This window comes from Cnephaeus nilssonii, assembly GCF_951640355.1.
Source record: "Cnephaeus nilssonii genome assembly, chromosome: 6".
NCBI classification, from domain to species: domain Eukaryota; kingdom Metazoa; phylum Chordata; class Mammalia; order Chiroptera; family Vespertilionidae; genus Cnephaeus; species Cnephaeus nilssonii.
The window spans coordinates 20,807,012-20,947,559 of NC_137077.1; the positions used below are offsets into that span (position 1 = coordinate 20,807,012).

The window sequence follows — 140,548 nt, forward strand, 5'->3', positions numbered from 1 at the left end:
AATTGGTTGAGGGGCCATGACGCTGTTTTTATGATTCAGGCTAGATATTTGTTCACTTGACCTAAAACTTTTCTGCTTCCCAAATCAAGTGATTGCTCGCCGAAACCGGTTTGGCTCGGTGGATAGAGCGTCGGTCTGCGGACTGGGGGGTCCCAGGTTCGATTTCGGTCAAGGGCATGTACATTGGTTGCGGGCACATCCCCGGTGGGGGGTGTGCAGGAGGCAGCTGGTCGATGTTTCTCTCTCATCGATGTTTCTAGCTCTCTATCCCTCTCCCTTCCTCTCTGTAAAAAATCAATAAAAATATATTAAAAAAAAATCAAGTGATTGCTGCTTTGACTCTGCTGGCCATTAGGGCAGCCACACCCACCTTGTCTTTGGTGTTTGAAGGCTGCCGCTTGGCCCCTTCCACTCCAGGATCCAATGATTCCCCTTGCATTCATGTTTCCCAATTCAGTGATGGCAGTTCCCACTGTGAGGTCTGGCCTACAGAGAAGAGCCATCACACAGCTTTTCAAGGATGCTGAGCTATCTTTCTCACAGCAGTGGTGAAAGATGTCTTCTGGCCCTGGTCAGTTTTGCTCAGTGATTAGAGTGTCCGCAGAGTTGGATTCCGGTCAAGGACACATACTTCAACTGTAGGCTAGATCCCCCAGTCAGAGCATGTGCGGGGTAAGTAACCAGTCAATGTGTCTCTCTCACATTGATGTTTATCTCCTGTCTCTCCCCCTCCCTCCTACCTTCTTTAAAAATCAATGGAAAAAATATCCTCAGGTGAGGATTAACAAAAAGAAAAAAAAGAAAGAAAGATGCCTTCTAGACCCTCCCAGTGTGGACGAATAGATCTTAAATGGCAAATCCACTTTAACATTTCAATCTCCCTAAACCAAGGCAGGTCAGGCAGTCTGCTCGATAAGACCCCTGGCTTTCCCCTAAGCCTTAGGGCCTAAGGGAAGGTGACTGCCTGAAATAATCCACTCTTTTTTTCTCTCAATGTTTTTATTGATTTCAGAGAGAGGAAAGGAGACAGACAGAGAGAGAGAGAGAAACATCAATGTTGAGAGAGAATCATTGGTCAGCTGCCTCCTGCATGCCTCCTACTGGGGATCGAGCCCACAACCTGGGCATGTGCCCTGACCGGATTGAACCATGACCTCTTGTTTCATAGGTTTGTATAGCTCCTCAGAGCACCTTTCTACCTACTAGATGGAATGCTGCTGATCCATGAATCGTTTGATAAAGCCAATGTTAATAACTAATTTAAAAATTTTAAAAATGTTGTGTGGCTCTCTCTGAGGAATGGCTGAGGTGGGCATATCAATAATCTATTTTCACGAGGAGCCTCCTGGGAGAGAACTCACCCAAATGGAAGAAGAAATCTGGCATGATATGCTCAACTCAGTAACAAAATCTCAGGGTCAGAGTTGATGTGAAATTCTCCCACACTAAACTGTGACTTCAGTGAGGTCACGATTGTGTCTATTTCATTTACACTGTACATCCAGAGCCTGGCACATAGTAGATACTCAATAAGTACTTATTGATTGACTGACTGACTGAATTCTTTTTTTTTGTTAATCCTCATCCGAGGATATTTTTCCATTGATTTTTTAGGGAGGGTGGAAGAGAGAGGGAAAGGGAAGCATCGATGTCAGAAAAACACATCAATTGGTTGCCTCCTGCTCAAGTCCTGACCAGGTCCTGGGCTGGGGAGGAAGGAGCATGCAACCCAGGTAACCTGCCCTTGACCAAATCAAACCTGGCACCCGTTGGTCCATAGGCTGAGGCTCTATCCACTGAGCCAAACCAGCTAGGTCCTGACTGAATTCTTTTTAAAAAAAATATTTTTATTGATTTTTAGAGAGAGAGGAAGGGAAAGGGAGAGAAAGATAGAAACATCAATGAGAAAAAGTCATCGATTGGCTGCCTTCTGCATGGCCCCCACTGGGGATCAAGCCCACAACTTGGGCATGTGCCCTGACCGGGAACCGAACCAGCGACCTCTTGGTTCCTGGGTTGATGCTCAACCGCTGAGCCACACCAGCCAGGCCTGACTGAATTCTTATTATTGATAACTGGGACAGTGAGCCGAGGGTTTTCCCCTCCAAGGTCGTGTCTCAAGTCGCCAAAGAATGAGCTCCGCGGGCCAGAAGATTTAAGCAAAAGTGTGGAAAATTTGTTACAAGCAGATTCAGACTCCCCACGCGGGGAGGGGGCTCAATAATGGGCTGCCCGGGAAGCCTTGTGGTCCAGGGTATCTATTTGCTACAAGCCTGCTCTATGTCTACCTGTGTTGCTACCTGATTGATTCCCTCATTGTTCTTGCCCAACAACGGACCTGAACTTTCCCTGTTTCTATGTGTTCGTACACCTTGTTTGCTGCAGGCCCTCCCTTGGTTTCCCATGCCTCCCGCCCTGTGTCCAAAAACATTCTATTATTTCAGCCTGGTTGGTTTCTGTGATTAGATTTAGTCAGACAGCCTTGTTTGTCCCTGCTTAGGTTCCACCTGCGTTGCAAGCTAACTTCTCTCATTACTGCCTAGTGCATGTCACTCAAGTTGGTTTTCACTTTAGCCCTAATGAATTCATATTGGGATCCAGAAGGGTATATGTAAAATAAAGAAAAAGAAAAAAAAATAGGCAGACATTATGTCACAGAAAACACTGCCTTGGTATCTCCTAAAAAGAATAACCAGAAAAACAAGGAAGTGTTTTCTTCTCTTTACATTGCTTTCCTCACTTTACATTACCATGCAGTTTTAGCCCTTCATGGGCTTCTGGGTAATAGCAGGAGGTTCCTTCCAGGAGATGCTACACTCTCCACAGTACGGTGAGCAAGTTGCCAGGCAATAGACAAGAATGTTTATGAATATGGAGCTGGAGAGTCTGTGTAAGTGGGTAGAGGGGAAGAGCTAGATACATCATACTGGGATCCCATTTGGTATCCACAGCTTGGAGAAATATGGGTTATATTTGGGGATTGTGGAAGAGATTGCTAGCTGCTCACCAAATTCTAATTTCCTCATTTTCTGGACACATACCTTGCAGTTAGGTGTGACCTTGTGGTTGAGTTCTAGCCAATGGAATATGCATAGAAGTTATGTGTACCACACCCAAATTTCCATTGTGCTTGAGCCAAAATATTTAAAAAATTTATTTATTATTGCATTAGCCTACCCAATTAACACAGGGCTCAGCTAAGACTTTTACATGTCCTGCTACTGTATATACAGTCAGTCCTCCGTATCTTCGCGTTCCACATCCATGGATCGAAAATATTTGGGGAAACAAAGTTCCAGAAAGGTGATCTCTAAACAATACAATCTAACAACTACTTACATAGCATTTATATTGTATTAGGTATCATTAGTAATCTAGAGATGATTTTAAGTATACAGGAGCATGTGAGTAGGTTATGTGCAAATACTATGCCATCCTTCCTATATAATAAAAGGTTAATATGCAAGTTGTCCTCTGGACTAGGAGTTCGACCAGGGGGTGGGGCCGGCTGGCCAACTGCCTGTGGTGCCTCCCTTCCCCGGCGAGCCCCCCCCTCGATCCCCCCCCCGATTGGGGGTGGGGCCGGCCAGCCAACCGCCTGTGGTCCTTTCCCCGCCCCCCCCCCCCCCCAGGCCTGTGCAGCCCGATTGGATCAAGGCAGGCCAGCTGGACTCCACACGTGCATGAATTTGTGCATCGGGCCTCTAGTTTTATATAAGGGTCTTGAGCACCCATGGATTTTGTTATCTCTGAGGGGTCCTGGAACCAATCCCCTGTGGATACCAAGTGACTATTGTACCTGCAACATGGGTGTTTGGGAATGGAAATGGAGGCTCAGAGATCATTGCAGTTTTGAGGATACTAGTTAGCTATGAAGAAACTGAAGTTGAAGAGATGCCCTGGGAGCTTGGTAGGATTTTCAAAAGGAAAGAAACCATGAATGCAGCTGATAGAGCTTTAGGAAAGGCAGCAAGAAATGAAGCTTCCTATAAAGTGATCTTGCTCTAACTCAGACAACACATTTCAAAAAGGATCACAGCTCTTCCTAGAGAGTAGCAGGGTGTGAGATGGCGCAAAGTGTGTATTTGCATCTCACACCTGAGTATTTAACTGGAGCCACAGACTAGATATTGGGTTGTGTAATGGGGAAGCCTGCTCAGCTTCCTGTGCAAAACATGGAGCAGTGGACATTCTCTGAGGAAGGGTGGACCTGGCTTAGAGATGCTGGCACAACTCAGGAGTTATTTTCTCTGGGAAATCTCCCTGGTCTCTTTCCTCACCCAAATCTGGGATAAGAATACTTTCTGTGCACTCCTGTAATATCCCATTTTTACTGCTGTTCTAGTTTCCATTTGCTGAATAATGAAATCACTCTAAAACTTCCTGACTTTAAACAGCAATATTAATTTTTTTTCATTATTATCTCTTATGGCTCTGGGCATTCACTGGCTCAGCTGACACAATTCTCACTTGGGGAGGGTGTCAGGCTGTTGCAGTCAGATGGGATTGGAGTCATCTCGAAAGCTTTCTCACTCACAGACCTGGTGTGGGGATTGGTGCTCTTAGCCAGGCACCCTCACATGGCCTCCCCATGTGGCCTGGGCTTCCCCACAGCATGGCAGCTGGGTTCTGAGAGTGAGTGTGCCATGAGGACTGGGTGGGTGCAGGATGACCTTTTCTTTTTGTTGTTGTTGTTAATCCTCACTCAAGGTTATTTTTCCATTGATTTTTAGAGAGAGTGGAAGGGAGGGGAAGAAACAAAGAAAGAAACATCGACGCATTGATTGTTTGCCTCCCGTATGTGCCCGGATTGGGGCCAGGGGTCGAGCCTTCAACCAAGGTATGTGCCCTTGACTGGAATCAAACCCAGAACCCTTGAGTCCTTGGGCCTATGCTCTGTCCACTGAGCCAAATTGGCTAGGGCAGTATCGCCTTTTCTAACTTAACTTTGGAAGTCATGTAGAATCACTTTTACCATATTCTCTTTTGTTGCAACAGTGACAATCCCTCAGCCACATTGAGAGGGAGGGGACATAGGAATGTCAAAGAATTTTGGGGCATGTCTAAAAACCACTACAACTGCTGTCAGGATTTTCACATAATTTTGTCTACCTCCCCTACTAGAAAGTAAGTTCCTTGAGGGTATTGAGGATTCTTATTTACATTTGAATACCCAGCACATAGTAGGCATTCAATAGGTGTTTGTTGAATGAAGGAATAAAACAGCATTGCAACATTGGAGGTTTCAATAAGCTCTCATTAGAAGAGATGTTTTGTTTGTGAGAAGTAAAAAATTTGGAGGAACTACCTTCCTAATCTAATTCTGAAGACAAAGGAGAGACATTAAAGTTTTAAAAATGTAATTAGAGCTGTCATTAAGGAAGATTAAATTTTTAGTTTACAGGATAGATTTAGGGATGATGAGAGAGGAGGAGAGGAGATGTTTGAAGGCAATCTATCTAGATGAGATCTAATGTCTTGGAGTGGATGTGAAAGGCACTGAAAGATAGAATCTAGTAGTCTCAGGGAGGATTGGTGCAGAGAAGAGGAAGAATAAAGGTAACTAAGCTTTTGAACCTCGGTGGCTGAGAAATGGTAGGGTCATTAACAGAAAAAGGGAAGGCAGAGTAAGACCACTGTTGAAATGCTAGCCATTCAAGTCCCATTTCAAAAATCTCACTTGTTCCATATAGACTTTCTGATTTCTCTTCAGCCAGATGCAATATCTTTCTCCTTTTAGTTCCCAAACCCTTTGTTATATTGTCATGTTGCTTCACTCCCTCTGCCTCTTACCATGACTCTGACCCTATCATTTTTTTCATCCCACGTAGCACCTAAAATAGTGCTTTGTACTTTATAAGCCAGAGTACATTTACACTGAATTATGCAGTTTGGGGTGGGGAAAAATAGTCCCCCAAATTGGCTTTACTTTGTTCCTGTCTTTGCCCATTGGGTTGCTATAACAAAATACCACAGCCTGGGTCGCTTATGTATTTCTCACAGTTCTAGACACTGGTAGTCTGAGATCAGGGTGTCAGCATGGACAGATGAGGGCTCTTTCTGGTCTCAGAATTCTAGATGTATTCTCACGTGGCAGAAGAGCTCTGTGGGACCTCTTTTATAAGAGCACTAATTGTCCTGGCCAGTTTTCTCAATGGGTAGAGCATCAGCCCTAGGACCAAAGGGTTGTGGGTTCGATTCCTGGTCAAGGGCATGTACCTTGGTTGCAGGTTCCACAGCCTCAGTAGGGGAGTGTGTGGGAGGCAACCAATTGATCTGTCTCTCTCACATCGATGTTTCTCTCTCTCTCTCTCTCCCTCCCTCCTCCCTTCATTCCACTCTCTCTTGAAATTAATAGAAAAAATATCCTCGGGTGAGAATTAAAAAAAGAAATTAAAGCAACATAATTCTTTAAAAAAAGTAATGGAAAAAATATCCTCGGGTGAGGATTAACAACAACAGTATATACATAAGCACTAAACCCATTCATGAGGGTGCCACCTTGTAACACTTCACATTGCGTATTAGGATCCTAACATGTACATTTGGGGAGGACACTAACATTCAGACTATAGTAATTACTGTTCCTTTCCTGCACTTACTTCCTTCTATTCCCTCCCCCCTGCTACATTCATGTTATTTCTTCTGATATAGTTACACTTTAAAGAATGTTTTCCTTTATTTTTCTTAAAACGATTTTAAAAAAAATTGATTTCAGAGAGGGAGAGTTAGAAACATCAATGATGAGAATCATTGATTACCTGACTCCTGCATGCCCCCTACTGGGGATGGAGCCTGAAACTTGGGCATGTGCCCTGACTGGTATTGAACAGTGATCTCCTGATTCATAGGTTGTCGCTCAACCACTGAGCCACATAGGCCAGGCAACACTTTTTTCCTCTTATGATTTTTCTACATCAAAAAAGTAGGTCAGGGGGCACATGTAATACTTTCAACAATAAAGACTTATTTTTAAAAAGTAGATAAATACACTATCACTCTTTAGCTTTACTGAACAGTAAATTAATGGGTATTTTGGCAAGCATGGTTTGTAGCTAGAGTCTTTGATAATAATCTAGGTACACAGTATGTTGTAGGGGTGGAATTCTCCGTTACTCCCAATATTTCTTTTTAAAAAATAATTCTTTATTGTTGAAAATATTACATGTTTCCTTTTTTCCCCATTGACTCCCTCCAGCTCACCCCTGTCCCTCACCCCAGAACCTGTGTCCATGGGTCATGCATATATGCATACAAGGTCCTTGGTTGATTACCTCTCACCAACCCACCTTCCCTCCAAGATTCTGCACTCTGTTCCATGCGTCGAGTCTCTGGATCCACTTTGTTCATCAGTTTATTTTGTTACTTAGATTCCACATATGAGTGAGATTATGTGATACTTGTCTTTCTCCGATTGACTTATTTCACTTAGCATGATACTCTCTAGGTCGCTCCATGCTTCCTCAAAGGGTAAAGATTCTTCCTTTTTACTGCTGCATAGTATTCCATGGTATAAATGTACTACAGCTTTTTTATCCATTCATCTACTGATGAACACTTGGGCTGTCTCCCAATATTTCTTTATAGGACTACCTCCTGCAAAGAAGTCTGAGTTCTGAATATGCTACAGAGCACTAGGGAGATTCTAGCTTTCATTTGTGAGTGCCTGATTCAGGTAGGGAGTGCTAAATTGGCAAATTCCATTCTACATTCAGGGACTAGGAGGAAATTGGAAAGTCTGACCTTGAATTAATGTGGCTTGTTCACAGGCGTGTGAGTGAAAAATTCTCGAATAATTACTGGGTGAGTTTCAAGGTGATACACTTATTGGGGCTCTTGGGACCATTAGTATTGGAGGACTCAGAAGAGGAACAGCGGTTATTGTCGGGTGAATGGACTGCCCTGGTGACATTCCTGGTCTTTTCCTCAGCTGCACAGCCACATTCCTGGTTGATGATATGCTTACTTGTCAAACCCAACAGGTTAAAGAAGAAAGACCTTGGGAATGTTAGGGGGGGAAGTTTTTCTACGACTTTTGAGAGATCTTTCCTGATGGAGAGAGCTCCATGATATGACTCTTCTGGCCACTCTCCATTTCATCACTCACTGTGCCCTGGGGAGGTGGAGTGACTTAGCTAGCTGGGACGTAGGGAAAATCACTGGGCATGTCTTGCTCGGCGTGGCCCTTCTTCCTTGTGCGTGTGAGCTGTCACAGGAGCATATGTTCTCTATTTGGGCAGGTCTCTCCCGGCCTAGTGTTGCTTATATCTAGAAAGGTAATTCTGGGGTTCAGTTAAACACCATTTGGGTTGTGTGTGTGTGTGTGTGTGTGTGTGTGTGTGTGTAGTAAAGTTCTTTTTAAACAAATAATTTTTTTCTTTTAAATATATTTTATTGATTTTTTACATAGAGGAAGGGAGAGAGATAGAGAGTTAGGGACATCGATGAGAGAGAAACATCGATCAGCTGCCTCCTGCATACCTCCTACTGGGGATGTGCCCACAACCAAGGTACATGCCCTTGACCGGAATCGAACCCGGGACCCTTCAGTCTGCAGGCCGACGCTCTATCCACTGAGCCAAACCAGTTAGGGCTAAAAAATAATTCTTTATTGTTGAAAGTATTACATATGTTTCCCTTTTCCACCATGGAACCCATCCAGCCTGCCCCCACCACTCCCCACCCCCTGCCCCAGGCCTTTAGCACCCTATTGTCTATGCCCATGGGTTATGCATATATATGCATATAAGGTCTTTGGTTGTTTACCTCCCACCCACCCTCCCTGGCCTTCCCTCGAGATTCCACACTCTGTCCCATCTCTGGATCCACTTCGTTCATCAGTTTATTTTGTTACTTAGATTCCACATATGAGTGAGATCATGTAATACTTGTCTTTCTCCGATTGACTTATTTCACTTAGCATGATACTCTCCAGGTCCCTCCATGCTATCTCAAAAGGTAAGAGATACTTCTTTTTTTACTGCTGCATAGTATTCCATGGTATAAATGTACCACAGCTTTTTGTTGTTGTTGTTAATCCTCTTCCAAAGATATTTTTCCTCTTGATTTTAGAGAGAGTGGAAGGGAGAGGAAAAGACAGAGAGGAACATTGATGTGAGAGAAACACATTGATTGGTTGCCTCCTGCATGCACCCCAATCAGGGCCTGGGCTGGGAGAAGCCTCTAACCAAGGTATGTGCCCTTGATGTGAATTGAACCTGGGATCCTTTGGTTCGTAGGCTGACACTCTATCCACTGAGCCAAACCAGCTAGGGCACCACAGCTTTTTTATCCACTTATCTACAGATGGGCACTTGGGCTGTTTTTAGATCTTAGCTATTGTAAATTGTGCTGCTATGAACATAGGGGTGCATACATTCTTTCTGATGGGTAATTTGGGTTTCTTAGGATATATTCCTAGAAGTGGGATCACTGGGTCACATGGCAATTCCATATTTAATTTCTTGAGGAAACTCCATACTGTTTTCCATAATGGTTGCATCAGTCTGCATTCCCACCAGCAGTGTACTAGGGTTCCCTTTTCTCCACATCCTCACCAGCATTTGTCATTTGTTGATGGTAACCATTCTGACAGGTGTGAGGTGATACCTCATTGTCGCTTTAATTTGCATCTCTCTGATGATCAGTGACTTTTATATGAGCCTATGTCCTCTATTTTGACCTTTATTGCTGTTTAAAAGAATACTTGGAGCTCTATTTGCTGCTTTGGTATTATTTTTCAGTTTCTCTAGAACTTGGAATGGGAAGTGGGATGCTGTTATTCAGCCCCCGGAACGACCCTAACATTGTGAATATGATAATCATGACTCGGTAGAACACTAGTGATTATCTTCTAAAATGTCCAGTCATACCATGCACAAGTGTGTGAGTTACATTTAAGTTTAACACATAAGGTTCTACTTTCTGCTTTGTATGTCAGCATTATCACATCGACTGGGGTTCAGATGACCCCGAGGGTGACAATAAGCACCGCTGTTTTTATGAATCCCCGTAATACTGAGTAGATTATGTAACACGGCCCCTGTTCTTTTAAGGCTGTCACTTGAAGTTGGACTTAAAGTCAGCTAGATATTCCTCCAGCAAAAAGGGTTTACTTGGGAAAAAGAGAATTGCAATTGGGAACATGCAGCCCTGGCAAGTCATGTGCATCTTCACTAAAACAAAGAAGAGTAAATTTTTTTATAGAGGGGAAGAGAAGTTAGGAGGACTGTTACCAAGAGTTCTTCCTGTAGTGCGTGAGAGCTCCCCCTACAGGCCCTCCAACTTCCAATCTTGGTTGAGGTCTCAATGAATTCTTTTACACACACAGCTAGAGGTTTTGGCTTGAGTTCTTGCTGAACTGGGAAAGGAAGCGGGACTCAGAGATGCCATTACATGTGTGATTTGTTGTCTCCTTAAGCTTTAGATAGAAAAATAAAATATTTTACTTGGATGGCAAAATTGAAGGAAAGAAGACAAAACACACATGAGAATAAGAGAGTCAAACTTTTCTCAAAAGTGTTGAAATCAGAAGTGAAAGGAGAAGGAATCCTGGACAATTTGGTAAGATGCTCTCTTTTTTCCTCGCTGTATACTGGAGCTCTTGAGTAGAATGATGCTGCTACTGTTACTGTTGGTATTTGGAGATGAACTTATTGTTGTTTATTAAGGGCTTACTGAGTACCAGATATACGATCAATGCTTAGCATGCATTATCTTATTTAATGATGGTTACAATAAGCCCTGACAATGATAGCTGGGTCTGAGGTAGATGATATTATTCCCATTTTACACAGGACGAAGCTGGAGCTCAGAGAGGTTAAGTAACTTCTTAGGCCACACAGCTAAAAACACTTAGATAATGATCTGAACTCACTGAGGCTCATTCAATCAATTATTTCTCAGGTACTCAGCATTGTTTTTAGTTGTAAGCAACCGAAACCAACTATGGTAGATTTTAGCAGACGAGGAATTTATTAAAGAGGCCCTGGATTGCTCACAGAAATGCCAAGAGCTGGAGAGCCAAGCGTGGAAGCTTCCCAACAGGAACAACAGCCAGAATATGGCTGCTCTGCTGTCATGGCTGTTGCTGTGTTCTAGATACTTCAGCTTGCGATGCTTAGTCACTGGGGCTGGATTCCGGATGCTGCTAGCAAGCACAGCCTCCTCCTCCGTCTTGCTGCAGCCACCACAGTCCCCAGAGGATCTAGAGTCCCTGCTTCTTGCACTACTACTTCTGGATTCAAAGCCTAGGCAGATGTCTCCGACGAATGAGGCGTGAGTGCATGGGCTGCCCTCGGGCTGCTAGAGTGGTGAGGGACACACTTCCTCACTTACATCTTCTCTCCTGGGTGGTGGGCTTTGTTCCCCAGACTCCTGATGAGGAAGTCCCCAGATGTGGTAAAGACGGTCACATGCTGGGCAGCCACAGGAACGACAAATGGTCATCTGTCCAGCACTCATTTGGCAGCAAAACCTGACTGAACTGATATGAAGCACCTAGTTTATAAGTAATTTTTAAATATAATATATGATTATAATTAAATTATAATTTTAGTTATTCCATTTACTGTGAAGATCAATCTGTTTACCTGCAGAAATATTAATGTTTGATAATGGCGTGTTTGCCCAGGCCCTCAAGGGGAGGGAGAGGAAGAGGTGTTACCTAATATTGGGTCCATGTACTGCACTGTCTTTCTAAAAATCTTAACATTCTGAATTTCGAAACATGTCTATACTCAAGGGTAATGGATAAGGGACTCTGGATTGCATCTGAATGGGGGCTTGATTGGTGAATAGAATTCAGATGTTTGGAGATATGGAGGGGATTTTAGGAAGAGAAAAAGAGCATCATCCCACACCAGCTTGGGTCTAGGCACGTCATTATCCAACCATTAAATACGCTTTAAAGGCAGAGAAGACCTGCATTACTGATAACTATTTTCCCTTAATTCATGATTCATACACAACTGGAGGGTTGGGCTTTCTGGGTTTGGTTCCCCCGCCCCCTCCTCCCCCCAGTATTAATCCCCTCCTTCTCCCACAAATCACCTGACTTCCCTGAAAACTCTGTAACACACCCTTTGGCTGAAAAAGAGCATTAGGCAATCGGTGAAATTCCCCATTCCTCCTTTCCCCCTCTGTAGCCCTGGATAGAGGAATCGCAGGCCTGAGAGACGTATGCAGTTCTGGTTTCAAAAGCAGAGGGAGCTCTAAGATCAAGGCTGAGTTACCCTTCCCCTAAGTCATGGTCTCCCAGCCCCCTCTTGTTTAGATCAGGGAATTTCAGACATGCACACTGGGGTAGAGAATCATATCAACAGAACCAGGACAGGGAGGCCGGCAGAGGTTCCTGCAGAGAGAGCGTCCAGGCCCCGTACTTCTCTCCCTGGGAGCCGGCAGGGTCGCCCAGCATGCCCACTGGCAAGAGAGGGGACTGACCCACTTGCTCCCCTCAGCTTCTGAAGGTAAAAACCTTAAAAACGAAGAGCAGAGCTTTGATAGAGGCAAAAAGAGAGGCGGAAAACTTTTACATACAAAGGTTTTGGGCAAAGATGGAGGGTTGGAAAGAGCAGAATAAAAAGAAGGCAAAATATAGATACTGTAACCTATTTCTCTTAGGTACTTCATCCACCCTCACGTCACCCCACTGCCTAGTACTGTTTTCAGGATTTACATTTGGCCTACCCCACCCCTTTGGCAAAACTTTTCTGTGGAAAGATGATATCTTGTCTTTTTTAGTGATGGGGGAAACCTTGCCTCCTGGAAAATTAATGTAGAAAATTGAGGGAATACCTTTCTTTTCCTTTTATGTTTATTGTTATCCAGCTACCCTTTTTCTCCTTCCCCACCCAACCCTGACTTAGACCAGTTCTCCCAAGGTCACTGCCTACTAGTGAAAGAAGCGCTTTCTCCATCAATGCTCATTGGGAGTATCAATAGAAATGCATGCAGTAATAAATATAGTAAAGACAACTGGTTTGAAGTGATAGGAGGATCACTGTCAAGAGAGAAGGGAGAACATGCCTTACATGAATGGGCACAATGGGGAAAGACTCCTGAAAACGTGAGTGGAAATGGTGATATTGTTCTGTGAGGGCAGGAGAGAGACTGATGAAGTTGGGGCTGGGATGGGAAATGGGGTGATGTGAGGGTGAGGAGGAGAACAGAGGAGGAAGGAAACTGGGATCAAGTACTCATTCTTTTGTGTGTTTTTTAAAATATGTTTTTAAAAAAATATATTTTATTGATTTTTTACAGAGAGGAAGGGAGAGAAATAGAGAGCCAGAAACATCGATGAGAGAGAAACATCGACCAGCTGCCTCCTTCACGCCCCCTACTGGGGATGTGCCCGCAACCAATGTACATGCCCTTGACCGGAATCGAACCTGGGACCTTTCAGTCCGCAGGCCGACGGTCTATCCACTGAGCCAAACCGGTTTCGGCTAAAATATGTTTTTATTGATTTCAGAAAGGAAGGGAGAGAGAGAGAGAGAGAAACATCAATGATGAGAGGGAATCATTGATCGGCTGCCTCCTGCATGCCCCACACTGGGGACTGAGTCCACAACCTGGGCATGTGCCCTTGACCAGAATCGAACCTGGGACCCTTTGGTCCGCAAGCCAATGCTCTATCCACTGAGCCAAACCAGCTAGGGCAGTCCTCATTCTTTTGGAGAAAAACTGGGATAAGGTCCAGAGAGCAATAGGAGAAGGATATGATTTAGTTTTAGTTTAGAAAGTTAATTGAAGTAGAATCAGGGAGGGTGTGAGGAGATAGGGGTCATATGGTGGTGATATAACTGTTTAACCTGTGTGTTATTCTTATGAAGGTAACACTGAACACAGGTGACTCTCCAAAGCAGTTGCCTGTGTTTGTTAGACAAATACAGCTAGACCTGCCCCCACCCCCTTTAGCTCCAAAGTCCAGAGGTGCTGAGAGCCAGGTCCAAGACACGTGCTGCTCACCAGGGATGGACAAATTGCCAACAATGTGGTAAGTGACCATGAGTCCGCAGAGATGTGCATGGACTCCATTCTCTTCATCTTCTTAAGAAAATAGCTCAGTTCTGAAGCCTGGGTTTTGATTTGATCTATGCCTTTTTATTTTATTCCAACCCAAGATTCTCCTCCCTACACTGTGCTTCTTGTCTCTGTGACAAATGCTGGAGCTCTGCACTAGTCTCCTGTACTGGTGTCACCCACCTCTTCATATGCCTTTTTTTTTCCAGGTGCATTGTCCTGTTTTCCATTTTGCCATGGGTTTATGCTGAGCCTACTATGTATGGGGAGATACTGTCCCCTAACTATCCTCAGGCATACCCCAATGAGGTAGAGAAAACTTGGGATATAGAAGTTCCTGAAGGGTTTGGGATCCATCTCTACTTCACCCATCTGGACATAGAGCTGTCAGAGAACTGCGACTATGACTCGGTGCAGGTATATTATAATAAGCACATACGGGATAGGGCTGGGGGATCAAATGAGATGGAGGAGGGAGTGCCACAGGCATATGGTGAACTAGAGTTAAATAGTCGTAAGATGGTATGTGTTCTACTCTCCCTGTCCCTTTTCCTCTCACCTCTGTATCAAAGTATTACCCTTTTCTAGCTTCTTTTTGACTCTTCTCTTAGATAATATCAGGAGGCATTGAAGAAGGGAAAATCTGCGGACAGAGGACCAGCAAGAATCCCAACTCCCCAATCGTGGAAGAGTTCCAAGTCCCATCTAATCAACTCCAGGTGATCTTTAAGTCAGACTTCTCCAATGAAGAGCGTTTCACAGGGTTTGCTGCATACTATGTTGCTGTAGGTAAGGCTCACCCTTCTCTATTGACTCATTGATCCAGTTAAGGGAAGCAGGATAGATATTGAGCAGTGCAGTGAATAAAGAGCATTTATAACTCTTAAAAAGTGTTGACTTGCCTTGGATTGCTTTATGAGTTGCCTTTATGAAATCCAAACACTTGATCATATATTAGTAGTGATGATGATAATGTTAACAATCTATATATATAAAAAGCCAGCGACCAGAATGCTGTAATGACTGGAATGACCAGTCACTATGACATCCACTGCAGCCAGTGAACCAGCCTGATCTGGGGTGGGGCTGTCCGGCCAACCTCCCATGGCCCCTCCCCCTGGCTGGCCCCACTCCCAATCAGCCTCTCCTACCCCGATCAAGGATGGGGCAGTCAGCCAACCCCCTTACAGACCCTTCCCCCAGCCAGCCCTGCCCCCAATTGCCCCCCTTACCTCAATAGGGGGTGGGGCCCACTGGCCCACCACCCACAGCCCCTCCCCCTGGCTGGCCCCATCCCTGATCAGCCCCCACCATCCCGATCAGCCCATGGCCCCTTCCCCAGCCAGCTCCACCCCTGATTGGCTCCCCCCACTCTGATCAGGGGTAAGGCCATTGGCTACCATCCATGGCCCCTTTCCCCACCTGGCCCCGCCCTCATTTGGCCCTCCCACCCCAATTGAGGGCAGAACTCGCCGGCCAATCACCTGCAGCCCCTGCCCCCTGGCCAGCCCGGCCCTGATTGGGCCCTGATCGGGGCGGGCCAGCCAGCCAACCTCCTGCTGTCTCCTCCTCCCGACAGGCCCAGCCCTGATCTGCCCTGATCAGGGCCAGGCCAGCCAGACCCCACCCCTGCATGAATTTGTGCACTGGGCTTCTAGTAAATAATAAACATCAATTTATTGAGAGCCATTATGAAGTGGGCACTGTATAAGGAATTTTACCTATATTAATTTTATCTTCACCTAAACTTTTCCAGGTAGATATTATTATCTCTATTTAAAGATAAGGAGAGTGAGGACGAGGAAAGTTAAATAACTTGCCAAGACTCACACAAGGAATGTGTGCTATTCAAACCCATTCAATATATGGCAAACAAACCTTCAAATTCTGTGTGCTTCTACACCTAAAATAAAGTTAGAACATCTCATAAAGCCAAACTATTAGATTAGACAGAAGTGCCAACATTATACAAAGTAATAAATGTACTAATTGTTTATCCCTGCTGAAGACATATCATCATGTTTAGCTTGTGGAGTATTTTCTTTGGAGCCAAAATGCTCGTTTGTGAGAAGGGCCAAGGGTCTCTGGCAGTGAGAGCTCCCTTATAGCTGTACAATGCTAAGGCACAACTTTGGAGTCACGTTTCAGGAGAGCAATATAGAATAATACCCTGCTGAAATGTGATTTACTGAAGGTCTTTAAACAACAGTCCTTTTTTTAAACTTTTCTTGCCCTTGCAGTTTTGGGTTTAACCTCACTCTTCTTTCTAGATCTTTTGCCCTTGACCTCAATCTTTCTCTACTTTTGTAGATATTAATGAGTGCACAGACTTTGCAGATGCCCCTTGTAGCCACTTCTGCAACAACTTCATTGGTGGTTACTTCTGCTCCTGCCCCCCAGAATACTTCCTCCATGATGATATGAAAAATTGTGGAGGTAAGTTTGGCATTGAACTGGTGCATAGTCCCTGGGATTTGGATTGGCTGGAGGCTTCGGTTAAGGGCTTTAACTACCCTTCCAATTTTGATTAGTTTCAGTCTTGATTTGGCATCTATTCTTAGTTAGCTTAGAGTGGGGGTTGGGGGGGGGGCACAAGAGTGGAAGATGACAAGATTACAGAGTCAAGTTAATTAATTGGAGAAGAGAGATAGATGCCTTTGAAGAGTCTATCTGTGACTGTTCATAACTATGAAAGGCTCTATCACAAGCAATGTGATGGAAACCCTATAGGCACTGGGTATCTCTACTAATATGTATTGGGTATATACTTGCTGCATATGGGCTCCAGTCAGGGACTGTCAGTTTATAAGAGGAATCATAGATAGGGCAGGAACTCCTTTGCTTAGCCTATATTTGATTTCTCCTTTCTCTTTTTCTCTCTTAGTCAATTGCAGTGGGAATGTGTTCACTGAACTGATTGGGGAGATCACAAGTCCCAATTATCCTAATCCATACCCAGAGAATTCAAGGTGTGAATATCAGATCCTGTTGGAGCAGGGTTTCCAAGTGGTGGTGACGGTGCGGAGAGAAGATTTTGATGTGGAACCAGCTGACTCAGAGGGCACCTGCGTTGACAGTTTAGTTGTGCGTGATAGATGATTAATTTTCCTCCCAAGTCACACAGAGAGATTTCTTCTTGAAGATAAATTAGTTTTCCTCCTTTTTTTCTTCCCCCTTTGTTTTATTTTATACTATTTTTATTCATCTCCCTTACGTTTATTCTCTTTGTTTTACCTCTTTCTTTTCATTCTTTCTCTCTTCTGATTTCATCATGTTGTGTCCTTTCAGTTTGTAGCAAGAGACCAGCAATTTGGTCCTTACTGTGGAAATGGATTTCCTGGGCCACTAAATATTGAGGCCAATAGTAATGTCCTTGATATCATCTTTCAAACTGACCAAACAGGGCAGCAAAAGGGCTGGAAACTTCGTTATCGTGGAGATCGTGAGTAATCTAAAAGTTGTGCTTTGGTTGGCTGTAAAAAGTCCCTGGACAATGTAAAATCAAAACAGGTAGATTGTTGTAGAGAGGAGTATCCTGATTACTCTCCGTTACTCAGCAAGATCTAGACCTGTCAGTGGTTGCTAGAAATGCCTCAGTGTCTAGAAATACTTCAACTGGGCCCGTGAATGCAGGCAACTGGGGGGCGGTTAGTTAGTAATGCCTTATTATTTTAGATATCTCAATACTGGAATATTAGGAATCAGGATGACCGGATGATTTTACAAAGTATGAGAATGATGTAAATAGAACAGAGATTTCCCACCTATTTGGTGAATTATTTTTCCTGTCCTTTCCAAGCAATCCCCTGTGCTAAAGAAGTCACTGCCAATTCTGTTTGGGAGCCTCAGAAGGAAAAATATGTGTTCAAAGATGTGGTGAAGATAACCTGTCTGGAGGGGTTCGAAGTTGTACAGGTAAAGTACTGTAAGGGACTTTTCCCTAATCCCTAGATGAGGATGAGCATACTGGAATTTCCTTATTGTTTTATTGAATATTCTTGTTTGAGCATAAACAGAACCTTCCTTTGAGTCATAGAGCTCTTGGCCAGCCTGGCATTCTCTCTGTGCCCACAGTCCTCCTGGGGAAGGGGAGCTGATATGCTGGGGCAAACTTGTCTTTTAGCCCTGACTCCTGGGTGCTTTGGGTCATTCTGCTAAGATGTCCCCGAGGTTTTTGTGGTGAGGATTCCTCTTTGATTCAAGGCCAAAGATTGATTCAATTTTTCATTTTAATTCCCCATATCCCTCCTTATAAATTAATGGTGATGTCTATCTTTCTCTAGGGAAGTGATAGCTTGACATATTTCTATTCTACTTGTCAAAGCAATGGAAAGTGGAGTAATTCCAAACTGAAGTGTGAACGTATGTATCTCTTTAAAATGGGACTTTTTTCCCCCCCTCCCAAAAGGAATAGAAAGATCAGCACATCAAAATTCACATGTATGGTTTCCTTTCAGGCTTGTGAGAGTGGGTTAGGTTTTTGAAGGGAAGCCATCATGAAGTCCCAACTCTGTGTGGTCCCAGGACAAACTGGCAGATTTCTTAAAAATAAAAGAAAAGGAAAAAAAAAAGAGGTTTGGTAGAGTTAATAGGACCATATGGGTCCATTCCTGGCTTCTGCAGGGGCTTCTACCAACCACTGAGAACCAGGTTCTTCCTTGTACCTTTCAGTTGAATTGGAAGGAGGGAGTGATACCAGTTGGAGAGCATGGCTACAGAGAGGCTGGTGTGGAGAATCATTCCAGGTGTACTTATGGATGTAGGAGTGGAGCAGAATGCAGGACATGGCTGGGAGGATGGAACTGGCCTAGTGACCAATGACTTCCCGGGAAGAGTGTCTATCCTGACCACCACTCTCCTGCCTTCCTCTTGTAGCTGTGGACTGTGGCTCTCCTGATCCCATTCAGAATGGTAAAGTCGAAGAACCAGAAGATACTTTATTTGGTTCTGTCGCTCGCTACACTTGTGAGGAGCCATATTACTACATGGAGAATGAAGAAAGTGGTAGGTTTCTTTCTTTCTTTTTTTTTTTTTTCTAGAGAGAAGAGAGAAAGGGTGAGAGTGTTGGAGGGTGAATAGCACAATCTTTCTGTGCTGAAGAGAGTTTGGAAAGAAATTAAGGAGATGAGATAGACTCTGTCCATACTCTTGGCTTATTCTAAATATGTAGTTTTCATATGGGGCAGGGTAGGTTCCATAGGATTATTCATAGTGAATCATAGAGATCACCTAGCTCAGCTTCACAACTAGGCAGGAGTTCCCCCTACAATATCCGTCTTTATGTGATTATCCAGTGTTTGACCAATTATTTAATGCAGAACCACAGGAGTAATGCTTCCAGCTTCAAGTCACCATGCTATGATGACTGGCTTTCTTTCTTTCTTTTTTTTTTTCAATATTTTATTGATTTTTTTACAGAGAGGAAGGGAGAGGGATAGAGAGTTAGAAACATCGATGAGAGAGAAACATCGATCAGCTGCCTCCTGCACACCCCCTACTGGGGATGTGCCCGCAACCAAGGCACATGCCCTTGACCGGAATTGAACCTGGAACCCCTGAGTCCGCAGGCCGACGCTCTATCCACTGAGCCAAACCGGTTTCGGCTGATGACTGGCTTTCTTTTTTTTTTTTTTTTAAATATATTTTATTGATTTTTTACAGAGAGGAAGAGAGAGGGATAGAGAGTTAGAAACATCGATCAGCTGCCTCCTGCACACCCCCTACTGGGGATGTGCCCGCAACCAAGGTACATGCCCTTGACCGGAATCGAACCTGGGACCCTTGAGTCCGCAGGTCAACGCTCTATCCACTGAGCCAAACCGGTTTCGGCTGATGACTGGCTTTCTTGATGGAGAGGCCATGGTAGTGCTAGAGGAAGGACTGGATGAGACATAGTATGTTCCACTTCATTGTTTTAAATTAATTAATTAAAAAAATTTTCCCTCTTGAAGCGCTTTCCCAATCTCTGCCATAACCCTCTTCCTTCCACTTTGGAGACTATTCTTTTCCCTCCCTAGGCAGGATAGAGGTCAGAGAAATTGTTTGGAAGATGTTACCAAGATTTTTTCCCCTAATTTATATGACCTAATCTCCTCCTCAAGTCCCAGAGAAGCTGAGGCTCTGAATGAAAGGGGGGAATAGAAGATAGAAGATATGGTGGTGAGTGTGTCCTGTGTCTCTTGTGCTATTCCAGGGGAGTATCGCTGTGCTGGAAACGGGAGCTGGGTGAATGCTGTGCTGGGCACAGAGCTGCCACAATGTGTTCCAGGTAATCAGGGCTCAGACTTGGGTAGAAAGCATAGCCACTGGTACAGGTGAGTGGGGTCAACCTCTGAAAGTAGCTGTAATCCTCTTGGGAAAGGACTTAACAATCTGGGCCTACCAGAGTTTAGTTCAGTGAGGAAAAGACAATGAAAGAAATGAGAGACAAAAAAAGAAATTGCAGACAGATCAGAGTTGAGTAGGAGAAGGCTCTCAGGCAAAGCCAAGATAATAATGATTCTGGTAGTAACAACAGTGTTACTATGCCCTGAGCTAGTTAATTGAATTTATTATCTTATTTAAGTCCTTGCAACAGCCCTACAAGGTAGGTATTATTAGTCCCATTTTACAGATGAGTGAATTAAGTGCAACCTCACAAAGTTAGTAAGGGGCAGGGGTATACTTTGAACCCAGGTCTGAGGCCTAAGCCTGTTACGCTCAACTCAGAGTCCATCAGGCTGACTAGTGAGGGATTTAGGTAAGCCAACTTTACCTGAAATAAAATTAATTTTTAGTAATATTGGGTAATGGCAAGTGATCAAACCTAGAACCAATCAATGGGGAATGAAATGAAAGAAGAGAACCCTCCCTTTGCCCCATTTCCATGGATCTCTAGGAGGGACTCAGCTGTAATTAGGACTTCAGTAAAGAAGGTGATACGTGTTTGATTTGGGCATCAGACGAAGGTAGAATGCTTGCCTCTCCTACTGTCTGTATGAGAAAAGAGTTTTCCAGCCTGGCTCCCAGATGGGCCCTACCCGCTGAGCCAAGGATGAGGTCTACAGGGCTATGAGTCAAGCTGTCCACAGCGTGAAGCAGTAGTAGTTCACACACTGCCTCAGTTTACCCAGTCTTCCCCATAGCCTGTTTGTAGAATTGGCAACATGGGATGTTTGGTCCTTAGGTATGTTCAGAATGAGTCAGGTACGGAGATGGACCAAACACAGGGTTGGCTATCTTGTGCTAGAGAGCTCTGAAGCCTGGCAGGTTTTTAAGTGGTTGGAGGACTTGTAGGAGCCTAGCAATCTATTTCCTGCTCCTTCCCAACCTTGTTCTTGTTCCTTCCTAGTCTGTGGAATTCCCAGTGAGCCCTTTACAGGAGGAAAACAGAGGATATTTGGAGGATCTTTTGCAGATATTAAAAGTTTCCCCTGGCAAGTCTACTTTGCAAACCCACGGGCTGGTGGGGCTCTCATTGATGAGTATTGGGTGCTGACAGCTGCCCATGTCGTGGAGAAAAACCGGAATCCAGAAATGTATGTTGGGTCTACCTCAGTGAATCGTGATGAACGGAAAAATTCCCAGATGCTCACTCCTGAACGTGTGATTATTCATCCGGGTTGGACCTTCCTAGACGACCCGGAAACACGGAGGAATTTTGACAATGACATTGCGCTGATACGGCTTAAAGACCCAGTGAAAATGGGGCCCACTGTGTCCCTTATCTGCCTGCCAGGCAACTCCTCAGAATACAACCCCTCAGTGAGAGACCTGGGACTGATTTCAGGTTGGGGCAGAACAGAACAAAGAGATCACGTTGTAAAGCTCAGAGGGGCAAGGCTACCCATTGCTCCTTTACAAAAGTGCCAGGAGGTGAAGGCAACAAATCCGCGAGTGGATGTAAAAACCTATGTTTTCACTGACAACATGATCTGTGCTGGAGGAGAGAAAGGTGTTGATAGCTGTGAAGGGGACAGTGGGGGGGCCCTTGTTCTACAGGACCCCAATGAAAATAATCCCAAATTCTATGTAGCTGGCTTGGTGTCCTGGGGCCCCCAGTGTGGGACCTATGGGATCTATACACGAGTGAAGAACTACATTGACTGGATAATGCAGACTATGCAGGAAAATAGTACCCCCAGTATGGACTAATCCACACATATTTCACCAGCCTCTCCAACGGCTAGGACCAATCTGTTGCTTTCTGTTCTTCACGCCTATGATTTAAATAGAACTTGGGTGTAGGTATACATGGCTGGAGGTAGTGTTTGATCATGACATAGTGTTGATCATTCAGTGTGGTCTAAATCTGTGGATAACAACATGGGAAGGGCACTGCTATCTTGCACTATTCCCCAGGGAGTCCCCTTTCCTGATGATTACCTGGTGTTACAGTTCTGACTCTGAAATTTATTGTTGGGCATACCCTTGATTTATTTGTTTCCCTTTCATCTGTTCAAAGTTCTACTTACTCTATCATTCTCAATGTCTACTATCTACTTGTAATAAAGCAGGTTTATAACCCAGTTCTGGCTGACTTATCTTATTCCACATCAAGACCTCAGCACCGTAGAAGGAGAGTGTAATGAGAAGGCTATTGTGTCATGGAAATTCAGAAATCTAGCAGCCAATATGTATATACTAGAGGCCCAGTGCACAAATTCATGCACGGGTGGGGTCTGGCCAGTCCAGCCCCAATTGGCAGATAGGGGCCGGGCCTGTCGGGAGGAGGAGACTGTGGGAGGTTGACCTTGCCCCTGAATGGGGTTGGGGGGACCAATCAGGGGCCAGTGCCTGGGGAAGGAGCCATGGGTGGTTGGCTGGCCGGCCCTGCCCCTGATCATAGTGGCGGGGCCAATCGGGGGGCGGGGGGGGGGGGCAGAGCTGGCTAAGGGGAGGAGCTGATTGGGGTTGTTGGGGCCCTTCAGGGGCAGGGCTGGCTGGGGGGAGGGGCCACAGGCAGTTGGCTGTCTGGCCCTGCCCCTGATTGGGGTGGGGGGGCTGATCTGGGGTGGGGTCGGGCTTGGGAGGGGCTGCAGGAAGTTGGCCAGCTGGCCCTTACCCCTATTGGGGTGGAGGGACTATCAGGGGTGGGGCCAGCTGGGGGAAGGCGCTGTGGGCTGAGCGGGGTGGTGGGGCCCATTGGGGGCGGGGCTGACTGGGGGAAGGGGCTGCAAGAGGTTGGCCTGTTGGCGCCACCCCCTGATCTGGCGGTTTGCTGGCCACAGTAGGTGTCATAGCTACCAGTTGTTCTGGTTGTTATGGCGTTCTGGTCACTGGCTTTTTATCTATATACTAGGGGCCCAGTGCACAAATTCGTGCACCTTGAAAAGAACTGTGGACTGTGAGGCTGTGGTAGGCAAAGGGGCCAGTCTCAGCCCATCCTCCATGACCCCACCCAGCCTCTCCTGCTGTGGCCCCTGGTCCCTTGTCTGCTGGCAGCCCCGCTCCTGCCACTGCTGTTCCCACGAGCTGATGGTGTGGAGTGATTGGGGCCTGTGCTGTCAGCAGGTGCGAGCAGTGGCTGCTGCCCCGATCACCCCTCAGGAGCAGGAGGAGATGGAGAAGCCTCAGGGGCGATTAGGGCCAGCAGCCTCTGCTCACAGGCGCTGATGATGCCAAGTGATTGGGACTGGTGCCAGGCACCACCAGTGGGTTCGAGCAGCAGCTCTGGCACTGGCAGCAGGTGCAAGGATCAGGCAGAACATCGGTGCACGGGAGCAAAGAATTTTCAGAACAACCGGTTGCTATGACATGCACTGACCACTAGGGGGTGTGTGCGGACCATGGAAGGCATCGGCTGCGTTGGGATGGTTGAGCAGGTGAGTGGGGGTGCCATACCAAGGCGGGGCACCAGTCGCTGTCATTGGGGTGAGCCTCTGGTGGTTACTGAAAATTCTTTGCTTTCACGTGCCGCGGTCCCGCCCGGCGCTCGCACCTGCTGCAGGCGCCGGTCCCTCTCGCACCCACTGCCAGCACTGGAGCTGCCACTCACACCCGCTGCTGGTGCCTGGCGCCAGTCCTGATCACTCAGCGCCATCAGCAGGTGCGAGTGGCAGCTGCTGGCCCTGATCACCCCTGAGGGCTTCTCTACCTCCCCCTGCTCCTGAGGGGCAATCAGGGAAGCAGCTGCCACCCGCACCTGCTGATGGCGGTGGCCCTGCTTGCACCCACTGCTGGTGCTGGCCCCAATTGCTCCGCACCGTCAGTGGGTGTGAGCAGGGCTGGCTCCGTCAGTGCGTGGAAGCGGCAGTGGCGGGAACGGGGCTGTCAGCAGACAGGGGGCCAGGATGTGGCAAGTAGGATGGGTTGAGACCCGCCCTTGTGCCTACCGCAGTCTTGCAGCCCACAGTTCCTTTCAAGGCGCACAAATTCATGCACTGGGCCTCTAGTGTGTGTGTGTGTGTGTGTGTGTGTGTGTGTGTGTGTGTGTGTATACACTGAGTGGCCAGATTAATGACGGCAGCCATTTCTGTTGGGATGATCTCTGAACGCATAATAATCTGGCTACTCAGTGTATATTCCTATATAATAAAAGGCTAATATGCAAATTGTCCCCTCTACCAAGAGTTTAACCAGCAGGCAAGCCGGCCAACTGCCCATGTCCCCTTTCCCTGGCCAGGCTAGCTGGACCCCACCCATGCATGAAATTCGTGCACGGGGGAAGGGGTGTCCCTCAGGCCAGCCTGCACCCTCTTCAATCTGGGACCCCTTGAGGGATGTCCGACTGTCCACTGGGATTGGGCCTAAATGGGCAATCGGACATCCCTCTCACAATCCAGGACTGCTGGCTCCCAAATGCTTGCCTGCCTGCCTTCCTGATTGCCCCTAACCACTTCTGCCTGCCAGCCTGATCACCCCCTAACCACTCCCCTGCCAGCCTGTTTGCCCCTAACTGCTCTCCCCTGCAGGCCTGGTCACCCCTAACTGCCCTCCCCTGCAGGCCTCGTCCCCTCCCAACTGCTCTCCCCTGCAGGCCTGGGTCCCTCCCAACTGCCCTTTCCTGCAGGCCTGGACTCCCCCAACTTCCCTCCTCTACTGGCTTGGTCACCCCTAACTGCCCTCCCCTGCAGGCCTGGTCCCTCCCAACTGCTCTCTCCTGCTGGCCATCTTGTGGCGGCCATCTTGTGTCCACATGGGGGCAGCCATCTTTGACCATATGGAGGCAGCCATCTTGTGTGTTTGAGTGATGGTCAATCTGCATATTACTCTTTTATTAGATAGGATAGAGGCCTGGTGCATGGGTGGGGGCTGGCTGGTTTGCCTTGAAGGGTGTCCCTGATCAGGGTGGGGGTTCCCTTGGGGCATGGGGTGGCCTGGGCAAGGGGCCTGTGGTGGTTTGCAGGCCAGCCACGCCCCCTGGAGACCCAAGCGGAGGCCCTGGTATCTGGGGTTTATTTATCTTCTACAATTGAAACTTTGTAGCCTGGAGTGGAGCCAAGCCTTCTGCTTGCTCCTTGGCGGCAGCCATTTCTGTTGGGATTTATATATCTTCTATAATTGAAACTTTGTAGCTTTAAGCAGAGGCCTGGGCTGGCCAGGGTATGCAGAAAGCTTGGCTTCCTCCATCGCTGGGGGCAACCCTAGCCTCTTGCTCTTTCCAGCTCCGTGGCTGCCGCCATTTCTGTTTGGATTTATGTATCTTCTATCATTGAAACTTTGTAGCCTTGAGTGGAGGCCTAGGCCAGCAAGGGCAGGTGGAAATCTTGGCTTCCTCCATTGCCAGGAAAACCCAAGCCTCCCTCCTGCTCTCTGTGGTCATAGCCATCTTGGTTGGGTTTATTTGCATATTTGCTCCTGATTGGCTGATGGGAGGGGCTTGTGGGTGCAGTGGAGTGATGGTTAATTTGCATATTACTATTTTATTAGATAGGACTAGAGGCCTGGTGCACGAAATTCATGCACGGGGAGGGGTGTCCCTCAGCCAAGCCTGCACCCTCTCACAATCCAGGACTGCTGGCTCCCAACTGCTCGCCTGCCTGCCTTCCTGATTGCCCCTAACCTCTTCTGCCTGCCAGCCTGATCACCCCTAACCACTCCCCTGCCAGCCTGATTGATGCCTAACTGCTCCCCTGCCAGCCTGATTGCCCCTAACTGCCCTCCCCTGCAGGCCTGGGTCACCCCCAACTGCCCTTTCCTGCAGGCCCAGTCACCCCCAACTTCCCTCCTCTGCCAGCCTGGTCACCCCTAACTGCCCTCCCATGCTGGCCTGATTGCCCACAACTGCCCTCCCTTGCAGGCCTGGTCCCTCCCAACTGCTCTCCCCTGCTGGCCATCTTGTAGTGGCCATCTTGTGTTCACATGGGGGCAGGATCTTTGACCACATGGGGGCACCCATTTTGTGTGTTGGAATGATGGTCAATTTGCATATTATTCTTTTATTAGATAGGATTAGATAGGATAGAGGCCTGGTGCACAGGTGGGGGACAGCTGGTTTGCCCTGAAGGGTGTCCCAAATCAGGGTGGGGGTTCCCTTGGTGTGTGGCGTGGCCTGGGCGAGGGGCCTGTGGTGGTTTGCAGGCTGGCCACGACCCAAGCGGAGGCCCTGGTATCTGAGATTTATTTATCTTCTACAATTGAAACTTTGTAGCCCGGAGCGGAGCCAAGCCTTCTGCTCGCTCTGTGGCGGCAGCCATTTCTGTTGGGATTTATTTATCTTCTATAATTGAAACTTTGTAGCCTTAAGCAGAGGCCTGGGCCAGCCAGGGTATGTGGAAAGCTTGGCTTCCTCAATCGCTGGGGAAACCCAAGCCTCCCTCCTGCTCTTTCTGTGACCGCAGCCATCTTGGGTTAATTTGCATACTCGCTCCTGATTGGCCGGTGGGCGTGCTTATGGACATGGCTTGTGGTTGTAGCAGAGTGATGGTTAATTTGCATATTACTCTTTTATTAGATAGGATATACACACACATACACTGAGTGGCCAGATTATTATGTGTTCAAAATCATAATAATCTCGCCACTCAGTGTATATAGATATACCTATATATCTATATATACATATATATCCTATATAATAAAAGGCCAGTGAGCATAATGGTGTCACAACCATAATAACCATCGACCAGTCACTATGAGGTGCATTGACCACCTCTAGGTCCCTTCCCCCTCACCCTGCCCCGCAGGCTCTGATCACAGCATGGCGAATGGGGAACCATGGAGAACGGGGGTAGGGGGTGGCGGCGGGGTGGGACTGAGGACTGTTGAGTGGCAGGTGGTGGGCAGCGAGTGGTGGTGAGTGTACAGCGCTAAGCAGCAGCGAGTATCGCAGGGTGGCGGTGGTGAGCGTCACGGAGCGTGGTGGGGTTGGGAGTGTCGTGGAGCGTCGCAGGGTGGGGAGGGTCACAGAGAATGGCGGGGCTGTGGTGGCAAGTGTCACGGGGCGGCGGTGAGCGTTGCGGGGCAGCGAGCGTTGCAGGGTGTCTTGGGGCATCGCGGAGCATCGGACATGGTCCTGATCGCAGGCTAGGCCTCGGGACCCTACTCGCGCACCATTTCGTGCACTGGGCCTCTAGTGTGTGTATATATATATATTTCTAGCAGCTAATATTGAATTGTCATGAAAATGGGGAATTCAGTTTTTTCCCTCTCATTTAATTGAAATATACTGAATATTGTGGATTAGCATGAACATTGTCAACACAAGATATCATATTTGAACTCATTAAACATACTTGAACTTCATTGAGAAGTCCACATAACAACAGTTAGAATTGGCTGTTTAAGTATAAAAATTTGAGGTATAAATTATTTCAATATGTCTTCAGATTAATTTTCCTTTAGTATTCATTTGTATAATACAATATTGTGACTGAATAAAAAAGAAAAAAATTCAGCATGCTCTTATTTGCTTTTCTAGTGGTTTTGGTCAATTGGCCAGTCAAGCAACAATGTCATCACTGGATGGAACTCTGTACCAAGAAGTTATAGCAAAGCCCCCATGAGGATAAACCTAAAGACTCTCTCTTCTATTTCTTTTCCAAGGGAATGAAAAAAAAAATCCCATAAAACTCCTCTTGCCCACAAAATGATTGCTGATGAAAAATAACCACACAATAGAGACTAGTTTTTTTAAAACAGAGGTTAGGAGATCTAGCTTAGGTGGCAGTTGCTCTAACAGGATGTCTTATGAAAGCTGTAGACTAAGAGTAAGAATTTTGGAGGACTCTGGTCTGTTTAATGTGACACATACTAGTAGCTTTCAGGAGAGCAGTTTTTGTGTGTGTTTGTTTTTCCAGAAGCCAAAAGGGGTGTATTTAGAGCCCATCTGAAAAAGGACTTTGATCTCCCACAGACCAAAAGGGCTAAATTCAACAACTGACCTTAGATTGGAGGTTAACACATGATGAAGCAATCAGAACTCAATCAAAGGGTCTGAAGAATCAAAGGGGAATTATATAGCCTAGCCGGTTTGACTCAGTGGATAGAGTGTCGACCTGCCGACTCAAGGGTCCCAGGTTTGATTCCGGTCAAGGGCACATGCCCAGGTTGCGGCTCAATCCCCAGTGGGGAATGTGCAGGAGGCAGCCAATCAATGGTTCTCTCTCATCACTGATGTTTCTATCTCTCTCTCCCTCTTCCTTCCTCCCTGAAATTAGTTAAAAAAATATTTAAAAATAAACAAAACAAAACAAAGGGGAATTATAATAGGGAATCTATGGAAAGAGTGTGTCAAGTCAAACAAACAGCATAAAGCCATTAACATTATTTCTTAACTGTAGAAGTTGAGCCCCGACATATCTGTCATTACATGTGCAATGGAATTGACATTGTACCCTGGACTACAGTCTTTTGGGTGGGAAGAGGGGGATTCCTCTAGAGAAAAAAATAATTGGAAAAATATTAAGATTAAGAAACATGCTCATGATGTAGAAATTTTCCTTCTTTTTTATAATTGGCTACTAGAATCTGACAAGTATCAGAAAAAAGAAGTCTACTCCCACCAGAGAGAATCTTCAGTCTCTTTGGGTTCTGCTTTTGCTGATGGGCTGAGGTACTGGTGAAAGAATTTCCTCATCACAGCTGCGTTGTACAGTGGAATGGATATGGTTTTGGCAATTCCCTGGGTCAGTGGTCGGCAAACTCATTAGTCAACAGCCAAATATCAACAGTACAACGATTGAAATTTCTTTTGAGAGCCAAATTTTTTAAACTTAAGCTTCTTCTAACACCACTTCTTCAAAATAGACTCGCCTAGGCCATGGTATTTTGTGGAAGAGCCACACTCAAGGGGCCAAAGAGCCGCATGTGGCTCGTGAGCCGCAGTTTGCCAACCACGGCCCTGGGTGAATGGCAGGGAGGGTTTCTAAATGAATCATCATCAGAGACTTCAGAGCTGGGAAGGGCTCATCACCAAGGCCTCGAAAATCATTCATTGTGGCTTAAAGGGTATCGATTATACTGCCTGGCAAGTCACTTGGGAACAATATGTGTCTGCTTCACCTGAAATTCAGGAAAGGACTTACTTTCTAAAGCAGGTGATTGGTCACATTTCTTTGGTCAGAAGAAAATGGACTGGTGGGTCAGTTCCTCATGCCAGGGAGAAAAGAAGATGCCCAGAGGCCAAGAGGACTTAATAGGAAGGAACCCAGTTAAAACTGGACTAGTCCAGAATTTTGTGACTCTAAAGTTGCTTTTATTGTGGTTTCCTAAAAATCAGAAATATATTCTGTGGTAATGTGACTTTATGCTTTCTGCATATCTATTCTTTTGTTTAAGTTAAAAAATACGAGAAAGCCATTTTTCAGCTTTATTGAGATGTGACTGAAATAAAATTGTTAAGATATTTAACTTTTACAATGTGATGATTTGATATGCATACGTATTGTGAAAGAATTTCTTTCATCAAGTTAGTTTACACATCTGTAACCTGACATATTAACCCTTAAAAATTCTTTTTGGGGTGAGAACATTTAAGTTCTACTCTTTTAGCAAATTTCAATTATACAATACTAGTGGCCAGGTGCATGAAATTCGTGCATGGGGGTGGGGGGTTTGTCCCCCTCAGCCCGGCCTGCACCCTCTCCAATCTGGGACTCCTTGGGGGATGTCCGACTGCTGGTTTAGGCCCAATCCCTGACAGTCAACATCCCTCTCACATCCAGGACCGCTGGCTCCTAGCCGCTCACCTGCCTGCCGGCCTGATCCCCCTAACTGCTCTCCCCTGCCAGCCTCATCGCCCCTAACTGCCTCTGCCTTGGCCCAGCCACCATGGCTTTGTCCGGAAGGATGTCTGAAAGACATCTGGTCTAATTAGCATATTACCCTTTTATTAGTATAGATTTCTGTTAGTGTATGCTTAATTTCTGACTGGTCCTTTTTCATATCATTGACATTCTCACTAAGATCCTTGAAAGTCTCATGAAGATCCTTGAGTGACTTTATAAACATAATTTTGAACTCTGTACTAAGTAGTTTGCTTGTTTCCATTTTTCATTTGTGACATGTTTCTTTGCCTCCACATTTTGGCTGCTTCCCTGTGTTTGTTTCTGTGTATTAGGTAGAGATGCTATGTCTCCTAGAATTGGTAGAGTGGCCTTGTGTAGTAGGTGTCCTGTAGAGCCCCATAGCACAGCCTTGCCAGACCTGAGCTGGGCACTCTAGGTGTGCCCCTGTGTGGGGTGTGTGCTACTATCTTGTAGTTGAGCCTTGATTGCTGTTGGTGTCACTGGGAGGAGTTGACCTCCCGGCCAATTGGCTATGAGGACCAGCTGTGACTACAGTGGGAGAGCTGCTGTGCAGGAAACATCGCTATGGAGCAGGACTTGTTTCAGTGGGGCTTTGGTGCTCACTGAGTCTGCCTCTTGAGTGAGTCACTTGTGGATGTGTAAAATTGTAATCTGCTATGGTTGGAACATAAGTTATTTAGAAATATTGTTAATGATTCAAATTGGAAACAAAAATTTCACACCACTCCTCTTTTAAGGAATATATAGAAATTGGAAGGTGAGCTGTTAAAAAAGCTGTTATATTTGCAACTATGTATGTGGGAAAATCAGAATTTTCTTCATATTGTACCATCAAAACAAAATATAGAAATAAATGATCTACAATTGTAGTTGTAAATGTGTGCATAAGCTTAATTATTCTTATTGACTTTCTAAGTAAAATATTTTAAATATGACCTTGCTAGATATTTTTATATTTATTAAATACTATGCTTAACTTATTTTACACTTTGGAATTTCTCATAACATTTTATTTGGAAAGAGTTTTATACAAATATCAAATGATAAAAATGGAAGAGGACAATGATAACTAGAGATAGTGGGATATATCTTCTGCAATCCTTGGAGGAAAGAAAGATGACCTTTGGGGTTGTTTCAGATCAAGAATGTGGATGGGATTATAGAAAAGATAATTTATTTCACACAGTGTTTTTCTGCATCAGTGATTTTAATATGGATTCTTAGTGGTTACCAACAACTAGTCAAATAATTTTCTTTTTACACACTCTGGATTCTGACCTAGTGAATTGAGGTTTCAGCTCTCTTCATCCATCTCTTTCTTGATCCAGTCCACGTAATTGAGCAACTTGGTGTAGAAGCCATACCCCCTGCTACACCCGATGCCCCAGGATACTATGCCCGTGGCCACCCAGCGGTCAGTATTTGTATCCCTCACAGCAAAGACCCCTCCACTATCCCCCTGACAGGCATCCTGCTTTAGACTCGGGTCCCCAGCACAGAACATGTTTTGTGAGAACACATCGTTCCTATTTTTACCCCGAAGCCAGTTCTCACATAAATTCCGGTTAGCTACGGGCAGCCGGACAAATCTGAGATTGTTAGCAATCCTTTCCTCCATTATCCCAAAGCCACTGACATAGCCCATGAGGCCTGTCTCATAGAAGGTCTCATTGTCAGGGAGGCAGATGGGGAGGAGGTTGGGGCCCAGGGTGACACTATTTTCCAGTTCTAGGAGGGCGATGTCCCCCTCAAAATTGTGGGACTCATCCTGGCGGTAGTCTGGGTGGATGCTGACCCTGCGTACAGGGTGGTTTGCTAGTTTCGTGATTTCTTCCACGCTTATGTGGCCCAGGAACACATCTATGCTGGCATTGCCTTCTGCGTGGTGTTCCTTGGGGAAGAGGGTGTGGGCAGCTGTGAGGATCCAGCGGTCACCCAGCAGGGCCCCACCCCCTCGCCCATAAATGTTGGTGAATGCCTGCCAGGGGAAGTTGCCCATCTTGGCTTTTTGCCCTCCAATGATGCGCTGCTTCTGTTCCACAGGGTGGATGGGCTTCCCACACACTGGAGAAGAGAGACAGCAAAGTCAAGGACAAGTCAGTTCTAGGCCCGCCCCTCTTCCCCCTGTGGTCAACCCATTCCCTTTTCATCCCCTCTTACTGGCTCTGGGCCCTTTCCTCTTTCTCCTCCCATTCTAAGAGCTCCATCTCTGGCCTATTGTCAGACTGTTCCCCTTGTTCTTGTTTACATCTTCCTGTCTTATTTATTTATTTTTGCTGTTGTTGCTGTTTTTATTTCTGACTTCCCATCTGCTCAAAAAAAAAATGCTGGAATGTCAGGACTGCATCCAGTTCTCTGTATTTCTCTCTCTCCCTTTCTTCTGGGACATCCTCTCTTTTTCTCTCTTACTCCTCATGTCTATTTTCAACTTCAAGGTGGAGTGTCTCTCCACTCACTTTGCCTCCATTTTTTGTGCATGCTCTTTCTGATGCTCTGCAGGGTTGCAAAGCCACCAAGGATGTCTCCAGAGGGTTTCCACTCACCTGGCAAACACCGAGGAATCTTCTCTCCTTCCTGTTCATTCTTCCAAATGCCCTGGGCTGTGCAGGTATACATGCCTGAGGGGAGAAGGGGCTATGGTCAGGTTGGGAGGAGGTGGGCAGGGAAACCAGGTTGTAGAGGTCAATGAGCACTGAGTGTGTTGGGCAGAGGCAGCGGAGAATCAGTATGGACAAGAATCAAGGGAAAGATTCAAATATATATGAGGGTGGAATATAAAAAGTGTGAAGAGGCTTCATACATATATTTTTTGTTTTAATGTTACATGAAAATATTAGAATACTTAACTATATGTTTGATGTGATTTCTATTTGTGAAAATAGACACAAAAACTGGGAGGAGCATATCAAGATCTTGCCAGAGTCTTGGTATCTTTGTATCTTGATAGTGGGGTTGCAGACAATAATGGAAGCTACATTTCTGATTGCTGACAATGTGCCATGCTTGTTGCTAAGCATTTTATCTGCATTATCTCATTTAAGTGCCCCAGTGACACTTTCAGGTGTGCATTATTATCCTCCTCATTTTAAAGATGAGGAAACTGAACTTAAATTATGTACATAAGGTCACATAACTTCTAAGTTCCAGAACCAAGATTCAAAGTAAGGGTTGCCTGACTTCAAAGTCCAACTTTTAAATAATATCATATATAACCCATATATAAGATTTTTTTTTGCATGTTTCAAACCAGAAGTAAGGGATTTCTTTTATTTAAAGATACCATAGATGAATTTGAGAGCAATTAAGCAAAACTAACTGCAGAATATCACAACATAGCAGCCTGAGGGGTATGTGGGGAGAATGCTGGGGGAGGTCTCACTGATATGACTGTAGTGGTGGTGATGGTAGTAATGGTGGTGATTATGTGGTATTGTTGGTAGTGGTGATGGTGTTTTGTTGTTGGTATTAGTGGTGATGGTAGTGATGACAGTAGTGGTATGGTGGTGGTGGTCATGATGGTTATGGTGGTGATGATAGTGGTGATGGTGAAGGTGGTTGTGGTGGTGGTGATGGTTTCGATAATGGTGATGGTTGTAATGATGGTGATGGTGGTGGTGATGGAGGTGGTGGTGGTGGTGATGGTGATGGACGTGATGGTGATGGTGATGGTGGTGGCAAGAGGGAGCTGACTGTTTATGAGATTCAAGTCTTTCTTTGTTACTCAGGTATTTCCTTCTTTAACATGACCAGGTGCCTGTTGGCACTGTACTTTAGGACCCTGAACCAAGTGTATTGGGCAGCCACTTTACTATATATTCCCCAGGGATTCAATTAGAAGAAATTTAAGATGTCTTGAGAAGATAGAAGGGAAACATTGCCATTTGCATGGGTCCCTACCTTGCTCAGACTTGCTGCTACCATCTCTGGTCTTCATCTTGTAATACGGTTCATTGCAGTAGTACTGGATACGGGCCTGATAGGTGTTTACCCCCTTTGTGGTGGTATACTTGAAGGCCCCATTACGCAGGCTCCGGGGCTGCCCACAGTCCTTGACTGGGAGAGAACACAGGGCCACATGAGAGCTGACGATGACGGCTGGAACTTCGGTGAGAGGAATGTGAGTTGTCTACCCATAGAACAGGCTGAGAACGTTAGAAAAACAAGTTTCTCTATTGGGGGGCACTTGGGATGGATGAGAACTAAATGGACAGAAGTTCAGTTCTGAGCAGAATCCATTAATCCTATTGAGATGAGGGTTGCCTTGTTCCTGAGATGGCCATAGGCTTTAAAGAACAAACCAAGGGGAGGGTCTTTTGGGGAAAGGCTTACTTTCAGACCCCCCCCCTTTCCTTCTCAGCCTGGGTCCCCAAGGCTGGGTGGTGGGAGACACATCCTGAATTGTGACTTACTCTTGCACCTGGGCATGGCGCGATGCCACGTGCCGTCATCCTGGCAGACAGCTGTGAAGGAGAGCAGCACCTGGTTCCCCTGTTTGAGCAGAGGTAGAGGTGCTATTAGTAAAGGAGGCACTGCCGCTCCCATCCTGCCCTTCCCCACATGGCAGGTAGTGCAAAGACAGTTCTCAAACTCTCAGACCTCAGCACCCCTGTGGATGTGGCTCTCATCCTTCTCCCTAGCCAGGATGCTCAGACCAGAGTTATACATGGGAGCACTGAGTCATACAGGAGAGAGTCAGAGAAAGGGCTAGTTGTCAGACCCAATAATCCTCTCTCTAGGATTATTTCCACTTGTCTATTTCGACTGAAGTCTAGTTGAACCCCACAATTTTATTTATTTATTCACTTTATTTAACAATTTTTCCATTATAGTTGATATTCAGTATTATTTTTTATTTGTTTCAGATATATAGCATAGTTGTTAGACAATTATATAATTTACAAAGTGATCCCCCTGATAATTCAAGTACTCACCTGGCACCATACTTAGATATTACAATACTAGAGGCCCAGTGCACAAAATTTGTGCATGGGTAGGGTCCCTAGCGGCTGCAGGCTGCCGACCAGGGCCTCCCTTCATTCCACGCTGCCCCCTGGTGGTCAGCGCATGTCATAGTGAGCGATAGAACTCCTGGTCGGTTGAACTCCCGAGGGGACACTTTGCATATTAGGCTTTTATATATATATCTAGGTTATTGACCGTATTCCCTATGTACTATATGTCCATTTGAATTACTCCTGGGCCAGCTCTCTCCCTCAGCCCTGGGCTCTTACCTCCATGAGCTGGTAGCCTTGTTTGCAGGTCGCAATGAAGTAGTCACGGAATTGGTACTGAGGCTGCAGACTCTGGATGATGGTGAACTCGTCTAGGGTTTTGGGCTGGGGGCACTTGATGACTGTGGTGGAGACCAAAGGATGTTTATTTCAGAGCCACTTGCCTTCATTCTCCCTGCCTGATCCTGCCCCATTGCTGGTCAGTGAAGGAGGCCCACAGGCAACCTTACTTGAAGTGGTGTAGTGCAGCTTCCAGCCCCGGCTGTCCCCTGACTCGTCTGTGAAGAACAGCAGATCCACAGCATTGCTGTTGGTGTCAAGGTCAGCGGGTCTTTGCTTCCCACAGAACTCGCCGATGTTCCTCCCATTGGTGTAGATCTGGTGGGGTAGGAGGGAGGGTCATCTCTCCAATGCAGACATTTTCCCATAGGCTTGGGGTGGTGGTGGGAATCTTGCTTTATGTTTGTTTCCAGCTGGAGCGGAAATGGGATCCCCAGGACCCACTTCCAGTTGTATAGGAGCTTGCCCAGCCCATGTGTGGTGTTGGACATTCCTGTCCCAACTGGCCAGAGGATCCAGCAGGCAGTAGGGATAAAAAGAACCAAGTAGGGATAGGAAGAAGAGGGAGGGGTTTCTCTGGGGGTGGGATGGCTGTACCTGTAGCTGGTCATAGGGGCAATGTACTTGCTGGTGGTCATCGATTTCAAAAGGCTCCAGGAACTTGAGGTGGATAGTGTAGCCCCGCTCCACCCGGATGCTGTAGTTGCAGCGCAGGTCAGGAGGGTAGGGCTGGGGGTACTCCAGGCTGGACACGTAGCCTGATGGCTCTGTGTACAGCTCACTGCTGCATTCAACTGTGAGAGCACAGCCGGGAGGGGGTCACCAGGAGACTCTCTGGCTGGCCCAGCAAACCCTTGTTATCCTTTATCTCTCTCCCACACTACCCAACCTTACCCTGGCAGGAATGTCCGTCCTTCTGAAGCTCATAGCCTGGACGGCAGGAACAGAAGTAGCCACCAACGTAGTTGTGACAAAGGTGTTGGCACAGGGGCTGGGGATTCTTCTCAACGGTGTTTTGCTGGGAAGCACATTCATCAAGGTCTGGAAGAGATTTCGGAAGGATTGAATTCCTGCCAGGGGACTTCTGTAGTGCTGTTGGTCTGAGAGTGTCTCTCACCAGAGGCCACAAGACCATGTTAGCTCCTGCCACCTGGACCTCTAGGCCTCTCTAATGCTTTCTGGGAACTACCCAATGGGGACAGAGCCCAGGTTGGAATGCCTCTTCTGGAAAAAGCTCTCTCAAGGGGGAAATAAGGAAGGCCAGGCTTCCTGCTTCTTTGTATTCAAGATTCCCTCTTTCCAGTTCCCATTCAAAATGATGGAGGCCTTAAAAAGGGTACCTGGGGACCACTCACCCACAGCTTGGTAGTAGGCCAGGAAGCCTTTGTAGAACATGATGGTGCCATTCTCCTCGTTGGAGAAGTCTGTGTGGAAGGTAAGTAGCATCTTGTTACCTTCGGATATAAATTCCTTTTCTCCTGGGGGGTTGCCCAGTGGAGAACCCAGTTGGCCACAGAACCTTCCCAGGGTTTTCTTATCAGCAGAAATCTGGCGGAGGAAGGACAAGAGGTAGAAAGAAGGGCTGTTGAGACATGTTCCATGTGGATAGTCAGTGATGGTCCTCCTTAGCTTGGCCAAAGAGTGAATAAGCCTCACTTCTGGAATCGCCTCCAACTCATCTCTACCTGCTGGGCTCTGGCTGTCACAGACTTCCCCAGGTGACTTTCATCTGGCACCTGAGTCTCCCATTGGCTAACTCGTTTCATGTTCTCCTGTGCCCCTCCCCTGTTTATATTCCCCAAGCATGTTTCAGACTTTTCTCCATTCCCACCCCTTCCGCTGAAATCCCGATTGCCTCTAGCCAGCCTTCATTTTCCCTTCATTCTTAGAACCTGGACTGATCTGCTTTCATTTCTACCCTGTTATTGGACTTCACCTTATTCAAACCACTCACATCCAGTCGTGTCTCCTGATACACATAGCTGAATGTGAGCTGCAGGGGCCCACCAGCTTTAGCATTGGCAAGCATCACCCAGCTTTCCTTATTTCTTTCTTCATGATTCATTAACCCATCAAAAGCAGATGCCCTTACCCAAACCCAGTTCCTCACTATCCTGGCCACCAAGACCCCTCCCCCAACAGAGCAAACTTCCCAAGTCCTTTGCACTAGGAAGATGTACCATTTTCATGTTATTCTCTCACCACCTCCTGAGAATGATATTTATTGGATGTGTGTAGGTTCTATTTGAATCCTGAATCTAGAATCTCATTTTTATTGGATGCAGAAAATGGGACTGGGAGGGTACCCCTTAGTTATTACAGAGGGGAGGGGACTGAATCCGTGGTCCTTGCTGAAGACTATGCTTGAGCTACAATCACACACATTTTCTTCCCCTGTTTCTGTGCTCCTGATGAGGCAGGCAGTCATGGTGATATTCTCCATGGAAACAGGAAAACTGAGGCACAGCAGTTTCTCAAAGACTCCCATCGAGGAAACAGATGGGGAAGGTTTTTCTGAATCCTGTAGATGGTACATTTCTTGAGAGTGGGGACTGTACCTTCCTTCCTCTGTGTTTCTCCCCCACAGTGCTCACTGAGGGCCTCTAAAACTGGTGGACACCATTCATGGCATCACCTGACTCCCAGAACTCCACTTGGCCATCAGCTCTTACAGGGCTGGGGCTGTGTCCATGGATGGGGAATGTAACCAGGGTGGTTAGAACACAAGTCTTCATGTTCCAGAGCCACCCAGCTCTCCCTCTGCCCCCCCGCCCCAACCTGACCTACCTTGACATAGTCATAGAAACAGCCTTCAGAAGGCTCCAGGTCAAACTGCCAGAAGACAAGCTTCACCCTGTATCCCGTGGAGACTGTGATCACAGTGGTTGTTTCAAAGTTGTTGGGGTAAGGCTTGGGGTACAGAGGGGAAGTCACCTCCCCATAGAGATCCTGAGCGGTGGGCATGGAGCCTCCCACCTTGCAGAACAGGACTGACACCAGGAGGTATAAAAGCCACCTGCCAGAAAGAAGGAGGGTGTCTGGAAGGCTGTTTGGGCAGTGACTGGGGTGGGGAATGGGATAGTCATACTGCTGAGCATTTTTCTCTGCTCATTCTAGACCTCACGGATGTTCCAGGTGAGTGTGGGTGGAGGGGGTGGCTGGTCTCTGCATCTGCTGCATTGATTGTTTCTCCCCAGGGCAGAGTCCACTCCAGAGGTCACCTGCCTTCACCTCTCTCCCCATCCTCCCCCCCTGCCCTGTACCATCACTCCCCCCTCCCTACCCCTCTTTCCATTCCTGGAATAGGGATGGCTTGGGACCAGCTAATTGAGGGTGAGGGTTTCCCGTCATGGTTCTCTTAAAGGGCTCCCAAAGGCTTAGCAAAGGCCTCTGGGTGGAACCGCCTGTGGAGTATGGAGGAGTGTAGCACAGAAGTCACCCTACTGAGCAGAGTGGGTTCCCCCATCTTGGCACTCCCCTGCTATGAGCTGGGGGGAAGAAGAGGATGTGGCCATCACCTCGTATGTCGAAGGCCTCCTTTAGTCCTCAGGAGAAGGGATGGGGAGTATGTGTTTGAGTGTGTGCATGCATGTGCACAGTGGAATAGATATGGGATATGGGGAGGAGAAGGCTGTTCTTTTCTCTCTGAATATATTTGGGGGCAGGGTTGCCTCCCAGGCCCAGGGTTCTCCCCTCTGGTATCTTCCTCCCTCCTCGGACCCCATCAGCCTTACTCACATTTCTCAAGTCCTGTTTTTGGATCCTGGACTCTCCTGACAGCGTCTTCATCCACTCTGTGTAGAGGGAGAGAGCAGCGGTCATGCAGAGGAGGGAAGGGGGAGGGAGGGACTGACTGAGGTGGGGGGAAGGGGAACCTTTCCCGGAGGAATGTTGTGGGGAATGAACTATTTGCATAAACAAAACTGAAAAGAAAAAAAAATCTGTTTCCAGTTTAATTTAGTTTTGGTTTTGAATTCCCTGATAGTGCTGCCACCTGCTGGCCTACATGGGGAAGAGTCGGTTTTTAGGGACAGAAAAGCCTTTGGTTGGAAACGCAAACTTCACATTTTCTAAGTCTGATCTGAATACTCCCTATCTTCAGGGACTTTCCTAGGGACTGCTGCTGTGTTTACAAGATTCCCACCCAGAGTGCAGTGGAAATCACAGTTGAGGGGACTCTCTTTTTCTGGACTGCCCTTTTCCATTCACCGGGTTCGCCCTGCCCTTAGTCACAGCAGCCCTGGTCTAGGAATGGCCAGGGTTTTGACGCCCAGGATGATGTGACAGGTGTAGAGGAGGGCAGCAAGGGTGTGGACAGAGGAGAATGGAGTTTGGCTGCATTGGGACCCTGGCTTACTTGGCTCATGGATGACACCTCGATATAGAACAGGAATTGCTGCACTAGGGTCTGTTTTAAGACTCCCCCTGCCCACGTCAATGAACTTGGCTTCTAGAGAAGCAAGGGCAGCTGGGGAGTGGGTGGAGACATCCTCTTTGCCTCAGCATCTTGTTAAGAATTTAAGCCCCGGAGCACCACCATTGCTTAGGGCGAGGCGAAGGGCGTGGCTGTGGGCCAAGAGGGACTCGAGAGGAACCCAGAGCCCTGGGAGGGAGGAGAGCTCTTGGCCCTCCTGTCCGCCAGGGCGTAGTGTCCTGTTTTAAAGGTTTGCTGTTTGCAGAGCCTTCCTTCACCAACTCCCCATGGTTCAAATGCCTCTGGCAGTGAATTCCACTGGGAGGCTCAGGCTGCAGAGGTGGCCCCTGAGTTCTGAGGCCTTTGTCGTGTATCCTGCTTGTTTCCCTTATTAGATCAATCCCGCTATCCCTGCACCCACCCACCCGCTCACTCCTCACTCATGGGCCACCTACTTAATGTGCCAGGCACTTTCCTAGGCAATGGATTGTAAGGACTCACGGAGACGGAGCAGTTCTCCGTTAGGCAGCAACAAGTCATCACTGAATACAGTGAGAGCAGGCACGTGGAGGGTTTCTTCAGCAGGCTTATCTGTCGGAGCTGAGGAATACATCTATGGCAGGGCTGATCCATGGCATGACCCATGACATGACCCATGGCCTTGTAAGGTCAGGAAAGACTGAAGATAGGGAGGATAAGGACTAGACCAGGAGACAAGAAAGAGTGGGACTCTTGTCCAGCAAACTGCACATTAGCATCCTGACAGCAGTGTGTGTGTGTGTGTGTGTGTGTGTGTGTGTGTTCATGATGGGGCAGGATGGCAGAGGTAACAGGGAAGGAGGCGGTGTTCTGAGAAGGTAAGTCTTAGCTGAAGCTCTCCTAGCCCATCTACAGGTTTTGTCCCAGTACTATGCAACATGACTGGAAAGTGACAAACCTGGACCTCATTAGCTCAGTCCCACCCTAACCACTACTCTGCCCAACCACTCAGAATAACCTTTACTTACACATTTGACGTATGCCCTTGACGCATAACAAGAATAGAAAGAAGGAACAGCCACATAAAGAGTGTTCAGGCACTTGATTTAAAACCAGTATTTGAAGACATTGTCTATTATATTGTTCATTCCTCTTAGGATTTGATTCTGGGGGGAAATTTTTTCTCCCTTAAAGTAATGGTAGGCTTTTCTTTGTGGCTATATCTATAATCATACCTATATCTAGTTGTATAAATATAGATGTATACATATGGGTATATATTTTTTGCCTTGGTTGGGAGAAACTCATATCATTTTTTTCAGTAATAGAAAACAATAAAACTAAATACATTGTTCATTAAATAAAATTTAGCAAATAGAGAAAAACATGGGAAAACAAAACAGCCGAATTATACCACTTAAAACAACCTCTGAAGAACATTTTAGAGTATTTAAAAAATGTTATTTGTTGATTGATTTCAGAGAAAGAGGAAGGGAGAGGGATAGAGAGATAGAGACATCGATGAGAGAAAAACATTGATCAGCTGCCTCCTGCATGCCTCCTGCATGCCCCCTGCTTGGATCAAGCCTGCAACCCCCACATGTGCCATGACCAGGAATTGAACCAGTGACCTCTTGGTTCATGAGCTGACACTCAACCACTAAGCCACACCTGCTTGGCTTAGAGTATTTTTTAATGGTCTTTGTAGTATGTACTATTCAACTTTGTAAAATAGAAGTAACCACATGTATGCTCACATTTGAATCCTATTTTTTCAAAGGTAAATTTAACCTTTAACTATATAGCTAACTTGATTTTCAATACTAGCAAATTTGCTCTCTTCTCTGTTTCATTCATCTTCTGGTTCTATTTGAACAAGTGTATTTTATTTGTTCATAGACACAGACAACAGTACAGTGGTTACCAGAGGGGGTGGGGTGAGGTAGTAAAGGGTGTAGGGGCTCAAATATACGGTGATGAAAGGAGACTTGACTTTGGGTGTATTCACAATGCAATATGCAGGTGATGTATTATAGAATTGTACACTTGAAAATATAATTTTATTAACCAATGTCACGCCAATAAATTTAATTAAAAAACTGTATCTAAAAACGAACTCCAACAAAATGTAAAGGAGTAAAAATAAACTTAAAATCTATAAACCTAAAATAAAATAAAATAAAATGTGGGTCATAACACATCCTTTGCAAACTTGGTGTGAGGAGTCAATGAAGTAACATGTGTGAAGCGCCTGGTATACAGAATATGTGACCAAAACCGAGCCGTCACTGTAATTGCATCTGGGAGTTGTGGTAGGCGGTGCAGCTGACAGTTTGAATATTTGAAGGTCAATCAAAGAGATTTGGGAATGTTTCAAAGATGAAATGCCATTGAGACCACTTCCCTCATACATCACTCGAACAGGGGGATGAGAGGGTGGCTGTGTAAGCAGAAAGTGAAGTTCAAAGTGAAATTCACTGAGATGTACAGGAAGGTGGAGGGTGAGTAGGGGTTGGGGGATACCCTTCTTATCTGGGATGAGATCAGCCTTGAGCAGGGGAGGAGTTCTCTCTCAGTGACTCAGATAGGGACTCCCTGCCCACCCCCTCCCCACCCACAGGACTCAGTCTTCACTTTCAACACTCTTATTCTGGGGCCTCCACAGTGCTGGTGTCATTGCTCAGTGCACCAGGGTCAGCCCTTCCCACCCATCACTTCCTTGATCCAGTCCACATAATTGAGCACTTTGGTGTAGAAGCCGTACCCTTTGCCACACCCAATGCCCCAGGATACGATGCCCGTGGCCACCCAGTGATGGGCATGGTCATCCCACACTACATAGACGCTACCACTGTCCCCCTGGCAGACACTCTGCTGCCGTGTCTTATCCCCGACACAGAACATGTTATCAGAAAACACCTCAGTCCTCTGTTTCTCTTGAAGCCAGGCCTTGCAGGCCTCCCTCGGGGCAACAGGCAGCCTTGAGTATTTCAACTCGGTAGTTAGCCAGCCCATCTGCACACCAAACCCACTTACATAGCCCATCAGGCCACTGCGGTAGAGGGTCTCGTTATCAGGCAGACAGACCGGGAGGAGGTGGGGGCCAAGGGGAACACTGTGCTGGAGTTCCAGGAGGGCAATGTCCCCATTGAAGTTGTGGGACTCGTTCTGACGGTAGTCTGGGTGCACAACCACACGGCGCACAGGGTGGTTCCCCAGTTTGATCATCTCATCTATGGCTGTGTGGCCCAGGAACACGTCCACATTCCTCTTCTTCCCGAGAAAGATGCTGTCCTTGGGATAGATGGTGTGGGCGGCCGTGAGGATCCATCTGTCGCCCAGCAGGGCCCCACCCCCACGGCCATAGATATTGGTGAAGGCTTGCCAGGGGAAGTTGCCCAGCTTAGCTTTGGAAGGACTCTGGGCCTCCTGGTTCTGGGTGATGGGGGTGACTGGCTGTCCACAGACTGGGAGAGAGGAGAGATAAGGGTGAGAAACCAGCATGCATCAAGCCACAATGATTAAAGACCTACTTCTGTGAAGTGCTCTTCCTCCTGCCTCCTTAGCCATATTAGGCTACTTTTTAAGACTCTTAGTGCGACTACCCTGAGCAAACTCATGTAGCAAGCAGAGTTTGCCTTCAGTGTCTCTTGTCTCGGTTTTCTGTGTAATTTCTTCATTTAAAAAATGTTTCTATTGATTTTAGAGGGAGAGATGGAGGGACAGAAGAAGAAGAAGAAGAAAAAGAGAGAGAGAGAGAGAGAGAGAGAGAGAGAGAGAGAGAGAGAGAGAAACATTAATGTGAGAAACATTGATTGGCTGCCTTCTGCATGCCCCCCCACTGGGGGCGTGCAGAATCCAACTGGTGACCCTTTGGTGCATGGGATGATGTTCAACTAACTGAGCCACACCCATGGCCATTTCCTCATTTTTTTACATCTCTTACTACTACTCCCCTCCAAGCCACTCTAACGCCCTCCTTCAGGTTGCCCCTAGAGCTTTTTGTGGATCAGGAGTAAAATCTGAAAAATTTATTCAAATGGGTTAGAAAGGCAATGGTTTGACTAAAAAAAATGGGTTTCAAAAATGGTAGGCTTGAATCCTCATATACTGCTGATGGGAATTTAAAATGGTGCAACCATTGTGGAAAACAGTTTAGCAAATCCTCAAAAAGTTAAATATAGAGTTATGATAGGAGCCAGCAATTCCACTCATAGGTATATACTCAAGAGAATTGAAAACATACATTCAAACAGAAACTTGTACATGAAGGCTCATAGCAGCATCTATACTAATAAAAGGGTAATATGCTAATTAGACTGAACATCTTCCGGATGTGCTTCTGGACAAAGCCACGGTGGTGGGGGCTGAGGCAGAGGCGGTTAGGGGTGATCAGGCCAGCAGGGGAGGGCAGTCAGGGGCAATCAGGCCAGCAGGGAAGGGAAGTTAGGGGGTGATCAAGCCAGCAGGGAAGGCAGTTAGGGATGATCAGGCCAGCAGGGGAGCAGTTAGGGGGCAATCAGGCCAGTAGGCAGAGGGAGTTAGGGGAGATCAAGCCAGCAGGCAGGCAGGTGAGTGGTTAGGAGCCAGCGGTCCTGGATTGTGAGAGGGATATCCAACTGCCGGTTTAGGCTGGATCCCAGTCAGACATCCCTCAAGGGGTCCCGGATTGGAGAGGGTACAGACCGGGCTGAGGGACCTCCCTCCCATGCATGAATTTTATGCACCAGGCCTCTAGTTGTCTATAAACTCTGTCCCTCTGTCTCCTTCACTTTTCCATCTGATTAACTTCCTTCATGCTTTTGCTTTCTTAATTATCTCTTTTTAAAAAATATATTTTTATTGATTTCAGAGAGGAAGGGAGAGGGAGAGAGAGAGAGAAACATCAATGATGAGAGAGAATCATTTATCGGCGGCCTCCTGCACGCCCCAACACTGGGGATCGAGCCTGCAACCTGGGTGCAATCTGGGCATGTGCCCTGACAGGAATCGAACCGTGACCTCCTGGTTCATAGGTCGATGCTCAAACACTGAGCCACACCGGCTGGGCTTGGTTAACTCTTGATCTTTGGAGAATATGGGACAAGCTCCTTGCCTCTTCTTTTCTGGACCTTCTTGTCTTCCCTCTTCTTCCTCCCCTTCTGCCTTTATTTCCTCTTTCTATTTGAAGGCTTTCCTCTAACCCCCTGTATCCTGGTCCACAGGCCCCTGTTTGGAAAGTGGCCATAGTCACTGCACTGGTAGGTCACTACTCACCAGGCACACAGTGAGGAGCCTCCTCCTTGTCCAGCGTCTCTTTCCCAGGGCTCTGGGCTCTGCAGGTGAGTGTCTCTGAGGAGTGAAATGAGGTGAGGCTCAGAACTGGGAGGTGGGGCTAAAAAAGTAGGTGCCACAGGCCCCTTGGAGGGAGTAAGGCGCATAGAAGCTGGTTCCCCAGCAGGTGGGGACTCACCTGCTGGCACCACCTGATAATAGGGCTCCTGGCATTGGTTCTGGATCTTGGAGGAGTTGTCTCCAGGTGTGTGTGCGGCCTCAGAGCCGCCACCCACCTGGCTGATGGGCCGACTATGGTTCATACCTATAGGGAAAAAGTGGTCATTAAGACCTAGAACAGAATTGCAGACTGGCACCCCAGAGAGTGATCTGGCCCATGGCCATATTTAGTTTGACCTATAAAGTGGTTCTTGTTTTCTTTTTAAACATTTGAACTATTTTTCACTGATCAGATGGTCAATGCTAAAAAACAAATAACTAGGACCGTGGTGGGCAAACTGCGGCTCGCGAGCCACATGCGGCTCTTTGGCCCCTTGAGTGTGGCTCTTCCACAAAATACCATGGCCTGGGTGAGTCTATTTTGAAGAAGTGGCATTAGAAGAAGTTTAAAAAAATTGGCTCTCAAAAGAAATTTCAATAGTTATACTGTTGATATTTGGCTCTGTTGACTAATGAGTATGCCGAACTAGGATATGGGGGAACAGGCATTTTCAGACATGATTAGTGCGAGTGTAGGAGGGAAATTTAGCAATACCAAAATTAAAAATGCATTTTTTTCACCTACCATTTCAATTTTTAAGAATTTACCCTCATATGTGTGCTCCAAGATATATAAATAAGATATCCATAGTAGTACTATCTGTGGCAGCAAAATATTTACCAGTGGAAGACTGGTTAAACACAGTATGACACATCGATCAAAGGAATACTATTTGGCCATTAAAAGTAATTAGGCAATGCTAGCCACATGTATATGGGATGATCTTTAAGATATATCACTGAGTGAAAAATTCTAAATTTAAAACATTGTGAATAATATGCATGCAATACAAACACACACACACACACACACACACACACACACACACACACACACATCCACCCACCCACCCACACAATTATATTTGAATGGCATAGCTTATCTTTGGAAGAATACCCAGGAAATGGAGAACATAGTTGTTTCTGGACAAGATAGCCAGGGACTAAGGGCCAGAGATCAGAGAAAGACTTACTCTTTACCATTTTTTTAAACATTTTTATAATGTGCATATATTATCTTTCAAAAAATTATGAGTTACCAATTGAAAAGCAATTGGTAACCTTTGGCTTCTCTTGCAAAACAAGATGATCTGCAAGTTCTGGGCCAGTAAATAGTCATGGAAACAACTGTTGAGCAATGGCTGCCCTTTAACTGGCAGCTCATCAGCAGGGGCCTGGAGGGGGCAGGGAAGGTGTGGGCCTAGGTGTTCCTGAGCCCAGTGTCAATAGCCACTCAAGTTTCTGCTTGTAGCTTCAAGATATCAGGGCCATGGCTATGGACAGAGAGTGCACCCCCGGGAGGGACACTTACTCACGGCTTGGTAGAGGACCAGGAAGCCCTTGTGGAGTCCAGTTGTCCTGTCCTCAGAGGAGGCCGGTGCACGGAAAGTCAGCCTCAAACTGTTCCCCGAGGACACAAACTCCCTCTGACCTGGGGGGCTGCCCAGTGAAGAGCCCACTTGGCCATAGAACCAGCTTGGATCCACCCCACTGGCTGTGATCTGAAAGGAGAGGGGGGCAGGCAGGTGTGGTGTGAATCTGCAACATAAGGGGTCACAGGGTCACATCATGGGCATGGGCTTCATCCCCATCTAGGAGGTCTGCACACTTCTGGGGCTGAGGAGCTGTTCTCTGTGGAACTTTCCTCAAGTAGCTTCCTGTTCCATTATTGACTCCCCAGTTTCTTCCAGACATGACCAGATACCTTGCATATTTCTTTAGCCTACTATAATTATCTCATAAACTCTACCATATTTACCTTCTTTCAAGAAGCTCCTGGGGAACAGAGTCAATAACATCATAACAACTATGTTTGGTGACAGATGGTTACTAGGCTTATTGTGGTGGTGGTCATTTTGTAAGGTATATTAATATCGAGTCAATATATTGAACTCCTGAAACTAACGTAATACTTTATGTCAATTATAATTAAAAAGAAATTAAGAAAAAGAAGTTCCTTGGAAACCCTAGGGTTCTCCCAATAGTCCACTGGATTGTAAGTTCCAAGAAGGCAGGAAGTACATCTATTCTACTGACCACTGAATCCCCGATGCTCAACAGGGTGCCTATAGCACCATGGCTTTGAATCAACGAAGATGCAGACACAAGTCCTTTCCATCTGCTTTCTCCAACCCCATCACCTTCCTCTTCTCTGAGTACTTTCCTGTGGGCCAACATCTGTGACGCAATAAGACCCTCTGCAAACACTTAGCTGGGGTTCCTAGTCTTTCCTGTTCTCCTTCTTTTGGAGTGTCCCTCCTCTTACCCCATGAACTGTAAATAAAGCCCCACAAGGCGTGGGAATCTAAGGACACAAGTGTACACAGTGTGGATACTCTGGCTATTGTTGTTTAACTTACATGTTTTTTAAGCAGGTTGTCTCTGTGTCAAACCCTTTTGACTGCCTCGCCCCTGCTCAAATTCCTTTCGGTGGGTTCCCCAAACCAACGCAGGATACTTTGGAAGGAGTTCCCTTGACTCATGCTTCTTGCTTAGTCTCTATTCTGGGCACATGGCTCACTGCTCAGCTTATTTTATTGATTTATTTTTTTAAATTTTATTCCTGATTTCATATTGACCCACACCCCGAGTTCTTGCTAGTTCTTCATTCGCTCTTTTTTTCCAAAGTCTCAGATTCCTTTAAGAGGCTATCCAGCCTATCTCACTGCGATCACATTAACTGGGTAAAAGTTGGCATGAAGAAAATTTCTCAGTCATCCCAAATGCCTTGCTTGGGCACATTCCAATACTGTTCTTTTCCTCAGAACAATAACAAACTTAAGCCCCATATTTAAGAGGCCCATTATCTCTTGGGGAAGAAGGCGTTTGCTCTCTGAAACTGTCCTTTACTAGTCTAATTGGTTGTCAAACTCTTCAACTTTCTTTTTAGCTTCCTCACAAGTTGTTGGCTAAACAGAATCACTTAGGAGTCTAACTAGCAAAGTAGAGTGAACACTAAGCTGTGAGTCCCAAGACTTTGCTCCTAACTCCCTGTGTGACAAGGGCATTTGCTCAGCCACTTCAGATCTTAGTTTCCTGTCCTGTAAAGTGGTCTGTGAGGCCTCTTGCTGTCAGGGCAGCATGTCCTATGGCAGCTTTCCAGCATGTCCCTGAAGAGCAGTGGTGAAGATGATATGAAATACCTGCTCATTCAAAATTCATTGTGCTATGTGTCCTACACATATGGTAAGCTTGGATTTCATTTATTCTTTCATTTATTTTTTTGAGAGTTATTATGCTCTATGTGCAAGACACTATGCTAAGTGCGGGGATACAGACATGAATGAGACATGGTTCTGCTACCGAGGAGCCCATAGTCTGGTTGAGAATATTGCATTTAAGGTGTGTGTGTGTGTGTGTGTGTGTGTGTGTGTGTGTGTGTGTGTGTCTGTGTATGTGACTTGCCCTGGCAGCAGAGAGGAGAAAAGAATTCTATTCCTGAGCTTGAATTTCCTCAATGACAAGGGAAGAGTCAGTCTGGGCTTAAAATTGTCCATGACTAAGAAGAACAGGGCTCATGGTAGGTGCTCAATAAAATAGGTTGAATTGAATATAGTCTTGGCTTCTGGTGAAATCTGAAGCTTTAAACATGCATTTATCTCAAAGCCCATTAATATGACAGCAAAGGGATGAAATGGTATACATGATTAAGGACAAAACAGTGAGAGATGACAGCAGATGCGCTATGCCAGTAACATCTTGAAAGGTGGAATGGGGCCGCAAAAGGGACAGCCTGACTCTGCAGAGGTGGAAGCCAACATAAAGCAAGCAGGTTCTCATCGCAGAAATTAGGATAACCAGGCACCCCTGACGATGGGGATGAGGGAGAGGCTAATAGGAGCCTATGTAGGGAGACCTCAGGATTCTGGATCCCTTTGCCCACCTTATGCATCCAGATAACTTTCTGGCTCACCCTGGCAGGAGACCTGAGCGTGAGTCAGAGACCCTGGCCTTGGGATCCCCTGGGACACTTGATAGAGGGAGTGAGGCCAGAACTGAAAACAGAAGGATTAGGTGAAAGTCTACATATCGAACAGTGAGATGCTACTGCTTGTTTACTAGAAGGCTGGCAACTCTGATCAGGAGACCAGAGGATTCCTCTCTGAGGCTGGCTGTCCCCAAAGAGAGTACTTCTGTATACTGACATTGGGAGCCCCCCACAGACGTCTAAGTCACCTTGTGGATAACCCTGTTTTCAAACTTGTTTCACAAATTTCAGCTATCACACAGAGCATCCAATATCATTCTAGTACTTCATTCTTAATTATGAATGGACAGCCAAGGATTATCAAACATTGTAGGAGAGATGAAAAGCAGAGACTAAAACAAATGAAGAGTAAAAAAGAACTTGGATGAAGTAGAGATAATACAGGGACTTGAAGAAACATTTAAAAATAATTCTATTATAGGGAAAAGAGTATTGTCTAGTAAACAGAAACAGTATTCTATAAAAAGGCACATTCAGAAAATAAGAATGAGGCTTTAAGACATAAAAATATGTCAACAGAAAATAAACCATTACAGTTGGTATTTAAAAGGAGGAAATCTCCCAGAAAGTGGAACAAAAAGACAAGGAGATGGAAAACACAACAGAATGAATAGCAAAACTAGAGAATCAGTCCAGAACATACAGCAGCTAAATTACAGGAGTTCCAGAAATCAAAAATAAAGTGAGCAGATGTCTGGAAATAATTTAAGAAATAATACAAGAACATTCCTAAAATTGAAGGACTAGATTAAAAGAGTCTCTAGGTTCAAAGAACTCTGTACAACCAGTAAAAAAGCACATCAGGGCATATCATAATGAAAGTTCAGAATACTGGTAATAAAGAAAATATTCCAAAAGCTCTAGAGAGAAAAATAACTAAGGACCAGGAATCAATGCTACCAGACTTAACACGAGAGCCAGAGACAATGCCATCAAATTTCGGAGAGAAGATGACTTCCAACCCAGAATGCAACCCGGTTAAACAATCCATCAACGGTGAGGGCAGAGCAAAGACATTTAGGGTTATGTAAGAGCCTCTGACATTTACTCCCACAAACCTTATCTGGAGTGCTCCTACAAAAATGAGGGAGGAAACCAGGAAAGAAATGGTGATGGGATTCAGTTCCAACACAGGACAGGCAAAGGGAATCTCCAGCATGAGGAAGAAGGGGACTCCCAGAAAGTGTGAAGGCTTAGAGAGCAAAGAATTCAGACTGAACGAATAAATCATCAAGAGATCTGCATGAAGGTAGAGGAGGGTGGGGGGAAGGGGGACAGATCAACCAAAGGACTTGTATGCATGCATATAAGCCTAACCAGTGGTCACGGACAACAGGGGGGTGGGGGCATGCGTGGGGAAGGGTTTGGGATGGGAATGGGGGGGGAGGGGTGAGGACAAATATGTGATACCTTAATCAATAAAGAAATTTAAAAAAAAAAGAGATCTGCAGGTGGGAGTCACGAATAAAAAAGAGGACTCAGAGATTGACATTTGTACTTGAATGCGCTGAGAAGAGATTTACTCTCCTGGCTACGAGTTTGGGGAGGTTAGTATCACAGAACTAAGCAAACCAAAGATTAGAACAAAAACCAACAAAAAATTCCAAAGAACTCCATGTAATTATTGCCTCCTGGGAAACCAAAGTTGGAGAAAAAAACAAACCTATAATTACTGTACTCCATCGGCTCAGATCTGAATATTTTCAAGTTATAATAATATAAACAATGACTCTAGACTTAATAAAAAACGACAGTATTGGTAAACTGGAAGGATGGATGGAGGAGGGGAAATGTAGGTGGTGAGGTTCTGAGATAGAGCTAGTCCTATCGTAGAAAGTTAATGGGTGATATTACTAGACAGACATGAGCAGAGCAAGGCCAGGCACAGAAACTCACCAGGGCAGAAAGCCCCGGATGCCTAGCAAGGGGGCAAGTGGGAAAACAAGAACCTCACCCCCAGGTAACCTATCCTCCCCTAGCATATCACTGCTCATGCGGTTTGGACCCCTGATCTTTCATATCGGTTTAGACCCCCTGACCTTTTCCTCCTTAAAGATAACATCAAGGCCTCAGTTGTATTTCAGCTCCAGGTCCAGAAAAGCAGCAAAACCTGACAAGTGATGCTGTGGCTGCCTCAGGACACCCCCTGCCCTGGCACTGACCAATCAGTAGAGCATACCTAGAAAACTGATGAATATTCTATTAAGACTCTCCCCAGAGTCCTCCCCTAAGATTTCCACCTGCAAGAGAGAGATAAATATGCTTAGGACAAAGGACCCAGTGCACACTCTCCCCCAGGGGAGCACGCAACACCATTTCCTTCCCCCTTCTTTTTTTCTAAGGGACCCCAGGAGATTTGTAACCAGAGGAGCAATGGGCAGGGGCAGCTCGCCCCAGGCTATCACTCCAGGCTAACCCCCAAACCTGTCTCCTGGACCCCCTTTTCTCTGACTTCTCAGTGAGGCAAAGCAGCCCAGCCAAGGCTTTCCTGTTGCTTCTTCTATGTCCTAAGGATATTGTTGCTGCCATCATGGACCCAATACCCTTTGGCTCAGTGTTGTGTAGCCCTTCCTTTTGGATATCTCCAACTCCTATCCCCTTTTCCTTAAATAAATTAAAATTTCTTTATTCACTGCCTGAGATGGCTATTTAGCTTGCCCGTGCATCACCAACTTTACCCTTTCAAATGTGTTCTAAAAAACACAAACAAAACCAGAGTAAGCATGTTATTGATACAGATGAAAATAACTACCAGATGAAACAGCTACATGAATTGTAACTGATTGCCCCAGGAGAGTACAATGGAGGTGGGAAGTAGGCTGGAGACAGTTGTTTCTCATTATATGCCTTGTAGTACTCGGATTAAAAATCAACAACAACTATGTGCATGTATTATTTTGATATAAATAAAACCAAAAGATAACACGAGGTACTGTTTTTAAAGTGTCCTTATTCTGATAATGCCCTAATCATAAGAACTTTTGCCATAGCTCCTCTAAAGTAAACTCAGTCACCAAATCTTTTGTTATTATTCATGCCCAGCTTCCTGTCCTGACAGAGCAAGTATTCAGGTGTGTTTAATGACTGACGTGTGAGTCCTTGCTCTTTATTCTAGGGATTGGCAGTATTTGTGTGTTCCTTTGGGGCCAAGATGGTAGCAGAGCCAGCGACAGGGCTGCTGGCGGAGGCTGTACACCTGAGCAGACCCTGGCCTCCCAGGTAAGCCCGCCTGTGCCCCTGACTTGGGTTCTTCATCCATCCTCTGAGATTCAGGGCGCTGCCACCTCCCACTGCCCCCTGGGCTCCAGGCCAGGAAGATCCCTCCCCAGAGTCCCTCCAGGACCCCAGCTCACTGTGACAGAGTCCGGCTCACAGTCCTGGGACAGCTCCACGTCCAAGTCCTGCAAGATAAGCTTCACAGCAAAGCCCTCCGGGGCCTCGATGACAGTGGTGCTCTCTTGGCCTTTGAGGTATGGCTCTGGGTACCCTGGGGAGGTCAGCTGCTGGGGTAGCTGCTGGGCCAAGAGCACAGAGCCCTGTGTGGGGCAAGCCTGGAGGACACCCCAGAGAAGCAGCCACCACCTGTGAGGGGTTGAGGGCAAGATGAGACCTGTGGAGTCATGAGGAGTCGGGGCAGGCTATGTGCCAAGGGACTGAGGGACCAGCAAAGGCATTAGCAGCTGTGGCCTCAGCCCTTGAGGCCTGGCACCTCTGCCTGCTCCCTTATCGCCCCTCTCTGCCCCCGTTCCTTCAGCCTCCTATGCAGCCTGAGCTCCACAGTGAGTTTCCCACCATTGCTTATCTCCCTGGAGAGTCTCATACAGAGTTGGGGGCTACTTTCTGCTTCAGCAGATCCCACCGCCACCCTGGGATCTGAGGGAGACATGGTGGTACAAGTGAGGGACAGTTAAATGTTAGTTTCCTGGCTCAGAGCATTGGGCTTGATCACCCCCAGGAAAGGCTGCTAGAAGCTACGGGCAATTTCTAAGTCCTCTCTGCATTAAGTCTCTCTTTCTCTCTCTCCCTCTGTGTGTGTGTGTGTGTGTGTGTGTGTGTGTGTGTGTGTGTGTGTGTACATATACCCCTGGGTCCCACCCCATCCTTTTCCTCTCCTCCAGGCCTCTCCAAGGGCACACTCACATCATACGTGCACGGCTTGTGGAGTTGGGGCTTTCCCAGAGATAATTCTCCACCTCTGAGACCAGGCATCTGGAATGGGCCATCTGGGACCTTGGAGAGGACTTGGCCCAGGTTAGGGAACAAGAGGTGGGGCTGGAGAGGGCCCTGAGGGGGGAGGAGGGAGCAGTTACTGGAAATGGGTTGAGTAATTCTCTGGTTCCTTTTTCTAATTCTCTGGGTTGAGCACCACCTACTGTCTAACTTGGGGATAGCTCACCCACCACAACTTAAGGTGGAAAACTCTGAAACCACGTGGGCTTCAGAGATCAGGGGTGGAAGCGCAGGGACTCTGGACTCTCTTGGACTATCTGTACAAAATAGTAAATAGTAGGATGGTTCCTTGTGAGTTATGGCTGTTGCCTTTCATCGGCCATACCTTTCCCTCCCTGACTTTCCACTCATTTATGTTACCAGCCTACCTATTGTCGAAATTGAAGTTTGTGTGACCCGTGAACTTGAGCTTCTCCACCAAGCAAGTCTGGGGCCCTCACTTAGGTAATCTTTTGCTCACAACCCCTGGAAGCTGCTCGTCCACCAGGGTCACGTTGGCACAGGGCTGGGATTAGGCCCCAACTGCGGCTTCTTTAGGCAGATACCAGGGGCCATGACTGGGCACAGAGGCCAGGCTCCCTAGGAGAAACACTCACCCACGGCTTGATACGGGGTCAGGAAGTCCTTGTGGAGGCCAGTGGTCCTGTCCTCAAAGGGGGCAGGTGTGTGGTAGGTCAGCAGCAGCTCCTACAACGGGGCTCTGATCTGAAAGGGAAGGGATTGGGGGGGAAAGGGGCAGGCAGGTGTGGAGGATTCTGCACCACTCGTGGTCACCGGGTCACATCCTGGGTGGACTCCAGCCTCGTCTAGAAGTTCTGCACACCTCCGGGGCTCAGAGCCATGCCTCATGGTGGCTTTGTCAAATGGTTTTACTCACCCTTTGTCCCCCCATTCTTCGGGCCCCAAAGACTGCCATGTGCCAGGAATGGCTCCTCGCCTGCTCTAGTGCTCTCAGTGCACAATTCTTTTAGGAGACTCTCTGGGAACACTTAGGGCAGTGGTTCTCAACCTTCCTCATGCCGAGACCCTCTAATACAGTTCCTCATGTTGTGGTGACCCCCCAACCATAAAATTATTTTCGTTGCTACTCCATAACTGTAATTCTGCTACTGTTATGAATCGTAATGTAAATATCTGTGTTTTCCGATGGTCTTAGGCTCTACAGCAGCGGTTCTCAACCTGTGGGTCGCCTAAGACCATCGGAAAACACAGATATTTACATTACGATTCATAACAGTAGCAAAATTACAGTTGTGAAGTAGCAACGAAAATACTTTTATGGTTGGGGGTCACCACAACATGAGGAACTGTATTAGAGGGTCGTGGCATTAGCAAGGTTGAGAACCATTGCTTGGGGCATTCCCAAGCCATCTGCTAGGCCTGGGCTCACACCACCAATGTCTAATAGCCCATATACAGGGTCAGGAAATGTGTGTGGTTGAATCTTTGCAAGTATGGCTAGAAAGTCTCTTAGCTGGCTTCTTTCCTTCTTCCTCCCTACACTAACCCTCGAATCCTCCTTTATTCAGCCCCACTGTTGCTTTAAGATTTTTTTCTGCTACCCCTCTTTGGACCTGACTTTTCCTTCTTTCTCCACCCCCACAGAATACTCCTGCTTGCCCCCAACAAACACATATGGTTGTAACTCAACTATCTAATAACAGTGAAAAAAAATTAAAGATACAAAATGTACTGAAAAACGGTACACTTCTGTATGTTTTTAATCCTGTAACAGTAATAAGGAGCTTCTTCCGGGCTCTCTCTGGGTCATTTCAAATGACCAGGCTCCTTCCCAGGCACCATTCCTCTGGGGTCCTCTCCTTCCTAGAGCCTTGTCCTTTCATCCTAAGTCCAAGGGGCAGCTTGGGGGGCAATCCCTGTCACCCCCATTGCATGAAGTAATCTCTATTCTGGGTGCATGCATGCTGCTCAGGTCTGGTGTGTATGTTCTCTTCCTTCTTGTTACTCTGCTTTTATTTGTCCCTCACCTCCCTTCCTCCAGGCCTTTGTGCTCTCACTTTCATCCTCCTCCTTGATCTAACTTCAGCTCTGACAACATCCTCTCCTCTGAGCATCTTATTGCTCCATTTTCCTGGGGAGCCTCTGACTCGAGAAGGAAGTTTCTTATTGGGCTTAAGAATTTTTATTGTTGGCTTGGCTGGCCGGTGTGGCTCAGTGGTTGAGCGTCGACCCGTGGGTCAGGAGGTCATGGTTCAATTCCTGGTTGGTCCATATGCCTGGGTTGTGGGCTCGCGTGCAGGAGGTGGCCGATCAATGATTCTCTCTCATCATTGATGTTTCTATCTCTCTCTCCCTCTCCCTTCCTCTCTCTGAAATCAATAAAAAAATGTACTTTAAAAGAAGAATTTTTACTGTTTTTCAAGTAACAGGGGCCCAGTAGAGATGAGAACCCCATGATCAGAGCCTCTGTCTTCCTTATAATTACCCCAGGGAAGGGGTGCTACAGGCCACAGACAAATTCCAAATCCTGAGGTAACCGAACTCAGGGTTTTACTGCTTCTCTCTTTTTTCTTTTCCTTTTAAATTTATTTTTCAATTACAGTTGACATACAATATTATATTAGTTTCAGGTGTACAACATAGTGATTAGACATTTAGATATTTGTATACCTAATAAAGTGATCCCTCAATAAGTTTAGTACCCATCTGACACCATAGTGATTACAATATTATTGACTATACTAGAGGCCCGGTGCATGAAATTCATGCACGGGTAGGGTCTCTATGCCTGGCCAGCAAGCAGGGATGATCTGTGGGGAGGCCAGCGGGGCAATCGGGTGTGGTGGGGGAGGCCCCCGCTGGCACCTGGCTTAGCTGACCTGGCGCCACCTACTTGCCAGCCTCTCCCCTTGCTGCTGCTGCTGGGTCAGGGCCTGTGGGCTGGGGGCAGCTCCTGCATTGAGCGTCTGCCCCCTCGTGGTCAGTGCACATCATAATGACTGGTTGTTCTGCCGTTCGGTCAATTTGCATATTAGGGTTTTATTATATAGGACTCCATATGCTATATTTTGCATCCCTTTGACCATTTTTATGATTGTTAATTTATACTTCTTAATCCCTTTCGCCTTTTTTGTCCATCCCCTCCACCCCCTCTCCCATCTGGCAACCATCAGTTTGTTCTTTGCTCCTCTTTCCTTTTCCAGCTCTTCCCATAGGCTTGTTCCTATCTTCCCTGGTAGATCACTGAGCATGGATTCCTCCAGTTAATTCAAATAATTGCAGAATCTTAAACTCTCTGATAAGAAATCAAACAGAGTAATGGGATTTTATCTTTATGCTTGAAAGGAGGAAAAGAGAATCCCAAAGATATTCTTCGGTCTAACAGATAAACAATAATCTCACAAGTATCTATGCTTTCTGGAAAGTAAAAGGTTAATTAATTTAAAAAAATATATATTTTATTGATTTTTTACAGAGAGGAAGGGAGAGAGATAGAAACATCGATCAGCTGCCTCCTGCACACCCCCCACTGGGGATGTGCCACAACTAAGGTACATGCCCTTGACCGGAATCGAACCTGGGACCTTTCAGTCTGCAGGATGATGCTCTATCCACTGAGCCAAACCGGTTTCGGCTGTTAATTAATTTTTTATCGGTAATAAGTTATCAATGATCAATCAGAATTGCAGACTTTTAACATTTATAGACTACCTGGTCATAAAGCAATCATCTTAGAAGTCTGAATGTCTTTAAAGATTCCTTTGTGTAAATTACACTCCAAAGATGACATAAATATAACACGGAACAGGATTATGTATTTTCACACCAGTGAGATTAAATGTTTTTGGTTCTCCACTTTATCAGAATCAACTGTATGAGCAGAATCATGTCTGTTTTTCTGCAAGGCTAGGCTAAGAGGGAGTACATTCTGTCCTCATTTTGCTCACATTTATTTTGTTAGCATTTGTGAGGCTTGCTGTTTAAAACCAAGCACCAGAATTTCATTTCAGAGGATTTAGAGGGAACAAAGGGCAGGTCTGAGGAGCTTAAAATGCACAAAAGAAAAGAAAAGAAAAAGTTAAGTGTAAATATTGGACACATTAGGTCTTTCATTTACAATTGTGAGTCAGGTCTCCTCACTCCAGGCTAAGGGAGAGGGCTTGGCCCTGACAAGGCAATGGGGCTGTAGCTGGGGAAGGCTCTGGGGAGCAGGAGGAGCAGAAAGTTACTGGAAATACACAGTACTTATCAGCATGACTTTAAATCTCTAGAGTAGACTCCACTGTGGTCTGGCTTAGGGATGACCGAAATATTGGAGCTGATTTTTACCCCAATTGAGGCTTGATATTTCTGAGACCAGGAAAACCTCTTAACCACCAACAATCAGACTTAACGGAAGGAAAAGCTAAAGAAAGTTCTCTGGGGACCATACCATCTGCCTAGTTTTTGTTTTTAAATTCTCTTTCTCAAAGCCTCTATTTCCATTTCTTTATGCTCCTGGTTTCCTACCTCTGCCTTTCTTTTCTAGGCCAGGTGCTCTGGGGAGAAGAGCGAAGACCACGTGGCAGCACCAGGACCCGACCTCATTAATGTGAGGTGGGGGAGAAGGGAAGCCTTTGGTGAAGGCAGTAGAATTCACCTCCGTGGACTCCTCCTCAGTTTCTGGTCTGCACTGTTCCTCCTTGCCCTGAGTTGGAAACCTGGGGGTTCAGCCAGTGTTTGAGGTCCTGCCTTCTCATTGGATGGCAGAGCAGGTCAGGTGGCTGGCTGTGGACTGCTTGGCCCATGGTGCTTAGAAGTCCAGGTTGGGCCACTTCTTGTCAATTGAGGGAGGAGGCAAATGAAACCCCAGAAGAGGAAGCTTTCTATTGACACCTGCAAGTAAAAAGCCAGGACCTGCTGGAACAGCCAGCCCATCACCATAGCATGTGTCCACAGGCATCTGCCCTGGAAGGAGGAGTGCTGAACCAATCACTAGATCATAAGGGGTAGGGACCCCATAGTATGTTCTTTGTTTCTCTGATCATGTTTCACTATAGCTACTCCTTCATCATCCAGCCATCTAAACACCTACTAGCCCTAACAATACTGGTGACTTCTGCGTTTATTGCCACCCACCCTGACTCACTTTATTTGAGTCACTCATCACTGATTCACTTTATTGTTGTTGACTCTGATAGACCTAGCAAGATCATTAGTACCATACCCACCAGGGTATTGATTGGCTGCCTCCTGCATACCGCCCACTGGGGATTGAGCCTGCAAATCAGGCATGTGCCCCGAACCACAACCTCATGGTTCATAGGTTGGTGCTCAACCACTGAGCCACACCGGCCGGGCAAGCAATAGAAACTTTAAGAAAGAACCAAATGTAAATTCTAGAACTGAAAGATGCAATATGTGAAATTTAAAAAAAATTACTGGAAGGGCTTAATAGAAGAATGGAGATGGCAGAAGAAAGAGCCTTGAAGATAAATAGAAATTATTCAATCTGAAGAACAGAGGAAGGCATTTTTTTTAAATGAGTAGAAACTCAGGAATTGTGGAACACTATTAAAAAAAAGCCCCTCTAATATGTGTGTTCATGGAGTCCTAGAAGGAGAGAAGAGAATAAGGCAGAAAAAATATTCAAAGAAATAATGGCTGGAAATTTCCCAGCTGTTGAAAAAGGCATTTATCTTCAGGTTTAAGAAGTTCAATAAATTCAGAGCAGAACTAAAAATAAACAAAAGAGCACACATAGGCCCATCAAAGTCACATTGCTGGAAACTAAGATAAAAAGAAAATTTTGAAGGCATCCAGAGAAAAAGAACACATTGCAATCACAGAACCACATTTTCAATGTCACTGCTTTCTCATCAAAACCAGCACAGACCAGAAAGCAGTGGAACAACTTCTTCAAAACACTGGAGGGAAAAATCGTCAACTCAGGGTTGCTTTTCCAGCAAAAATATTCTTCAAGAACGAAGATGAAATAAAAACATCTTCAGATAAAAAGAAAACTTAGAAAATTTGTCATCAGCAGACCTGCGTTAAGAGAGACGCTAAAGTTCTTCAGGCTGAAGGGAAAGAAATCCAGATGAAAAAACAGAGTCGCTGGATGGATAAAGAGAAATGGTAAATTTGTGGGTAAATCTAAAATATATATTTTTTCTTAGTATCTTTAAAATACATATGTCTGTTTAAAGCAAAAATTATAACATTGCATTGTGAACTTTATAACATGTGTAGATTTAATATACATGGAAACCATAGCATAAAGGATGAGGGGAGACTTATATAGTAATCAAGTTTCTTCATCCAATAGTAAGTCTAAAAAGACTAAAAAAGTGAAGGATGCAGTTCTTTTTAGAGCAGTAGTTTTCTATCTGTGGTCTGGGGAATGCTGGGGATCCCTGAGATCCTTTGAAGGGGATTATGGGGCCAAAATTATTTTCATAACAATACTAAGGTATTATTTGCTGTTTTCTCTCTCTCTCATGAATGTATCAGGGAGTGATCAGAGGCTACGTGAGGTGTGTCAACATTGTCCCTTCACAACTAATGAAACATGTGCTTATTTATCCTTATGTTTTAAATTTTTCTCAGTTTTAATTTTTTATGCAGTGAATATGAGTAGATACAACCTACATAGACAAGAGCTCTTTGGGGTTCTCAATAATTTTTAAGGGTATAAAGCTTGAGTCCAGCTTCCCTAGAGTGATCACAAAAAAAGAAAATTTAAAAAGAGAAAGGCAAAAAGGTATAGCTAAAGGCCAATAGATAAATTAAAATGGAATTCTGAACCCTAAATGGGATTAATTTGGGGGACTTGTTTCTAAAAGGGTGACCTATTAGAAATAGTCCTGGTTTATCTGAGACTGATGGGTTTCCTTGGGACACAGGGCTTTCAATCCTAAAACCGGTTCAGTCCCAGGCAAACCCAGACAGTTGGTTATTTCTAGTCCTTCAATCATCTATGTTGTTCCCCTTTCCCTTAGCTAATATGAGCTCAGAATGAGCCAAGGCTACATCTGCTCTATGCATGGGTCCCCAAATATAGGTTAAGAGGATTGAATAAAAGAAATAAAGGGAACAATCTACAAAATTATAAGTACACAATGTTCACAAAAAATAGAAACAAGAGATCAATCTAAAACAACTGCGACCAGCCCAGCCAGCATGGATCAGCAGTTGAGCATCAACCCATGAACCAGGAAGTCATGGTTCGATTCCTGATCAGGGCATATGCCCAGGTTGCAAACTCAATCCCCAGTGTGGGGTGTGCAGGAAGCAGCAGATCAATGATTCACTCTCATCATTGATGTTTCTATCTCCCTCTCCCTCTCTCTTCTTCTCTGAAATCAATAAAAATATATTTTAAAAGTAAATTAATAAAACAACTGTGACCATATCCTATATAATAAAAGGGTAATATGTAAATTGACCCGAACGGCAGAACGACCAGAATGACCACTGGACCAGTCACTATGAGGTGCACTGACCACCTCTTGGTCCCTTTCCCCAGCTGGCAGACTCTGATCGCCTGATGGCCACCTGTGGTGGGGGTGGCGCCGGCCAGTGGGAGGCTAACAGCCAACCTCTCGGTCCCTTCCCCCGGCTGTCAGGCACCAATCACCTGATGGTGAATGGGGAACCTGGGGTGGGTAACGTCAGGGGGCAGGGCCAGCTGCGGGCAGCTGGGGAAGATGGCCCTGATCGCAGGCCAGGCCTAGGGACCATACCTGTGCACAAATTTCATGTGCCGGGCCTCTAGTTAGAGTATAAGGCTATGGGTGACTTAAAAAATGTTTCTCTGTTTAGTGAAATTTATGTGATGTTATTAAATCACTTTAATAATTATAAAATAACTGTATTTAAAATGATAATTGTGACCAGATGGCCCCTTCTTCTTTTTTAAAAAAAATATATTTTATTGATTTTTTACAGAGAGGAAGAGAGAGGGAGAAAGAGTTAGAAACATTGATCAGCTTCCTCCTGCACACCTCCTACTGGGGATGTGCCCGCACCCAGGGTACATGCCCTTGACCAGAATCGAACCTGGGACCCTTCAGTCCGCAGGCCGACGCTCTATCCATTGAGCCAAACCAGTTAGGGCAGATGGCCCCTTCTAAGACAAACAAGATTAAAAGGATGAGGTCCTGGATCCTGAAGATGATGCTAAGACCCTGGCTTCAGCGGCATCTTTAGCCCGTGTAATCAATGAAGAACGTTTTGCTCTTGGATATAAGCTTAGGCCAGGCATGATCCTTTCAACCTTGGGGAGCTCATGTCTGAAGACACCTCATGTCCCACTGTCTCAACTCTTCCCCTCCATTGAAATTTGTTTCTCATCGACTGAGAAGGGGCAAAGGGCAGAAGCAGGGAGAAGGGACAGTCTTCACAGTTGTGATGTGAGGGTTGGGGAGGATGGAGAGAAAGCCGAAGAAGTCCATGGGTGTGAGTGTAAGAAGTGCATAAACATGTTTTCAGAATTTGGATTGTTATTTTTGAAATTCCTGTTGGTGCTGCCACCTGCTGTCCTGCATAGGGAAGGACTTCCTGTGGCAAATGTCCGACTTTTACCGGTTGCTCTATATAGTCTTTTAATATCTAATAACTACAATATGAACTGTTCTGATAATTTCACCCTCCCTTATGGTAATGGACATACTAAGCTGCCGGCTGATTAGTTTTTGACATGTGGGGTCACTCTTTATTCATATATCCCTGCCAGCAGGACTGGGAGGCCTTGTTTCTTATGACGACTGACTGTCTTTATGCCCCAGAAACATCACAGGGTCTGAACCAAAAGGGACCTTCCCATGGCCGTGGCACTGGACTGCAACGGCCATCTTCTACCGGGAGTCCTGCTGAATATATTGCTTTCACCATTTTTGTCATGCTGGTAATGGTAGGCTCCCTTAAGGTAGAAGTGGCCCCGCTGACATGTAGCAAAGTAAAAGCCCTGAATGCCACTTCTAATAACTATGATATCTGGGATAAATCAAGAGCTGAGCCAGGTCAGGGAGGCGATTCTAGAGAATCAGGCTTCATTTTTTCTCCTGTTTATTTTTGTAGTCTGATGGCTTGCTGCTGTATCCAATGTCTTCCTCATTTTAGATCCTGCATTCCCTGTATTCCATCCCTGCCAACTGCTGTCAAGGCAGAAGCAAATGCGGTCCAGCAGGATGAGACTTTTCACTTAAAACTAATCTCATAGCTATGAGATGATAGAAATAGCAGTGAGGAATGTTAGGGGCAGAAATGGAATAGCGGGGATGCTATAATTATAAGAAATATTAATCATGCTCATGTGATTGTTCTAGTGTGATTAGAGAAAACCTAGGTGAGAGTTGGATGCCCCAGGACATGGAAGCCAACATCGGAATGCAGTCCAACCTCCTTTCCCGAGAACTGCCGATCATTATGAAAAGATGAACAACCTTGTTGCTGAAACAATCTAGTCCCGGAGGCGCCAGCCCATTGCCCGCCCTTTTCGACCCCCAGCCCCTATTGCTTGTAATCTGGTCCCAGAGGCACCTGGAGGCACCTGCTCTCCGTGACCTCCTCCACCGCCCCTCCCCGCCCCCAGCCCGCATTGTCTGCAACCTGTAACCATTGTACCTTGCCTACTTTCCCATGCCTGTAATTCCTACTTTCCCATGTAACCTTTGCCCTTCTACCCACAATAAGCAGCTGGTTTATGGGGAAGGGGAAAACAGATTTTTTGTGGATGACCTGCTGCTCTCTCATACTGCCGGCATTATTGGAATAAATACTCATATATGATTCAACCCTGCCTCTGCTTAATTGGCTCAAATAGTGTCCGGCAGCCCCGACCCGTGGGTTGTCCGGTTTCAGTTTGACTGGGGCTGGAGGGGCTGCTTCCAAGATGGCTGGCGCACATGGCTGTGGGCAGGGGCCTCAGTTCCCGCACACACAGCCCTCTGCATCGGGCACTTGAGTGTCCTGATGACATGACAGCTGACTTTCCCCAGAGTAATCTAAGACAGAAAGAGCAAGGCTGAGGCCAAAATGTCTTTTTAAAAAGGTTTTTATTTAATTCTGGTAAGAATGCTTAACATGCCCTAACCGGTTTGGCTCAGTGGATAGAGTGTCGGCCTGCGGACTGAAAGGTCCCAGGTTTGATTCCAGTCAAGGGCATGCACCTTGGTTGTGGGCACATCCCCAGTAGAGGGTGTGCAAGAGGCAGCTCATCGATGTTTCTCTCTCATCGATGTTTCTAGCTCTCTATCCCTCTCCCTTCCTCTCTATAAAAAATCAATTATCTTACCTTATAATAGACAAATATGCAAATTGACCACACCTTTGCTACGCCCAAGCCACACCCACCAACCAAGCCACACCCACCAACCACGCCCACCAGGAAACGGTTGCAGGGACGCTGGGTGCGGCGAGCCCAAGGCCGGGAAAGCCTGGGGCGGAGGCTTTCCCGGCCTTGGGCACCAGCGGGGAGCCTGCACCGATCACAGGAAACCACTGGGGGTCGGCTCCTACGATCCTTAGCAGGGATGTTGGGTGCGGCCAAGCCCAAGGCCACTGCCCGGGGCCAAGCCCCGACCCTGAAAAAGGCAGAAGGTGGTGGCCACAGCCAAGGCCTGGGTCCCCGGTGCCGGCAGAAAACTGGTGCAGGCAGCCAGGTGAATGAAGGTCTATTGCACGAATCTTCGTGCAATGGGCTACTAGTATATATATATGTATATATATATACATACATACATATATATATATATGTGTATATATATATATATATATATATATATATAATGCTTAACATGAGATTTATCTTTTTAAAAAATATATTTTTATTGATTTCAGAGAAAGGAAGGGAGAGGGGAAGAGAGGTTGAAACATCTATGATGAGAGAGAATCATTGATTGGCTGCCTCCTGCATGCCCTCTACTGGGGATCAAGCCTGCAGTCCTGGCATGTGCCCTTGACTGGAATCGAACCTGGGACCCTTCAGTCTGCAGGCCGATCCTTTATCCATTGAGCCATACTGGATAGGTCGAGATCTATCTTCTTAACAAATTTTAAGCTATAGACACTATATTGAACAGAAAATCTGAAATGTCTTTTATAACCTAGCCTTGGATGTGACATAGCATCACTTCATAGTATCATATCCTATTCAATTGGTCACACATACCAGCCCTGATACAGTATGGGAGGGGACGACACATGGATGAGAATGTCAGGGAGCAGGGATCACTGGGGCCATCTCAGAGGCTGGCTATCACAGAAGTAGATATGTTATTTTAGTACAATAAATGCAGAAGGTCAGTTGGCAGGATGCTATTTTTGCCAGGTAGGATTGTAGTTCAGATGGATTAACCTGAAGCCACAGTGCCCTTGTGGACACTGGCCTTCTCTCTCCTCTTCCACCCTAAGATCTGAAGGGCCTCTTCACCCACCACCACCAAGGAATAGGACTGCACAGATAAAACAATGACTTACAGCAGACAAAACACAAGAGGAGGTGGGGCTTTGGGGGGGGGGGGGGAATAGCAAAGGGTTACAAACTACCAAGAAGCTGTGGAAAAGGAGAGGGGATGGGCAGGAAGGAGAAGCCCTCCGAACCTAGGGGAGGGTAACCTTAGTGAGTCCAGAGAATCTAGGACTGTGGTCTCACACCAGCAGATTGTTCAAAGGGCAAGTTCAGAGGCTGGAGATTCCAGTTTCAAATCTCCCACCCCTGGGGCTTTGGGTGGACTTTGAAGCCTGAAGTCAAGTCCTTCAGTAAAGGATTCCTTAACCATACTGTGTATGTGCCTTGCTTGCTAATAGCAAGGCTGTTCTTGCTTGCTAATAGCAAGGCTGTTCTGCTGTATCCTGCATCATTCCTTCTTTTCACATGAGGAGTTTATAGGTGAGGCTGCATTTGTATCCTATATAATAAAAGCCTAATATGCTAAGTGTCTGGTCGTTCAGTCAACCAATCAAAGTGTAATATGCTAATGATATGCTAAGGCTGCTCAACCACTCGCTATGATGTGCACTGACCACCAGGGGGCAGACAGTCAACTGGTTGACCAGTTCCTATGACATGCACTGACCACCAGGGGGGGAGATGCTCTGACCGATAGGTTAGCTTGCTGCTGGGGTCTGGCCAATCGGGACTGAGCGAGATAGGTCGGACACGCCTTGGAGCCCTCCCGCTGTCCCTCCTCAGCTGGCCAACCTCCCATGTCTCTCCCCAGTCCTGGGGTCCCTCAGCCTGGCCTGCATCATCTCATAATCCAGAACCCCTCAGGGGATGTCAGAGAGCCGGTTTCATGAGGGGCTCCACTGATGCACAAATTCGTGCACCAGGCCTCTAGTTTTAGATAATCAACTTGGTATATTATTCTCTGTTCTAGTTCCCTTTGTTTCTGCTAAGCCTTTAATAAATCCTTATTCAAACGGTTCCACTTGTCCCATCTGTGCTACTCAGAAAGAAAGTAGTAGGAAAGAGAGGTGCACCCTTGTCCCATCTATGCTATTCAGAAAAAAAGTAGTGGAAAAGAGGAGAGAGAGGTGAGTGGTAGCATTGGTGAAGGGAGCCACCTGGCGGAGGAGGAGTGCTTTGCAGTCCAGCTGCCCTTTCCTGTGTTGAGACTGTATCTCCATCAGGGAGCTGGAAGGATAAGCTTTATTAAGCAAGACAATAGTTTCCTTACAGCTGGGTCAAGGACAGGCAGCCAGGGTTTTCTGAAAATAGCTGGGAAGGAGAGGAGGTGGGAGTGAAAGATAAGAGAGTAGATCATTCACAGACATCAAAGCAGAAAAGACCAGTCCTGTGAGGAAACAAAGTCACACAGAGTGAAAGAATTAGCCCAAGATCACGGTGACTCCTCAAGCAGTGCTTTTAGCTCTGCCCTGCCCCCCCCCCCCCCCCTGCCTGAGTCAATGAATACCCTCAGCTGTTGTCACATGCATGAAGCAAAGAGAGAAGGTGCTGGCTCTCAGCAGTCTTCTAGAACAGTGGATGGAAAGCCACACTGACAATACACACACCTCTCCCCACACACCGTACGTAGAAGAGATGTGTGCAAGACAGACGTATGATTGTCATACACACTGGTATAAAAGGAAAACTGTGCAGTTGATACTCAAGTCAATCCTCTGCGTCCTGGGTCCTGTCCAGGGTAGGGAGTGAGGGCTGATGAGGTCCAAACTGAGGTACGATTGGAAGGATTGCTGGGGCTTCGTTAGGGTAGAAAGATGACAGGAGATATGCTGCAGGGGATCAGGGGTAAGAGGCTGGAGGACTCTCGGGCAAGAGGAAAGCATGAGAAAAAAAAACCCCAGGACAGGGCCGAGGGTGCTGGCATCCAAGGGGAAGAAGGGTAAGGAGCCAGAACAGGTTGAGGGAAAGTGGCTGCACCTGCAGCTGATAACTAGAGAAGTCTGGGGCCTGGACACAGCCCTTTTCTATCCTACCTAACAAAGCCCCAGCGATCCTTCCAGTCGTACCTCAGTTTAGATCTCACAAGCCCTCACTCCCTACCCTGGACATGACCCAGGACGCAGAGGATTGCCATGGGGGGTCCAGCCCCTTGAATGGTGTAGCTCCAGTGTGTACTGTGGGGGAGGAGTCCAAGAGGAACTCAGGTGGGGGTGGAGCCTAATGGCTCTGCACAGCTGACTCCATAGGGGCTCTGTAGGGTGGTACAGTCTGGGACAGCACACTTGTCTTCCTGAGGTTGAGGGGACTATGGGACACAGTGAGAGATTCTGGTCCTGAAGCTTTAGGGGGAGGCAATGACTCCCTTCCATCCCTCTCACCTCCAGTCAAGGTGAGGGCTATACTGTCTCTCAATCTTTGGTATCAGTCAATTATACTTTGGTATGAATATAACCACTGTGTGACCTCAGAGGCATGAGCCTTCTTTAACATTAACTGTAGGATACAAGGCTTTGCTTCTAGTTAAAGGAATTTCAATCATCGAGTTAAGAAGAAGGAAATAGTAAAAGTAATAACAGCCAACTTCATCAATGCTTACTCTATTCCAGGTCCCATGCTGAGCAATTTTAGATGGAATATTCCTGGGAGGAAGGAAGAATCCTTGGAATTGCCTTGCATGACCAGCAAATGTGGTTTATTTACCATAGGTTAGTGGCTTGTATATTCTCACGTCACTAGTAAGAGGTGGTAGTTTGACACCAGAGCCTGTTCACCTGATCACTGTGTAATACTCCCTCCCAATTATGTGTTTAATTTTAGGTTCATCTAGAGCAGTGGTTCTCAACCTTTCCAATGCCGCGACCCTTTAATACAGTTCCTCATGTTGTGGTGACCCCCAACCATAGAATTATTTTCGTTGCTACTTCATAACTGTTATTTTGCTACTGTTAATGAATCGTAATGTAAATATCTGTGTTTTCCAATGGTCTTAGGCAACCCTGCTAGCGGTCTACCCTGCTAGTGGTTCTCAACCTGTGGGTCGCGACCCACAGGTTGAGAACCGCTGCTGTAGAGCCTAAGACCATCGAAAAAAACACACAGATATTTACATTACGATTCATTAACAGTAGCAACGAAAATAATTTTATGGTTGGGGGTCACCACAACATGAGGAACTGTATTAAAGGGTCGTGGCATTCGAAAGATTGAGAACCACTGATCTAGAGCCTCTGAGGCAAGTGGTTTACCAATAAACCCAATGGTCTGGCTATGCTGGTGACCTTCAACTTGGGCACTACCCACTGGGGACAGAATGGAGGGTCCTAGGGCTTCCCCTCTTCCTAATGGCCAGAACAAAAGTGGGGGTAGGGAGGAGTGAGAATTGGGACTAGATGGTTGGGGAGGCAGGAGGCTCACTCCCAGATAGATGATGGGCCAGGAAGTCCTTGAGAGGACAGAGGCCCCATTGTTCTTGCTGGAAGGGTGAGTGTGGAAGGTCCATCTCATGCCCTGGGGTCTGATTGGCCTTTGGTGAGGGTCAATATTCAGTGTAGAGCACAGGGACCCACAGAGTCAGACCAGAGACATTCTGTGGACTGAGATTTAAGAAAGGAGAAGGAGACCCTGGTGGGTGCTGGTTCTGGCCCCTGACCAGGCAGGGCAATTGCTTGCACCTCTGGCCTCAGAGGCCTTGGCTACCATCTTTGTTTCTTGCTTTCTGCACTCCACGAAAACTCCAGGTTGGCGACATCAGAGTCCTGCACAGAGCCCATTAATTTGCCCATTTGGCCTCCTCATCCTTTCCCCTCCTGTTGTACCTGCAAGGTCTCCCCCATCCTCAACTGTTCATAACATGACACAGCCTTGGGGTGGCTCCAGGTCAGTGCTCAGGGACCCTGATGGCATGGGTGTTATCTTGACTGAGAGGGGGAGTTGGGAGAGATGTCCCAGAGAGCTGGGAGTGGGTGATGGAGGGGGTCCCTAGGCGGGGCAGGAGCAGTGAACTCCAGAGGGAAGAGCAGCCTGTGGAAGGGCAGGAAGCGGGGGGGGGGGGGGAGGGGAGGACCAGGCCATAGCCAGGGGCAGGCCCCACCCTCATCTTTATCCTCAGCCACATCAGGGACTGCTGGCCTCTTACTGACCTTTGGTTATTTAAGCCTAAACCAGTTAGGGTTCTTGCCTCTTAGGGGATAACATTCGGGTTGGGAAAAGGGGTCTATGTGGACAGGCCTGTGTTCTTTCTTGGGATCCCAGGATTTGCAGTGGCCTCAAAGGGTCTCCAGGGTCAGCCTCTTGGCGGGGATGGCCTTTGTGACTTAGGGTTGAGGGATTTCCTGCTTCTGCCTGAGCTCCCTGGGCATGTGGGCTTTGGGGAGAGGGGGTCAGCTAGGGAGGGGTACACGGCTAGACTTTGCTGCTCCTGCCTCCTCCCAGAACCTGGAGCCGGAGTCCTTGGGCAGCACGTGGTGCTCTGCTTCAGAGGACACACACCTGCTCCTGTCCTCCTGCCCACTGTTGGCCAGTGTCTTCTGAGCAGAAGTGTCTGGATTGACCTACAAGATCAATTGGCGTTCAGGCAAGAAAGTTGTTGGTAACCATATGGTGCTATCTCAGCTGTGTGGAGTGGAAGTGCGATAGGGGCCTGGCATAGGGCTGGCTTAGATGGGTGCCAGTCCTTATCTCAGATGGAAATAAACATCTTGGATTCCTGATCATTTCCCTGGGACCAAAGGAAAAAAAAAAGTCAAAGTCTGTCTCAGGACCCACCCTCTGTTCCTCTGGAAGGGCTGGGGTGAGACCCACTTTGGTACCCACCCATCCACCTGTGGCTGTTGCCTCCTCCCCTGTCCTTTCCTTACTCACATGTTGGTGCCCCTAGTGAACATCTTTTCTATCAGAATGAATGGAGCCGCCTGATTTGAAGGAGGGTAGGGGTCTTGTCAGAGTGAGTATGCAGATTGGGAAGTCCTGTGTGTGTGTGTGTGTGTGTGTGTGTGTGTGTGTGTGTGTCCAGTGGGGAATGGAATATCCAAGAAGGTGGCAGAGAAGGGAGGACAACTTGGTGGGTCTCTGGCTCCCACTGTGGTGAGAAGCGCCCCCTGCTGCCCATAGGGGGAAACAGCAGCAGAGCTCTTAGTCTCAGTAGGTCCAGGCTCCCAGCCCCTTGTAAAGGGCTCTGAAGCTGCTCAGTCCTCCTCTGGTTGCTTGTGTTCCTTTGAGGGTCTTCAGACCTCTGGCTCCTGAAGGGGTGGGATCAAGTGGAGGATGAGGATACTCACGTCACAGGAGTTTTAGGGGATTGAGGCTGCTTTTATTTGGGCCTGCCAGTCACCATGGAGGCCTCCAAGCTTCTGGGTCAGGCCCTCTGTCAAGACTCCAGTGAGGGGCACTGACCCGACATGAAGAGCACAGAGGACAGTCCTGTGGGGAGAGGCTTGGATATGCACTGTGAACTCAGAGTGGCTGGGACACTGCGTTGACCTGGTGACTTAGGTAATGGGTGGATACACACGGAGCATCATCCTTCACCTTCTCTCTACCTTGGAAAGGGACAAGGTAGGGCCCAGCAGCCCTTGGAGCGTCTGCTGGGCAGCTTGTCTGAGAGGAGGCTCTGTCTCCTCCCCACTTGGCTGGGGTTATCTGCAGAGAGTCTGGGCAAGGAATAAGCTTTCCGGTTCTCCTCTGAGTTCTTTTCTTGCTCTTTTCCAGATGTATTCCAGAGTGTGTGGTAGGGTCAGTGTTGCAAGCCTAGTTCTTCTTGGCCGGAGCCTCAGGGACTGTCCTGAATGTGTGTGGGGCATAGCCATTGCAGGGGGCAGAAGTGTTCATCTAATGAGCATAAGCCAGGGACTTTCCAACAATTTCCCCTCCCCACCCCAGCCGGACTCTGTCCCCACCCCACACTGAGTCCTCTTCTTTCTGACTCTTGTCCTTACAGTACTTTTATTCTGAAAGAACCAAGGCCAGTGGAGGTAGGGAGGTGCTAGAGGTTAGAGCTGGCCATGAACCTGAATAGGCCCTATCCTCTGGGCTGTTTTCCAGGGCAGTGATTCCAGAACCCTAAGAGAGGGGCCTTGGTGTTCTCAGTTCTCCCCCTTATCCTCTGTCCCCATTTTTGTTGGCCTTTAAGCGGAGGGTCTCTATAGCCAGGCCTATTGGTCTTTCTCTTACTGTTGCCTTCACACCTCCATGATCCTCATCTTTCTAGCCCTTGGCCTTGTATCTTCCATCTGTTTCCCTTTTCAGGCCTTCTTGCTGCCTATCCTTCTCAAAGTGGACATGGAGGCCAGGCCACTATTTAGAAGCTTCTTTCCCTCCTCCCATACTGCACAAAGAGTCTTACCCAGTCACCTCCTTCTTCCCCAACATGTAGGATGAAAGTATACGATAGCCAGGATGCATTCAGATGTTGGAAAAACTAAACTCTGTTCAGTGCCTTGGGCCTGGTTCTGTTGAGCATATGAGGCTTTATCCAAAATAAGGACAAGGACATAGACAAAAAGACTCTTAAAGTCTTGAACCCCAGTCACAGTTTTCCAAAAGGTCCTCCAGGATAGACTTTTCACTAACCCTCAAATGTGCAACGCTTAGTTCTTTCTTAGATGAAAAAGAAAGAGAGTAAGATATGTACACATATAATACCTCAATAAAAAAATAATAAAAATAAAAATAAAAATAAAAAAAAGAAAAAGAAAGAGAGTTGAGATTGGTTATTCTCTAGCGTCCTTTCCCCTTTGCCTGTTTCTTTCATCCAGGAGGCCAGACCATGAACTGGATATAAGGTCACTATTGGGCAGTGGAGTGTGAAAAGGAAAGGACTTTGGCCTTGGGGGCTGCAAGTTATAGATTAACATGGGGAGGGCTGAGGAGGGACTCAGAGGGAGGGTAAGGGCCTGAGAAAGGGACTGATGACCTGGGACAACCTGGGCTTGAAGGTGCACAAACAAGAGGAGTCTGGGGACCGGCGCTGTCTGGAGTGGCCTTCGGCTCCTCTCTGGCTACTTGACCTTCCTGAAGACCTGCTCGCATACCGCATCCCTTGCAGTCAGTTCCTGGGGATAAAGAAGGAAAGTTGAGGAAAAAGAAAGTTCTTGCCAGCTGGAGTCCTTTCTCAAGGTCCTTGACTTCCATTTAATCCTCAGGATACATCAACTAGAGCATTTGATGCATGAGGAATTGTATCATTGTCCAGACCTTCAACTTTTCACCCCAGAGGAAGGAAGGTAGCTGGGTCAGGGAATGTGAAATGGTGAAGTCTCCATCTCTCCAGTTTTGATTTATGGACATTCATTTGACTTGTAGCCAGGGCCCCACCTTGACCACTCTATTTTTTCCTCCCTCAACTTTCCCCAGTGCTTTAAAAAATTTTTTTTATATGCTTTTGTTCCCCAGTGCTTTTGTCCCCCTTTCTTGGTTGCTTTCTTTGGAGAGGGGGCCGGAGGTAGAGTAGTAGAGTTATCTGATTTGGGCAAAGACATGAATCCTAGCTGGAGGCCCCTCTCCAGACATGCCCATTTGGGTTCCTTTTCCCAGACCTCACCCAGCTTACCAGGTACAACGTCTCTCCTTCCAGCCAGTGCCTCCAGCCTCGGTTAGGCACCTCCCCTTTCTGCACACAGACCAGCTGCTCCTCCTCCCAGGTTACTATGGTCTACAGGCAAGGCAGGAGTAGAGGAAGACTGAGGGGGCAGTTCCACTCACTCTGGTTGGGCTGTCCCCTTTTACACCACAGCAGACACTGTCTTGCTCCAGCCCCTTCATTCTGAGTGAGAAGGCTGCTCTGATTTAGGACCCCTGCCCCCCACTCCTAAAGGCCACTGAGGGGGGCCCACAGTTTGTCTACTGTAGGGCAGAGCAGGGAGGGAGCAGGATAACCAGTGTGAAATTGGGGAGTGGGTGATGAAGAATGGAGACTTTGTCCTCTGGATACTTCTGGTCAAGCTGGAGGGGCCTTTGGGAAAGAAGAGATAGGTTGGGAGTCCCATCAGGGAATCTCTTTCCTCCTCTTTCTCAGTTTCAAGGACAGCTGAAGTGTCCCTGGGAATGAAGGATTAAGCTCTCAGAGTCAGAGCTGGGTGGGCCTGGGCATTCCAATCAATACTTATAGGATAGACCCTGCTAAACAGGGAGCTCAGAATCTTGATCAGATAGAACAGTAAATAGATATCTATAATATCTGTTGAAGATGGGAGTGAGGAGCTGAATCTTCAAGGAAGTGAGGAGTTAATTAGATTGGAGCTAATGGAAAATTTCTAGCAAGGAAAGTAACAGCATAGAAGAAAGAGGGCAAACAGTTCTGAGGGGCTGTAACCTAGTGTGTATGTGGGAAGGACACTAGTATGCTGTGTGAAGCATACAACCTTACCTGGAGTGTAGTAGATTGTCATGGAAAGGGTTTAAGTAAGGGAGTGACATGGTCACTTTTACAAGTTAGATCCTTGTGGCTACAGTACACAGAGTGGTTTAAAGAAGGGTTAAGATTGAGGGCTAATTTCAGGTACCAGGTGAGAAATGAGGGCCTGAATTAGGATGGTGATAGTGAGAAAGGCTAGGGAGGAACAGATGAGAGCCACGTGAAACGGCAATGTTCAGTAGAAATATAATGGGAATGTAAGCCACATATATAATTGAAAGAGTTCTAGTACCTACATTAGAAAAATAAAAAGCAACAGGGAACTAGGATCTGTAAAGGAGATAAAAAAGAATATGTAAGAAGCAGAAAGAAATGCCGGGGAGTGAAGCTATAGAGGCTAAGGGAAAAAAGACTGTGGTGATGAATAGGGTCAAAGGCTAGAGGGTAAGCAAATATTTGCTCATTGGCCTGAGGGTGACCTGCTCTTTTGGTCCAGTTGACCGGTGATAAGATCCTGGCAGGGAGAGAGTGGGAGTGGGAGCACCAGGAGCCGGTTAGGGTTATCCGGGGGACTCCACAGCATGCTGTGGTGGTCATTTCCCCTGGCTCTGGCTGGGTGAGGTCATTTTGCTTTGCCCCAAATTGTTAAGAAGCACCTACTTGCTCATCCACACCGCCGCTGCCTCCCACCCAAACCTGAGGAAAGGTACCTGGCATTTTCGTCCATCCACCATCCTTAGGTCCTCCTCAAACTCAACTCCCACCTCGAATTCTAGAACATAGTTGCGAAAGGTGCTGAGGGTCTTCACTGTCATGTGGTTGCCCTGATGGTCAATCTCCTTGTCTGGCTTGAGCAGCAGCGCTATCTTCCGCAGAGCCATGTTGATGTCTGTGGGGATTATCTCTTAGCCGGTGTCCTCTTAGCCAGCCAGCCAGGGTTCCCCCACCTGCAGCAGCCCCTTGGGGGCTGTGAGCTTTCTCTCAGCTGGGTCTGGACTATATTGATTCACTCCCTCCTAGAAATACTCCTGGCTAGAGATGGATCCCAAGAGAGGTGCCAGCTCCTGAGCTTTTCCACAGGGTCCAACCCCAGCATTCCCCCTTCTCAATGGGATGGAGAGGCAGGAAGGTAGAGGGAAAAGGGGAGTGAGAGGGGTCTGGGAGGGGTGAGGCCAATTACTTAGGGCTTGCAGGTAGTCCTCCATGTTCTTCTGTGAGACAAAGCAGTAGTAGCCGGTGAGGTTGGGAGGCATTGTCCGGGCTGGCCAAGATGGAGATCAAGATCTTAGGAGACTATAGGAGACAGGGTGAGGAGGGAGGGGGTGTTGTCTGGCAGGAGAGACTCCAGCCAGGCCGCCACACACAGAGACAGGCTTGTGTAAAGGTCTATGCTTACCAGGGTTTTTATAGAGCTGGGGCTCTGTTGCAATAAGAGCTCCTACCAGACCTCCTCCCTCCCCTCATGATGAGTTTGGGGTGGTGTTTGCTGCGTGAAGGAGGGGCAGGGACTTGGCAAGGTTGTGCTGGACCTCGGCTTTTCCTGAGGAAGGAACCTGGAGCAGGATCTGGGGCTGTCAGTCATCCAAGACTTGAGCCTTTCCAAAGGTCAGTTTGGCTTCCAGCCCATTTGTGGGAGGCTTGGGAACCATTCCAGAGCCCTGGGGAGGTGGTGTCCCCCTGGGAGGGAGCTGGTCTTGCTGTGTGGAGTGTAAGTTCTTCCAGGCTTACCCAGGGATGAGTTCCAACAATATTCTGAGATCCTGGGTCTGAGTTGGGGATCCTGAAAAGTATGAGGGGAGAAGGTGGGGAAAGAAGGAGGACAGCCAGCTGACCAAGAGCCAAAGTGAAGACAATTCTATAGCGCTGGCCCCCACAACTCCAGACAGCTCCGCCGAGCTGCATTCCAGACTCTGTCCTACAAGACCACTGGGAAGGAGTGGAGAAACCGCTCTTCCTAAGCACAGAGGGGGGTGTTGGCAGCCTGAGGAGGTGTTGAGTTCAGAGTCCAGAGCGGAAGGTGAGGGAGGAGTTTGGTTGGCTTTTCTGGAGAAGTTTACACTCTTTGGCTTGGGACCCAGGGGTTTCCTTCTCCCTGTGAAGTCATTGATGATACATACTAACCACCCCATCCCCAACCCCCAGTCCTCAGCCCTCCGACAGCCCAAGCTTACCAGTATTCCCATGGTGGAGGGAGGTGTGCCTAAATCATTTTGTGCCCCCCTCCCTCCCCACAACCTACCAACTTCTCTGGCTTCAGACTCAATGGGCTGATTTGTTATGGTTTACGGTGGGGAATTCGGGGAGAGGAAGGCAGGGAGGGTAGGCAGTGGGGAAAATTACACCTGGTGGTGAACTGCCTCGACAGGTGTGTGTGTGTGTGTGTGTGTGTGTGTGTATGTGTGTGTGTGTGTGCACAAATATTTCACTTTGCCTTCAGTTCCAACGCCCTTTCCACGCCCTGCTGACCACCCAGTGTTTTCCTGAGAGACCTGGGGCTGGGGACTGAAATGCTAGGATCTCTCTGGTTCAGGCTGTGGGTTTTACTTCACGGTTCCCAGGAGGCACGCAGCAGGAACTTGCTGATGGAATGGACTGTGTAAAGAGGTTAATGCAGAGTTGGGGGGGCGGGGGGTGACGCGGTTGCTGCTGCTCCTCGCCTCCCTCAGGTCTCCCTTGACGTCTTCGTTCCCCACCCCCGAGCTTTTAGCTTCTAGATTCTCCCAAGGTCCGTCCTATTTCCCACCCCCTCTTCGGCTTTCCAGCTTCCTCTCCAGCCCCCGCAGTTCCCTTGCTCCCGCAAATTGCAATCCAGGGGGGAAAAAGCCCGAAAGCATTCTCCCGCCCCAGCTCCCCGGTCCCATTGGTTCCCTCCCCCGCTGCAGCACCTGGCCCTCCCAGTCAACCGATTGGCCCATGGCCTCATCAATCTTCGTCTGGCTGTGCTTACGTCATCCTGCAGTAGAGGGGACGGGAATGAGAGAGAGCGCAAGAGCGAGGAAGCCGGGCTGGAAAGCAAACGAGAAGCCACTGCAAGTCCCCCACCTCAGCCACCCAGGTTGGGGTCTGCCCAGGTGTGCTCCATGGACTAGTGTGGGCGGCAGGCTCCTTCTGTCTCTGCCCTCCTGCCCTCTGTCTTCCCGCCCCTCCTTGGAGGTCCCCTGCATCCCTCCCCCAAGGAGCAATAAGTGGGCTTGAGGCTCCCAGGGGAGAGCCGTCGCCTGGCCCTGCCCTGCTCTTTACCACACCATACCATGACCCTCCTGCTGCTGCCCCTCTTGCTGGCCTCCCTTCTTCCCTCCAGCTCCTGTAACAAAGGTGAGTGAGGTGGGGTGGGGGGTGGGGGCACCAAAAGAGGGGTATCCGGCTGAGCATTGTGGGGTAGAGGTGAGCAGGAGCCATGAGGCTCTCTGGCACATGACAGGTGTCAGTTCTTCCCACCATTCCCCTTCCCATCCATTTTCTCAGACTTACCCCTTCTTTCCTTTGAAACACCGCCTCCCCCCACACCCCCACTCCCTCCATCACATCCTCCTGTCTGGTCTGTCTTTACCCATAGGCTTCTCTGGTCCCGTTTGGTCCCCATTCCCATCCTGGGGTTTCTGTCTCCCTCTCTCCCAATTTCTCCCTGTTGGAGGTATTTCAGGTCTCAGAAGGACTTGCCCTGAGGGTCGTTACACATCTCTGGGTGGTTCTCCATTTTCAATGGGGTGTGCGTGCCCTAAGGGTGTGTGGCAGATCCATTTGGTTCATCTCCATCCCATCCTGGGGAGAAACTGTTCCTTGCAGCTCAGCAATTCGGAGCACGTATGTTTTGGCGTGTTCCTCTGCATCTATACCCTTATGCCTGCATGCAGCTGGGCTGTGGGTTACCAGAGCTGCCCTCTCTGGCAGACAGCAGATAAATTCAGCTGGGTGAGGCCCACAGAGGGACCAAGAGGGAGGGAAGAAGGGAGGGGATGGAGGAAGAGGCCTCAGGTAGGTGGAGAAAGGCAGGAAAGGGCAGAAGTGGGTGTGTGGGGGAGCTAAATGAGTGCCGAGAGGGAAAGCTGAGAAGGAGAAGGGAGATGAGGCGTGGGAGGGGGATAAGAAGGGCTTGGAAAGGGTAAAAGTGGAGGCAAAAAAAAAAAAGAGAGAGAGAGAGAGAAATGAAAGGGAAATCAGGAAGAACGGATGAGAGGAGTGGGAGGGGAGAGTCAAGGAAGGAAAAGGCAGGGAGCCTAGGAGTGAGTGAAAGGAGATGGACACAAGGGGAGAGCTGGTGGCCAAGAGGAGAGGAGCAGGGTCAGGGGTGAGCTGTGAAGAGGGTGCCAGTGCTGACCTTGCTGTGTGCCTCGCCTCCATCCTCAATCTCTGACCTCAGTCTGGTTTTCTAGCCTCCTGCCACTTCCTGTGCTGCCTTCTGAGCACCGTCTTGTGGCTTTCTCCTCTGCCACTAGAGAAGGGGGTGGTGGTAGTCATCAGCAGGAAAGGGGCAGACTTTCAGATACAAGAAGGCTTTTTGGGGTAGGGTTGGAGGGAAAAAAATGGATATCAGGATTTCTTGCTCACCACGACATTCTGGGGACGAGTTTCCTTTGGCGACATCCTTTTGGATGCTGTCCTTCTCTGCCCATGGCCTGCTGATGGGCCATCATAAATGTGCTTGGGAGCCTGAGGGTTGCCATGATAGGATTAGATAGAGCAGGCAGTGGAGGTTGGGGTTGGGAGGTGATGTAGGGAGGGAAGGGAACATGCTGTGCTTTCCCCATAGCCTCTTACCAGGCTAGTGGGAAATTGGTCCTGGCAGGAAACACAGTTGAGCTAAGTCTGGTAGGAGATAGGGAGGTTTGGAGGCTGAGTGAGTCCCACATCCATCCGGAATTGGCTGGTGGTTGGAGGGAAGTAGGATGGGGTAGGCAAGAATTTGGACTAAGTCATAAGGCTGTATAAAAAGTGGGGTTCAGGGCGTGTGGGGTTTGGTCACCTTGGTGGGGGAACATAGAAATGTGTTGATTACGAGTGTGTTCTCTTGGCTGTGGGGGTGAGAAGCAGGGAGGAGATTTGTCCTGTTTCTAGGCCAGCTCGATAATCCCTGAGGATGTTGGCTCTGCTGGGTCCAGTTATTTGGCATTGATTCCTCCGCTCTATCCCTGCCCTTCTCTGTCCCCCTCCCTCTGTCCTATATATTTTCTCTTCTCTCTTTTCCCCTCTTCCCTCTACTCTGGGAGAATGGCCTTAGGTTGGGGCTTGGCTGGGAGAAGTGCAGAGTGAAGGGATCAAGATTGAATGGGGGTAGTGATAGTGGTGATGGAGAGGATAAACCATCAGGCTCTCAGGAAACTTCTAGATCTACTTTTTTCTAATATCAACTCTGCCCTTAATCTATCCCTTCCCTTCCCCAGGGCCTTCTGATGGCCCACCACTGTTTCCTGAATTCCCCAGTCTCCATTCTCCAGCACCTGAAATCCCTAAAGAAAATTCTCCACCCTCAGACCATGTTTCCCAGAGAAGTTAGAAGACCCATCCCTCTCTTCAGGGCAGACTGTTGCCATGGAAACTTTCTATCCTGCCATAGGAGAAGGCTGTGACCTCCCTCAGACCTTCTGACTCCTTTAATAGCTGATTTCTTGTCCTCATTTTTTCCACCGGCAGGTGCTTCTGCAGGGTGTGGAAAGGGTAGTGATACTGGAGTGTGAGTTTGCTGGGTCAATGAGGGTTGTGTGGGAGTGGCAGGCAAGCTCACAGGTTCTTCCTCTCCTCTCCCGTGGGGGGTCAGCCAACAAGCACAAGCCATGGATTGAGGCGGAATACCAGGGCATCGTCATGGAGAATGACAACACGGTCCTGCTGAACCCACCACTCTTCGCCTTGGACAAGGACGCCCCCCTGCGCTATGCAGGTAATTGGGATTGGTGGATTGCAAGGTGGGTAGGACAGAGAAAAGTGGTTGGGAGGGTAGAGGGCAGGGGAGGAGAGGGGAGGTCCTGGGAGGGAGAGCAATAAGGAAGTGGGAAAGAGGCCTTGGAAAGTGGAAGACGAAGTTGGCTCAAGGAGTAGAAAGGGCTACATTGAAGCTGGTGGTTGAGTAAAGGCAACCAGAGAGGAAATGGGCAGGGTAGGGGTTAAATGCATCAAGATTTTGCCAGATCTCAGACCTGGTACCTCTGAGAGGTTGTTGATCAGGAAAGCTGGCGTGGAGCTGTATGCTTGATAATTATTGCTTTCAGGTGCACAAAAAGGACCGGGTTTGGGAGAAGAGGTGAAGTGGGAATCTGAGGCAGGGAGGCTGAGGCTGGAAGGAAATGCTGGAGGTAGTGCAAGAGCCTCATCTTTCCCTACCCCCTCGGCCAGGTGAGATCTGTGGCTTCCGGCTCCATGGGTCTGGGGTGCCTTTTGAGGCTGTGATCCTGGACAAGGCAACAGGAGAAGGGCTGATTCGGGCCAAGGAGCCAGTGGACTGCGAGGCCCAGAAGGAGCACACTTTCACCATCCAGGCCTATGACTGTGGCGAGGGCCCCGATGGAGCCAACACCAAGAAGTCCCACAAGTGAGGAAGCCCTTGTCCCGTGCCCCCTGCTGCAGGGTCTCCTCCCTCCTTCCAAGCCCCTCACCATCCTCCCTCTGTGCAGTCATTGAATAGTATCTGCCCTTTCCCTCTCTGTTTATAGGGTTCAGGGACAGGGGACAGAATTATTTAGTAGAACTTAGTGGGATCTAATCCTGGCTCTGCCTCTTATGGCCTTGGGCAACTTAGCCTTTCTGGATCTGCTTTTCTTACCTGTAAAATAGAAATAATGATGCCACCTACTTCTTTAGGTTGCTGTGAAGATGAAAGGAGATGGTTTGTATAAAAAGCATGCACCACAGTGCCTGACAGATGGTGATGGGCTCAGTACGTGGGAGTTACGATGACCAGGAGAGCAAGGTGGAAGGGAAGGAGCACACGCAGCACTGTAGATTCCTTCCGACTGTTCCGCCGGTCTATCTGCAGTGTGACCACACTCACACCATTATAACACACACAGCGCTCTGCGTGAGGGTGGGCAGGAGCTGGCTACAGCATGAAAGGGGCTGGGACCTGGGACTCCTTTGTTCCAAGCTAACTTCTCCTGTGAGACTGGGTGAAAATTGGCCGTCAGGATTCCTGGGTTGCTAAAGAGGCCCTGGATATAAACGGCTCTTTGTGACTCAGTTTCCCATTTGGAGACAGGAACTTTGCCTCTTGGGTCCTGGGTGCCTGGATCTTGGCTAGGGGCAGGCCTCAGCACAAAGGGTTAGCCTGAGCTTTGCTTGCCCTGTGGGGACCTGAGCCGGGGGGGGGGGGGGGGGGGGGCGCAGCTGACATGCATATTGTACACTTGTTCACAAAAGGCAATACTCATCTTCTGTGTACTGCTCACGTCAGATGACATGGCTTTTGTACAAATGCCACTTCCTTTCCCATGGTTGGTTTTTAACTTGGCTTTTACCCTGTATCTTCCTTGATTATCTCATTGGATGCAACTGTTGTGAAGGAATGACTGGCTGGGCACAAAATCCTGTTACCCCTCATCTGGGCAGCCCCAACCTATTTTGTACAGAAGCCATCAAAATCAGTGGTGGTGTCACCTGGGGTGGTTCTTACCCCTCACAGCAGATATCCTTTCCTTAGCACAGCTCCCTTGAGGGCCCTCTCCCTCGAGGTGCCTGACTGCCCCAAGCCAAGGGACAGACTGCCTCCCTCCTGCTGATTCCCTGTCTGGATTTCTGCTTGTGCCTCTCTGGAGTCTCCAGTATGAGGACGGCTGACTCGTTCTCTCCCCTCCTCCCACTCTGGCACATGCAGGGCGACTGTTCATGTGCGTGTCAATGATGTGAATGAGTTTGCCCCCGTGTTTGTGGAGCGGCTGTACCGAGCTGCAGTGACTGAGGGGAAGCTGTATGACCGCATCCTGCGGGTGGAAGCCATTGACGGTGACTGCTCCCCCCAGTACAGCCAGATCTGCTACTACGAGATCCTCACACCCAACACCCCCTTCCTCATTGACAATGATGGTGAGTCCAGCCCCTGCCCACCTCGTGCACCCATATCCCTCAGGACACCCCAGGGCTGAGCTGTCCACTTCTCTGCCCTCCACACCCTCCTTTCCAGATGTGGAGCCTTCCCCCCCCCCCCATACCTTCTTTTCCGCTTCCTGCCGCTTAGTTAGCTCCTGAGCCCCCCGCCCCCTTTGTCTCCCTAGGTTTTCTTTAGTGCTTCTGACCATCTCAGTCCTCCCCCATCCCCACCCCAGGGAACATTGAGAACACGGAGAAGCTGCAGTACAGCGGTGAGAAGCTCTATAAGTTCACGGTGACAGCTTATGATTGTGGGAAGAAGCGGGCGGCAGATGACGCCCAGGTGGAGATCCAGGTGAAGCCCACCTGTAAACCCAGCTGGCAAGGTGAGGAGCCCTGCTCTGTGACTCATCGTGTGCATCATTTTTCACCTTCACCTCACTTTTCGTCACTTCTGACAGTCATGGGAGCTAGGCTAGGAGTCAGGGGAGGGATATTTAGGTTCAGGCTTGTAACTGTCTACCCTGGACAGCCATTTTTGTAGGAGGCTGAGACCGTCAGTGGAATGGCAAGAGCAGAATGGACAGATAGGCGGGGCTGCCTTCCTCCTCTGTCTCTCCACTGCCCTCTCCCTCTCACCCATGCAGGCTGGAACAAAAGGATTGAATATGCACCAGGTGCCGGGAGCTTGGCTTTGTTCCCTGGTATCCGCCTGGAGACCTGCGATGAACCTCTCTGGAATATTCAGGCCACCATAGAGCTGCAGACCAGCCATGTGGCCAAAGGCTGTGACCGAGACAACTACTCCGAGCGGGCATTGCGGAAACTCTGTGGTGGGTGTGCATGCCCAACCCCTCGTCCTGCCCCTCCCCACCCAGCCTTTACATGACCCTCCTCTACCTCTGTCGTAAGAATCTGCACTGTATCTTCTTTTGTCCATCCACAGGTGTATATATTCACAGGGGTGGTGGCATGTAGTTAGCTCTTGTGATCCAAAGATCAAATAAGTATGTTATTGGCAAAGATGCGTAATTGTAGCACAAAATGATCACCAGATACTACATTGTGGGAAAATGATAGGGAGAGATGAAGAGCTGGAGAATGAGTTAATTGGAGAGGGATTCCTAAAAGAGAGGTCCATTCCTCTCTTGTCTTTGGAAGGCCAGAGGAGGTGGTGAGATGAACTGTAGGAGATTTTTTTCTCATTAGTCACTCTTTCCCTGCCTGCTCCCCAGTTCCAAATCTGCTGCTGCTCAGCTCTGACATGTGTGCCTTCTGGGGCTCCTGCAGGTGCTGCCACTGGGGAGGTGGATCTGTTGCCCATGCCTGGCCCCAATGCCAACTGGACGGCAGGACTCTCGGTGCACTACAGCCAGGACAGCAGTCTTATCTACTGGTTCAACGGCACCCAAGCTGTGCAGGTGCCCCTGGGTGGCACAGCGGGGCTGGGCTCGGGGCCCCAGGACAGCCTCAGTGACCACTTTACCCTGTCCTTCTGGATGAAGCACGGTGTAACTCCCAACAAGGGCAAGAAGGAAGAGGAAACCATCGTGTGTAACACTGTCCAGAATGGTGAGCCTTGCTCAGGACACTGGCTTCTTGTCTGGCCTCTATCACTGTCCAGTCCATGACTGTGAATGGGTCACCTCCTCTTGCTGCACCTGTAAGATGGCAGTGCCAGGCTTGATACTTCCTGAAATTCTTTGATTGGCTCCCAACACGAGAAGTTGAGGTCCTACTGCTCTCAGAGTGCAGTGGGACTGCTCACTGCCATTCTCACTTGTGGTTGCCCAGTCCTCCTGCATCCCCCTATATATAGACTGCCCCCTGAATCTGCTCCCATTAAAACCCTTCCACTATGGTGTGGAAAGGCCTGGGTGGTGGTGTGCTCCATTCTTTCTCCTCCATCTCTGCCCATTTTCCTCCTATAAAGGCTAGTTGGCTCCATCACTAAGTACGCCTCCTCCCTCAACTGTGTGACACATCCTTCTGGGGGTCGGATGGCAGGGGGCTCAGCTTCATATGCTCTTTCATTTCTGCCACTTCTCTGAGGTCATATATCGTGCCTTGAAGAGGATTGTCACCAGTGATGTTTGTATTAACCAAAGGACCAATAATGATCTGGGTGGGAGCAGGCTGGCCGGTGTGCCCCCTCAGCCAATCAGAGTGCCCAAGAAGCTCTTGATATCACCTGAACTGGATGTAGGGGTGTGTGTGTGTGTGTGTTGAGGGGAGAAGACTAGTGAATGCAGGAGTGAGAGAGTGCATGAGAGGGCAAAGAGAACCCAGTGTCCTCTCCCTTCTGGTGCTTTGAACCTGTTCTTGCCCCAGGCCCTGTGTTTGACCCCCATCCCCATCCTCTGCCCTCAGAGGACGGCTTCTCTCACTACTCACTGACGGTCCATGGCTGCAGGATTTCCTTCCTCTACTGGCCTCTGCTGGAGAGTGCTCGCCCAGTCAAGTTCCTCTGGAAGCTGGAGCAGGTGAGGCCAGTGCCAGAAAGATGGGTGCATATAACTTGCTTTTAGGGGAGGAGGGGCCTAGGGCAGGGGTTTGAGTTTTTTGGGTTGCCCCATGCCCCCTCTTCCATGCTCCACTTTCTGTTCCTCACCATTATACCTCTAGGTTCTCTTGTTTTCTATTTCCAAGGCTTGTCTCCTGCAGAAAGCACTCCTGGATTAAAAGGAAATAGGAAACAAATGACTACTAACATCAAACCCAACCATCCATTTTCTCTCCCCGCCTCTAGTTTTATTTAATCTCCTTCTAATCTAGAACCATAACAGTACACGTCTCTGACTCTCAAGCAGTTAGCATGTTGTAATTGAGAAAATAAGTAGTCCTGAGGTACCCAGATTGGGTTTGAGTCCTGCCAGGGGAACTTACTAGCTCTGAAAACTTGGTTAATATGTCTGAACTTCAGTTTATTTGCCTATTAAATGGGGATAATAAGAATTATATATTCAGGGTTGTTGTAGGATTAAATGACATGATAGACCTTTATACTGTTATCTCAGTTTAACGGCAGAATATGTTCTAAGAAATGCATTGTTAGGCAATTTCGTTGTTGTGTGAACATCATAGAGTGCACTTACAGAAACCTATTACACCCCTAGGCTATATGGGATAGCCTCTTGCTCCTAGGCTACAGGCCTATACAGCATGTTACTGTGTAAAACCACACGAGGTTAAGTCAAGCACAAGAGAAAATGATGCAATCAAGGCCCATGGTAAACATGAGAAATCTGAGGCTGCTGCTGGCATAACAGTTCATACTTTTTTACAGCAAAATTTTTTTATGAGTAGAAAGACTATACTCTGAAATAATGATAAAAAGTATAGTATAGTAAGTACATAAACCAGTAACATAGTTGTTTATTATCATTATGAAGTATATGTACTGTACATGATTATATGAGATATTCTATATATAACTGGCAGCACAGTAGGCTTGTTTACACCAGCATCACCACAAACAAGTGAGTATATGCTGCACTTTGATGTTATGACAGCTACGATATCACTAGGTGACAGGAATTTTTTAGCTCCATTATAATCTTATGGGACCACCATTGTATATTTGGTAGATTGTTGACCGAAATGTCATTATTCCACATATGACAGTAGACTGGAAAGGACTCTATACATGTTATTTCTTACTGTTATTATCCGTGATTATGAAGGATAAGTAAAAATGGACCAAAATCCCCCAAAACAAAACAGTAAAATCCTCTCTTGAGCCAACAGTTGCATTCTCCAAGCTAACCACAAGGACTAGTGGGGACTAATGGGTTTCCATGGGGAGATGGAAACCCATTAGTCCCCTGGTGGAGTGGCTGGTTAAGCAAATGGCTGAAAAAAGGCAGGAAGTGGGAGAGAGAGAATGGGAAATGAAGGGTCTGGAAAATCCACAAATTGGATAGTTGAGGGCTGTTTACAAAAGCTTCTGCTTTTTGTGGTACTTTTTAAAAAGAGATAGTCTTCCCATTTGCTACTTCTTGATCTTCTGCCATGTTGCTAATATTGGTAACATCACTCCTATTTTTCTTTTACTTTTATTTATTCAACAAATACTTATTAAATATCAATTAAGTCCTTGAAAATCTGCTAGATTCTGGGGATACAATGGAGTATGAGATGGAACAAAATCTTTGCCTTCATTAAGGCTACATTTTAGTTGGAAATATATTTTTAGAAAGTAAGCAGACATATAAAAATGATAAATTGTGATAAATGCTCTGAAAGAGTAAGGTACTGAAGTAGGGAAAAGGGGAAGGCAAAGATGGGGGAACTTACCTTACATTGGGTGTTCAGGGAAGGTGACTGAGGAGAGATGTAAGCTTAGTCCTGTAGGATGGGAAATAGCTGGTAGAGAAGAAACAGATGTAAAAGCCCCGAAGTAGGAAAGAGTTCGGTATGTTCCAAGCATAAATTATTTTGAGAAAATTAATTCATAAAATAGCATGTTACTCCTCTTAGAAATGCTTATAGTTTTAAAGATTTACCTGAAGAGTGGAGTTTTAGGTATTAGGTTGGTTGCCTGATAGATTTTGCACAAGGATGCTATTCCTTGAGCTGGGTAGGCAATAATTCCCTAGTAAGTCCCGATGATAGAACTGGGAATACTAGGGACTGTCCCTTGATTCTCAGCAGAAGGGGCAGTGCCTTGTGTTAGCTCCCTGAAGATGAAGTCACTGAGGAGTTCTTGCCCCTACCCTACTCCCCCAGGTCTGCGATGACGAGTGGCACCACTATGCTCTGAACCTTGAGTTCCCCACAGTCACACTCTACGCTGATGGCATCTCTTTCGACCCTGCTCTCATCCATGACAATGGTCTCATCCACCCACCCCGAAAGGAACCTGCTCTCATGATCGGGGCCTGCTGGACTGGTAAGTCCCTGAGTTGCCTCCGTGAAGGCACTGAAGGTTGGAGCCTCTAGTGGCTTAGGATTGGTGAAGGAGCAAGGACAGACTGACTTCATGCAGTTGGGCAGGGTGACTCAAAAAGATCTCCAGTGGACACCACAGCCCCCTATATCTCCTACCTATTCAACTGGTCACCACCTCTGAGTTGGAAAAATTTCCTTCTCAGGCATCATGGGAATCTTTCTGTCACTTCAGCCAGTTTCCACTCTGTCCCATCACAGTGATTATGATTCCCACAGCCCTTTACCCTGTTGGAGGGCAGTAACCCTTCAGAGAGTCATCAATCTTCCAACTTTAAGTTCTTTCTTTCACTTATTTTTTTTCCCTTCTGGGAGAGTGTGTGTGTCGGTCAGTCTTACCAGAACCCTTGTGTTTCCTCAGCAACATATTTGGGGGTTTGTCTACACTAGAGGCCTGAGGGATTAAGACATGACAAAAAAAGGGTTGGGGCCCTGGCTGGGTAGCTCAGTTGGTTGTCCCAATACACCAAGGTTGCAGGTTTGATCCCCAGTAGCACATCCAAGAAACAACCAATCCTATATAATAAAAGGCTAACATGCAAATCTATCGAATGGTGGAACGATGGACTGACGAGTTGCTATGGTGCGCACTGACCACCAGGGGCAGACTCTCAATGAAGGAGCTGTTCCCTGGTGGTCAGTGCACTCCCACAAGGGGAGCACTGCTCAGCCAGAAGCCGGGCTCATGGCTGGCGAGTGCAGCAGCAGTGGCAGGAGCCTCTCCCCCCTCTCGGCAGCGCTAAGGATGTCTGACTGATGGCTTAGGTCCACTCCCCATGGAAAGAGGGCCTAAACCGTCAGTCAGACGTCCCCCGAGGACTCCTGGACTGCAAGAGGGCACAGGCCAGGCTGAGGGACCCCTCCCACCCAGTACATGATTTTCATGCACCGGGCCTCTAGTGAATACATAAATAAGTGGAACAAATCGCTCTCTCCCTGCCTCATTCTCTCTCTCTCTCTCTCTCTCTCTCTCTCTCTCTCTCAAATCAATAGTTAAAGAGGTTGCAAGTCCTACAAGGGCAGGCCAGAGCAGGGAAGACCTCTTCTTCCTCTCTGTCAATCTGTCCTTACAACTTTGAGCTCACTGCCCCTTTTTTTCCTCCTCCAGAAGAGAAGAACAAGGAGAAAGAAAAAGGTGGAGACAACAGTACGGATGCCACACAAGGTACTCTGTGTGTAAGAACTGGAGACCAGAGAGTTCTCACCTTAACTTTCTGTTCTGCATTCCCTTTTCCACACCCAATCCTGTTCAGCCTTGTTAGTTACTGCTTCCCATGCCACCAGGGGGCAGAGTCTCTGAGAACTACAGCAAGGTAGGGTTTCCTTGGTGAGAGGCCAGATGGAGTTTGGCTAAATTCTGGGTGTCTCATCCTGCCTACAGAATGAAGTGAAGCGTTTCTCTTGCTGAAACGCAGGAGGCGGGAGTCAGTCACACAGGAGGATCTGGGCATCTGTGAAGCTCACACACATTCACCCTGGTCTCCTTGCATGCTTCTGAAGATGCCCTCTCTTGCAGTCTCCTCCTTTTCCTCATTGTGTCTCCTCTTTCCTCCCTGGGTCTTGCTTTTCTTCTTCCCTTTTCCCCTGTCCTGGAAGCTTTTATCATTTCTGTTGCTTCTATTTTTCACCCTTTTCTCCCCCCTTTTTTTTTTTTTAATATATTTTATTGATTTTCCACAGAGAGGAAGGGAGAGGGATAGAGAGCTAGAAACATTGATGAGAGAGAAACATCGACCAGCTGCCTCCTGCACACCCCCCACCGGGGATGTGCCCGCAACCAATGCACATGCCCTTGACCGGAATCGAACCTGGGACCCTTCAGTCCACAGGCTCTATCCACTGAGCCAAACCAGTTTCGGCTCTCCCCTTGTTTTATTCTGTACTAAAGGCCCGATGCACAAAATTCGTACAAGGGGCTCGGCCCTCGCACCTGCTACAGCTTGCCTCGGCCCTTGCAGCCCGCCCCCCCCCCCCCCCCTTTGTCCGGTTGTCCGGAAGATCGTCTGGCCTAATTAGCATATTACGCTTTTATTATTATAATTCTCTCTATGCCTTCTCCAATCTCCCACTTAGCCTCATTTCTCTCATCTCTCTTCTTTCCTTCTTTCAGTTTCCACCTTTCTCCTTTGTGTTTTCTTTCTCAAGCCTTCTGGCCCTTTCTTTCTTTTCCTTTTCTCTTAGTCCCTTTCCTTGTTCTATTCCTCCTTTCTTCTCACCTCCCGTCTGCCCCTGTGTTCCTGCCCTAGGAGACCCCTTGCTGATCCACCACTACTTTCATGGCTACCTGGCTGGTTTCAGCGTGCGCTCAGGCCGCCTGGAGAGCCGTGAGGTCATCGAGTGCCTCTATGCATGTCGGGAGGGGCTGGACTATAGGGATTTCGAGAGCCTGGGCAAAGGCATGAAGGTATATCCCCTTCCTCCAGCCCTCTCCTTCCAGATATGCCCCTCCCCGCCCCCCAACCTTGTCCCACCTCTCTACCTCGGCTCCCTTCCTCTCTTGCCTCCTGGGCCTGCTCTCAGCTGTGTCTGTGTCTGGGACCCAGGTCCACGTGAACCCCTCGCAGTCCCTGCTCACCCTGGAGGGGGATGATGTGGAGACCTTCAACCATGCCCTGCAGCATGTGGCTTACATGAACACTCTGCGCTTTGCTACGCCTGGCGTCAGGCCCCTGCGTCTCACCACTGCCGTCAAGTGAGTGTGGGGTGGGGTGGGCAAATCACAGAGTAGGCACAGACTGTCAGAACCCTTTGGCTGTCAGGGTAGTTCAGTTAATGGATGAGGAGAGGACACTTGACCTGCTCGGTTGACATAGCCTGGACTAGACTGATTTCCCAGCAACTGATACATTACTCTTTCCACTGAGCCACACTTCCAGGACTTGGGGGTTTTAAACTTCTCGGTGCCTCTCTGCTGATATGTAAAGTGGGACAGGGAAGGAACTGGATTGGGAGCCGGGAGAGCTGATATTAATTCTGACTCAATACTCATTGCCTTGAAGATATCAGGTGAATAGCTCTACTTGCTTTACCTATTTTAAGCTTGATTCATCAAGCTCTTGCAAGGTCAAATTGGATGATCTAAGTCTCAATCTGGCCTGCTGCCTGTTTTTGTAAATAAAGTTTTATTAGAACACAGCCATGTCCTTCCATTTGCATATTGTTTATGGCTGCTTTTCCACTGTGGTGGCAGGGCTGAGTAGTTGGGACAGAGACTGTATGGCCAAAAAGCTGAAAATATTTACTGTCTGGCCCTTCACAGAAAAAAGTTTGCTGACCTTTGCATTTTAAGTGAATTATTTTGAAATTGTTAGAAAAACTATACATTACTTCAAGGTTTAAGTATATTTGGTGTTTAAAAATACAGATTAATTGAGAGGTAATGAAAGCATAACAGTTATGGACACAGAGTCTATTACTAGCTTTTCCACATCGAACAAATGCTATAAAGCAAGAATAACAATAGAATGTAACTCATAGAATTGTTATAACTAAATGATATAATCCAGATCAAACGCCTGACAGGGTGCCTACTCTGCAAATGTTGGCTCTTATAAGGGCATTTTCACCCCTTATTATGTTTATGGGGCAGTTTTTAGGAGATACTGCCATCTAGTGGGTGGATTACACAATGTAGGAGTCAGGATTCTTGTGTAAGCATTCTCTTCTTTACTCTGCCTCAGTTTCTCCATAAGCTGTATGAAGGTTAATACCGATGATTGTCCCTATCTTGAGGGGAGTGGGTTTAGAGATGAGAGAGCTCTGAGCCCTAGGCAGTGACTGGGTGTAATGATCAGGCCTCACAATTAGAGCAGTGGAAGGCAGGGGCGGGGGCAGGGGCTTTGGGGAGTCTGGCTGCTGGTCCGTGGTGTGGTCACGATGTGGAGTTGAAGGCCACAGGTGAATGAAGTCATGTGGGCACAGATCAGAGCTGAGGATGTGTCCCATCATGTTCTAGTCAGAACCCTAGGCGCTAGAGGGCTGTCATCCAGTTACGAAGGGCTTAATCCTCCTCAGTCAGCCGAGGACCCAGTCAGAAGGGAGGGCTGTCTCTTAGCTCAGGGTGGAGCTCTGCAAGCGTAGTCCCACAGGGCGAGGAGTTGACACCCCCTTTGTTGATGGGCTTATCTGAATCCCTCCGACCTCTGTGGTGCCCGGGGAAGAGGCTTATCCAAGGGCTGGGAACTGACATTGATCCTTTAGTACAGTTGTTTTCTTTCTGAGGTTAAGAAAGAACAAACTCTCATTTCTCCATTTCTAGTGCTTCCATGTGGTTGGTTAGTGCTACCCTAATACTTTCTTGAGGTTGTGGGAGAAAATATAGAGGTTGTGTATTTGTGCGCATGTGTGAATGAGAAAACAGGGAGAGACAGATACCGACCAGCACTTCCTTTTCTCTGACGCAAATCCTTGCCCTAGCTCAGGTGGCTTCCCTAACTTCCAGCGTTCAGTTCTCGGGCCTCTGTCCAATTAAAGCCAGGTTAATGCAAATATTCAGTTATCATTATTATTTTAACCTCTTTCTTGGAAAGCCCATCTACTTGCGGGATTAACCCCAGAACAGATGCTACCCTATCTTTTTCTCTAGCTTTGTCCTTTTTTCCATAGCTCTTGAATTTCTACCAGCTTGCTATAATCTCTATCTAGAAGTTCTTTCAGCACCTCAAAAAAAGAGAGCTAAAGCTGACATAATGAACTTCAGTTCCCAGACTAGCTTTCCCACCTGAATTCTCTATTTCTGTAATGGTGTGTCTGTCCTTGCAATCACCCGGACTTGAAGCTTATGAGTCATCTTGAATGCCTCCCTGTCCTTTTCCTCCATGCCCCATCAGTTGCCAGGTCACCTCTGTGCCAGCTGTATGGAACCTATCTCTTTTTTTAATAAGTATTTTTTTTTTTTAAATCCTCACTGGAGGATATATTTGTCATTGATGAGAGAGAGAGAGAGAGAGAGAGAGAGAGAGAGAGAGAGAGAGAGAGACATCAGTGTGAGAGAGAAACATTAATCAGTTGCTTTTTGTACTCGTGAGCCCACAACCTGGGTATGTGCCCTGACTGGGAATGGACCCAGCAACCCTTCAGTGCATGGGATGATGCTCTAGCCCAGTGGTCGGCAAACTCATTAGTCAACAGAGCCAAATATCAACGGTACAACGACTGAAATTTCTTTTGAGAGCCAAATTTTTTAAACTTAAACTATATAGGTAGGTACATTATTATTAACTTAATTAGGGTACTCCTAAGCTGGCCTTTGCTAAAATCTCAAGGGGCCAAAGAGCCGCATGTGGCTCACGAGCCGCAGTTTGCCGACCACTGCTCTAACCAACTGAGCCATTCCAGCCAGGGCTGTCTCTTCTTTTTCCATTTCTACTATCACAACTCCAGCCCAGGCTTTTAATTCCCGCCCACCTGTCCTACTGCCCTAGTCTTCTAACTAGGTGACCCATCTCTAGTATTCTAACTTCAGTTTCCCCTTTGCCCTGAGGCTGGTTTAGTGATCTTAAATCAGAATTTTCATCCTATCACTCCTCTAATGAGGAAGACATTGATGGCTTTGTTTTGCCCACTGCACAAAAATTGCACTCAAACACCTCAACCACCTGGCCCTGGCCTTTCCTGCCTTTTGTTTCTCTACCTGCTGAGTATACTCCTCACCTTCTGTGAAGTAAAGTCCTCCTTCCTTGAAAGGTTCACTCACTTGCTACTCTTCTTGATTGTCCCTACCCTCCCTTGCCAAATGCCCTGTCCCCGTCATAGCCAGGAATAATATCTCCCTTTCTGACTTCTCATGGGCTTTTGCTTGTTCCTCTCATGTGATGGTGACCATGATTATCCCTGTTTTAAGGCTTGTGCACCATATCTAATCTCTCAACCAGATCATTGGTGCCTTCGAGTTGGGGCCAGCCCCCTGTCCCCCTTTGCATCCCTTTGGATTGCTTATCAAAGTGGGAATGTCTGCTGGAGCTGTGCTCCCAGGATCAGCTTGGGTCTGTTTTCCAAGAGGCTTTGACCTGGGCCCCTCTGCATGACCGTGCAGACTGTTGTAGGCCCCGCTCCCTGTGGCACAGGAGCTCAGTAAGCCTTGGGCATTTGTCCCTTTAGGGGCTCTGAGCTCATTGTGTCTGCTGAGGCTACCCTTCTCTCTTTTGGCTCTCACAGTCAAGCTGGGCATGCTCAGGCACACCAATATTGGTCCTCTTAGCAAAATCAGTTCAGTTGGCATTTGGTAAGCATGTGGACCATAAGCCCTGTCCCTGAATTAGCAACTTCTTTATGAAGATTTCTTATTCAAGGGGACATTTCTTTATAAATAAACTAGAGGCCCGATGCACAAATTTCGTGCAAGAGTAGGCCTTCCTTCCCCTGGCTGCCAGCACTGGCTTCCTTCTGGCAGCTGGGACCTAGGCTTTCGGCCGCCTGGGACCTGGGCTTCCCTCGCAGCCCTAGCTTCATTTGGAAGGACATCTTGGCTAATTAGCATATTACCCTTTTATTATTATAGATTGGGGTGGTGTGAACCCAAATGATGGCTGTGGTTTAGTTTAGTGGAAAGATTGTGGACTTGGAATAAGAAGAATGGTTTAAGCCTTGACTAGGACACGTATTTCTTATATGGCCAAGATGCTTGACCTAAAAGCTTTGCTTTCTTATCCCTGTCCTACAGCATTGAAATAAAGATAAATGAAGTCATATGGGTAAAATGCTTCATAAACCAGCAAATGCTGTGAGGATTATTATTTATGAATATAGGATGGGGTGAGAGGGGGTTCTGGGAGCATGTTCCTGAGCTGCTGTGCTGTTGGTTGGTTCAGCCTGGCTGAGTTTTCTAGGGAGAGTTTGTATTGGCACCAAGATCAGCGAGGCTTCATGGGAAGGTGGATGCAGGTCCCAGGTAGTCAGATTAGTTCACCTACCAAAGTGTGCTACTCTGATATTAAAAGAGAGTCAACAGAAGACTCATCAAGATGGTGAACATCTTTTGATAGGTCCCCACCTCCTTTTGTGGTAGAATATTTTGAAGCATATATCTGCCAGATATTGTACTAAACACACTTAAAAAAACCCCCACCTCTTGGATAAAGAACTGTGTGTATGTATGTATGTACATTTTTGTAAGCTCAGCTTGTAAAATACAAGTTTGCCAGATGTTCCATAATTTTGGGGTAAGACATTGATGATGTGGTCATTCCCTTAGGTTAAGGTTGCCTGACCTTCTGCCCCCAAAATAGCATCTTTCCTGCAGTAGCATCTTCTTAAGAGACATTATCTCTCTCTTCAGCTCTACTACTGGGGGTGATGGGGGTGATGGTGGTGGTGCAGAGACACTATCTCCCTTTCCTCCCCTCACCACATGGGCTGCTCTATGTAGAGGTGGAGGCTCAGAGGGATGAAACAGAATATAGATTATAAGGGAGGGGGTTTTGGGGTCATAGCTGCCTCTCCCCATTTCTCACATAGGTGCTTCAGTGAAGAGTCCTGCGTCTCCATCCCCGAAGTGGAGGGCTACGTGGTTGTCCTCCAGCCCGATGCCCCCCAGATCCTGCTGAGTGGCACTGCTCACTTTGCCCGCCCAGCTGTGGACTTCGAGGGATCCGAGGGGGTCGCTTTGTTCCCAGATCTTCAAATCACTTGCTCCATTTCTCACCAGGTGGAGGCCAAAAAGGATGAAAGTTGGCAGGGAACAGGTAAGGATGACCCCAAGAAGGTCCCTGTCTGGCACCGGAGTGAGGGAGAAAATCTGGGGCTGGATGTGAGCAGCAACTTCATCCTGCATTTGCTTGACTAGAACCACATACCATTAGGAAGAAGAGCCAGTAGGAGGCTCACAGGTGATGGAAATTGTTGGGTAATGGCGTTCTTGAAAATGAAGCTGACTTCCGGGGAATGACCCTGGAAGGGAAGGAAGAGTGGCCATGAGGTGGGCCTCAGCTCTGACCCAGATCCTGACTCTCTCCAATCCAGTGACAGATACACGCATGTCGGATGAGATTGTGCACAACCTGGACGGCTGTGAGATTTCTCTGGTGGGGGATGACCTAGACCCGGAGCGGGAAAGCCTGCTCTTGGACATGGCATCCTTGCAGCAGCGAGGGCTGGAGCTCACCAACACGTCTGCCTACATCACCATTGCTGGTCAGTGGGACCTGGGAGCCTGTCCTCTTTTTCTGTGTATTCTCCTCCCCATGATCAAGTACTGGGAAATCCAGAGGGTCCCCCTTCCAGGTCCAGGGTTGTGGCCAAGTGACATTTCGCATCTTCCCAGCCTGGAAGATTGTTTGGCTTCTAGATTGACCTTGGAGGAGATGTACTGAGGGTTAGGCTCCAAATGGTCCTTTCTCCCTCTTCTCTCTACAGCCTGGCTCACCTCCACCTCTCCTTTGGCCGAGCCTTCTTTGACTAGCTTCCTAAATCTCTAGCTGTTTGATACCAGCCATCCTGTGTATCTTCCAAATCACTCATATTATGTAACAGCATAGCTTTCTGTTAGGAGGTCATCTAACTAGTGGGAATGATTTGGAAACTTCCAAAGGAAGCCTGCTCTTCTCCAAAGGATCCTCCATAAGGGAGGATGGAAGCTGATTGGCATCACCAGTTCCCTCCCATTCCCAGTCCCTTCCAGAGCCTCCCTGGTGATTTCTGAATTCCCTCCTCTCTCTGTTTCTCGCCTGCTTGCCACCTCCCTAATGTGCTGCCGAGGGTCCTGGTTTCCTTCTCTCCATCCCTACTCAGAAGCCACAGAGCATTAGAGAGGAAACCAGAGCAGGAAGAAATGCAGCCCATCCCAGTCCATTAGAGCCAGGTGGGGGGTGGGGTGGGCAGAGGGGACATCGCTTCCTCTGAGAACTCCTGTTGAAGGGTGGAGTAACCCACTCTAGGCTGGTGGGAGTCGGAGAGAGAGTCCGCCCTGGGCCTCTTGGCTGGCTCCTGCACTGAGCTACTTGCTCGTCCTCCAGGGGTGGAGAGCATCACTGTGTATGAAGAGATCCTGAGGCAGGCTCATTATAGGCTGCGGCATGGAGCTGCCCTCTATGCCAGGAAATTCCGGCTTTCCTGCTCAGAAATGAATGGTCGTTACTCCAGCAATGAATTCATCGTGGAGGTACCTAGAGAGTCTCCTTCCTTCCACAGGGTGGAGGAGCCAGGGTGGAGTGGACTGAACCGATAGGCGGTGGGAATGGAAATGACAGCAGGGAGGACTCCTGGCCCCGGTGGTGGGTGGGGCAGCAGCAGCTGTGGGGCAGTGGTTAAGAGAGGGCTTTCGGGAGATGGAGTTGGACCTGGGGAGGAGTGCGTGCCCACCAAGCCCTCCCTCCCCAGGTCAACGTCCTGCACAGCATGAACCGGGTTGCCCACCCGAGCCACGTGCTCAGCTCCCAGCAGTTCCTGCACCGTGGTCACCTGCTTCCTCCTGAGATGGCCGGACACAGCTTGGCCAGCTCCCACCGAAACTCCAGTATGTAAGGCTGTGCGGGGTGGGCAGGTGGCAGGGGATGGGGCTGGGCACAGGCACCCTCCCCCTCCACCTCTGGGAGGGGAGGACAGGGTGGAGCAGTGGGTTCTGCTCCCTTGTGGTACCTGAAGGCTGTATTCCAGTTCCTTTATTCCCCTGGATCATCACCTTTCCCTTGTGAAGAACATGCACCGTGTGTCATTGCAGGGGCACTCATGCTGGGAATCATGAAGTCAGTGAGGGGGGTAGGCCAAGCCTTTGTTGTCCCTGCTGCCCTCCCACAACAATATCCATAAGCCCTGGGCCCAGGGACCCTTGGTAGTGAAGTTATCAAGTATTATTAAGCACCCATTATGTACTAACACTGTCCTAAAGTACCATTAGGAATCTAAAAGAATTACAGGATACTGTTCCTCTCCCCCAGGGGAAAGTTGGCACTATGACATGTGTAATCACGTGCTATGGACAAAGTCATAAGACTGTTTCTAAATCAAAATGAGCAAGGGTGTAAATATGCAGATGGGGTGCTGCCCTTCAAAGCAATCTCCTTCCCTGGCCATGGTCCTTCACCAGTGACACAATCTTTAAATTCCCATGTACTAGTCAGAGTTGCTTAATAGCAGAGAAACCAGAAACTGCAAGTGTAAAGAAGAAAACCCAGCCACGATTCTATCACAGAGAGGAAACCATTTTAATATGGTATATTATGCGCCAGTTTTTTTTTTTTCTATCCCCATTTTTTTCCTCCTTTTTACAAAATTTGGATCCTATTACTTTGTAACTTGAGATTTATACCAAATATTATAACATGAGTCTTCCCCCACGTTATTACAAACTGCAAAATTTTTCTGATATTGCTAAAAATGATTTTTAAATCCCCTTTTTGATTGCTTTCAAAGCCAGTTGATGAGGTTGCACTTATATTATTTTATTTTATGTTTTTGGACACACCATGCTTTTGGCCCAGTTCAGTATTACCCAACTTCAGCATCCAGTTTTGTCAGAGTTGGCGCGGATGTCATTTTGCGTTTTTAAACATTAAACCTACTCTCAAAGGGCACAGATTTGTCACTTTTGAAAAAACGTCAAAAGGTGTATCACAGGCTCTGAAGGCAATTCCTTAAGGAGTTCCAAGAATACTTTGTGGGAAGAAGGCCTCGGTCAGTGAACACTACCCTGAAAGTACCGCACTCCCTTCAATACACTTAGTAATAAGAACAGCAAACACATCCATGTGTGCCAGGCACCATGCTTGTGGGCTTTTACACACATTAACTCATTTAGTCCTTACAAACAGCAAATGAAATAGGTACTAGAATTGTCCCCTTTAAAGGCAGGGAAATGGAAGCCCAGAGAGGTTAAATACTTTGCTAAGATCACACCGCTAGAAAGTGACAGAGCCAGGATTAAAACCCAGGCAGCAATTCCAGAGCCTGTGCACGTCATACTCTCTCCATTTATATTTGATGCTTAAAAAAACACACTATTATTAGCCTCAGTACTTTCTAGGGCTTCCCAGGGCTTCTTACTCAGTCTGGCTTCCTCGCCTTGGGCAGTGGCCACTGCTACACTATTGTTTGTGTATTGTTATCCCCCATACTGCCTCCCTTCTTTCTTCTGCAGAAGGCTTTTTAAGTGTTTTACTCTGACACTATGGCAGAGCAGGTGGAAATAGGGATGAGGAGGGAGTACAAGGCATAACCAAGTTGCAGAGGTTCCAAGAAGCTTCACTCCATTTTTAAAAAAATATATATATTTTTATTGATTTCAGAGAGGAAGGGAGAGGGAGAGAGAGAGAGAGAAACATTAATGATGGGAGAGAATCATTGATCGGCTGCTTCCTGCAAGTCCCACACTGGGGATGGAGCCCATAACCCGGGCATGTGCCCTGACTGGGAATCGAGCCATGACTTCTTGGTTCACAGGTCAGTGCTCAACCACTGAGCCATGCTGGCCAGGTTTCCCTCGGCCTTTAGTTGGTAAAGAGATGTGAGCGAACTAAACCTGTTGGTGTTCAATAGACCCTCAGGGCCAACTTCTTTCTTCTCATGATTCCCTAACTCTTTCTCCAGATCTTTCCCTTGGAATTGGCCCACTCAACCTTGTCTGGATTAGATCCTGGGTCCTGCTACACAGATTAAGCTCAATCTAGATCCTTGTTGGCATTGTTGCTGGGCCTGTCGAAATTTTCAGTCTTTGTTTTCTGTGGCACGAAGTCCCAGGGGAGGTCCCTCTCTAACCACCCCAGCGCTTCCTACCCTTCCCCCCCCCCCCCCCCCCCCCCCCCCCGCTCCCCAGCTGGCGGTGCTCCAGGGTGTGTAAGTATTGTCCTCACTTCACCTCCCCATCCACTGTTCTGAGCTGATGTGCAGGCCAACCAGGCTTGCTCTGAGATTCTAACTGAGAGCGGCAGCCTGCTTTTGCTCTCTCCTTTATTTTGGGTTGAGTATTGGGTAGAGTTCATAGGTCACCTTGGGGTCATTGTGATGACATCTCCTGAGCCTACCAGGAGATCTACTTCATAAAACCCGCCTCAAGGCAGTCCATCTCCTTCCCCACCCAATCCCAAGAGTGGTATTATAGAATTATGGCTTTGCAATGTCAAATTCCTCTAGCCAGGCAGAAGCAGTGAGAGATTCCATTTCCTCCAAAGAGACAGGAGGTGGATTTCCCTGAAGTTCCTAAGTGCATCAGAAAACAGAGATCAGTGTGAAGGGGGGCAGTCAGGGAATGTTTTGTGGTGCACATAGAGTTTGAACTTCGACCTTGAAGGATAGAAGGAATTTTGTGTGGTTATGAGCGAGAATGAGAATTTGAATATTGGGGGTGGGTGGGTGGTTTAGGGCAATTTGGGTTAGGGAGAATAAGGTTGTCTGAGAAGGGTGAGACAAAATGATGAAGAGAGTATTTATCTAGTCATCCAAAAGTGTGATGCTCCTCAGTATCACTTGGGGAGCTGTAAAAACGTTTGGTGCCTAGGTTACACTCCATACCAGTTAAATCAGAATGTCTGGCAGTGGGAGCCAGGCATCAGGGCTTTCAAAGATTCTTAAGTGATTCCAATGTGCGGCACAGTTTGGGAACCATTGCCCTACTTTGTTTCCTACAAGGCTTTTCAGAAAGACCTACAATGTAATAGGATAAAGGTAGAAAATGAATTAGGAAGTGCGGCGGAAAGGACAAAGATGAAAGAAGAATAAGATAAAACCAGTTCATAAAATCCTCGGAGACTGTGCAGTTGCGAGAGTGGGTCAAATATGGACTCTGAGCTTCCTTGTCGCTAAAGCAAAGAGGAACCTGAGAAGTTAGGAAGGCCATAGGGTAGGAGCCAAGCAGAATTTCAGGAGAAGCCCTGGGACCAAGGGCAGAAAGAGGCTTCTCCTGATGGTCTTCACAAAGGGGGCACCACGCAGACCTGTGGACAGGGCTCCCCACAGTGTCCTCACCATCAGTCGAAGCCAGGAGTTCACATGGGCCATTTGCTAAAACACCCTTTCATGTTGACTATGGAGGTCATTCAAGGCCAGAAGTAACTGCTCAGATCTAATGTAGCAAGAAAGGTTGCTTCGTTGTTAAACTCTTGATTTTTGTCTGTAGCTCATTTAAAAATCCTCCCATCTCCCCGGCCTCCTTGCTCATTTTAAACTAACGAACCATGCTCATTGGCCTATAGATAGAGTGTTGGCGTTTTGTCTTTCCTGCATCATTTCTTAGTCCTGGCAATCAACTTGTGATTTCCTTCGCCAGGCCGGGCTCTCAGAGGACCAAATGCATTTGATTAAGGCACAAACCAGAAGGTTTGGCTTGTCATCATTGTGCCCAGAGCAAGTTTACCTGCTGTGGCCTCCACTCCTTCTAGAGCCTGGGCTTAGCTACAGGGGCATTCTGCTGGTGCCCGCCCCCACCCCCCGCCCCATCTTGCTCATTGGCGTGGAGACTTGGGAAGGGACTATTTCCTGCAGATGGGCAGAAAGGTCTTCTCTGTCTCCCTCTTCCTTCCTCCCCCATGCCCAGGCTGTTGAGAAATGCTGATCCAACCAGGCTCATCTCTGCCCTGGAGCCAGTGCCCAGGGAGGCTGCCTGCCCTGCTAGGCAGAGTCAGCTCTAGCTGGAGAGTGGCTCCAAGTGGGCTGTGGGTCGGGACGGGGACCAACTTGGCAGAGAGCCATCAGGGTGGCCTCAGGGAGGTGTGAAGCTAGTGTGCCTGCTCAGGCAGGGCATTCTCCACACACCTGGTTGGCCCTGGAGCGCGTGGTGGTGTGTGTGGTGGCAGCACGAGTGTGCTGGCTGCGGCAAGCAGGGGACTGCAGCAGCGTGTGTGGGGCTCCTGCGCTGTGTGCTTCTCTGTGCTCTGCTCTGTCTCTTGACATGTGAGTCTTACAGGCTGAGGGTAAAGTCAGGACCAGGAGGTATATCTGTTACCAGAACATAACGTGTGTGTGTGTGTGTGTGTGTGTGTGTGTGTGTGTGTGAGAGAGAGAGAGAGAGAGAGAGAGAGAGACTCATACAATTAACCCTTTGCACTCGCTTGCTTTTTTTCTCGATTCCTGCTACCGATGCTAACCGTGTCGAGTCACACTCGACATCCGAGTGCAAAAGGTTAATAGTTTCTCAGCAACAGGACTGCTCAGAGTCTGGGCCTCATGGAGCCTCTGTGGTCGGGTGAGCTGCTGTGAGCAAAGACAGCGGGCAGGATGTGCACCATGTGGGGTGTAGTGACCCAGCTGCCTGTGAGGGCCCTGGGCCTGGGTGTGCATGTGTGGGGTCTCTGCCTCCAACTGCTATCCCTGGGGCTGTGGGCTCTCCAGCTTTGCCTCCTCCTGCTTCTCCGAGGGCTATTTGTGTGTGTGCAGGGGGTGGGCAGGGCTGTGCTCACAGCAGCTCGCTCTGTGGCCCTCGCAGTCCACGTCTGTGCTGTTTACATCCTCCTTCAGGGGGTTGCCTGGTGTGCCCAGCTGGCAGGGAGCTGGGTGACGCTGCACCTATGGCTCTTCGCTGCCTTTCTGGAGACCCTCAGACGCATCCCGTTGACTCTGCTGTGTGAGCAGGCCGCCAGGTGGCTGGTGCAGGCAGCTGTGTGGGCCAGCAGAGGCCTGGCTCGGGTGCAGTGTGTGGCGACCTTTGTCCGGCTGTGTGCCCGCACGGTCTTCCTGGGCATGTACCTGTGCATGCACATCTGCTTCTCCGCCATCAGCTCTAGGGTCCATGTGAGAGTCCACATGCCCTTCAATGTCTCACTGCCTTTCAAGGTCCATGCTCCCTTGAGCCTGGGCCTCAAAGTGGGGCTGCAGGACCAGAGGCATGGCAGGGCCAAAGCGAGGAGGGGTGTACCTCAGAGGGAGTCTAGGGAGGAACAGACGCCCCGGAGCTCCAGGAGCCCTAAGCCCATGAGGAGAAGGGAGGCAGCACCCAGCAGGAGTGAGTCCAATCCAGGTGGGTAAGTGAAGGGGCTGCTCCTTGCCCCTTAGACCTGTCCCAGCCTTGGACATTCTCTCCTCCCACACCATTAAGCCCATGTGGCTGCCTCTCTCCTTCTCCCACTGGGCACTGAGCAGTTCATTCCTAGGCCAAGTGGTCCCGAGAGGATGACCTGGGCAGGTTCCAAACCTTGCCCTCTCCCCGCTGACAATAAGGCTGCTCCTGACAGCACTGGGCTGGGAGCCCTTCCCCACCCTGCCTGCCTCCACTCTTACACACCTCCTTCCCTCTGTCTCTCTAGCAGCAGCCACTCTGCCGACAGCTTCTCTCTTGGTTTCTGGTCCTTCCCAGCTCTATTTTTCTTCTAGCTTCTCCAAGGTATCTCCTCTTCTGAGTCATCGTGGATCTTCTCTTCTCTTATTCAGAGACACCCTCTGCCCAGGGTCCCCCTCCCTTCTCCCTGTGCTGAGTCCCCTCAGGTGGGCCTGGCCACGGTCTGCTCACCGCACGCTCTCCCCACAGTGGTCCCCAGTGCAGCGACTCTCATCATTGTGGTGTGTGTGGGCTTCCTGGTGCTCATGGTCATCCTGGGCCTGGTGAGAATCCACTCCCTTCACCGCCGTGTCTCAGGAGCCAGTGGGCCCCCAGGGGCCTCCAGTGACCCCAAGGACCCTGACCTCTTCTGGGATGACTCTGCTCTCACCATTATCGTGAACCCCATGGAGGTAAGTGGCCCTGGGGGCTGGGGAGGTCTGAAGGGTCAAGATTCAGCTGCAGCATATACAGCAAAGACCTCTAAGGAACGGCCAGGCCCTGGGGGGGAAAAGCTCTGGGCAGGCATCTGAGTAGAAAGGAGAAAGGTTTGTACGGGGAAGGAGGTGGGAGAGGGGTAGGGTGAGGAGACTGAGGGAGGCTGACATGTTCTGGGGTGTGTCAGGCCACTGAGCCCCTCTCTTTTCCACTCCTGCCTTCTGCAGTCCTACCAGAATCGGCAAGCCTGTGTGGCAGGGGCTGCTGGTGGCCAGCAGGAGGATGAGGACAGCAGTGACTCAGAGGCAGCTGACTCGCCCAGCAGCGATGAGAGACGCATCATTGAGACCCCCCCACACCGCTACTAAGGCCTACACCCCTCCCCAAACAGAGAGAGACAAAGAGAGAGAGAGACAGAATCAGAGAGAGAGAGGCAGAATTCTGCCCTGGTGAGACAGAGACACTCTCAGAAAAGAGAGAAGGACATTCTGAGAGAAGAGAGACCAAGAGGGAGAGAGCTTGAGGCATCCTTTAATCTCAAATTCCAGTTGGCCCCACTGGAGTCTACCCTCCCCATCCCCCCCCGCCCACCTTGCTCCCATGCCTCTGGGCTCCCCTGCTACCCCCAGTGGAAGACTCTGGCTGCCTTTTCTGCCCCTCAGAGCAGCCATCCTCTAGCTCACCCATGTCTCTGTCTCTCCCCCCACTAGCCATGCTCTGTATTGGGGGGCTGCCAGTAGCAATGGCAAGGGCCAGCGGTGGGATTGAAGGAACCCTCTACTCCACACTTCCCTACTCTCCTGTCCATGAGGCCTTCCTCCCCCCAGTTCCCGCCATGGGGCCTTCCTGCTTCTCTTACGATCCCCCACCTCTGTCCGTTTCACTCTGGGGACCCCTGCTTCTTTACCGCGCCCACTTTCCTTCCTTTGTTGTCCTCTTTCCTCTCCTGTCCTTGCGTGAAATCCTACAGCCCCTTCCCCTTCCTACATGACCCGGTCATGGCTAGGTTGTGGGGGTGGGAGCGGGAGTAGGGGCCCCGATGTATTATATATAATGTATATTTTTTCATGTTGTCGTGAGCACAGCCCCTGTGTTCCATGTGCAGCTCACAGCCTTGTGTGTGTGTGTGGCATTGTCATGTCCTGGGGTGGCGGTAGGGGAATGGGTGTGGTGAGGGAGGGGACACACCTGAGGGTTTTCAAATAAAACAACCAGAAAAAAAGCGCCGTGAGCTGCCTCCTGCCTGTCTGATCCCATGTGGGCACTGTGTAGGAGGCGGGCCCATGGGTCTCAGGGCCCGTTGGGGTGTATGAGCAGGGCTGAGGTGAGGTGGGCAGGACTGGTTGTCTTGAGTGCCATCACCAGGTTGCCAGGCCACAGGAAGTAAGGCAAGGTCAGATGGCTCCCAACGCCTTCTTCCCTCAGCACTCCCTGGAAAAATATAAGTAATTCAGGGGATGCTGCAGATGCCTGGACATGGTGGGGTCACTGTCAGTCCCTCCCCAGCTCTTGGAACATTCCATCTGGAGCACATGGGCTCCTAGCCCAGGAGTCCAGGAGGTAAGGGCAGGCAGCCCTGCCATTTGTGGCAAGAGAGGATGGGCTCTGAGACATGTCCCCTAGGTGGTAAGGAGCAGTAATGAGATGGACTTGTTTCCGAAGAGGGACCTGTAATGGAGCATCCTTCCTGTGCTGTCCCTGCCCCAGGAAACACCAGGGGTCCAAGTCTTAGTTCCTTTCTGTGGGACGAGGGGTTTCGAGGATCAGTAATGTTCTCTGGAATTCTTAACAGGTGGGATGGAGGTGGAGCTCACTGGCCCATCCCATGCCCCACCCAGTGCCCAGTCTTCTGGTGGGTGCCCCATCCTTACCCATGGATCCAACTGCCAGCTGTATATGGATGCTTCCACATATATTTCTCCCACCCAGACCTCTTTCCTGGCCCTTATTTACAATTACCTATTGATATGTCTACTCAGGCATCTTGTGCCTCAGACTCAACCCTAACCCAAATTCTGCTCTATCGTTGCTTACCTCTCCCTATCGCCTTTCGCCCAGTTACCTAAGCCAGAAACCTGGGTGTCAGTCTAGGCTTCTCCCTCTCCCTTTACCTCATGTCCAAATGGTGAGGACATCTGTCATTTTTACCCCTTAAAATCTCTCTACATGTCTTTTCCTTTCTCTTTCCTCTACTGCTGTTGCTGTGTTGCTTCAATATAAGCCTGTCAATATACTGGTAAGCCTGGTCTCCTTGCCTCTGGTGTCTTACTGCATTCCAGCCTGACTCTGGGTCTGAGTGGCCTTTCTAAAGTGCAATTCTGGCTATGCCACTCTACTCTTAGAACTTTCCCTTCCTTCCCATCACTGCCAGAGTCAAGTTCTGATGCCTTGTGGGTGGCACTTAACCCATGGGGGTCAGACCTTGCCTCCCTCCCTGGCCACTCTCTGCCACCTCTCCTGTGCACCTGGTCACACAGACCACTAGTACTTCCCCAAATTCACCCTGCTCTTTCCTGCCTTTGTCTATGCACATACTGTTCTCTCTGCCCAGCATGTTCTTTTCCCTTTGTGTGTTTATGTTTTATTAACTGCTAGAGGCCCGGTGCACGAAATTCATGCATGGGGGGAGTGGGGCATAGGGTGTGTATGTCCCTCAGCCCAGCCTGCACTTCTCCAATCTGGGACCCTTGGAGGGATCGGGCCTAAACAGGCAGTTAGACATCCCTCTTACAATCCAGGACTACTGGCTCCCAACTGCTCGCCTGCCTGCCTGCCTGATTGCCCCTAACTGCTTCTGCCTGCCAGCCTCATCACTCCCTAACCACTCCCCTGCCAGCCTGATCGACGCCTAACTGCTCCCTTGCAGGCCTGGTCTCCCCCAACTGCCCTCCCCTGCAGGCCTGATCGCCCCCAACTGCCCTCCCTTGCAGGCCTGGTCACCCACAACTGCCCTCCCCTGCAGGCCATCTTGTGGCGATCATCTTGTGTCCACATGGGGGCAGCCATCTTTGATCACATGGGGGCGGCCATCTTGTGTGTTGTAGTGATGGTCAATTTGCATATTATGCTTTTATTAGGATTCTACTTATCTATTCTATTTGTGTGCAATCTTTTACTTATCACTGAAGACCCAGTACCAATGTTGCTTCTTCCAGGAAGTCTTCTGATCTCCAGCACCTTTTGTTTATGCCTCCATCACAGCACTTCCTACTAGACTGTAGTACATGTCTGTTTCTACCACCAGATTTGTTGTATCCTCAGCAAATTATTTAGGGTCCAGCACATAGTAGGGGCTCCATAAATGATGAATGAGGTTGTGTGTGTGGCTCCCACACTGAGACTTCTTGGTAGAAGGGGAGAGGAGAGCTGCTCTGGTGACCTCTGGCCTGGGAGGTCAGTGCATAGAGGACAGAGGTGGCCAAGCAGATGCCCTGTGGCAGCCTCTGCTGTGGTGGGGCCACCTGTATGCCAAGCTGACATTTCTGTGTCTGTGGCAATACCATGTGGGAGGCAGCTCTACCTGTTTAGCCAGAGTCCTTCAGAGGCTCAGGTGATGGCTCAATAGGTAGAGAGGCATGAGAGAGACTTTGTTGTCCTGAATTTCAGTGTGTTCACATCATTCTCCCCCCCCCCCCCTTTGCCATCCCTCCTCATCCTCACCCTCCCTGGTCTCAGAGACCACAGCTTCCCATGCGGAGGAGCTGAAGCCAAGTGCATCCCGTTATTTCTGTGCTTGCCCTTGGAGCCCATGCACTGTGGCTGAGACGTAGGCACAGGGTCCTTATTCACCTCCAGTTCAAGCCACACCTCTATGGAGCGGGTAGGGGAGAGGGAGAGCTCACTGGGAACTGTCCTCCCCGCCGCCTTGATGGACACACATCAGCAGCATAGAATGGCAAATGGCAGCGTGGAGTCTTTCTTAGCATCTGGCCAATCTCAGCCAGACTCCTGGCCTTTCTGGATCATCTGCCTCTGGGATGGAGTTTCTTCTGAAACCTACCATTCTACATTAGTTTCCTGGAGACTCCAGAATCAGAGCCACTGATCACTGATTATGTCTTATAGGTGTAACCTTTCCTGTCCCTCGTGTCTGACACCCCATATCCCAGTATATGGTTACTGCCATCTCCCTCTATGACAATTGAACACGTAGAGGCATCGTGAGTTGTGGTGGGGGTGGTGGTATACGTAGGAGCCTGGGGGCCGGGAGAAGACCTTGAACTCTCACCACACACACACACACACATACACACACCCACCCACGAGTGCACAGGAGGAATCAGGCACGAGGCAAGATGCTAACTGACCATGCAGAGAAAAGACAGCAGGCAGCAGTCCAAATGGGTTTTTATTTTGTTGCTCAAGATCTCCTGGAATGCTGCTCCATAACCTCCCATGCAGAAGCTGTCAAAGCCTCAGGGTGCCTGGTCTTGGGCAGCGTTTCCAATTTACCTACTCCCATTTAATTCGAAGTAGCCAACACATCTCCTTTGGCCTGACTCCATTCTTCTGCACTGGAAGGATGTTTTCCTCTGAAATCCTCTCTCTGCAATGAAAATTAATTAGCTTCCCAAAAGATGTAAGACAAGAGCTATGCCCTTGGGAAAAGCCATGCTGTAGAAGCAGATAGGGTAACCACGAGTTCAAGAACAAAGTGTGTCCTTCCTGTTACCAGACCAGAGACCTGAAAACTCACCCTTGTGCTTCCTGGGTGTTAGGCGCGCGCACACACACACACACACACACACACACACACACACACACACTGGTAAAAGGGCTTTGCACACGTCAGGAGTCTCCATTACACCCTGCAACCTTCAGGCTGATGCACCCATCAGCAAGAATTCGGAAACTTCCATTGCCTCACCCACTAGCCCCCACCCTGGGGACTTTGTTGGGTAGGGAAAGAGTAACACTTCCGTTCTCGGTCTTCTAGGAGCTATGGGAGACCTCATATACCCTTCAGAGTGTAATATCCATGTTTTCTCCTCAAAGTGTGTCCCCTAGAAGATCCCCCAGACTTATACCTCAGGACTCCTCTGGGCTATATATTGACCTGGTGAATCCCTCAGATCCTGGGATGTCTCCGAGGGGTGTCTAAGGATCAGTTTGTGTCTACTCTGTTTCTCTGTGCACTGCGGGTATGTTTTCCCCAGTTTCTTGAACTCCACTTCCTGGGAACCCTCTCCTCACCCAGCATCCTTTGGGGGAGTCCCTGAGAGATGGGTGGAGGCATCTGACAGACAGAGAGGAGGAGCTAGCAGGATTATTTTCACAGCACTGGTGTCACTGCATCTCCTGAGGCACCACGCTGTCGCTCCCTTAAAATACCCACCTCCTACAGGAAAAAGACAGATGAGGATTTAAATTTAGCAACAGTGGGTAGCGGGAGAAGAGGTGATGGCGACTCTGGGATGTGGTGGAGCTGACTTTGAGAAAACAGGAGTAGAAATCCCACGATGCCTGGGTGAGGAGGATTCTAATATACAAGGATAAGGAAATGCCAGCCCCAAATATCCAGTCTCAAAGAGCTGCCCAGATTTCCAAGTTCTCACCTCAGGTCTGCAGCCCTCTCCTGTCTCCTCATCAGGTGTGGTCTTTCCCCCTTAAACACGTGCAGTTACGATTATACTGTGGTCTCCCCATGGGCTGCGGCGTAGCCGGCTCTGGGGAAAGAGGCTGCTAGTGGGCAAAAGCAACGTTTGAGAAGACCTCTAATTTTAATTAGGCCTCTGAAGGAAGAGCAGTCTTCCTTCATTCCATGGCGCTACAGGGAGGGCAAAGTCCCAAAGGCATGAAGCAGTGAAGAGAGGGTAATACATCTTCCAGATGACAACTGGTCAAAGCCCCAGGGTACCAGGTAGCCTTAGGCCTGCTCATGCTACCTAGTCTCCTGATAGTTTAGCAGTCCCCTCACACAGCCCAGGGCCAGGGACCCTCTCCCCTAGCAACTACTCGTTTTTTTTGTTTGTTTGAGAGAGGAAGGGAGAGGGATAGAAACATCAATGAGAGAGACATTGATCGGCTGCCTCCTCCATGCCCCCTACTGGGGATCAAGCCCACAACCCAGGCATGTGCCCTGATCAGGAATCGAACTGGTGAATTCTTCGTTTGTGGGTCAACACTCAACCACTGAGCCACACTGGCCAGGCCCTCAGGGCCCTACTCTTGACGAGCCATCTTGTTGCTTTGAGGAAATCCTACAGCACAGAGGGCCCCCTTGCCAGGTGAGGTGATGGGGAGCAGGGCTGGGGAGGGCTTTGCTATCAGCCCTGCCTCCGTTCAAATCCCAGCAACTTAGTGTTTGTTCTTGGTCTTTTTCTCTAAGCGTTGGTTCATCACCTAAAAGGGGAATTACTTCCTCAAAGGGTCAAGTGAGGCTTAAACAAGAATTTTTTCTGAAATAACTCAGAATCAGCACATAACATGTCAGCTATTATTTTCATCAATTACTGGGAGATGCACAAAACCATCCCTAGCCACAGTACATGGGATCTTTAAAACCACGAAGTTCTAGAGATCCCTAAAGTTCCTTCCATTTGAAGCCCAGGCAGCATGGGGTTGTGGTTTTGAACACAGGCTTTGGAGTCAGAGACACCTGGATTTTTTTTTTTTCTCCTTGACAGTTTACAGAAGCGTATTGTGGCTAATGACCATAGGAGAACGACTATTTTTATAGTTTCCAGTGTGTTTTAAACAGACACAAGGTTATTATTATTTTTTTTTAATAGATAGGGACTTTAACAATGGGAGCCCCTAGGTTCTTAACAAACAAGAGCTCACAGGCCGTTGGGTGCCAATTTCTGTGGGTGACCTTGATTTGGATGGGCAAAGCGGACCTGGTATTACAGTTAATACAAAACAGAGACTAGTTCAACAAACAGGTGGTCTTTTGGTCACACCTCAAAATGGGCAGAATCTTGGCTATGAGCACTTTTTAAGTAAGGCATTGGTATGTAGAAAAATAATATAAGGCCACTGTAAAATGCAGTTGGTGCTGCCATCCCACATGAACTTATTCCTCAAACCTTTGGAATGTTAAGACAGGGCAAAATAACCTTTGGACTGGGGCAAAAGCAACACTGTGTCCCAAATAACTGTTTGTAAAGACAATAAGAAAGCATATATGACTACTGGACTGAAAATGAGAAATACGTCTGGAATTAATGTCATGATGTTAGCTTATCTGCACCAGCAGAAATGCCTTCCTTCTATTAATGTCATTGTGCACCGGGGGAAATAGGGCCTCTGAAAGGAGAGTTTTTGCATAATCTTCAGGCCTGCCCTGCCATTCTGTTTCCCTGATGTATTGGAGCAGTTTCTCTACTTTCCCCGAAATAAGTTTACACAGCCATGCCTCCCGAGTCTCTGGAGCCTCCACCTTTGCAATCTGCCGGACAGCCTGGCCCAGGGTGCCACCTGCTGTCTACCTATCTCCCCTCCTGCACCCTGGGCTGGACTCGGACTTTTGTTCTTTTGGCACTAACCCATGCCTGCTCATCTACCAGCAGCCCTGAGCACCTCCTGCCCTTTTGCATGACACCAGGATTCCCTTGGTCTTGGAGCCAGGTGAGATTTCTGGGTTTCTCGGTGACCTTCAAGTTTGACACCAGAGCCACTACTGTGGCATATGGTGGGGTATGAGGCTTAATCCGTGATTAAAAATCATTTCTTGCAACTTGTCTGTGCTTTCCTAGTTTGGAGCAGTGGGAGTCAGGTCACCATGGTGACCGTGACCAGTGGCGAGGGAGGGAGAAGGGAAGAGGAATGACTCACTGGGCACCTTCCCCGTAGGTTACCAGCTTGAGGTCTCAGGATGCGTTGGACCCTATTTTAGTCTACGAAATTTGTCATCATCTAGTGCTATTTTCCCCACTACCCAGAGGTGGCAGAGGGCTTGAGGGCCAGCTTCTGTCTCCATGGAGACTGTACACGGTCAGCTAGGGGCGATTTAGAAGGGGACAGGCCTAGAGGGCTGGGGAAGGCCCCGGATTTGAACCTCGCAAATCCCGCGTTATACGGTGCTCCTCCAAGGGAAGAGCCAGAATGAACTGAGCCTCGGACCCAGCGCCCTCGGCTTTCACCAAAGCTAAGGAAGCCCCTCCTTGCTCCATTCTTCTTTGAGCTTCCCTGGAGTCCGTGATCCTTAATAAGAGCTCCCAAAGCGGTTCCCGACTTCCCCTTTAAGGCGCTCTTCCCCTTTAAGACTCACGGTTGCTCCCGCGGTGCCGCCTCTCGACCTTAAGGCCCCGCCCCTTCAACAACTTCCGCGAGGCAGCGGCCGCAGCCCGGCGGTCACGGCCCCTTTAAGCCTGAGCCCCGCCCCAGGTGCCCCGCCCCATCTTTTCCTCTCCCACTCGGCCCGGCACCAGGTGCCCCGGCGGGTCGGGTGGCGCGGCGCGCGGCGGTGAGCGCAGGGCCTGGGGGACCTGAGGACACGTTCACCGAGCTTTCCTCGTCCTTGCCGTGTCCTCGCGGGTCCCGGGACGGGGCTGGAGCTGCGCCTGGGGCGGGGCGACGGGGTGGTCCGGAGCGCGGGAGGGGTGGGCCTGGCTTGGCGGAGCTGGGGGAGGGGCCCAGGTGACTTAGTGGAGGGGATGGCCCCTCGGTGCTTGTGGGGCCGTGGGGCGTGTGGGGGGCCTGGCGTTGCGGTCTGGCGGCGTTCCCACTCTTCCCTGCCCTGCCTTGCCCATACCCCGGTACAGCCCGGTTGCGGAATTGTCCCCCCGTGGCCTCCTGGGGTCCAGGCCCCTCTGAGGGTTGCCTGCCGGTCAGTCCCGCCGCCTGAGAGACTGCAGTCGTGGAGGCCGCTGGGGAGGCCCAGGCTGAAAGCTGTGGCCCTTGACTGGGGGTGAGGCGGGTGGGCGGCAGGAGAGCAGCGGTGGCCTCTCGGACTTCCCACCGAGGTGCGGCGACAGCAAGAGGCACAGGGTGGAGGAGGGCCAGTGGCTAACCTGGGACAGACGTCCGTCTGCCTCCTCCAGGTACTGGCTGAGGTGTGGTTTGGGTGTGACTACGGGGACCTGAGTTCCTAACCTTCTCTTGCCCATCAGAGAGCTGGCGGTCACCATGGCAATGCGGGAGCTGGTGGAGGGCGAATGCGGGGGTGCCAACCCGCTCATGAAGCTGGCCGGACACTTCACCCAGGACAAGGCCCTTCGGCAGGAGGGGTTGAGGCCTGGCCCCTGGCCACCAGGAACCCCCGAGGCGGTGCGTGTTCTTGAGTTGGAAAGCCCCAGTCCTGGCTTGGGGTAGAGGATATACCTAAGTACACTGAACTGCTTGCTTTCTCAGTGTGCTGCCAGACTTTTTAAAACATGCAATAGACCCCACTATTCAGTCAAGGGCACTGACCTCTTTTTCATTAGATTGTCAAATAAAAAAAATGACAAGAGCCAACACAATAGCCAAACGCTGTGAATGAATTAAAATTAGAACTAGCCCAGCGGGTTGTGGCTCAGTGGTTGAGCTTCAGCCTATGAATCAGGAGGTTACAGTTGGATTTCCAGGTCAGGGCACATGCCAGGGTTGGGGGCTTGATCCCCAGAGGGGGGGTATGCAGGAGGCAGTCGATCAGTGATTCTCTCTCATCATTGATGTTTCTATCGCCCTCTTCCTTCTTCTCTGAAATCAATAAAAACATACATTTAACAAAAAAAACAAAGTGATACCTATTTTTTTTGTCAGATCAGCAAATTTAATTTTTGGCGTGCTGCAGAATTTTAGGAATTAGTTTGTGTGTGCCATGAGATGAAAAAGGTTGAAAATCACTGCTCATTGTGTTGCAAAGAATAGTTACCACTTAATGAGTATTTACTAAACAATATGCTAAGCACTGTACATCTTTACATTGATGGAGGCCACCATTTTATAGATGAAGAAATGAGGCTCAGAGAGGTTTTATTGTTTCCCTTCTGTGTAGGTCTCTAAGCCTTTGGGGGTAGCCGCTGAAGATGAAGTAAGTATTCTAGTCTCTTCTGTTTTCCTTTTGCCCATTGTGTTTTTACTTTAAAGTTGGCTCACCCACATTTCAGTCTGTGGACTTTCCTGACCAAATGAAATTTGCTTTAGCCCTCTTGCTTATTTTTTTTAAAAAATGTATTCTGGGAGTATTCCCAAATCTGTAGTTTCTGTGTTTTCATTTCCTTCTGTTTGACATTAGTAACCCCCATCCCATGGCCCTGCCTCTTGCTGGGTTCATCTCACCATCTCTCTTCTGACAGTTGGTGGCCGAATTCCTCCAGGACCAGAATGAACCACTTATATCCCGTGCCCCTCAGACCTTCAAGATGGATGACCTCCTGGCAGAGATGCAGGAGATTGAACAGTCAAGTTTCCGCCAGGCACCCCAGAGAGGTGGGTCCAGAGTCTGGTGGGAGGGGAGATCGCCATTTTTTGTGCAGATAGAGCCAAGGGGATTCCATATTTGGATGCTGCTGGGACTGGGAAACTTGAGATGCAGAAGGAGACAAAAGGAACAGTATTTTCATGTGCACTCAGGGTTCCTTAGGCATGAGAGAATGATATGTATTTCTTCTATTTCTTAGTTCTCTCCTTCTCTCTCTTCAGCCCCTGGGGTGGCAGACTTGGCCTTGTCTGAGAACTGGGCCCAGGAATTTCTTGCAGCTGGAGATGCTGTGGATGTAACGCAGGATTATAATGAGACTGACTGGTCCCAAGAATTCATCTCTGAAGTTACGGGTGAGGTTCCTCATGGGAAAATCTAAAATAGTTCCCATGGGGCAATCAGTATTCTACACTGCTACCCTAATTCATCTAAGGTTATATATATATATAGAGTGATTCAGCTGCTTATGACTTTTCTGGACTCTTGACTCATTTCTATGGGCCACTGAACCTGATTTCCCTTAGGTGATAATAATAGGGAACTGAAACTTATACTATACAGAGGACTGGGTTTGAACTGGATAAGAGATATGTGTGTGTGTGTGTGTGTGTGTGTGTGTGTGAGAGAGAGAGAGAGAGAGAGAGAGAGAGAGAGAGAGAGAGAGAGAGAATATGAGGAATTATGTTTACTTTGTTACCTGAAACTTTATTACTGTAGTTTGGTGGAGAGATTGGATGGATTTCAGTATGGCTCAGGGAGAGAGAATTATTTAACACACCCTATGGGATTTTGGCATTAAGTCATCTTGAACAGGATTGGGCCTTGGAGAGTGAAATTGCTGAGTGCAAGGGCCTGAAGTATAAGATCTTGGAGGTCAATAATACAAATTAATAATAATAGCTAATGTTTATTTACCATGTTTAAAGGCTTTGTGTTTAGTGCTTTAAATGCATTATCTATGTAATCATGAGAGCCCAGGAGATAGTTACTGTTTTTATTCCTAGTTTTATAGATAAGAACTTTGCCCAAGGTGACACAGTTTTGTGAGTGGTGGAGTTGGGATTTGACTCTGGGTTTGAATGATTCCAGACCCTGTGGGTTTAACCATTATGTAGTACTGCCAGGCCTTTGAGAGCATCCATGCTCACTGCATCCTTTGAGATTGATGCATGGTGAATAAGTTGTGTAGTTGGGATTTGAGACATAGAAACATCAATGATGAGAGAGAATCATTGATTGGTGGCCTCCTGCACGCCCCCCACTCGGGATCAAGCCTGCAACCCAGGCAAGTGCCCTGACTGGAATCGAACCGTGATCTCCTGGTTCATAGGTTGACGCTCAACCACTGAGCAATACCAGCGGGCTATACATGTTATATTCTTAAACCCATTTGAATTTTACAGTAACACTTACAAGGCAAGTATTCCTCCCCTATATTATGGATAAGGAAACTAAGATTTGGGAAGGTTAAATACTCTGTCCAAAGTCTTTCAGTAACAGAGCTGATATCGGAACTCACGTCTGTTTGACTGTGGGCTCTATACTTAGAACCATTACACTATCATTGAGAAATCTGAGCTGTAACAGAGACCCTCCACCAGACTGAAACTCAGTGTTTCATACGCACCTTAGATGTAAGTGCCATCTCTTACTACAGAGAGACTTCTGTTGTAATGTGTGGGCATCAGTCATTTATCACAATTCAAAAAAAAATCATTGCTACTGTAAGCATTGAGACTGATGAGATTTTTGTTACAATTACCTGAATTGTTTGCAGCCATTGAGATCTTCCTTAGCCTGTAAGTGAAAAACAACTTAATAAACACACATTGGACTTTATCTTAAATCTGTTAAATCTTCTTTGGGAGACCTCTTTTTTATACATTCTTTTGTAATCATGCCTGCTTCATAGAGGCAGAGACATGGGAAGCTGGAAGGAGAAGTTGAGCTATTTGGAGTCTGTCTTCATAAAAATGTCTTATTGCAGTAGTATATTGCTTTGTATGTAGTGGATCTTCGGTATTTAGTGAATGAATGAAGTGAGATCTGGGAGAAAGAGCTAAAGGAAATAGATTTTCTAGTAATTAATTTTTTTATTATCCTCATAACATTTGTGGGTGATATGATTATATTGATGATATAGATTACTTGTTACTTTATGGATAAGTAGACTGAGATGAGAGAAGGATATATTTTTTAAATCCTTATTATTTTTTAATCTCCATTGTTACAATTCTAGAATTAAGTTTAAAAGGAACAGTGAAGTTCAACTTTTTTGTTTAATGTTTTATTTGGAAATAACTATAGTTTCACTGGAAGTTGCCAAAAAATGTACAGAAAGGTTCTGTGTATCTTTTACTCTGTTTTTCTCAATGATAACATTTTGCATAACTGTTACGCACAATATCAAAATCAGGAAATTGCTTTTGGTATAATCCATAGAGCTAATTAGATTTCATCAGTTTTACATGCCCTTATTTGTGTATGTTTTTATAGTTTTATGACGTGTAGATTTGTGTAACCATCACCACAATCAAGATATAGAATTATTCCATTGCACATAAAGCTAAATTTTTAGTCTGCCAGATTTCTTGATAGAATATGCCCTCCAACCCTAATTTTCTGGGCCAAATAATTCTCCATCTCATGTTTGCTTAGCTCTAGGAATGAAACACATCCTTAAGGAGTTTTGAATTTAGACAGCTTCAGCTAACGTGGTGTGTGAGGTTCAATGATAATGAATCCTGTACTTTCATAGGAAAAGCAGTGGGCAGTAGAAGCAGAAGGTGAGTGCCATAGATCGCCCCTGGATGGCAGAGGAAGAGGCTATGGAATAAAAGGAATAACAATCTCATTGTGATGTTTTCTGCTTTGGGTGTGAGTTTGCCATGAGCGGCCAGCTATGATAGCAATAGTTAATACTTGTTACTTTGTGTTTTATGTATGCATTATCTCATTTGGTCTTTATGACCTCTCTATGAGGTAGCTATTATTATTTCTATTTTATAGATAAGGAAATGGAAACTTGGAGGGTTAAGTAATTTGTTTGAAAATGCATGGTGAATAAGTTGTGGAGTTGGGATTTGAGTGCAGGTAGGTTGACTATAGAACTTACATTCTTTATTACTGTGCTATTTAGCAAATGTGGAAAACTTTGATGGATAAGGGTAGGAAGTTCTGAGTTTGGGGTGGATGTGCCTAGATGGAATGAACACACAATGAGAAACTGTAAGAGGAACATTCTGAATTGGATATTTGGTACCTGGGTTGTTAGTTTTAACTCTACTACTAGTAATCAGTGTGACCTAGGACAGTCCTTTTCCATCTGTAGGCTTTAGATGCTTTAATCTCAGAGGTACCAAATGAATCTGATTTTCTCAAAAAATATTGTGAAGGCCAAGCAGGTTCCCGTTGCCAGAAAATTCTGAGTCTTTTTGGCTAATATGGCCAAATATCAAATTACAGATATTTGAAGAAGTCTTTTCTCACCTTTGGGATTTTCTTTTAATTTATCTCATGTCTGTTTTACAGTCCAGGTGCTTTGTATTTTTTTCAGTTGCTTCTTATCTTTGAGAGGAGCATTTCACAGAAATGGTGTTCTCTGTAAGGAGCACTTGTGGCCTGAGTATGCTTTTGTAAAACACTCTAGTTGAGAGTAAGGAGAAGGAACTGGTTATTCTTCAACAGAATGGGACAAAGGAACTGGGAGGTATTATAAAGTCTAAGTGTTAAGTATCTCACTAGTAGGTCTCTACTCTTGAGCCAACAGTCTAGTTGGGGCAAAGGAAAAATAAATGTTGTCTGTAAGAGCTAATGAGGGAAATATGGATATAAATATTGGGAATCTGTGACATTAAGAGACAGAGTCCATGATCAAAAATATTGTCAACTATATCTTTTATTATATTGGTAATATATTATTTATAATTAGGAGTATTCTGAGAGTCTTAATCCTTTATATTCCCAGATTTTGGCATTACTTTCTCAGATGTTGAGGTTACTTTGTTGAATTTATTCAGGTAAAGTCTCAGTTAAATGGAATAGAATATAGAGTTCTGCTAAACGTTAATACTGAGGGGATAAATTTCCTCAGTATTAAAAGCAATGACAGTTCTTCAAACTGGGGACAAATACAGGAAGTCCATCTTAGTATCCGGTTTGTAAAGATGTGGATGCAGAGCAAAAGGAATGAACACTGCAGGCTCATGCTTTCTCTATGTTGACACATTCTGTAGAGTCCCTTAGAATAATTTTTCTTTGCCTTTTCCCCCTGACTCCAGAATAGTAAAGGGCAAAGTCCTGGAGGTTGAGAAACAAACAGTTCAGCACCCTCATTCGACCTGTTGCCTTGATATGTTTATTCACATGTTGCAGCTGTGCCCTTTGTCACTAGAGCTAAGACAATTTCTAGAATTAGACTTAAAAACATAGCCCTCAGAATTAATCAAAAGTGACTGAAGGGATTTTATTGTCAGCTTGTCTTGGTAGCATCCAGGTCCGAGTTGATGGGAAAGAGATTCTGAGAATGTTCTTCTCAGAAGTGTCCAGGTTGGTGGTGTTCAGTGGGTATTTAGTCAGTGTTTAGTGGATATAAAGTTGTTTATAAAGTGTTTATCCCTGGGGAATGGAGACATGAGGGGACTATAAATATTCTATATCTTGATGTGGGTGGTGGTGATTTGAGTGTATTCATATGTAGAAACTAATGAAGCAGTCTACTGAAGTTTGGTATACTTTATGAACTTTCATGTTTGTATTTTACATCTCAACTAAAAAACACCAAAACAAACAAACAAAAAAACATCCAGTGGGAAGAGTGGACCCATGTATCTTTAATTCTAGCTCAGTGTTCTGGTTCTCAGATTCTCTTGGTAGGTATATTAAGATGAAATATGAGGCTCCTTTCGTTGGGAGGGTGTGCACTCTGTAGATGGAGAACAGACCAGAGATTTGGTTAAGGAACTAGAGCTCTTCTGTTCTCCCTTAGGTCCTTTCTGCTTCCCAGCAGCACCTTCGAGGAAGATGAAGGTCCTAGTGCCTGCTTTTTCTTATTGAGGTTTCTGACACATTAAGCAAAAAGCTTTGGTCCTTACTCTTTTTATTTGATCTCCTGTTCCCGGTTCAGTAAATTTCCATGCCAGGCCCTTGGGGGAGTAGGTTGGATACTGAAAATTTAGTAGTATTTTTTTTCGACCAGGGGTCTCTAAGGGATTAAATAGGATTTTGTCTGCTTTGGCTTGGTCAAGGTAGTACACTTTTTCCCAGCCCCTTCACTGAATCCTGTGTGATTTCCCCAACTCTCTGCTCCTTGCAGACCCTTTGTCTGTGTCTCCTGCCCGCTGGGCTGAGGAATATCTGGAACAGTCAGAGGAGAAGTTGTGGCTGGGAGAGCCTGAGGGAACAACTGCTAGTGATCGCTGGTGAGTGCAGCCATTTCTTCCTGGATGGATTCCTGTGGAAGGAGGATTGGACAGTTTTTCCAGCCTCCTCCAGCCTCCTCCATCTACATTCCCAAACCAACTTGTAAAACCCTAATTTTATACATTAAGGTTCCACCTGTATTATGATCCCTAAAAATCCTAACTGTCCTAACCAAAAGTTTGTAACTTTACCTTCTGCACCCTGTTTCCTTTTTAAGTTGGAGCCTATGTATTCCTTCTCTCTGCAAAGATATGTTTGGGAAAGGGAGAGGTAAAAGGATATAGCTAGTGCTTTACACTCCTGCCCAGATGTCCTTCTTTAATGTAAATTGAAATTTGTAGGTCCTCAACAAGAGAGTAGAATAAGGTCACTTTCTTTTCCTGCATAGGAACTGTGATGGCCATGGGCTGGGAGTGGGGAATAGCATGGGGAAGGTAATGGCTAACTAATGTGTAAAATTAGTTTGTCCTTACCTGTTCCAGGTATGATGATTATCATCCTCAGGATGATCTACAGCATACTGCCAGTGACTTTGTGGCCAAAGTGGATGACCCCAAATTGGCTAACTCTGAGGTGAGCCACACCTCTCTGCTGCTTTGCCCAGCAGAGCTGATCTTGAAAGTCAAGGGTCTTGCTTCTCTTACCCCAGTTCAGTTTAAAGAGAAGATGAGATCCTTGGTCCATTCCTTCTAATTGAGGATGGAGACTTCGGATCTGCCTCTTCCTTCCAACATTCTTCCCTCATTTCCTTGCCTACTAACTCTTTTTTTTCTTCCTGTTCCTTCTTAAATCTTTAGAGCCAGAAATCCCTTTCTTTTTGCTCTCTACCTTTTTTAGGGTCTTTAGCATATCTTGTCTACAGCCTGAGATGGTCAGGGGGGAGGGCTAAGTGCAGGCTCATCTTGGGCATGGTTGAGAGTGCACACCTGGAAGTTCTCTCCCGAGTGGCCTATGTGTGTCTCTGTGCCCCAGTTCCTGAAATTCGTGCGGCAGATTGGCGAGGGGCAGGTGTCCCTGGAGTCCGGTGCAGGGTCGGGCCGAGCTCAGGCAGAACAGTGGGCAGCAGAGTTTGTACAGCAGCAGGTAGGACATTGTCACCTCCCAGTTCCACTTCAGAGCCAGCTGGTGCCCTAGGCCTTAGGTTCAGTGTTCAACAGTCCCAGATGGGGAAGGGATTTTATTATCAGCTTGTCTTGGTAGCATCCAGGTCCGAGTTGGTGGGAAAGAGGTTCTGAGAATGTTCTTCTCAGAAGTGTCCAGGTTGGTGGTGTTCAGTGGGTATTTAGTCAGTGTTTAGTGGATATAAAGTTGTTGGTGGTGGTATGACCATCCTTCTTTGTCACAGGGTACATCAGATGCCTGGGTTGACCAGTTCACAAGACCAGTAAACACATCTGCCCTTGATATGGAGTTTGAACGAGCCAAATCAGCTATAGAGGTGAGAGCAGATAGTGCAGGAGTACACACCGCACAAGAAAAGACCTCGTTGGAGCGGGTGTTAACATAAAAAATGATGAGCATAGTGTTCCTGGATCATCTGTGTTAGAATTGTTTGGGGTGGGTGCCTCTCAAAAATGCTAATTCACCTCAGATGACTGAATCAGAATCTGGGAATAGGATCTAGGAATCTGCATTTAGAAAAAGCTCTTCAGCTACTCTGAACACATTGAAGTTTAACTAGTGCCTTAGGGAACTGTTATAGTGGAGCTGAGGTGGGATGGGGTGGTCATGATGTGCCCCTTTTCTAGCTGCCTTCCCTTCCTTACAGTCTGATGTCGATTTCTGGGACAAGTTGCAGGCAGAGTTGGAGGAGATGGCGAAACGGGATGCTGAGGCTCACCCCTGGCTTTCTGACTATGATGACATCACAACTGCTTCCTATGATAAGGTAAGAACTAGATTTTCAGATCGCAGGATTTCCTTGTTTTGTTGTCTCTCCTTTAATCCTGAATTTGGATATTCACTTTTTTAAAGTTTATTTTTTAATCCTCACCCAATTATATTTTTCCATTGATTTTTAGACAGAGTGGAAGGAATGGGGAGAGACACAGAGAGAGAGAGATATTGATGTGAGAGAGACACATCGATTGGTTGCCTCCTGCACGCGTTCTTACTAGGGCTGGGAATCGAGCTTGCAACTGGAGTGTGTGCCCTTGACTGGAACCGAACCTGGGATCCTTCAGTCTGCAGGCTGATGCTCTATCCACTGAGCTAAACAGGCCAGGGCTGGGTACTCACTTTTAATTATTTTCTTAATCCCCCTTTTCTGAAAGGAACTCTAAAAATTCCCTTGCCTCTGCTGTCCTCTAGTAATTGAGAGTATGCATTATTCTTAGGCTATAAAGGTTAACAATAGACCACCCTTGTCAAATAACAATGATACGATGACATTATACTTATGGTAGAAGTTTGCACACAATGTAGCAAGAGCTTGGGAGGTTGAGAACAGTTTGAGAAGAGAGATAACTCCTTTGGTGTGGAGTGGTAGACTCTCTCTGTGCCTCCACACCTTAATACCTATGTACTTTTTAAACTCATAAGTTTACTTTAAATTCTGGTCTCTTCCTTGAGATCACCCAATTTAGGGTGTTTTCAAAGAATTATATTAAATAAATATTAGGAAAATTTGCCAGCAGTCAGTGGTGAAAAGTGATCAAATTTTGCATATAGCATATACTTAGAAATGTATGTTATTTCAGGGTTATCACTATGAAAAAAAACTACCTGTGGGTTGTAGGGCATTTGGGGATGTGGTTAATAATTGAGCTGCTGAGTTGAAGCATGATAGGGAAGGGAGAGAATTGCTTGGTTTTGTAGAAGACAAAATAGGAACTGCGGAAGTGAGTAGGGATATCTTTTTCTTAGCTCAGATCTGTTTGGGAAGGGATTCAGGGGCTAGAACCAGGGATTGAGATATAAGGCAGGAAGCTGAAGGCAGATCTTGACATAAGGGAGCTGTGCAGAGATAGAGACGAATAAAGTTGGAGATAACTTAAAAAAAAACCCAATGAAAAACTTAGTACTAAGAGAAATATGATTTTGCCAGTCTGATTTCCTGAGAGCTATCCAGTAATATAATAGGAAAGAGAGCTGACCCTGCCCTATGTTTTACCATAATACGAGTTTCTTCTATAGTATTCTGATGAGCGAGAACTTTAGGAAATACCTGGAGATATTATTTTTATTAATTTGTATTAACAATTTGATAAGTTGCAAAGGCCCTGTGACTTACAAGTGGCAAGTTATAAAATTTTAGATAAAAACTTCCATGCTTTTGATAAATACAGACATAGCACTAGTTTCATATAAGCAGCATTTTCTCATAGCATTTTTTACTTGCGTATTAATGACATGCTAGGCAGAATAAATGTTAAAGTTCGAAACTTAAAAACATAATTATGTTTTAGATTCTCAATCCCTATTTGATATCATTGATACCTTAGGATATTGCAAAATTAGGATTAGAGACATTTGTATTAATGTTTTACAAAAATATGCTTTACTTTATTACTCACTAATAATGAGCAATTCAGGTTTTATCTGTCTTTGTGCTGTGTTACTGAACTATACAGTATATGTCATAGTACTTTTTTCCCCCAAATGTGGATCTGACGCTGATGGTCAGATAAATACATGGGTTTCTGAATGTACTAATTTTTATTCATGGTCTTTTAATTTTTCTTTAAAAAATTTTATGATTTAAAAATATATTTTACCAATCTTGACATGAATATACTTTTTATACATTTACCCTAAATCCATCTTGTATATGTCTTGCTTCTTAAACTTTTATTGTAATTATTTAATTTTGGTCACAAATAATTTGTATCTGATGACTTCTAATGGTTTAAAACTTTTTGGTAAGATTTAAGTGTTTCTGATTCTTCAGCAGTTTTGCAATAATAGTGTAAAAGGGCCTTATTCATGTATTTATCATGTATACTTCCTAATTTGTCCTTAACTACATTTAGAAGGGCCCTCCCTGGTATTTTGCATCTTGTTGTCATACTGGTATATTGTTTTGTGATGGTAACCATTTACTCTGCCAGAAGGAGCATTTTATTTGCTTGTCCCAAGTCCTATGGCTTATTAGTGACTACCACTTTACCTCATTACCTCTCTGCCTAACATGAAATGCCACTAGACAAAACTTTGCACAGAGCATCATAACTCTTCCCTCAAATGAGAATTCCTCAGCTAGAAGGGGACAGTATATTTCTGAAACATTTCTGCCCTCAGGATTTTGGGATTTAGCTATCATTTACCATCAGATACAGATGGATATTAATAACTTTTAAGAATGAAATTGGGGAATAAATTAAAAATTTCAAAGTGCTTCAACACATGCTATCTTATTGTTGTCCACAATGACTCCATGAGTTAGGTAAGTTTTGCATTTGAATGGCAGGGTCTCTAATTCCAAATTGCCTTTCCTTTACATTATCACACTATTGCAGGATACCTAGAAATGCCCTGTGAAGAGCTAAGGAGAGCTTATCTCATTACTGTAAGCAAATCCTGGCAAGTCATGTATTCTGTTCATTGCTGAGAAGTCAAGGATTTGGAAATTCAGGCCTATAAAGGGTTCCTAAAATAAGCTCATACTTGGCATGGATCAGAGTTTGTAGGCCAGCCCAGCTTTCCAGTTATTGTGAACAGGAGCTAGAAGTGTGAGCATAAAACTGAATGACTTTACTGTAGTCATACATGATCGATCTCCTTATTAATATGGAAATTTTGTCATTTGTTCAGATATCTTTCTGGAGACCTTCAACTTCTCCACCTCTGTCTTGGCTGTCATCTCCTATTCCTGCTGCTTTGTGATGACTCCTTTTCATATGGGCTCTTATTTGGCTTCTCTTCCTTCCAGGGGTACCAGTTTGAGGAGGAGAACCCCCTGCGTAACCACCCCCAGCCTTTCGAGGAAGGGCTGCGGCGACTTCAGGATGGGGACCTGCCGAATGCTGTGCTGCTTTTTGAGGCGGCTGTGCAGCAGGATCCTAAGCACATGGAAGTGAGTGACTCATTCTTCTGACTTCAGGTTAGAGACTGCTTCCTCTAGTTTTGAGGGAGGTCCCAAAGAGTAGTCCAGATGGAATAGGGCCAGTGTGCTGGCCTGGGATGGGGTGAGAGTGAGATGGTGAGTGGCGGGGAGCCAGAGGAAGGGAGGATGGAAAGGTGAATACAGGGGTGATGGAATCTGTCGACTTCTCTCTAGGCTTGGCAGTATCTGGGTACCACACAGGCAGAGAATGAACAAGAACTATTAGCCATCAGCGCACTACGGAAGTGAGTACACTGAGAGGAGGGGTGAGGGGGTTCCAGGGCTCTCCAAATCGCCTTTAGAATGATAAGAATCCGGATCCAGATCCTTGTCTTCTTTCTGGCCACTAACTAGTAACTAGAGTGTTTTTCATGATTGAAACTCTTAAGGTTTGGAGTGAGTTGGTGATAACTGGTTCCATTCCTTCAACAGCTTTTTGTTTTATTTGTGAGATCCTGGCTGGTTCCTTGGCTGCTAAAATGTTCCCTTTCTCAGATCTGTAACTTTATTAGTAACTTATGTGTAGAGGATTCCTCTGTATCTTAATCTGAGGGAGTTGGCAGGTGAGGCCATCATGACTGCATTTCAAAGTTTGGCTTGGATCCCAGGGTACTGATGGGTGCCATTGTCACTGCAATACCAGTTCTGTCCATCTCTGTTTAAACAGGTGTCTGGAGCTAAAGCCAGATAACCGGACAGCATTGATGGCACTGGCTGTCAGCTTCACCAACGAGTCCCTGCAGCGACAGGCCTGTGAAACACTGCGAGACTGGCTGCGCTACACACCAGCCTATGCCCATCTGGTGGTGCCCGGGGAGGAAGGGGCCAGTGGTGCAGGACTGGGCCCAAGCAAGCGCATCCTGGGATCTCTGTTGTCTGAGTGAGTGAGGCGTTCCTGGGGTGAGAATGGTAACCCAATTAGGAGGAGAACCTTGATTTTCGAAATCTGGATAGATTGAGACTCAAGGATCTACTTGAAGGAGGTCTGCATTTTACAGTGTAATGCTGGGAGGAGACAGGAAAACAGGTTTCTAAATTGGAATTTGGGAGTAGAGTAGGAGGATGGCTGATAGATTGATAATCTCTGGGATCTGATTGACTAAGGAATTGTTTTGGAGGGGTAGGAATATATAGACATATCCATCCACATTTTTCTCTCCTTTTCTAGCTCCCTGTTTCTTGAAGTGAAAGAGCTCTTCCTGGCAGCTGTGCGCCTGGACCCTACATCCATTGACCCTGATGTGCAGTGTGGGTTAGGGGTCCTTTTCAACCTGAGTGGGGAGTATGACAAGGCAGTGGACTGTTTCACAGCTGCCCTCAGCGTTCGTCCCAATGTGAGCCTCAGGGGAGGAATGGAAATAGGACATCACTCTGTACCTTATGGAAGAATCATTTGTTGGGACCTTTGGAGTCATGGGATAGTTCATTCCAGTGTTCCATGTACAGATTACATTGGGAGAATTGGGCAAAGAAGGGTGGGTGTGCAGAGGCATCTGAACTTAAGGGAGTCTGGTGAGAGTGGTTACAATGAGCCACACAATGAACTGTGTTGAGGGGAAAGGAATGGGATCATAACATTCCTTTATATATTAGCTAAACAGATTGGTGAACAGGGGAGGAATGGGCAGAATTTGATCTGAGCTTGGCTTATGTTCCTAACCCTTCTCCATCCCTGTCCCAGGACTATTTGCTGTGGAATAAACTAGGGGCCACCTTAGCCAATGGAAACCAGAGTGAAGAAGCAGTAGCTGCATACCGGCGGGCTCTTGAGCTACAACCAGGCTATATACGGTCCCGCTATAACCTGGGCATCAGCTGCATCAACCTTGGGGCTCATCGGTGAGAGTATCTATTGAGTAATGAATGAATGAACTTCTTGGTGAGAGTATCTGCTGAGTAATAAATGAATGAACCTTTTTTCCCTGCCTTTGGCCCTAGCTCCTCATTCTCTGTTCCTGTTATTTGACTATCCATCCCCAGCTTTCTTTCTCCCCATACCAGCTGACCTACCTCCTTCCTTGGTGTTTTGCTCACCAGCTCTCATTCCTGTTCCCTACAGGGAGGCTGTGGAACACTTTCTGGAGGCCTTGAACATGCAGAGGAAAAGCCGTGGCCCTCGGGGCGAAGGGGGCGCCATGTCAGAGAACATCTGGAGTACCCTGCGTTTGGCATTGTCTATGTTAGGCCAGAGCGATGCCTATGGGGCGGCTGATGCTCGGGATCTGTCCGCCCTCTTAACTATGTTTGGCCTGCCCCAGTGACAGTGGGATGGGCTGCCCTGTGAGTGTCTGCCTGGAGGGGTCCCCGCTCTGGATGTGACTCCCTCTCCCCAAATGGGCCTACCAAGGGGGTGGGCTGATGATCATAAGCGGTACGGCCTCTCAGGAGTGGCCTCAATGTAGGGGTGGGTAGTCTTTGTTCTAGTTCCTACATAATTGTAGGAAAATGAGCTGTATCTCTTGAGTCCCTTGGTAATTCAAGGGCTGCACACCCGGCTACAGATCTCTGCATATCATGCCCTTTCTTGGTGCTGCTTTTTGGGTAGGACCCAGAGATAATAGGGTAACTGTTGTCATCAGCTGCCATTTCTCATAGGGTCTCCCACATTTGTAATGTCTGCCCCTCCTCCTCCCCCCACTTTTACTGGGAATTGATAATAGTCCAGCTTCCCTGGGCAGTTATGTGTAGGCCATTCTTCTACCATGCACTTCTGTGATGACCATATTAGGGCGGGATGGCAGGAGTTGGCCTGTTGGACTTAAATGTTGATTTGGCTCAACAGCGTCAAGTTTTGGTAGGGGTGCTCATAATTCTGTCATTCTTGGACCTCTCCTGGCTGTTGCTCAGATTTCCTGGGTACGATGCTGCACACAGGAATGCTGGCCTCACTATCTAGGGGTCCTCAAGAGCTGCTGGGGTAAATTGCTACACAGTGTTTGGGTGTTGGGTAGCAGGAAGGCTCACTTGTGGAATTAGCTGTGCTCTGTGCCCTTTGGTGGAAGGAGAGCAGCGGGACGTGGGATGTGAGTGCAGCAGTCCCTCCTCCTCTTAGACCTGTGAGTAAGAATTGAGCTAGTAGCTCTTCTAGTAAGTTGGTTCAGAAATTGCCATCTTGCCAAATTCCTAGCAAAGAGATGGTTCAGTGTTACCTTGGGACTTTGCTGTACGTCTTGAAGTGTTTCTAGGGGAGAGTGTAAAGAAATCCCTTTCCCCTATAGTACCTCTACAAGGTGAAGATTGAGGGAAGAGGAGGGAGCCTCTTGGATTCTTCTCACCTGTGCCCTGCGTGGGGAGCTCCACTAACCTCCAGAAATGACTGCTGAGCCTCTTGCCTTGTCATTAGTAGCTAATGATCAGATTTTTTTTTTTAAACTACCATGGTCCCAAGGTTCCATTCTGAGATTTATTTTTCTTTGTATGAATATGTGTAAATGATTTTAAAATAAAACTGTAAAATATTTGTAGGAAGAATAAATGGAACTGACATGGGTCTGAGTTCTGTTGCCAAGTATGAAGTTGGGGTGTTGGGAGGTGGGTTGGTGTTTGGAGGATTGGGATTCAACAGTTTTCCTCTTTATCTTTTAAATTCTCATTGGTATACTGATTGCACATCTGTCTACCTAGTAATTATTCAGCACCTGCTACATACTAGGTACTATGAATAAGATGGACAGGGTGCCTGTGTTCATGGAGTTTATGGTTTATCAGGACAGACAGATGTTTAACAACCATATGCACTTTTCATACTTGTGTACTATAAAAAATATGGGGGTGGTGCTATGTCATTTTTGGTATTGTTTTGTGAATGACATGGGAGGATTTTTGTAGTTTTTTTCCAATGCTTAGGGCTTTTAAAGGTTTCATTCGGTTCTGCCTGATTTTCTCAGGACTGAATGAAGAGCCATATCAACATGGGTCACTATTATGGGGAAAAATTAAAAAATATAAACAAATATTTATATTTGAAAATAAATGTTCATGGCCACATCAGAATTAAAAAAAAATCTAAAAGAGAACTTGTTCTGTAAATTTCTAGACAGTGATATATTATTTAGTTATTTATATTTACGGTACAGTTTCCAAGGCCAATAAATAATCCTCTCTAATAAAATGGTAATATGCAAATTAACCACCACTCTGCTGCATAAGCCACGCCCATCAGCCAATCAGGGCGAGTATGCAAATTAACCCCAATCCAAGATGGCTACAGCCACAGAGAGCAAGGTTTCCCAGGTAACAGAGCAAGCCAAGCTTTCCATAGCCGTTGCAGGCCTAAGCCTCCATTCAAGCTACAAAGTTTCAATTATAGAAGGTAAACAAATTCAAACAAATGGCAGCAGAATGGAGCTTGAGAGAGCAGGCCAGGGTTGCCAGCGGCAACAGGGGAAGCAAAGCTTTCCGCACACCCTGGCTGGGCTCACCCGCTTAAGGCTACAAAGTTTCAATTGTAGAAGGTGAATTAACTGCCCCAGAAATGGCTGCCGCCCCAGGCTACAAAGTTTCAATTGTAGAAGGAAAATAAATTCCAGATACCAGGGCCTCCCCTTGGGTTGCCAGGGGGTGTGGCCGGCCTGCAAACCACCACAGGCCCCTCGCTCAGGCCTCCCCACACCCCAAGGGAACCCCCACCCTTATCTGTGACGCCCTTCAGGGCAAACAAGCTGGCCCCCACCTGTGCACCAGGCCTCTATCCTATCTAATAAAAGAGTAATATGCAGATTGATCATCACTGCAACACACAATATAGCTGCCCCCATGTGGTCAAAGATCCTGCCCCCATGTGGACACAAGATGGCCACCACAAGATGGCCAGCAGGAGAGGGCAGTTGGGAGGCACCCGGCCTGCAAGGGAGGGCAGTTGTGAGGGACCAGGCTTGCAAGGGAGGGCAGTTGGAGGTGATCAACCCTGCAGGAGAGGGCAGTTAGGGGTGACCAGGCTGGCAGAGGAGGGAAGTTGGGGACAAACAGGCTGGCAGGGGAGCAGTTAAGCATCAACCAGGCTGGCAGCGGAGTGGTTAGGGGCAATCAGGAAGGCAGGCAGGCAAGCAGTTGGGAGCCAACAGTCCTGGATTGTGAGAGGGATGTCCGACTGCCCATTTAGGCCCGATCCCACCAGGATCGGGCCTAAATGGGCAGTCGGACATCCCTCCAGGAGTCCCAGATTAGAGAGGTTACAGGCTGGGCTGAGGGACAACCCCCCGCCGTGCACGAATTTCGTGCACCGGGCTTCTAGTAACAATATAATGAGAAAAGGTTAACAAACACAGGTTATCCCTAGAAAAAAATGCACAGAAAAGAGAATAAAGAAATATTCCAGTATGCTAAAAGTGTGAGGATTATGAGTGATTTTCCCCTTTTTGTTATATCCCCATTTTTTTTTTTTTAGTGCATGTGTAATACTTTCAGAGGAAAGAAAATAAAACACCATGAGGGAGGAGGGTATCTGGCCACCACCTGGGTGATCTCCAGGCAGCTGGAGACCTGGGCTCTGAGGAGTGGGCAGGATGAAGCCCCAGGCCTGGAGTGGGCTGGGCAGGCTGAGTCAGCAATTTTGAGAGTGTGGAGATATACTAGGAAGAAGGAAGAAAGTGGCCGAGTAAATGGCTTGAAAGCTTAGCAAACTTCTGGTTTAAAGGAAGTCTCCAGGTCTGTCTGCCTTGCCTGCGTTTGGTGGCATGATGGCATCCAAGAGGATACTTTTCTTGCATAGGCAGTGCCTGGTGCCCCTTGAACCCAAATCAAATTCAGCCAGTATTTATTGAGTCCCTGTCAGGTACCAGGGATTCAATTCGCAAGGCAGACAAGGGCCCTGCTTTTATGGCTTACATACTAGGGGGAGAGACAGAATAAGCAAGTATATACGAACATTTCAGTTACTCATGTGTTTTGAAAATATCAAAATGGCACATTGCACGGGAGAGTAAAGGGGAGGGTTTGGGGAAACGTTAGATAAAGTGGTCAGGAAAAGGTCTTTGTCATGAGGTGATCTGAGTGAAAGGGAGGAGCCAGCTATGGGAGTGCTGGTCCCAGGGGCAAGTGGGAAGACTGATGTGAGGTTAAAAGCTCTGCAATCACACGGGAAGAAGGCTGGGGTGGAGAGGAATAGCAGAAGAGGGGGTCGACAGGTGGTCAGGAGCCATGGCAGGGAGGCTCTTTTCCATTATGGTAAAGAGTTTGAATTTTATTCCAAGTTCCACAATCACTGGAGAGTTTTGAGCAGAAAAGTGATGTGGTGTGATTTAGTTGCTGCAGTGTAAAGAATGGATCATGGAGGGTGTGGAGGCTGGGTTGGAACTGAAGCAGGCGGGCCAGTTTGGAAGTTCCTTGAGTAAGCCAGGTAAAGGATTTTAGTGGCTTAGTGTAGTGTGGACATGGAGTGGAAGGGATGGATGGAGATATGGAGCCAGAGAAGTTTGGACAAATTCAGTATATATATATACATCTACAATAATAAAAGCGTAATATGCTAATTAGACCGAACATCCTTCTGGACAACCTTCCGGAAGAAGATCCAGTCCTGGGTGCCAGAGGAAAGCAGATGCTGGCAGTCGGGGGAAGGAAGGCCTACTCTTGCACGAATTTCGTGCATCGGGCCTCTAGTATACACACACACACACACACACACACACACACACACACACATACACACACACACACACACACACACTGATGTTTCAGCTGCTGGAACTTGCTGCTGGATTGGATGCAAAGGGTAAGGGAAAGAAATGAAGGATGACTCCCAGCCTGAGCAACTGCAAGAATGATATTGCCCTCAATTGAGAGGGAAAAATAGTGGATGGAGCAGGTTTGGGGAGGAAAACAAAGTTCTATACTGGATATATTACATTGGAGGTAGAGATCTCCAAGTATAGATTTTAAGTAGATCGTTAAGTCTTGGGGATAAGTCGGCTATCTAGATAAAGTTGAGTGTCCTTTATATAGGTGATATTTAAAGCCCTGAGACTGGATATGTTTACCAAAAGAGAGAATGTAAATAAAGAAGAGGGTAAAACTGGATTACAAGGCGTTTGTTTCTGTATGATAAAATCTGTAAAGAGTAACCTTGTTTTTTTTCTTTTTAATCTGAGTTGCATATCTTCTGCAACTTTAAGAAACAATTTAACTTCCCCACCCTCCCTCCCAAGTTTTTCTATTTACAGGAAGAAATGTAACGGGCAGATGTCGGAGTGCTCAATTCAATATGACTAGACCAGTGGTCGGCAAACTCTTTAGTCAACAGAGCCAAATATCAACAGTACAACGATTGAAATTTCTTTTGAGAGCCAAATTTTTTAAACTTAAACTTCTTCTAACGCCACTTCTTCAAAATGGACTCGCCCAGGCCGTGGTATTTTGTGGAAGAGGGCCAAAGAGCCGCATATGGCTCAGGAGCCGCAGTTTGCTGACCACGGGACTAGACCATTCTCTTTCTACAGGTAAACTGATAGGAGGTGAAATGATGGAAAGACTGCGTGGTGTATGAAGACAATTTGTTTGGTAGGACCTCTTTATAGCCCCAACCTCTGGTTGCTGAGGGGCCATTTTCACAATACTGTCAAGCCCACTAGAGGATGTAAGCATGCCAAGGCCCCTCTTCTAAATAGTGCATGTACGGGCATTGTCTCCTTGAGGCTCCTCTACACTTACTTAAAACATTAAAGAATGATTATTTTAAAAATTTAAATTAAAAATACGTTTAGAGCAGTTTTAGGTTTGCAACAAAATTGAGAGGGAGATACAGAGATTTCCCATATTCCCATGAGACAAAGGGTACTTTTCTGGAGGGCTCTGCTAACGGACAGACACTGAAGGGCATAATTACTGTTGATAATACAAACTCATCAGAGAAATGTGGCATCTTAAAATTTTACTTAAGCCCTAGCCTGTTTGGCTTAGTGGATAGTCAAAAGTACATACCTTGGTTGCAGGCTCCACCCCTGACCTGGTTGGGTGAGTGCGGGAGGCAACTAATTGATGTATTTCTCACATCAATGTTTCTGTCTCCCTCCCTTCCACTCTCTCAAAAAAAAAAAAAAAAAATCAATGAAAAAGTATCCGTGGGTGAGGATTAACACCAAAAACATTTTTTTACTTAGATTGTGTACGTGGGGTGCCTTTGTAGTCTGCATAATGTGTACTAATGACTAAGGTTAAGAAAACCGTTTTATAAAGACATTAATTTAAATTATTACATTTAAATATTAATGAAATAAAATTATTTAAACACTCGTGTACATACATTTATATGCCCTTAAACAATGGCAAAGGTAATAACTTACTTTATCTCTAAGGCAAGTATTCAGTGGAAACTGCACAACTGTTTTTTTTTATTCAATCTGCCTATTTCTTTTCTCCAGAAATTTACAGCCTCTGCAGACACTGCTTCTGACTCAAAAGGCTGGAGTCCCTTGGGATCCTGACATCATCTTGGGTTCCCTTACTCACCATGGTTCAGTGCTCTTAAGCTTTCATATAGGAAAACAAATCCTCACTTGTTCAAAAAAGAGATGAAAGTTTGGTCTAGACATTACCTGACAGCCTTGTATTTTAATGAAAAGAAAAGAAATAGATGATCCAGGGGGTAAAAAACCACCCATAATTTCAGGATAAAACACCCACAATTTCAGGATAAAACACACTGCCTGTCCTTGGATTTCTAGCAAATCACACATTTATTGGACCCGTTAGGCCAATGGGTCTCTGGTTTTGAGGAAGGGCTGCCAAGTAGGGCCATACCCTTCCCCCCCCCACCCCCCAAGCTCTACTCTAGTCAAAATTTTCTAGCAATCTGGAAACTCATCCCCTAATCCCTGCTTAATCTCAAATGTCACAAAGAAAGAAACGGTCGCAAGTTGGGTTAATATCTAACTTGATAATATTTTAAAATCATTTTTAAAAATTCCAAGAAGACAGAGCTTAAACGGCTTTTCCTCTAAGTTTAACTACATAGGCCTCATCAGTTCAAAAAAATTAATGTGCTGATTCCACTAACATCTGACAGCTGCCGCTATGCAGCTAAAACTACTACTACCACTGTTATATATTTGAACATATCTTCTTTCTGATGGTTCTCAAAGCCAAGGCTATTCTAAGTGTTTGGATCACATTAAAACCAAGCACAAACTTGGAGAGGTGAATTTGCTTTTTACTCCTTCTTAGTTTAATCAACCAGCTCAAGGCACTGATTTCTTTTAGTTTAAGTGAGAATGAATTACTCTCAATCTCTTTGTTTTGATAAATGATCCAACAGAAAAAGAAAACATATTCCGATGGTTCAGTAGGAAGAAGAAAAAACAACTATTTGGGAATCCAAACCATTTGTTACGGCCAACGTTAGGTCAACAGCAGATGGCGCCAAAGGACCTTAATAGCAACTAACAATTTTGCTTGTCATCTCCATTATTAGTCTGTTTCCCACCCCATTTACCCAAGATTGCTCAGGAGTGGTGATTAAGAGCATAGACTCAGGAGTCAGAGTAGCTGGCTTCACAATGCCATATTTGCTAGTTGGGTGACCGTGGATGAGTTATTCAACTTGATTTTCCTCTTTGTAGAATAGGAATGCTAAAAAAAAATCTCATAGGATTGTTGTGAAGAGTAGATGAATTATTACATACGAGAGGCCCAGTGCACAAAAATTCGTGCACTCGGGGGTGGGGGGGTCTCTTAGCTCAGCCTGCGCCCTCTCGGGGGATGTCCACCTGCTAGTTTAGGCCTGCTCCCCGGGAGCAGGCCTAAGCCGCAGTCAGACATCCTTAGTGCTGCTGAGGAGGTGGGAGAGGCTCCCTCCACTGCCACTGTACTGGCTAGCCAATGAGCCGGCTTCTGGCTGAACGGTGCTCCCCCTGTGGAAGCACACTGACCACCAGGGGGCAGCTCCTGCGTTGAGCATCTGCCCCCTGGTGGTCAGTGCGCATCATAGCGACTGGTCATTCCTGGTAGTTCTAGGGTCAATTTGCATATTACCCTTTTATTATACAGGACTAGAGACCTGATGCACGGATTCGTGTATCGGTGGGCTCCTTTGGCCTGCGCCCTCTTGCAATCTGGGACTCCTCGGGGCATGTCAGACTGTTGGTTTCAGCCTGATCCCACAAGCCAGGCTGAGGGACCCCACCGCCTCTAGTATGCATTTAAGATCTTTGGTTAATCTCTTCCCCCCTCACCCCTGAGATTCACCAGTCTGTTCCATGTTTCCATGCCTGTACATCGAGTGTCTGCCCCCTGGTGGCCAGTGTGCATCATAGCTACTGGTTGAATGGTCACTTAGGCATATATATATATATATATATATATATATATATATATATATATATAATCCCAGAGGATAGTTCCTGGTATATAATAATCTTTCAAAATGTTACCTATTACTGGATGAAACAACTTTGCCTGGAATGAGGGAAGGTCAGAAGTTATGATCTACATTGATTCACAGGGAATGGCTTGGATTGATGTTCAGGACCTTGGAAAGAACAAGATGGAAGGATTGACAAAGGAAATGGAGAAGAGATATGTAGGTCAAGTACATGTAAGGGCACAAAGTGTAAAGATATTTGTGTTCCATGGGAATGATTGCCAGAGGTCATCTATCATGAAGGTGGTATTCAAAAATCATCTTGAGAAGGTAACATGCTCTGTGGATGCCAATCAACAGCTTTCCCAGGCTACTTCAGTGCTTGCTCATTGGACTTATGAATAAAGTGGTCATAGTGTAAGGACTAGAGGTTATGAATGGGCTCAGCAATTGGACTTTTCCTCATTAAGGATGAACTGTGTGCACTTTTGGTGAGTAGCAATCCTGTCAGTTGCAGAGCCCAAAGCCTTATTCCCAGTATTACACTATGTTTTTAGAGACCAACCAGCCATTTGTTAGCAGGCTGATCATGTTAGTTTCTTCCATCATATACAAGGGTGTGATTATTTTCCTCACTGTAATATACACTTATGCTGGATATGTAATTGTGCAAAATATATCTGCTTGCACTATCATTCTTGGATTTATATAATTTCTTGTTTACCATGATGGTAGGAATTCATTGCACAGCAAAAACAGCCAGGCTATGTGTTTATACCCATAGTATGCACTTGTTTTATTATGTATCATTTCATCACTCAGAAGAGCCTGACATGATAGAATTATGAAATGGTTTGTTGAAGCCTCAATTATTGATTTAACTGAGTGACAACCTCTTGAGGGGTTAGCATTCTGTCTTATAAGATGTGGTATACAGTCAGAATCAGTGACCAATTCATGGTGAGAGTGATGTGATTATTGCTGGGGAACCATGAGCTAAAGAAAGCAGGTGGCCTCTGGAAGGAAAAAGCAAGGAAATAGACTGTCCCTTAGAGTCTCCAGAAAGAACTAGACCTGGGATTTTTTCCACTTTGGGAAAGCAGACCAGTGGGACCAGACTTTTTGAGCCACTGAATCTCCTGGGAAAATCCTCATAGAAGTATGTTAGTCACAAACATATCCTGCCCCTGCAACATGACCTTCTGGCTCCTCTTCTCCCTGTCTGTTGTTAACCTTACTGGGAATTTAATGTATTGTGCAGAACAATTTAATTGTCTTGGTTGCTACAGCATCCTTCAAGGTCAGGTCAAGAGGCTCTCCTTTCAAATATGAAAAACTAAGTAAGCTGTGTTCTTAAGCAAAACAACTCTTTCTGTACCTCATCTCCATCCTTACATCATATAGACAGGGCTGCAGTGCTTTCTCATTTCTTCCTGTTATATTCCTTTGTGGTTTTAGTTGAAAAGCAGCCAAATGATACATACATATATAAATATCCTGATTCCTCTGTCGGGTCTGATTAAGACTTAATAAGAGGCCACATGGTCTTCACCTGTTGTTAGTATGTTGTGGTTTGTCTTGTGTATCTTTGGAGACAGAGAGAGATTTGTAGCCTTTGTTATATATTTGTTGGTGACAAGCTGCTTCTGTTGTGAAAATTGAAATGACTTTATTAATTGCTGAAATCCTTTGACACTAAAATATCAGTTATCGACATAATGTCCTCAAAATAGTTCTTACTTAAGATAATTTCTCTTAAGTGTCTAGCCCAGTGCCATTTTTTGTTCAATAAATATTAGTAGAGCATCTATTAAGTTGTAGACATTGGAAGTACAGAGCCATTTTCTGCACAATTTATTTATATACCACTTAGGAGATTAAGTGGTATATAAATAAATGAGTTAAGAAAGAAATAGACTTACAAGTCCAGGAAGCTCACAGAACCCCAAACAAAAGGAATCCAAAGAGGACCACACCAAGACACATCATAATTAAAATGCCAAGAGCAAAAGACAAAGAGAGAATATTAAAAGCAGCAAGAGAAAAACAGTTAATTACCTACAAGGGAGCACCCATACGATTGTCAGCTGATTTCTCAACAGAAACTATGCAGGCCAGATGGGAGTGGCAAGAAATATTCAAAGTGATGAATAGCAAGAACCTACAACCAAGATTACTCTACCCAACAAAGTTATCATTCAGAATTGAAGGTCAGATAAAGAGCTTCACAGATAAGAAAAAGCTAAAGGAGTTCATCACCACCAAACCAGTATTATATGAAATGCTGAAAGGTATTCTTTAAGAAGAGGAAGAAGAAGAAAAAAGTAAAGATAAAAATTATGAACAACAAATACATATCTATCAACAAGTGAATCTAAAAATCAAGTGAATTAAAAATCTGAGGAACAGAATAAACTGGTGAATATAATAGAATCAGGGGCATAGAAAGGGAGTGGACTGATAATTCTCAGGGGGAAAGTGGTGTGGGGGGTGCGGGAAGAGACTGGACAAAAATCGTACACCTAGGATGAGGACAGTAGGGGGGGGAGGTAAGGGCAGAGGGTGGGGTGGGAACCGGGTGGAGGGGAGCATTGGGGGGAAAAAGGAGAAACAATTGTAATAATCTGAACAATAAAGATTTATTAAATTAAAAAAAATTTCAGGCATCAAAGTTTTGAATTAATCATTCAAAGATGAAATGAAATGTTCGTCCACAAACATGTTACTGCATTAGCTTAGGTAATGTAGCAGATGTAGCCTTTACAGTGATAAGGGAAGAAAAGAAATCAGAAGAAAGTATGGAAGACCAAGAGGTAAACTGGGACATAAAGGAGGTACATAGGTGTAGACTTGACACTAATCTTAGGTCCTTATTGAGCCTCAGAAGATGCCTGTAGCCTGCAGTGACCTTAGTTAGCATGCCCAAATGGGGAAAGATTCAACGATAAGGAAAAAAATAATCTGGTCACAGACTTTTTAGATGTTAAAGGGAAAAACTTTTTTTTTTCTTCTGTATTTTCAAGCAGGTCTGCAGGCAGGACTAAGCTGCACCAAAGCTCCATGCGCAACAGCGCCAGTGTGGGAACAACTAGCTTTGAATTTTGAGTGCCGGCCATAGATGGGCAATGTTGGATCAGCTGACCAAATGCTGCTCCTCTTTTATTTTGACTTGAACTGTCTTCTGGGCTAGAGATGTTGACACCAACCTTGGATTTAAGTGGGTTAAGAATCACCTCCTACAAGAACTCAGATTCCTCTGGAGTTGCTAATTATAACCTCTGATCAGAAGTGGATTAATCATGAAGCTCATGAAGCTTAAGCATTATGGCCTCTCGTGCACCAGCCTCTTCCAAGGCCTTGAGAGGGGCCCTAGCATGGTGCTCACAGGGCATATATTTTCAATGTGCCATTTTCTTGCATTGAGAAAAAGAAGCAATTCAATGAAATTATTTCTTATCCAAAGGCCTTTTTCATTAGTATAGGAATGATGGAAAGACAAAAATAAAATCAAAGATGATGGATTGACTAACCCAGAGGAAAGAGGGGATGCTTAAGAATTAAGGTCAAGATGCTAAGAGACAAAAGCGGGGTAATGGGAGCATGACTGCCAGCACAGACTGATATAAAATGAAAAAAGTTAACTCAGACTCTTCCATTAAAAAATTTTTTTTTGTTTTGGTTTGTTAATCCTCACCTGAGGATATTTTTCTATTGGTTTTTAGAGAGAGTGGAATAGAGAGGGAAAGACAGAGAGAAACATTGATCGATTGGTTGCCTCCTGCACAAGCCTTGACCAGAGCCTGGGCCTTGGAGGAGCCTGCAACCAAGGTACGTGCCCTTGACCAGAATCAAACTGCAGGCCGATGCCCTACCCACTGAGCCAAACCGACTAGAGCAGATTTAATCTTCTTCCATTTAAATGTCTTCTTCAGTTTAGCTCAGGTTCAGCGTAGTAGATACTTCACCAGTAATTGGTTCTAACTCCCTGTTGGTTTTTCTCTTTTTCAGGAGCCATTTCCTCTGTTTCTCCTCCCAAAGATGGTTCTTCGATGAAGGGGTTTTTTATTACCCTAATGGCAGTGGGGAAAAGGTCCTTGGTCTGCGTGCTATCCACTTAGTATCTGCTTGTCTTTGATTTAGTAGGTTTGATCTGGTCTGGTCTCTGGGCATTATGCACTGGATTTGTGGAGAAAAGAATGAGGCCTATTCAGTGCCAAGCTCTTTGCTAGATGTTGCTAGTCAAAGTCTGCAAAAGGCTGAACAAGGATGATGGGCTGGACCCGAACCATCTCACGACCTTGCTCTGTCATGCCCTTGTGATGAAGTGGGCTTTGGTAGAAGAACCTTTGCTAACCCTGTACCATCCACAAGGAACACCGATTAGTGAGGTGGATCTTCTATGCTTTTGTGAAATAGCTCAATTAATAATTTCTTTTTAATATTTTATAGATCTTTTAAAAATATTTTTATTGATTTCAGAAAGGAAGGGTCAGGGAGAGAGAGATAGAAACATCAATGAGAGAGAACCACCCATCAGCTGCCTCTTGCACACCCCCCACTGGGGATTGAGCCTGCAACCTGGGCATATGCCCTGACTGGGAATTGAACTGTGACCTTCTGGTTCATAGGTTGACGCTCAACCACTGATCCAAACCGGCTGGGCTATATAGATATTTTTTAATTCCTAAGGAATATTTTGTGTTTTAGTCACTCTGTTTCTGGTAGGTCTTAAGGAACTGTTCCTCAAGCAAGGATGTTTAATTATTAACTCCCCCAGCGAAGAGATTACTTGACCTCTTAAACCTCCACTTTCTTTTGGGTAAATTGGGAATGATAATGCTATGTTACAATATTGTTGTAATATATTGTATTGTGTTACAATCCAGAAGGCCAATTTGCTAGTTATGCTAAGTAAAGGAACAGAATTCTTCCTGCTCTTTACTTCTGCATTTTTTATTCACTATAGAAGCAGCTGAACCAAATTTTTTTTATAACAAAATTTTCTTCCTGTTACAGTCATGTGTGGTTTTAATTGAAAATGTGCCAAATGATAAATACATAAACATCCTGCCCACTTAGCCATATCTGATAGACAGAGCAAGAGGCTTCATGGTTTCACCTGGCAGTATGTTGTGGTTTGTTTTCTGTATCTTTGGATACACAAAGAAACCTGTAGCATTTACATGTTTTTAGAATTGGCTGCCTCAGCACTTCCCTGGGAATGGGTCTGCATTTATTTTTGTAAATTGGAATTTACTGTATTATATTAAATACATTAATCTAATAGCCTTTAATCCTAATATATAAAAAGCCAGGGGCCGTCATGACTGAAACAACTAGACGGATGACCAAACAGCAGGCTGCATGGGGTGACAAGGCCGGCAGAGGGGTTAGTGAGGGACGACCAAATGACTGAACAGCAGGATGTGTGGGGTGACCAGGCTGGCAGGGTGGGCAGTTGGGGGTGACCAGGCCAGCGGGGGGCAGTTGGGGGCGACCAGGCCAGCAGGGGAGCAGTAAGGGGCAACTAGGCCAGTGCGGGGAGGGAAGTAGGGAGTGACCAGGTTGGCGGGGGTGGGGGGGCAGCTGGGGGCGACCAGGCTGGCAGGTAGAGGTGGTTAGGGGTGATCAGGCTGGCAGGGGATCAGGCAGGCAGACAGGCAGGTGAGCAGTTAGGAGTCAGCAGTCCCGGATTGTGAGAGGGATGCCTGACTGCCAGTTTAGGCCTGATCCTTGGGATCAGGCCTAAACTGGCAGTCGGACATCCCCCGATGGGTCCTGGATTGGAGAGGGTGCAGGCTGGGCTGAGGGGACCCCCCCCCCCCCCGCACGAATTTTGTGCACCGGGCCTCTAGTGCTATAATAATTATATTAAACTAGAGGCCTGTTGCACTAAGATTCTTGCAATAGGCCTTCCTTCCCCTGGCTGCCGGCACTGGTGTTCCTTCGGCACCCGGGACCCAGGCCTTTGCTCTGGCCGCAGAGGAAAAGCCAAGCCTCTTCAGTCTTCAGTCTTCACTCCACGCCTGTGTATGCAAATTAACCCACCATATTTGTTGGGTTAATTTGCATACTCACTCCTGATCGGCTGATGGGCATCAGGGAGGTATGGTCAATTTGCATATTTCTCTTTTATTAGTGTAGATGATATATCTTCTATTGCAATATTAAGTCCTCATAAGATAAAGTTGAATAATGTTCTCAAAACAGTTCTTTTTCATTGAAATGACCTGTGTAAAACACTTAGCAGAGTGCCATTCATTCATTCATTCATTCAATCAATAGACATATTTGGAATTTTTAAATAGCCAGGCATTGAGGCTATAGAGGTGAATTAGACATAGAACGTCTACTAAGAACATTTAGAGCTTATAAAGTAAAATTGGCAAGTAAACAAATGAGCTCATGAAAGGGTTGCAGATTCTAATGGAGAATTTCATAATCCATAGAATGGGAACACAAGAGAGAGAAGGGGGGGGGGAGTCAATTGCAGAAGGCTCACAACTTTGAGTGGCACCATTATCATTATACCACCAAGGCACCACTATAGTTCCATGATAGACTTCTGACAGGTTCCCAACAAGGCTGGAGGTAACAGAATTTAATTTTACATTCTAGAGTCTTGTGATTCCTGAGATGAGATGGAGAAAGATGCCCCAATACAAATTCTCTACTACCACTATTCAGCATTTATGCTGTAACTAAGTAAATCCAACTCATTTAATCCTCACCAAAACCCTAATATCTAGGCATGATTGTCACCCTCATTTTACAGATGAAACAACCAAGGCACAGAGAGTTTTAAGAAACCATTCAAGGTCACAGATATAGTATGTGCAGAGCTGTGAGTCAAGACCAGGCGGTCTGCCTTCTGAGTCTGTTCTCTTGATCATTGCATTGCAGTCTCTCAAGTTCATTGTGGGACTCAGCTGGGTTGGTGTCCTTTGTAAAACCTTCCTCCCTTTCATCTTTTATGAGATTGTACACTGATATTTCTTATGTGTTGAAGATCTTGTCTTTATCGGAGGGTGTGTTAGTCCATGTTGACACTGTAACCCAAACTCTGGAATATAGGGTGCTGCTTAGAGACAACATGCCAGGCCTGAGTTGAGACCCTTCTTTCTAGCCCATCAGTCCCTATAACAGGATCTGAAGCCCCTAACAGTGCTTACCTATGAGATCTCAATGCTGAGGTAAGCGAGACCAAATGTGACTGGTTACACTAAATGCATGCCTATGTCATCCTTTGGGAATTCCCAAAGGGTGGCTGGACTCCAGCAAGCATATCCTATGTTCTAGGGTCTGGGTGAATGGCTTCTAGTGATGGTGTAGAGCCCAGAACTGGGTCAGAGTGATACATCTGTGCCACAGAGGGAGGATAGCATCCTGACCAAGTGATCCAGCAGATCCTGAGCCTAGCTCCAGCACCTGAGTTTGAATTCTGGTTCTGATATTTAGAATCAGTTATTATCATTAATATGTTAAGATTACAGATATAGAAGAAGACAGGGTTCTTGTAGTGCGATGGGGCTTA

At 47.0% G+C, this 140,548-nt stretch overlaps 6 protein-coding genes across 14 annotated transcripts; 3 read left to right on the forward strand and 3 right to left on the reverse strand.

The window, feature by feature from the left end:
* The first annotated feature begins 12,307 nt into the window (after positions 1–12,307).
* Positions 12,308–22,529, forward strand: C1S (complement C1s). Of its 3 annotated transcripts, none has more exons than XM_079775575.1 (12): positions 12,308–12,467; positions 13,918–13,996; positions 14,232–14,439; positions 14,634–14,811; positions 16,333–16,458; positions 16,907–17,106; positions 17,311–17,464; positions 17,822–17,937; positions 18,306–18,384; positions 18,898–19,026; positions 20,216–20,290; positions 21,353–22,529. In XM_079775575.1, exons 2-12 carry the CDS (start codon positions 13,974–13,976, stop codon positions 22,153–22,155), a joined length of 2,091 nt encoding a protein of 696 aa, XP_079631701.1. In that variant the 5' UTR covers positions 12,308–12,467; positions 13,918–13,973; the 3' UTR covers positions 22,156–22,529. The 3 variants fall into 3 exon arrangements, with proteins under 3 accessions (XP_079631701.1, XP_079631702.1, XP_079631700.1); XM_079775576.1 differs by having other exon boundaries at positions 12,312–12,467; positions 13,833–13,996; XM_079775574.1 differs by lacking the exon at positions 12,308–12,467 and adding an exon at positions 12,553–13,066 and having other exon boundaries at positions 13,833–13,996.
* An 8,707-nt stretch (positions 22,530–31,236) lies between these two features.
* Positions 31,237–39,376, reverse strand: C1R (complement C1r). The gene is made up of 11 exons (XM_079775253.1): positions 39,221–39,376; positions 38,270–38,498; positions 36,838–37,030; positions 36,377–36,523; positions 36,080–36,276; positions 35,653–35,800; positions 35,423–35,544; positions 34,601–34,679; positions 34,089–34,244; positions 32,735–32,809; positions 31,237–32,255 (listed from the first exon to the last, which is right to left on the reverse strand). Coding segments are annotated over exons 1-11 (2,118 nt in total). The 5' UTR covers positions 39,223–39,376; the 3' UTR covers positions 31,237–31,485.
* Positions 39,377–41,914: 2,538 nt separating this feature from the next.
* C1RL (complement C1r subcomponent like) lies at positions 41,915–53,635 on the reverse strand. Its single transcript, XM_079775421.1, is given in 7 exon segments — positions 41,915–42,571; positions 42,573–43,342; positions 45,132–45,206; positions 45,328–45,453; positions 46,720–46,909; positions 52,749–52,977; positions 53,536–53,635. Coding segments are annotated over 7 exon segments (1,524 nt in total). The 5' UTR covers positions 53,619–53,635; the 3' UTR covers positions 41,915–42,520.
* A 17,322-nt stretch (positions 53,636–70,957) lies between these two features.
* On the reverse strand, positions 70,958–74,668 carry RBP5 (retinol binding protein 5). Its single transcript, XM_079775805.1, has 4 exons — positions 74,509–74,668; positions 74,039–74,217; positions 72,525–72,626; positions 70,958–72,027 (listed from the first exon to the last, which is right to left on the reverse strand). Exons 1-4 carry the CDS (start codon positions 74,579–74,581, stop codon positions 71,974–71,976), a joined length of 408 nt encoding a protein of 135 aa, XP_079631931.1. The 5' UTR covers positions 74,582–74,668; the 3' UTR covers positions 70,958–71,973.
* Positions 74,669–76,262: 1,594 nt separating this feature from the next.
* CLSTN3 (calsyntenin 3) lies at positions 76,263–103,124 on the forward strand. Of its 2 annotated transcripts, none has more exons than XM_079774970.1 (18): positions 76,263–76,399; positions 79,084–79,206; positions 79,659–79,854; positions 81,133–81,341; positions 81,581–81,730; positions 81,992–82,177; positions 82,635–82,916; positions 83,715–83,827; positions 86,073–86,235; positions 87,400–87,456; positions 88,538–88,695; positions 88,835–88,983; positions 93,747–93,973; positions 94,251–94,421; positions 95,243–95,388; positions 95,607–95,742; positions 101,680–101,882; positions 102,135–103,124. In XM_079774970.1, the coding sequence occupies exons 2-18, from the start codon at positions 79,131–79,133 to the stop codon at positions 102,273–102,275; spliced, it is 2,763 nt and encodes a 920-aa protein (XP_079631096.1). In that variant the 5' UTR covers positions 76,263–76,399; positions 79,084–79,130; the 3' UTR covers positions 102,276–103,124. The 2 variants fall into 2 exon arrangements, with proteins under 2 accessions (XP_079631096.1, XP_079631095.1); XM_079774969.1 differs by having other exon boundaries at positions 76,266–76,643.
* A 7,069-nt stretch (positions 103,125–110,193) lies between these two features.
* On the forward strand, positions 110,194–126,475 carry PEX5 (peroxisomal biogenesis factor 5). 6 transcript variants are annotated; one of them, XM_079775580.1, is made up of 16 exons: positions 110,194–110,314; positions 110,961–111,117; positions 111,830–111,865; positions 112,131–112,263; positions 112,477–112,608; positions 117,570–117,675; positions 118,159–118,249; positions 118,649–118,759; positions 119,022–119,114; positions 119,469–119,564; positions 122,547–122,690; positions 122,895–122,965; positions 123,388–123,600; positions 123,889–124,054; positions 124,402–124,559; positions 124,780–126,475. In XM_079775580.1, the coding sequence occupies exons 2-16, from the start codon at positions 110,977–110,979 to the stop codon at positions 124,979–124,981; spliced, it is 1,893 nt and encodes a 630-aa protein (XP_079631706.1). In that variant the 5' UTR covers positions 110,194–110,314; positions 110,961–110,976; the 3' UTR covers positions 124,982–126,475. The 6 variants fall into 6 exon arrangements, with proteins under 6 accessions (XP_079631706.1, XP_079631703.1, XP_079631708.1 ...); XM_079775577.1 differs by having other exon boundaries at positions 119,445–119,564; positions 124,780–126,472; XM_079775578.1 differs by lacking the exon at positions 110,194–110,314 and adding an exon at positions 110,564–110,813 and having other exon boundaries at positions 119,445–119,564; positions 124,780–126,473.
* Positions 126,476–140,548: the final 14,073 nt, after the last annotated feature.

Bases quoted from the DNA above. Each gene is read 5' to 3' on its own strand.
- PEX5 (XM_079775577.1), top strand. From the start codon at position 110,977: ATGGCAATGCGGGAGCTGGTGGAGGGCGAATGCGGGGGTGCCAACCCG. The intron at 111,118-111,829 runs GTGCGTGTTCTT...CCTTCTGTGTAG, and splicing joins CACCAGGAACCCCCGAGGCG to GTCTCTAAGCCTTTGGGGGT. The intron at 124,055-124,401 runs GTGAGCCTCAGG...TCCCTGTCCCAG, and splicing joins CCCTCAGCGTTCGTCCCAAT to GACTATTTGCTGTGGAATAA.
- C1S (XM_079775574.1), top strand. From the start codon at position 12,920: ATGCTCATTGGGAGTATCAATAGAAATGCATGCAGTAATAAATATAGT. The intron at 19,027-20,215 runs GTAGGTTTCTTT...GTGCTATTCCAG, and splicing joins CATGGAGAATGAAGAAAGTG to GGGAGTATCGCTGTGCTGGA. The intron at 20,291-21,352 runs GTAATCAGGGCT...GTTCCTTCCTAG, and splicing joins GCTGCCACAATGTGTTCCAG to TCTGTGGAATTCCCAGTGAG.
- C1R (XM_079775253.1), bottom strand. The intron at 37,031-38,269 runs GTAGGTCAGGTT...TTCCTCCGCCAG, and splicing joins GTTTCTATGACTATGTCAAG to ATTTCTGCTGATAAGAAAAC. The intron at 32,256-32,734 runs GTGAGTGGAAAC...TCTCTTCTCCAG, and splicing joins GATTCCTCGGTGTTTGCCAG to TGTGTGGGAAGCCCATCCAC.
- CLSTN3 (XM_079774969.1), top strand. From the start codon at position 76,580: ATGACCCTCCTGCTGCTGCCCCTCTTGCTGGCCTCCCTTCTTCCCTCC. The intron at 76,644-79,083 runs GTGAGTGAGGTG...GTGGGGGGTCAG, and splicing joins CTCCAGCTCCTGTAACAAAG to CCAACAAGCACAAGCCATGG. The intron at 86,236-87,399 runs GTAAGTCCCTGA...TTCCTCCTCCAG, and splicing joins GATCGGGGCCTGCTGGACTG to AAGAGAAGAACAAGGAGAAA.
- RBP5 (XM_079775805.1), bottom strand. From the start codon at position 74,581: ATGCCTCCCAACCTCACCGGCTACTACTGCTTTGTCTCACAGAAGAAC. The intron at 74,218-74,508 runs GTAATTGGCCTC...TAATCCCCACAG, and splicing joins GGACTACCTGCAAGCCCTAA to ACATCAACATGGCTCTGCGG. The intron at 72,627-74,038 runs GTACCTTTCCTC...CCTTGCCTGTAG, and splicing joins TGGATGGACGAAAATGCCAG to ACCATAGTAACCTGGGAGGA.